Source organism: Calypte anna, chromosome 3 (assembly GCF_003957555.1).
Source record: "Calypte anna isolate BGI_N300 chromosome 3, bCalAnn1_v1.p, whole genome shotgun sequence".
NCBI classification, from domain to species: Eukaryota; Metazoa; Chordata; class Aves; order Apodiformes; family Trochilidae; genus Calypte; species Calypte anna.
In genome coordinates, this window is record NC_044246.1 from 91,967,283 (window position 1) to 92,111,461 (window position 144,179).

The window sequence follows — 144,179 nt, forward strand, 5'->3', positions numbered from 1 at the left end:
TGCCTCACTGAAAGAGCACAAACAAAAGAGAACAGATACAGCACTAGAGAGTGATAGTGCAGAGGATTAAAAAACACAGCCCCATCCTTCCTGTTTCTCCAGATACTCACTTTAAAAAAAAAATCAACTGAATCCAAACCTTTATTAACAGATTCAAAGTAAAGATAGGTGGTGGTGAAAAGCAAGTAAAACCAACACACTTTTGGGGATAGAAGGAGGATGGTCTGATAAAGGACTTCAGCTCCTCTAACCTCTCGTCAATGATTTGAATTCCATGCTGAGCTCAATTAATTTTCTTTTTCAAATGAATGGAAGCAAACCCCTTCAATAAACAACTCATTCCACCTGTCTTTGGCTGAGATGACCACAAGCAGATGATACCATCCCAGGGTGCAGGAATGTGAAACTGTCCCAAACAAAGGCAATAAGCCTGGACCACCCATTTCTCTGTAGCCAAAGAAACCAAACTAAATATTCCTTCCCCTATTAAAACAAGCAAATAAATAAATATATGGATTGCCAACCAGCTATTTCATATCAAAGCTGATGCATCAAGTAGTGGCCATCTTCTGGCTAGTTTTTGGGCTGAGGTACAGTCTCAACAGGACTGTACAAAAATCAACAACCTCGTGACACAGCACCTATCACAGAGCTATCAAGCACCCATCAAGATATATGCCAGGATGTGACTTCAACAGGAGGGAGCAGGTACCCACGGGCCTCCAAATGAAAATTGTCATCACAGAGCAAGGAGTCCTGCTGCCTCTGGCTTTGGTCTGTCTTTTTTAAGGACTTATTTTCATCTCAGATGAGTTTGCCAAGGTTCACTTGGACTCTGGGTAGTAAATATAGAGTTTCCTTTATTTTTAAACTTTTGTTTTGTCAGTTCCAGTATGTACTTTAAAAATAAAATTCTAGCCAGGGTTGGAGTAAGCTGTACCAAAGCCTCATTTTCTTTCTGGTTTTATTTTAACAGCAGCTTACCAAGACCAGAAGAACTCTGCCTAGGGAAGAATGAAACTGCACTACCCTTAACTAACCTACATCTTCATGCAAAGAGACCATGCCTTGAAGCTTACATGAGGAATCTTTGGTATGATAAGAATTACAAAAAACCCAAAACAATGTATTTTGAAAGGCTAAATTTGAATATTTGTAGTTGGTTTCCAATACCTACTTGTTAAATATCAAAAAGAAAGCAGTGCCTTTTGTAAAAGCTTAAAATCAAAATTTTAGAAGTTAAATTACAAATATCATCAATTACTGCAGTTATTAGTTTTAACAGAAAACTTACTGACTCCCCTAGTCTCCTTCTCCCCCATCTTCTCCCAGAAACCCCCATACAACCAATGCTGACTGGAAGAAATGTTCAGCAGCAGGAGGGATGTGGTTGGCCACACCAGAAGTGCCAGGTGTTTAAATGTGTCAGGTTGTTGAAATTCAGGTTCACTGCATTAGCTCACACTAGATATGCAGAATCTTTGCTCTGAACTCAGATTAACCAAGCCCCTGCACGGAACAAGTTAGTAGTCTTTGTTAGATCATGGCACACCAAGAACCCAGAGACACCAAAATCAGTCTTTTGCAAAACTGGTATTTCCTGAATTACTCTTGGTTCATACTTACCTTTATAAATAAACCAGAACCCATAGATTTTATAAGACCTTGAAATAAATACTGGACCACTGGAAGTGCAACACAGTAACAATGATAGTAAATTCCAGTATTAATTCATACATACTTTAATTGTTCCTTTAATGATACAATAAATCTACTGAAGCTTTTGAAGATTTTTTTTATTATGGTTTTATATACTTATATAAAACCACCAAAGCACTTTAGAGAATCATGCTTTCTTGTGTAATACATAAAACTAGTTTCATACTGTGCTTCTGTCAGTCTATCGTGCTGTTTTTCAAGTTATTTTACAGATGGCACATTAAAAAACAAAACAAACCCACAACAGAAATAGGAATTCCTAGTGACAGCAACGCAACACGGCATCCAAACCAAGATGTTTCATTACAACTAAGTTAAAGTGTGAGTGCATTATGTAATAAACAATAGCAGTTTGGTCATTTTAATCTTAATTTTGTTTACAGCAAAACCAGCATTTGTGTTCCACCATCTAAAATCCCATGATAGAAATGTGAGTTCTCTGCTGCAAAAATCCCAACAAATCACGATCTGAAAAGAAAAAACATACCTAAAACAGGAGACCAGGTTTAAATCTATTCACTTTCCTTGAGAATTGCTATATTTAAGACTAATATGACATACCAGACACAGTAAGGCACAATGGGTGGTACAAACAAATGAATACAGTTGTCCATGAAACTTGTTCTCTTCCACAAATACTAAAATACGTACCGCTCAAGATAAATTTTCTCTTAAAAATGAAATACATCATCTTGTTATGAAAGTCCTATACAAAAATTTAAAATTTACACCATCTGAGCTGCCAAAAAAATAAAAAAGTCTATCATGTTCCACAAAACTATATTTCTCACCAGCACATCCAGTCACTGAGAAAAACGATATCCCAGCACTCTGGAAAAGAAAAGCATTATTTCCCCTGTGTTTAAGACAAAAATATCGTATTCTGCATACAGTAGTGTATTATACTTAAAAAAGCCTAGCACTATTAAAATTACAATATTGGTTTGGAATTTATTGGTTCACTGCCTGGATGAAATAAGGCACTTCTTCCAGTGGGCAGCACTTTTCACATATATGGAGACGATGAATCGGGTTCTGGTTAAAAACAAAGAGGGGCTCAATGAGGTCCCAGAAGATGACAGGAACATTTCAACAGCAGGGGAAGACACAGGAGGTAAAACCTGGAGATGAAACTCTACACAGAAGTGGTCACTCTGTCAATGGCATTATTGACCTCGTTTTTGTTTGAATCCAGTCCTTTAGCAGCATTCATATCATTCCGTAAATTCTCCACTGTCTTTTTCATGTTCTTTAATTCTCCAGGGTGTGGAGTGGCTCGCCTTAGAAGTGTTCTCTAAAAATAAACAGTGCAATAAGTGGTTTTGCCTTTGTCTCTTTGAAAAATAACATACACTTTCAAGGCTTTAGCATTTACATACCGAATATTAAGTATCAATTTTTTTCTTTTTTTTCTCCCCTTTTCTTTTTCAAACTATGATGCTCTAAGTTGAACATATTTTTCATAGCTGCCTGTTTATGAAGACGGTGAAAGAGGTTTTAAGAACTGCCTAGGAGCAAATTTTTTTTCTCTCTTGACCTACTAATCTGAAAGCCACTCAGGTGAAGTACAATAACTAGCTATAAAGTGAACATTCTTTCATAAATACAGTTGGAAATTATTTTTTTCCCCCAAAAACATCCAAGTAATCTAAGATCAGATTTTAAACAACAACAAAAAAACACCAACACTCAGCTGGTTTTGAAAGAATCCCATAAGATCTCTTTACAGTGATCTTTTTACATGTTTGTGGGGAGCTCTGTATGCCTTTCAGCCCCACCACACAGTTTGGTTCTCTTGTCAATTGAGAACAAATATCCTTCAAAACATGGAGGGGGACATTACTCTCCCATCTAAGACATGAAAGCGTCCAGTATCATTGTTCTGCAACCTTTACAGGGGAGAAAAAAATTAAGAATACCCCAGTTAGCATCCAGATTAGAGACCAAAACACCAAGAATTATTGCATAAGTATGTATCAGTACAATACACACACATGCAATTATGTGCAGTGGTTATACATGTAAACTGTGCAGGCTACAGCAGAACTGATCACCCATAAATGGGTGCACTGGTCAAGAATGCGCTGGAAATCTGCCCTTCCTGTCTGCCCCCCAGTAAGATCATCAACTTTTTACCCTAAAAAGGTTCTTGCCCCAAGTCAGGCTGTAATACCATGACTGGAAGCAGTTATCATTAACTCCCAAGCCCTCATTATTTTATGGACATTTTCAGTTTGAAGCAGTTGTTAAGAATCATCATCCTGAACTCCCTTATCAGTCAAGTCTATGAACCATGCTTGCCACAGACATTTAGTTTCTGCTGGATTAAGCACCTGAAAACATAGATCTTCATTTCCCTAATAACCAATAATTTTTATACTCACTTTTAAAAGTAAGAAAGTGTTTCTAGTGTGCTACAATTCAGATAGTGCCTTGAAGTATCTCAAGCTGAGCTCTTAACAAGGGCCACCAGCAAGTTTTTAGAGCATTAGAAAAGTACAGTGAAAATCTGATTGAAGCAATTTTTAATGTTTACAGAGAGTTTTGATTGTTAATGAAAGTAAAACTACAAATCACGTTGCACTTTGATTGTCAGGACATGCAAAGCCCAACTTAAGGGAGAGGTCTGATAAGTACAGTGACAGATGTTCCCACTTCCTTTGTTTAAGTGGGAAACTAATGAACAACATTCTTGCTGTTTATGGACACTTATGGTTGTTTCAGTGCAAATGGTGCAGAAAAGAAAGAAAAAGAAGAAATAAAGAGAATTAAAAAAAGTTTTGAAACAGAAATTAGAGACAAACAATGGCAAACTTAATGGAGACACATGCCAGAGTGCTGGAATCCTAAATTAGACCCTATATACTTTCAGGCCATAAAGCTTCACAGATGCAGAGGAAGATCCTATCTTGTTTCTGGAAAGGAAACATCCTGAGCAGACAAAGGAAAACGAAGCAAAAACAAGGACTATCCTGCATCAGAACACAAAGATTATATTCAAAGCAGCAAAATAAAAATAAAAAAAAGGAAAAAAGGTGTTTTAAGTAAATATGAAAAGTTTCAGCAGTCAACATGAACATTTCTGCCACAACCATATGCAAAAAGCGTGCAGTCACAACTGAAATAAAAATATAGCAAGAAAGCTCAGATAATGCAAAAGTTTAAGAAGTAAAATCACAGTGTCTGCAGATACCCAACAGCTTGGAAAACATACCATTTCGTTATCCTCTTCATCTTTTTCATCTTCTAAGAAACGAATTGCACTGACTCTATTCACTGCCCGCTCATTCCATGTTTCATCTGACATTTCATTTACCAAACTCTCCAGTGCACCACATCGTGGTAGGTTATCTGTTAGAACAGCAAAACATCAACTAAAGATTCACAGCAAGATGAAAACAAACATACTTTATTGTTAAAAATATCCAACTAATCACTCATTCAAGATTTACATTTTGTTAGTTCTATTTTGGTTTTGACAGAAAACAGCACATGCATTGGTTTTCTATTATTAAGTAAACACAATATATAGTTTCTGTGTAAATGAGAATTTCTGTATGTGTCATGTTTCAGGTTTGTGGCAGTTTTAGAGTACTGGTTATATTATATAATATCCTTGACACTCTGTGTTTTTCTTCTGAATCATGGCTGCCATCTGGCATTAGTTGGTTCCCTAAATGGCATTCCATAACTTAGGACCATTGCTTCTAATGACTTCATCCTTTTAGTATTGCTAGACATACATTCCCAACACCCTTAGTTTCAACCATTCTATCCTTGAAGACAGGAGAGTCATCTGGAGAGGAGGAAATCTAATTTCTAACAGTGAGGCCTTTAGGGAAAGTCAGTCTGCCTCAGTGACTCTCCCCGAGCTATTTTAATCTTCTCTAAATCTAAAGGGGTTAATTTGTTTAATTCTTAATGCAATTTGTGTCTTAAAATCCAGAAGCTAACACAAACCAGAGCCATTTCTACACTTCTACTGCTTTTAATGGTTTCTATTTGCTCAAGCTGCAGTCTTGAAAGAATGGAATTAATCTAGGTAACTTTGAGTACCTACAATACAGTTATCTACAGCTGAGCTTTTCTCCTCAGCTCTTCTCCTTTTGTATCCACAAGAGAAAAATCCACATGACTTCTTTTAAAAGTCTGTTCTCAGATGGGATAAATTAGTCCCCAGTGATTATAGCAACAGTTTAAATATTAGCTCAGACGAGTCCTGTTTAATGTTCACACACTGCTATAACAGGTTGAGAACAAAAAATTTCCAGCAATTGTGAGAGAAGAAACCCAACCAAGAGTTTATGGTTCCACCTGACCCAGAAGCAATTTTGAGCACAAGGTAAAAACAACTTACACTGCAATTCTACACTTGCTGAAGAGAAGTTACTGCATAGTAATGTTGCTTGAAAGAAAATCAGCTTGCTAAAAAGGAAAATGCCTACTGCTTATTACTAGCTATGCAATTATTTTTTGGTAAAAAGATTGTAGTTGAAAGTCACCAGTTTTTACTCTATATGTATATATGTAAGATATATAACCAATGTAAACAAATATGTACACCACTGCTTTGCCCACTGGCAAGCCTTAGAATAATGACTTAATTAAATCCCCTTCCAGGTCTGTATTTTATTTATTTTAGCTGGCACCCTTGTATTCCAATGAAACTCAGTCATGTTTCCCAAATCTTCTGAAAACCAGTGTGATTACAAAAAAGTGTAAAAGTGAAAATTCAACCAGAAGTTTGCTACTTTGCTCACTAGAGCTTACATGTGGCTTTACAAACCTTTATGGAACAGAGAATACATTAATCAAAAAAGTGCTTTTATACAAAGTGAAAACTGACCCTAGGCACTTACCTTGGCAACCAGGCTCAGAAGGCATTTGAGGAAGTAATACACATGTTAAAATCTTTTCTCCTGTTTCAGTGTCTGTGTCAGTCTGAAATGTCAGCAAAGGTTGGGACTGGTTATCGGACAACCACAAAGCCTTCAGTTTTAAGGTAGTCAGTGAGAGGGGAAGGTGCATCAACCTAGTTCAAAAATAAAGTAAGAAAAAGTCAGGGTAATCTCCAGGAGATTTAATAGATGGTCATGAAGTCATCTCTTAAGTATACATCCCTGAACTGAGATAAACAGGATTGAGATTAATGCCTCTAATAGAATGCACTGCAACAGCCATTAACTTCAACTAGTTGCTTCTTTTAAAAAAATCTGCAGTTTAAGTTTACACCATAATTCTCTGTAGCTGTGATTAACAGATAAAACAATGCTGAGCTTTCTCTATTGCACTAAAATGCCCTAGAAGGCAGACAGCTGCTTCTGCTCTGGAGCCTTATATATAAACAATTGCCAGAACAGAAGTATGTGTCTATGAGACAATTATATTGCAGATGAGATGCAACTTGCTCTTTCCTCTCTCTCTCTCTCTGGTTGTTTGTTTTTTTCCCATTTAATTTCCTACTAACCAACTAAATTAATTTGCTGGTTTATGCTTCGACCCATTCCTTTTTGTATTTTTATGTTTGAAGTGTATCAACCAAGATTCCCAAGAAGCTGCAAGGTCAAAGTGCTGTTGATACTTGCACTGTACCTCTAACATAAGACACTCAGCGTTATTTGACATTAAATCTGGTAGCTAGGGCTGAAACTCTATCAAATGGCCTAGATTCTCAATTCTAATTCAGAAACACACAAATCCTATTTTTAAAATCCTGTTTTTTCCTCAGGGTCTGAGCAATCCAGCGAATGTACTCATGACAACACACGGTTTATGCTACTTTGGGACAAGAGGGAAAAGCATTTTGACCATTTCCGCAGCAATGCTAGCATAAAAGTCGTGATTGGTTTTTCACTACGTCATTCTTTGACCTAATGTCTTTTGTCATTGGAAAAAAATAAGTAAAACTAGAAAAATAACATGACAACACAAAAATCTCTTACCTGTTTCCAGCAACATCCAAAACATGAAGTTCAGTGGCTTGTGAAATTTCAGAGGGAATCCGAGATAATCTGTTGTCACGCACAGAAAAGACGTTGAGACTGCAGCACCCTCCAATCTATATTAGAGAAAAAAAACCCAGTCTGGTTTTGCTGCAGTAGGATAGGATAGACAGAGGCATCCTGCACAGGTCATGTCATATGTCATAGCACATTCAAGTTACAATGCCTGCCAGACACTTCACCCAGAGGTACAGGCTGCAAACGAGGGTTAGATTAAATAAAGCCTGACCTGAAGACAGTCTGTTGGAGCAGTTTCTTGAACATCTGCATCTACTAATAATATATATTTCTACAAATAGGTCAGGTTCTACCTACCTTTTTAAGCCCATCACACCAGGAAGAGTTCACTAACCATACAGATGCCACTTTGTAGACAAAGCTCACAAAAAATACTAGCTTTAAGTTTCAACTTTTTCTAGCTTTGTGTTTTACATATTAATTCTTTCCTCATGGTAACTTTAGAAACAAGCAAGTGCAATAGGGCTTTAGGCAAGGCAAAATGCTAAATTACACCAGTCAACTTCCAATGTTTATAGAGTCTATGAAGAGTAATGAAGAGTCCACCAAAAGTAGAAGACTTCAAGTAACATCTTTGATGCTCTGTTTTACTAGAAGCATCTGATTTCAAGCTGATTCCCATATGAACTGGCCAATTTAATCTAATATCCTCCGCCTCTACCAATTTACCCGAACACAAGCATTTCCAAGCTATTTTTTGGGTGTAAAAGATAGGAATTTTCAGTTTTAGCCTTCAGATATTTTAAGTTAAATGTGTTTCCAGAAAAATAAATATTTGATTGAAACACATCATATTCCACCATTTTGTTCCAGAGGGCAATTACTACTCCTATAAACAGAGATTATTAGTTTTAGCAACTTGAAAGCTGCTTCAAGTAACTCTTTGTTCCTATTCACAAAGGAAACTTACCTTGTTTTCTTATCATATAGAGCTTCAAAAGACACTGCTGTTTGTTTACTAGTTCTAAAACTCACCATGAGAAAGGAAAAAAAAAAGTTTCTTCTCTTACTCCAAGTATTAGAGGCAACATATTTCAACACCTTTTGAAGCTTTCAAGTTCAGCGGCCTTAGACCCTATCAACAGACAGCAAACCTACTGAAAGATCTTAGCTCAAAAATTAGAGGACTTCCATAGTCACACACATGTAATAAGGTTTATCTGTCACACTACAGTCACCACATCGCTACACCTTGGTCAGGAGTCCCCACATCTAACCCAAAATTATTTATGTGTTCCAGTTTACTGTCAGTTCTGACTTTGCAAATCCACATTTCAGTTCAAACCCAAGTTTGAGATTACAAACACCACAAAAGTTTTTCCTCTAGTCACAGTAAAAAATCATGTTGATTTAACCTACATTGTAAACCATGTAAAAAGCCATTTTTAAGAAGGATGCAACTGTGACTTAAGAAATAAAACAAAGAATGGAGGATTTATACCCCACTCACCTTCCTTTGTGTCATAAAACACATATTAATGAAAGAAAGTGGCAATCAACTGCTCAAGGCCTTTGATTCACAAGGTATTCACAGTGCAAAGCTATAGCACAACATTCCCTTGAGAAAATAGAATCTGGGATGGTTTCCCTTAAATCACTTCATTCTGAGATGCAGCTATTTCAGCTTTCCCCACCCTGCCTGTATGCTAGGAGCAGCAACCTTGTTACTCACTTAGCTTGTGAATCAAAGCCCTTATAAGCCAGCACTCAAAATTCGTGCTAGAACTCTGCTATTCACTTTAAAGGGTGTAGATTCTTAAACAATGTGCCTTGACACATCCACAGACTACAGTGCCATACTGAAAAAAATGAATTAAAAAAATATTTATACACACACACACTAAGTGTCTAATTGGTGTGTTTAACATGAGGAGCTGCAAAAAAGCAAGAGCTACAATTAGTGAATATTGATGAGCTGGCAAGTGATGCCCTAACTGTACACAAAGTGTTTGCTTTCCCATGGATGAAATTTGTGTTACTCAGTCTTGGAGCATGGAGATCCAAACAGTTTAGCCAAACAAACAAAGTAAAGCCATGCAGCTCTGATGAGACTGATTCTTCTGTAATTTTGACGATGGAAAAATGCAGCAGTGGAACTGGCCAGCCTGAGTCATCATGCATTTAAAGCAGTTCAATGAAAGATAACACTAGAACTGTGGACTGAGTAATACTTACAGGGTTATCAATTTACCTGACCCATAATTTTCCAAGCGGCTAACAATTAAGAAAATACAAGAAATGTTCAATATGTTTTTCTTTATCTGTACTGGACAAGAGCATGCCAACAAATGGAGACAGAACATACATTCTTCTACTGCCAAAGGATTGTTATGTTATTTTAACTTTATTCTAACTATCAGTCAATAGGCAATTGTTCAAAGGTTTTGTTCCATTCAGAGGTAGTGAAGACCTTTATTTCCAGACACTATTTTTTTCATGAAATGTTTTTTAATAAAATGCAGGCAGCATCTAACAAGCAGTATTGGGTGTGATATTACAGAAAAGTAAGACAAGCTGACAGTTTAAAAAACCTAAAGTCTTTGTAATTTCAAAAAAGATGACACCCATCCAGCAGTACAGAAAGACATTAGGTCCAGCATTTGAAAACCTGAAGACAAAGTGGTACCACTGAGGCAAAGTGCACACACAGGCTAAATGGCATGCTGAAAGGAAAACACTGTGACCACCAAGAAGTAATACTGTACCAGAGCATCACTGGTTTGGCTGGAAGTCATTTATTGACAAATAGCCATGCTTTCCAAGGGTTTGATTACATGCTTATAAGGGACTCTGCCAAACCTCTGCATAGTCACCAAGTACACAGCTGAGACCATAAGCCCATGTAACAGTGAAGCACACAGTTCATTTCAAGCATGGACTTCAATTAATGAGGACAAGCATTTGCTTAGTTCTAGGCACGTGAGTAGCTGTTCCAAAGACTGGAGGCTTAAAGTACTCTCCACATTCTTCTGCATTGTGCTAGACATCAGAAAAAGGTTTCAAATGAGTTGTGCGTGACTAAGTCACACTCTTGAGATTTATTTCATTCTATCAACTTTAACTGAAGGGTTATTCACTTTCTCGCCATACCATCTCCAAAGAACAGTCAGTCTATATAACAAACAAAGACAAAATCAAAAAACAAATACCACACAACAGTCAGGCAGAAAATTATCATTACTATGAAGTGCTAATTTTGAGCTCACTGATTTTATAGTACTGTAAAGTCTGAAGAAAGCTTATCTGTACTCAGGTGGCCTTGCTCCAGAGGATGAGTGCCACTAGAGCCCTCCTGGATTCCACACAAAATACTAGCAATACAGAGGATTCTTTTGCTCTTTTCTTCTACCTCAGGGAATCATCTTTTTAACAGCTTCCTTGTTCTGGAGTAGCAGGAAGACTTAGTCATACACAGAAATACTGTCATCTTGGCTGCTAAAACTCCTCTCTATGTTCTGATCATGACCAACATCTATTAGTTCAGCCTCCTGCTTTTTTGCCAACCACATACCCACTGCCAGTCCATCTTAAACAGTCCTCCAGAAATGCAAGTCTTATCAAATCACCTCTCTGCTGATGTTTCTGATGACTTTACTCTCTGCTGCAGATTGGTTTTTTGACACCTGCATCATCTGGGTATTTTTGGTCACTTGACTTCCACTGCACCTCTCTGTTACATTTGTTTTTTCTAACTGATGACACCTTTGCAGCTTTCTGGAGGTTAACTCAAGAAGAATGTGCAGATTCATCCCTCTTTTCACACTTAGATCTCTCAAAAAACCTCCCATTTGCTCCCTCTCAAGCCCAGCTGTCAATCACAGTCATTTCTCACTACAGACCAAATTCCACTGATTACAATGGCACATCCTCACACTGGTGGTGCTCTAAAGCTCAAACACAAATTATAGGCTGGAAACTTAGAATACCTTCAAGTTACACTAGCTGAATAACATTTTTTCATTTCAGCATCTTCTAAATGTTCAAAAGTATTATCAAAAGCTGTTATCTATCACACAGGTATAAGCAATGCAAAAAAATTATGTCATTATGACAAATACTTTATGAATATTCTTTAGCACATGAGTAGGTAATGTCTAGGACACACCTCTTCTATTCAGGTCTCAATACAGCTGTCACCATCAAGAACTCTCACTAGGTTAACAAAACTGGTAAATATATAGGAAATCCAAACACAGTCCCTACTGTGTTGTAAAATCTTTTCCAGGGTTTCATAATCAAAATTTTGTTTGGATTCTAAGTAAATAGTAAGAAATTTCCCTTGGTCCCAGATAAAATATATTCATTCTATAATACAAGCAAGCAATACATTTAGAGGTGTAAGAAACTGCCCGATTCACTATTATTAGCCTTTATTCAGTTATTGTTGACTTTAAATTGGATTGGAAAATGTTCTGCAAACTCACTTCAAGTTGCCCTGCACCACTGCTGAACAGTATGGGAGGAGCACAGCAGGAGAACTTCTCTGCCCTCTGATTCAAGACAAGTTTTCCTGCATTTTTCCTTAGTGCCTTTTTTTTCTTTTGAAACACACAAACACACACTTCAACACAAATGAGGAAAGGCCATCTGAAGCTAAAACCAGAAACAATAAAGCAGCCCCAACTTGTTTTTAAAAAATAAATTAAGAAAAATGCAAAAAGCACAGTTATTGCCCCTGCAGTGTTACCTACTATAGTAGTAATTCTCACAATATACCTCAGAGCCAGTAAGGACACATTGCCAGATCTCTGCAGGTTGTAGAGACTCATTAACAAAAGCACATGAACTGCAAAACATTCCAAGGAGGTTATTTATGCAAGTGCCAAAATCAACACAGAAGTTTCACCAGTCTTCCAGTGCCAGGGTGGGATTTCAATACCAAAGACTCACCAGGCAGGTCTTTCAAGTTTCAGAGGGAAAACATTTGTATCTATGAACAGGCTCAGACACTGGGTTTTCGCCACTGTTTCACCATTCAGTTCAGTCAGAGAGGAACTGAGCCATAAGATGAGATACTGAAGATGAAATCTGTCAGTGACTCAAGTCTTGGTCAGCTGTTCCACATTCTACCTTCTACATTGGCACCAGATACAGAAGCACCTTTGAACCAGGAAACTCTATAGAGTATGTACATACAAACTCCTCAAAGATCCCAGCTCAACCAATCTTACACCAAATGGCAGAGATTGGTTTTAAAGTGTACACTGAGACAACCTGGCAATGTGACAGTTTGACATGTCGACCCAAAATCCAATCTAACAAACTGCTAACAAAACAAAAAACTAAACTAAATCCCCCATTTCCCCCAAAACACCAAAAAAAACCCCATACCACCACAAATCTACAACTTGTAGATCATCTCACCAGGTTATATTAGAGCAGGCACATAATTTCTGCCATTCTACCTATAAAGGCTTTCTTTGCTATAGGAATAATTCTGGAGGTAAAGACAGAGCCATAAGCAGTTAGATATGGTATTAGCTACATATAGTCTCCTCCAGAGTTCAATTTTTTCCATTCCCAAGTTACCAGACTCTATGTCTTTGTCCCTCTCCAAGAGAAACCAGTAAAAGGCATGTCCCACACCCATTTTCTTCCAAGGATGAAGACAGACCACAAATGTATGGATATTCTAGCACTCTGTAAGGCAGAGAAAAAATGAGAGAAAATGGGAACAAAAAGAGGGAAAGGAAAAGGGGAAGATACTGAGCAAGAATATTTGCACTGCATGCTGTACATCTGACACTGCTTCTGTGAAGGAGGAACCAGTGTACAAGTACTAATAATACTGATTGATGTGCAAACATCTGAGACCCAATTTTGGGCATACTATCTCAAGAGACACCTTAAGCAACACAGAGCAGGCAGGAGTGCTGAAAACGACTGCTGCCAGAAGCTCATGTCTGGCTTTAAACATTAACTAAGTCAACTTGAGACAAAAATAAGTGGAAAAGAAGGTAAGCTTTCTCACTGTCAAGCAGAACTTCCCAACAGACAGAAAAAAGATGACACATCTTTCACTTTTCCTCAAGCACTCTACCAATGCATTTTATATTATTTTTTTCCAAGTCAGGAAGAATGAGAAAGAAAACCAAAATTGAACATTTCACCAAGACACTAAACTGTTCCTCTCTGACATCCAAAACAAAACTCAGAGTTGGAATCTTTCCTGTTATAAGCACCCCTGAAGTGTCTCCTGTGGATGCTTTGCCCAACAGTAAACACTACTCCGTATATATGTACACTGTGTTTACACAGAACATTATTCTCTTAGAGCTATGAAGTGTGACTCTTCATGGAATTTCTCTGAATTTTAACCAAAAAGCAAACAGCTATTGGTTAAGAAAACTACTACATGACGACAGTGCAGCTCCAATAACTGATGAAATACAAACAGTAGATTCCTTTCTGTTTTCAAAACCAGCACTTCAGCAATGTTAGAAGGCAATATGACGACTTTGAGGGGAAAGTGTTTTGTTGCATACCCTAAGCACAAGGAATTGAAACTGAAGCTTGAGAAATTGAAACTGAAGTGTCTCATGACCTAGACGATAGGTTCTGCAATACATGCACATTAATGGTATTTTTGAGACAAACCATTGCAGCTGTTGTCTATGTTTTCTGTTTGCTACCATTACCAGCTTGGAATTCAAAACCACTGGTCTAGGGGGTGGATATGACCATTCAGTTGGAGAAGGACTGACTTTCTTAAAAAAAAAATAAAAGAATTTTAAAAATCCACATAGCTAAGCATACTTCAATGAAACATTCTAGAAATCTTACACTAAATACAATTTCACAGTGTTGCATCTGTATTTCTTAGACATCCTACAACTCCTCAGCTCAACTCACTCCAGATACCAATATCTATTTCCTTATTACCCATGTTCTCCAAATTCAGACTCATCACTGACTTTCTGACCCCTTGTGCAGGTATCCCCTCTCCTCTCTCATGTGCACTAACATTCTCCACACATATTCTTGTTCTGTACTTCATGCTTCAATATTGCCAGTTTCAATATTGCCTCACTGACTGGGCAATGCTTTCTGCCTCTGAAACCCATTCCTTGTTTCCAAGTTTCCAGCTTCTTGTTTAGCATCAATCCTATCGTTGTAGTGCACGAAGACCTTGAACCTATGATTGTCCTCAAACAGAAACACTCCACATTCACCCTGCTTTACCTGCTTCTGAAGCTGAGCATTCTTCTCTCACCTGGTCCTGTCCCTGCTCACTCCGAGCCATGGTGCTTGCCCTCATGCCTCATCTCCAATACCACAAACTTCATTAAGACAAGTGCTTATATACTACATAAGCTATTAATGGCCAATCTGGAAATAAAGCGTATCAATAAAATCTTTTATGCTATAACAAACTGAGAGCAATCCTGCTGGAAGGTGGACTAGACACATAATTGTCTGAGTCTTAAGTACAGACAATTTAGGACACCTGTGCAATGTATTAAATTAAGTTCTTTGCAAAGACATGGAAAGCTTTCTGCTCAATGAGAGCAAAAGATCAAAACTGTCATCATACCCCAACACAGAATCAGTTTTCCCAATGTCCTTCCTCTCCCTAGCATTCATGCAACCTGTCTGTGTACATCCTCTCCAGTTTTATGTTCAGCACCTGCATCACCTCTACAGAGGAAACACTGTTTAGCTACAGCAGCGACACTACTCAAATCTTCTCTTCCATCCTCCACCTTCCCCCATCAAACATACACTTCCAAGCCAATCTTTAAAGGAGCAGTAAGGGCTATTGTGGAGCCCTGACTGGGTGACCAACTTGTAGCAGCTCAGACATGAGCTGCTGGAATTGTTGCTGTCAGCGCCACAGAATCCTCTACCCATGCTCCATCCCTCCTCCTCTAACCATCACCTCTCCCCCAGCTCCCAGTTCCCAGCCATTTTACCTCCCCCTCACACCTCTTCCTCAAGCTGCCCAAGAATGCAGGCCTGAGCAAAAGTGAGCACTTCCTAGCCAGAACTGGTACTCCTCTCAACTCTCATCCATCAGCTGCCACCTGCTCCTGAAGTGAATGAAAGTGGGGAACAAAAGCTACAACCTCAGTCACACACTTGAAATATGTAAGAAAATTAAGGGGACAAAAATTACAGAGAAACAGTACTACAAACAGAACCAGCTCACAGTGCCATGCTCCCATCCACTGTTCTCTTTCCAGAATTAACTGCTGAACTGCTGAACTAACTTGTTAACAGTGTTTACTGTGTTACGTTTAACAACAGAAATTTTAGCACTGCTTCATTCCAATACTGTTATGACAGACCATAAGCCCTAGTGATCACGGCTGTAAGATTCCAGAGTTGAACACACCTCTGTAAGAGGTATCAGAGATCTTGGTCGTGTCAGGTGGTCTTATATTTAAAGGCAAAAGTAGTCCCAACATCTTCAAAATCAAAAAGACTGTAAAAACAGTTCCTGAACCGTTTTTTAGAATATGAAACTTCTTTTGGTATTGCTCCCAAGGGTGAAGTGAGGAGGACTCCGCAGTATTTTTGTCCTACATGCAGAAGAGGCATATAGATGTCTAAATGCATGCACTCTAACAGATCTCTTAGTCTTCATATACTCTGGACCTGACAAACCTACTGGGAGCTAATTAGATCCAAGCATTCTTGTTCAAATGCAAAGGCATTTTGCACTTCCAAGCCATTAAATCACCACAGCTGTTGTTCAGATCTACGTTTCTGCTAGTAACTGGTCTGGGAAGAATACCCAATGGATTAAAGCTGCCTACCACTTCTCTTAGGCATCTGAAATAGTTTTCTATTTGCACAGGTCACACCTGTGAGTTAGTTGCACAAAACTTACCTCTTTGGGCAAAGATGTTAATTTGTTTCTATCGGCATTCAAATTGTTCAGCTTCTTCAGTTTTCCGATGCTCTTCGGCAATGACTGTGCCAACAAAGTAATATGCAACAGAATTTGTAAATTCACAGAGTCAGAATAAAACTTGTCTCACTTTAAAGTTAATACAGTTCAATAGGCTTAATAGATTATTTACTTACTTTAATTGAATTAATTTAATTTAACAGAATTAATAGACTGAATAATTTTCAAAATTGCAGTGTAGTTAACACTCGTTACTACCAGGCTTTCCAAAGGAGATCCAAGATTTTATCTTACAGAAGAAACGTCCAGGAATGTCAGTTTCTAAACAAAATTCACTTATGGGTCACCACTGCACTAAGATGATAGAAGCACAACAGCTGCATGCAGAAGCTTGTATGCAGACTGTCCATATTATCTAACTTTGGGCTCCCTAAACCACTAACTGAGAAGCAAGGTGCTATGAGCTGACTTCTGAAGAGGCATCTTTCCAGCAGCCTTAAGCTCCTAACTCTACCAAGCACCAGCCAAGCATAAGAAATGTGCAAACCCATATTTTTATACTTCTGCTCTCCAAGTGTCAGTGCCACCTGACAGTCATTTAAAAATAATGGAAGAAAACATGTAGATGAAGAAAGGATGAGATTTTATTTTAGTTGACAACATACATTTAATATCTGCCTGGAGTAAAACAGCAGAGCACAGAACAGTATAACAGGAGTTCTGCAGAGCTCGAGGCATCTATTGAGTTCCAGCAAGTCTGAGCCAGATAACACACAGCAAAAACTGCAGTGAAGCAACAAAGCAGAAACTGCATTAAAGACAACACAGTAAGTGATACCTGCACACCACGTGGTCCAATTACTTTACTGGTCATGAAAGATTCAAGATTGAATATGAGATTGCTTAAGCCTTTGGATGGGTGGATTGTTACTACACACAACTTGATCTTCAGCATTCATTTAACAGGTAAGAAATAAGATGCATCTAAAGGAAACTCGCAGTACCAAGGGCAAGTAAACTTAATAGCTAAGTGATTCAGCACATTGCAGCAGGTCTTATTACCACCAGCCATTTGATCAGCCATGATCAGGCTTACCTGGAGTTGGTTTTCTGTTAGAACTAGTTCAGTAAGGCTTTCGCAGTCTCCGATTGAGTCTGTTAGTTGAATAAGTTTGTTCTGATCAACCTTCAAAATGGAGAGCCTTCTCAATTTTCCTGGGCAGAAAGGACATTTTTTATTAGCCCCAGTCAAGCTCTGCTTTAATTAGAGAAATTGTAACTACTGCAAAATTTTTAGAAATCCTCTAATACGGCAAAATTATTTTTTCAAGAAAAAAAAATATTCAAGCATTGCTTCACTTGGCACTTGTATTATTTTTGCAAGTTTATAACATCACTGAATTCACATTCAATATAAATATTCATGTTCAATATTTAAGCATATTAAATTGTATTAGTTACAATCTGAATGGTACCCTATGTAAATTTCAAGGACATGTCTACCCAAAGGACTATAAAGAGGACAAAATTATCTATTTTTTCCCTCAATTATACAATATTTACTAATCAAGAAGTGTTCAGAAGATCACCTACGTCTACTCTGCCCCAGTAAGAAAGGCTTGTACTGAAATAACAGCCCAATAACAAACCCAAACAGGATCAAGATCTCTTTGTCCTAATGCAGAACCAAGTTAGTGGGATACAAAACCCAAGTTTATTTTTCAGAACAGAAATCAAACTTTGAAGGTCTTCTCCCCAGGAAGGACAAAATACTACTTCAGAACAGAACACTCAAAAAAAAACCCCAACAAACAGAAGCTTGTTTTGCTCCTTTGTACCAGGATTGTCTTTGGTGCAAAGCAGAGGTGACCCAGGCAAGAGCCCATGACAGAGAATTCAGGAGACATCAGTAGCTTCTGACACCTCCCTGCCCATCCCCACATGGTCCAAAATAGCTGTATAGGCTGGCACATCAGATTTGCTGATGATGCTAAATCAGGAACAATCAGCTGATACACAGAAAGATAGTAACCTTATCAGAAACTGGAGGTTCAGCAAGGAGAAGTGCAGAGCTCCACACCTGCCCAGAATAAACCTTTGTAATGATACAGGCTAGGAAGTGATGGGCTGTACAAGAGCCCTGGCTGAATCTGAACTAGAAGTGAACTCTCACCAGAACTTAAGATAACACTGGTTGTACTATTTTAGGACGATCAGTGGAAGTTACTATATCCCAACTATCTGCACTAGTGGGGTCATACCTGTAAAATCACATTGACTTTCATGTTCTGTTTTCCCCCCTGACTCCCTAGTTCAAGTGTGATGCTGATGGGGTCCCGTATTGAGCTGAGGCTAAGAGACATGGCTTTGCCGACTCCTACCAGGAGGTAGGCAAGGAGGCATCTAAGAATAGCCCACAGCTACTTGAATGGCAATTACAGAGATAACAGAGCCAAACTCTTCTCTGAAGTGGCAAGCAAGACAGCAATGGCCACAAAACAAAGCACGAGAGGTCCCAGCTGGACACCTGGAGAAGCTTCCCCACTGGGAGGTGGTGCAGCACTGACACAGGCTGCCCAGGGGTGCTGAAGCATCCTCTAATAGGTGCTTTAGAGACTTGGTGAGACATTGCCACACCTATCCTGACCTGCCAGTGCTGGTGAGAGCCCTGCTTTGAGGGCTCTACAGATCCACCAAACCAACCAATGATTCCGTAAACAGCTGAGCTCCTCCCAGGAGCTTCCACAGAGACCAGTGAGGTTCACTTCAGTCAAAATACCAGATTTTCTCTATTTCACATAGTAAGTTCCCATATATCACGAAAGTAGTACCAGAGCCCTATCTAATCTTTCAAAAACAAGTAAGCTACTATATTCACATAAGAAGCAATATTAATTTTTTTGCCTTTGGAACAAAATTACACCAAGAAATTGTTACAAAATGCACATGTAAGCTAGGCTTGGCCTGAAAGAGCCTGGCTCTTTGCAATTGATCTCCAGCAACAGATCTCCATTTAAGAGGATTCTGGAGAAGCAGCAGCTCCTGATGCTCACCACCAGCCAGCATTACAGGCGTGTGCTCCTGTGGTGGGCTGCATGGGCTGTAGCCTTTCAGAAGGTACAGCTCCACTTGCCATGTCCAACAACTGTATTGGTCAGGTCAGGACATCAGAACGGCTGCTACAACTCTGCCCAAACACACTGTAGCCAATGTAGGACCCACAGCAGTCAACCCAACCCCATTCTCTTTTCTTAGGCTCATATAGTATATGGAGGGAAGGGGAAGTTCTGTTCCTTGTTTTCCACATGCCAGGCTAAACCACATTCTCAGCTCCTCCTTCCCCTACACCTTTATTTTGGAATAAAAAAAAATATCTTGGCAAGGAGAAGCCACACTCTTGCAACACAAAACTCTCCAAAAAAACAGCTGATGAGCAGCAGAGAAACAGGGTCTCCCTAACTACTTGACACAACTACTGTACCAGTTAAGACATTTACCTTAAAAAAGGCACTAGTAATGCTTCAGAAAACATTCCTCAGTTATTAACTCATTTTTAAGGGGCCAGGCACAGAAAGGATGCAGTTTGAATTCTCAAGGGTGAGGAGTAATGAGCTGAAGCTGGAATGACCATCCTCTGTTTGAGTATAGGATTAAACATATTGTCCAGTTGAAGATAATTAAGATAATTACACATCCCCACTAAAAAGGATGGGGGTTTTGTAGTGACACTGTCAGTCAGTCTTATCAAGTGACCTACATATGCTACAGATTGAGTTTTTACAAAATAGAGTTATGATGGTGACGTAGACACAGTAGGAACTGAGAGGATATATTAACTTTTTTTCTTTTGAGGAAGGTATCAAGTGAAGCCCAAAAAAGGATTACAAGGTAGTTATTATGCAGATAATTAAAATGCGAAATTATTACAGCTACACATTTCATACTAAGCAAAAACAAACACAAAAAGAAAGCTGAGACAAGCTTATCTCTTGCACAAAAAGACTTCAAAAGAATTGAAAATAAAGGACTTCCAATTTACAGTTGCATAAATGGTTCTGTGTGATATCTTTCACCTTGTACTTACCAATGCCATCAGGTAAAACCTGAAGTAAATTCTGAGAAACAAGCAAGTCTGTTAAAGAAGTCAGACCACTAATTTCTTCAGGAAGGCATTCCAATTTATTTTCAGAAACATCCAGACAAAGCAGGTTTTTCAGGTTTCCTACTTCCTGCGATACAAGACAAAAAATTTAAGTCATGCCCAAACATGTAACAAAGCAATCTGAAAAATGTACCATTGCAATGGAATTCCAGAAAGACAAACAGTTCTTTGTATGACCTCTAAATTGGCCATTCTTTGTATGACCTCTGAACATAGAAAACGTATATGATTACGTTTCATATAGGAAAAACACACCAAGTGATTCAGTCACAGTTTCTTATTCTATTAAGACTGTCTTCAGTAGTCAGAGAGGGTGTGCTGAGCACACCCAGGCAAGCATCAGCCAAAGCTGGAGTTTTCCTTAAGTAAAGACTGCAAAGTTGTTTTTTCAGAACGACAGATTATCAACCTCCACATAATTAAAGTCTGCCCCTCCCAATTAACCCCAGGCAAATTAGGATTAGTCTCTCCTGGCTGATACAGCAACATGCCATGACATCTAGGGATTTCGTATCTTAGCATATCTGAACTACAACAAATGCAGAAATAGGAATTGAGAGCATTGCTCTAGCAAGCATATTTGAACAGGCAAATTATACTGCCATCACCTACAACTATTAATGGTTACTTAAATCTTTTACAATGGTAATCCACCAATTATCTCAAATGCCTGACGGAGAAATACCTTTGTCCCTATTAGCCATCAGATCACACTACCATTCCTCATGTACACATACCTCTATACACACTCTAGAGTAGTTCTCATTTTAGTCATCCAAATCATCTTTTGGCGAAGAGAATGGCTGAGGCAGAAGGGTCCTTCACTCTTACAAGCATGAAATTTTCATACAGTTACAGTCTTGATCCTAACTTTCAAGACTGGTCCTTTTATTTTGGAAATGTTTGCCTCTCTGAAGAGGATCAAAAATACACACAGCTTTTACCTTACCTTCATCTTTTGGAAATTAGGCAAAATACACAATTATGGGCAGCTTCATTAAAAACAGCTGCTGAAGTCAAAATTAACCTTTTATGAATGATTATGAGTGGTCAACCATATCTACTTAAAAAATTATTAGACCAAGCCTAGGACAAAGCAAACTGTAACTGATAACAATGAGATCGATACAGCAAATAACAGCAAACTGCTCAAGGAACAGGAGAAAACAGGTTTCGACTTGGCTATAAACAAAAAAAGAGAGAAAAAGAAACCATCCCATGTTATCACGGTTCTTAAGAAAGGGAATTTAGAGTGCTGTAAGCTTTAAATGCTCAGGCCCCATCTGACTTATGTCAAACAGGGGATTTGCCTGCATAAATAAAAGTTTCTATCTATGGCGAGAGTTCTATTGCACTTCTCCCAAACACTGTGTTTGAATGGAATATGACCGAAAAAAACCCAACCTCACAGAAAGTGAGGGTTGGTTTGCTCAGCCAACTAGTGGCACCCAGATCATTGGGCCAGGACTGTAAACTGACAATGTGTCATCCTATATAATTTGAACAATGTATCTATTAGGAAATAATTCCTTTGTCAAAATCTTTAAAAGAAAACATCTGACATGATACCTACAATTGCAGAGAAGCTTATTAAGAGAAAACCTCTACACACCCAAAACCAAACCCAAGCAAAATGAATTGAGAAAACTATTCCTTTTTACACCACCCTGTAGGTATGAACAAAAAGGTTTTCTTTCACAACAGCATCCTCAAAACAGTACCAGTAGAACTCATCTTTACCTGAGGTATTTCAGCTAGCTGGTTTCCATCCAACCAGAGGTCTTTAAGATTGAAAAGTGCACCAATTGTTTCTGGCTGTAACATAAAAAGTGATAATGTTACCTAGCATAGGAGCAACTTTACAGAAAAAACAGTCACCCTGTGATTACAGTCTGAGTAAACCAGTCCTTACTCCAAAAACTCATTAGAAGTACCATGGTTAAACGCAGCAAGAGTGACTGTAAGCATTTGGGAACTCCATCACACAAATTAACTGTTAAAGTTTAACAAGCTGCCACACCTGACATGCACTAATAAACAGCATGCTCACTCTTAATCTACTACAAATAAAACATTTAATTGAGTCAGTTTAAGTGAGATGACATAACTTTTGATAGATCTGACACTATATCAGATGCTGAAACCCCCTTTGCCTCATCCTACTCCCACCCTGGAAACAGCTGAGCTTTCATCTGTGCACAGCCCACCCAGGTCCCAGCAGAAACCCACGTGTTCACTGTAACTGCAACTGCAGACAAGAGTTTTCACCCTTCCACTTCCTTTGCTTTCCACAGAAAAGGTCTGCGCAGTGCTCTCATTTTCTAGAGATTAACTGCAGTTCTTCAGAAAAAGCACTGAAGAAGACTGAACAGATACTGGAAGTACCAGCTCACTGAAAAAACTTGTCTGTACATATAAAATGATTCTGCCTCCATATATTTTTTTCATTCTTCAATTTGGTGCATCCTATGAATTATTTAATCTAAACAATGCACAAAACAAGATCAACGTGCATTTGCAGTGCCATGTTCTCTTACCAAGTGATAAAGTTCATTGTTTCCTAAATCAAGTTCTTCTAGTCGCTGCAGCTGGGCAAGTGATCTGTGAGATAAGTCAAAACAAAACCACATCATACAAAACCAAAGAAACCTCATGTATTTGAATGAGCTCATTTGACTGAAACCCACATTTCAAATTACAAACTATTGTAGACAGACAGTTATTTTACTGGGCATAGACTGTTTCTAGTAGTATCTTACTGATAAATAATTTGGCTTGTCAGTTTAACTGTATGCCCCTGAAACTGAAAACTTAGTAAAAATAAAGAATAATTATTTGACTGCCTATATAATCAGTTTCCTCAAGGTGGACAATGACACCCAGTTTAGTATAGTTAAAATAGATTTATTTTTAGGAGTAGGAGTAGTTTACAGTTGCATAATTGGGTATTACATGTAAAAGTGTGACTCAAGACTCAATAAATTGATTATTTATCTTCTCAACACCATCTACCCAATTCTGAAGGCTGGTTTTCAGGATGTAAACAGACAGAAGCCCAAAAGCATATGAAAAGGTTCTCTGAACATGAACAACCACAGAGGGTCATCCCTCTACTCTGAAAGCAGTCTGTTGTAAATCTCTGCTAACCTTACCCCAAAGCTGAAGTACCACAAAAGCCAGTGAGATTTGTCAGCTACATTACTGACAGTCAAAATTTTCCAGAAGCAATAAAATTGTCAACATTTGTGAAAGCTTAATTCACAGCATGGCAGACTTAGACAGCAATTTATGTCTTATGACCACTGACATTTGAAGTGCCTTGTGGCTCACAGCTATAAAAAGCCACAGCCAAGGTACTGGATGGACTGACAGGAAAAATGGAGCCCAAAGTAACTGGGGAAGAGATTGTGATTAAAATAGGTTAAATCTATTATAGTGTCTTTTAGATTAATTAAACAAGCAGAGTAAGAGTCACCAAGTCTTTTTCAAGTAGCAGTCAGGCAGTGAAGGAAGGAAGGAAACACCTTCACTACAGAAAAAGGCTTCTTCCGGGCAACCAAAAAGGATCCCCAAAATATAAGGCATTATACTAGTCCTACAATTCCTTTGCTACAATACAAACAGCACAGAGACATCTAAACATCTTCTTTTCCCCAGAATCTGGGTAGGTAGTGTCAGATTTCAGTCATCAGTAGGCCCAGTTTGTCACCAAGTCTTTGGTCTCCAGGTTTGGGAAGCTTGTGGTTACTTAGCTCTGAACACAAAAGCTTCCTTAAATGTTATGAAGGTCTGGAGCATAAATCTCTGAGATCCTATTATCCTACTTTCACAGTTACAAAATTTTATCATGAGAACAACCCAAACCACCACTCCCACTGTTGATGCACTCGTTCAATGTGTTTGGTGCTGCTGTATTTTATACAGATTATTTCAATTGAGCAAAACCAACTGACACAGACACACTCTTGTTACTAACCAAGTACTTCTAGGAGTAATGATTATAACTAGCTCTTGGTAAAACAAAGCTGTAAGTCACACATGTCAGTTGGCACTGAATATTTTTTCTAGCTGTCCTTCAGTATCATGTACTAGAAGATTTTAAGAATAAGAACATTTTATGTAATTACAATTAGATACATGAAATGTCACTTACTCAGGTAAATATGTCAGCAAATTTTCTCTAAGTTCCAGTGAAGCCAGGTTATAAAGACTAAAAACAAACAAACAAACCACATTTTAATACAATCTTACATTTTATATTCTGCTCTTTCAGAAGGAAAGTGTGTGTTAACACAGTTTAAAACAAATCTGCTGTGAACTGATTTTTCTGCTGTTTTAATTCAACCAGACTGTCATGTGAAAGGCAGCATACAAAACTGGAAGTTTTCATTTGTTTCTCTATGACACTTCAACACATTAAAGCTAGGAAGTAAGCTGCTAAAACACAAGTTTCCATTTGTTAAAAAGTCAGTCATTTCAAATCACTGAAGACAGCATGTTCATATTAATTGCATTTACTTGCTCACTTTCAGAATCTGGCGTGGGCTACGCAAGTTACAGAGCATCAGGTAAACCCATCACTGTCCAATCAAGGGTGTGCTCATTACTGTAAGTGACATTCTGCTCCTAAGCAGCTCACTTCCTCCATATCCCAGGCTTTTGCTAACGTCACCATAGCAACATTCAGATTTTTCAGGGGTTTATTTATGACTAAATGGAACACAAGGAGTCAGACATTATCCCAACACTATAATCTGCTCTAATCCTCCAGCATTGCAGGGAAAAATAAAAATCAGATATGGTGACTACAGATAAGTAGTTTTCTACAACAGAATACGTTCTGTCCTGCTGTGCAGGGACGAGGAACACTGTACTAGGTCTTAAATCTAGATTAAGAAAGAAATTTCACTTAATTTGAAACACATGTTAAACCTAAACCCAAAATGTTTTTTTGTATACCACAGGAGGAAAAAAACAAACTCACATAGTCAGACCACAGAAAATGGAAATATTTATTTTTACTTCAAACAGTACCAATATACTGAATTACAGGCTCATTAGCTAGCCCCATTAGAAAAGATGAAAATATGAATAAAAACAAACAAAAACCTTTGTATTACAACTGTAATACAGGTATCTAGGCAGGGAAAGCAAAATTAGCTGATGTAATGATTTATTAAAAAGGAAAGAAGATTCTCCATAGATCGACTTTTTCTGAAAGGTACATCCTTATTTCAAGCACCTCTTTCATTCTGCATTTAGAAACAGTGAGTGAATTCACACACAAGCTTTGATTACAGCTTCAGAAGTCCTGCCCAGCTCTTAAAATAAGCACATTTTAGCCAATGGCTTCTGTATTCCTCCAGAACAACTACAGTTACAACATATCACATAGGCAAAGATATTTTGGTAGAAGCCTATTACAAATTAAGTGAGAATTACTCAGATACTAGCACTCAAAATAGTTTGACAAACAAGGTAATAAGGAAGCCATTGTTCCAATGACACCAGAGAAAACTCTCACATAAAATTGTTAACACTGTATAAGACAAGTGAAGATGGGACACAGTATCCAACATCCTCACATGAACCAAACAGTGAAGGGGGGAAAGGCAGGGGTGATGGGGAGCAGTTCTCTCCAAGAGGAACAGGGGGCTGCTCTTACTCATATTGCCACCCACAGACTGCCAATACATTTTTGTTTACAGGTTTTCTAGAAACCTATTCTAATCTTCCTTTGAATTTCACATTTTCTCTCCAAGACTGTATTTGATGGGGCCCATGATTCACTTTCATCAAGACTACAAAAGGATGTGACCACCTCCAAGCTGCCTTGTAATCTTGTGTTTACAGATCACCCCATAACTACTTATCTCCTTCCCCATCACACTGAAATGTTTTTATGAGTAAAATGGTGCAATCTCTTAATTTCTCTTCTTACATCAGTCACCACTTTGGCTGTGGTTAAACAGAAATCCTTGTCAGCAAACCACATTCAACAGTAAGAACTTGGGAACCACCATCTTAACCAGCCTCATCGTCTCACTAAACTGGGGCAGGCCGGTGAATCAGCTCAGGATACTGATCCTGCTTAAAAATAACCCTGCAAGAAGAGTAACAGAGATCTCTAAGCCAACATAGAATAAATCCCTTTAAACACCTGGGCCAGTACAACTGCCAGGAGTGTCCATGGGAGGCGTCTCTATTGCCCAAGCCAGCAGCACGATGAGGACTCCCTGGGTAGCTGTGCCCTTGCAGATACCAGCAGCTGCCTTTGCATCCAACCACGTACAACACGTGCCAGAAACTGTGGCTGATTGCAGTCCCAGGCTGGGTCCTCTTCCTGTGGGAGTTCATTACCTACAGGATTAGGTTTTCAACTCTAATGACACAGCTTTCTGGAGGAGAAACACTTTATTCTATTCTCACCAGCAACATGGTCTCAATTTAAGACACTGCCTTCCCACCCCTTTAATCTATCCTTTCTTCTTCTTCCCAGGTCGAGTCCAAGCTCAATATAAGCAGACCTTAACAGGCCAAACAAAAGCTTCTCACCAAGTAATGTAAAAGAGAGAAGTTTATACTGGCAAGGCTGCCTCATTAGCATGACATTTTATGTTTAAGGTGTATCCATGTGAAAGAAAGGCCAAAAAATGAGACGGAATTTTTGACTCATTACTCTGAAACTTGTATTACTTAGAGAGGTAGCTCTCAGCAAACCTATATGCTGTAATTAAAAATGGGAAAATGTGACAGTTATCATATAAAATAGTGTCTTATAAAAAGCATGCTGATTTATTGAAGCACCAATCTCTATTACAGAGAGCAGAGATCTAGCTCTTCCTTGAATTTAACAACAGGTTTGTTACACACTGTACATTCACTAATATTTTTCCATTTGAAGCTATTTTAAGAAAGAGGATTTTTAGTAATTTGCAAGAAAATCTTACATTTCTTACTATTTTCTAAATATGTTTTCTGATTTAATAAGACATTTTTTCTCCAGAAAGTGTAATTCTTCCTTTTCTCTACTACAAACAGAGATTTTTCACCATATACTAAATGAAATAATTTCTACTTTCCCCTCTGCCCTTAATTTTATGAATGCATTGCTAGTAAAGAGTGTTTCCAAAGATTCAGAAAGGAACTGAAGGAAGGCATATTTTTATTATTTCAGGGTCTTTCCCTAATCCTAATCTTCACATAGGAGAGAAAAAGTCATGAGAGGTTACCTGTTTCATTCCATAAAACACAAAGGCAGCAGCAATCTAGGCTACGCAGACACGAGAGAGAGTTCCATCAGTGGCTGTTCACCAAATGCATTTAGAAACACAAATACACCATAGAGCATTACAGGATGCTCTCCAACACAAACAGTCCTTGCTCCTCCAAAAAAGCCAACAGAAAATGTACAAGCAAATGTCATTTATACTCAAAGGAAAAAAAAATCAAGGGAAAAAACCTAAGTATTTTTTCAAGACTACTATCATTAAGCTATTTCACAGAACCTTGTAAAAAGTATTAATATTGTAATGTTTCTCTCCACAAAAACTACCACACACACCTCAAACCCTGAGCATGTGTCTGGAATTACTGAGCAGAAGGCAACAGCCCAACCAGGCAGAGGATGGTTGGGCTCAGCTTTCCAGATGATTCCTGGTGTCAGAGTGGACCCAAGTCAAATTTAAAGGAGCAACATAGCTGAAAATACATTTTCAGTACCATACCTAGAGGAACTCAAGATATTGGTATCCATCATGTGAGCCAGAAGAATATAAAACCAATTCTTGAGAACAAAACCAAGAGCAACAAAGCAGTCCATAAATGCTAGAAGTGTTTCTCATGAGCATTCCTGTTAGGATTTGAGAGAGAAACCCATAATCCAACATGGTCTACAGATAGGGAACACTGCAAATACTCCATGTCAGCTGTAGTGGTCTCCTCTAAAATAAAGGTAAGACTAGAACCAGCCACTAAGATTAGAACCAAAGCATGTGGTTGATGGCCTTCCACAGCAAGTCAGTTTTTCTTTGGATTAATTACAAAGAGATTATCAGTAGCAACATACCCTACAAAATAACAGTTCTCTGGACAACAGCAATTCACTGTAGGAGGTAAAGCAACATTAAAAAAAATAAATAAATAAAAAAATAAATAAAACTGAGATGAGTTACACTAGTACTTTAACTTCAACAGGGAGTGCTGCCCTACACAAAGGGACAGAAAGTCAGCCTTAAGAGTGAAAACAACACTATACATCCCATTTTTATCCCAGTCCCATTTTTGTCCGAGTACCTGCAAAAGGACTGGGAGCCACCCAAGCCCCTGGGGTACATGAGCAAAGGCTTCTGAGAAAAGCACTGAGAATGAATATGCTATCTTACAGCAACTCGTTTTCTTTCTTGTGCAGAAAAGGAATATGCTGTCTGTCTAAGAGATGAGAAGGTAACAGTGGTTACCTAACAACAACATAAAAATGCATGAAACTAGCCATATTTAAATATACTACTGCCCAAATAAAACTACCAGTCATACATACGACCCTGCCTCCCCGCCCAGGACATACCCCTTAGGTGACCAGTCACTGATCTGACAGGATTCTGTTAAGCTACTCCCATCACACAAGAGTTCTAGCTGCAGATTGACAACATGTTGAGAATCTGATGTTCAGCAGCTTTTTTTCCCCCAAGGAAATGACAAGGTTAATCAGTCATTAGCCAGCTCTCAAGATGCCACTTAGACCGTAGGTATTTGAAGGCACAGCATCCACCTCTGACTGAGACAGGCTCTTGTTCCAAGTCACTCCCAAAAGAAGCTTCTTTCTGTCATCCTTTCTTCACTGACTGTATTGTTGACTGCAGAAAGAGCCTGAAAAGATGAGTCTCCAAACTCCAGCTCCTCCAAAAACCATAGTCTGGGCTGCATCAAAAGGAGCATGACTAGCAGGATGAGGAAAGTGATTCTGTCCCTCTGATCTCATGAGATCCCATCTGGAGGGACACCAGCAAAAGAAAGACATGGACCTACTGGAGTGCGTTCAGGGGAGGGAGACAAAAATAATCAGAAGGCTGGAGCACCTCATAGGAAAAAAGGATGAGACAGCTGGGGTTCTTCAGCCTGGAGAAGAGAAGGCTTTGGAAGTACCATATTGCATCCTTTCAATATATAAAGGGGCTTTATAGGAAAGATGGGGAGAAACTTTTCACCAGACCCCATAGTGACAGAACAAAGGCCAACAGTTTTAAACTGAAAGAGTTTATGTTGGATATAAGGAAGAATTTTTTTACAATGGTCAGATGCTGCAACAGATTGCCAAGAGAAGCTATGGATCTCCCATCCCTGGAAGTGTTCAAGGTCAGGGTGGGGCACTGAGCAACTGATTCTAACAAAATATGTCTCTGCCTACAACAGGAGAGGGACAGAACTCCCTCCCCCAGGAGAGGGCCTTCAAAGTTCTGTCCCTCTCCTGTTGTAGGCAGAGACATATCCAAACCATGATATGAATCTATGAAATTAAGTCCTTAAACATAGGTGCTGTAGCAAGCAGCCCCTTCCAGAGTTAAAAACCCACTTCTGTTCTTCCTCAAGTCTTCCTTATTTCACACACACACAGAGTTCCTGTACCTGCCAGCAACATATCCCTCGGATTTTAAGAACCAGCTCCACATGAATTTTTGGTGTAATGACATTTCCAATGCAACAAAAGTAACATTAGTCTTATAAGGGAGGATTTATGCTTCCTGAATTTCCTAAGGTTCTATTAACAGTTAACAATGCAGTTCCTGGTCTGTAAGTTCATGGTATACATTTTGCCCTCCTTTTTAAAAGGTTCAGCACCACATGTTTTTTTCCTTCCATCTACTGCTTAATAGTGCCATATAATTACATGGTTTCATGAAAGAAACTTAAAATTCATATCCATTTGTACTACAAATAGTACAAAATCACAGCTAGATTCCTTTTGTCAAGAAGACTATTTTTCAAAAAAATCTAGATTGATCTTAAAACATTATTCTTTTTCAAATGTCAGCCTTAACCAGTCTCCTGCCCCTTCATTTAGTTACCTATTGGTTATGGAAACCTGTTTTACACTGTGAATGTAAAGAAGAGCACTAATAAATTTTTGTAAGATTAATTAGATAGAATTTAAAGAGAGAGACCTTTAAAGAGAGAGACACCATGCAATAGAGTAGAGTGATTTTTGCCAAATCTTAGCTAGTGAATCAAAGGAATTCCTACATGAGCTAAAAATTACAAGAAACATTGATTTCCTAAATGAGGGCACTTATCCATTTCAAAGCAAAATACCTTCACATACATGAAGTCCAAACAATTCCATCTCGGAATATAAGAGCTGCTGTAAAAACAACTGCAAAGCAAGGTAACTAAGTTTAGTTTTGATGACACTGTTATTATGCCTCACCAATATTGTTAAGGACCATTCTTCCAGAAGCCATCTTTGAGAGCATTTCCCCTCTTCCTTTTTGGAGGCAAAGCAACTTGAAGTAACTTGCATCTAAGTTAAACACTATGTTTTCCTCTGAAGTTTAGGTGTATAACATGCTAGGGTAAGACACATGAGGCTTCCCTTAGCACATCTGGGTATGACGGGCAAGACAGTACCTTAGTAAGAACAAGTCTGGTAAGCAAATCTGAAAGTAAGGATTATGTTCCTAATGCTTGCTATTTTCTACAGAGCTGGGAAAAGTGGACACATTATGGGGGAGGGGGGAATACTTGTTTCTCAGAAGGTTGGTTTTAAATAGGCACAAAAGACAGTAAAGTTGGTAATACTGTCATCCTAGACTTCAACAGGAAAGACACTGAAAGCCCAAGAAAGGGTATCTGAATAGTTAGTTATTTGAACTGAATTGTCAGTACCAATTATTGGCTTATAGAAAGCTACAGGTCTTCCACTAGCAAAAAAAAGAGGATAAAAGAGTATCCTACCAGCCACTAAGTGGAGGAAAGGCTAAACAAGCAGCCAACAGTACAAATTGTGTCCAAATTTTAAAAACAGGGAAATTCTGAAGCCTACGGCCAAGGAATTCCCTAAATATGTAAAAGAAGTAGTCCAAACTGCTAATTATTACTAGTATTCTACATAAGCTTGGTTTTCAAGTTGCTGAGGTCAGTTTTACTCTCTCCCCCACTCACACAGCAACAAGCATAGTGCAAAGAACAGACAGGAACGGTGAACTCCCCATGACCTTCCAAAGGCATCATTAAGAACAAGGGAGAGATTCATAATTACAGCTCAGTCTGTTCACTTCTGAATGCTTTAACTGAACATTCTCCAATTTGCTTATCAAGATTACTGAAACAAGTTGGGGAGGCTAAGGCAATGCACTATTACAACAAGATTTCATTTTCAAAATAACTTCTATTCCACTCATGCAATGTCAAACCTCAACAACTTAAATTAAAAAATGGAATTACTTTATTTTCAAAAAATGTTTAACTATATGTTCTTCCTTGCGGCCAGATGGCACTGCATTCATTATTACGTTGCTCAACAGTGTTCTTGAAGTAAATTTGAGTTCCTCAACGTTCAGTTTTGCCATTTAGCAAACTGATGTGATGAGCACCGAATGCTCTACCTACTCAAACTCTGTAAATATTACTTTCCACGCTAAATTCAGATAAGCCAGAGTGAGAGCTTTTAACATTATTTGTATTAGCCTAGCTATTATACCTATAAACAGTCCTCCTCCTATGTATTTGCAACATCAGCCTCCCCATCACTTTTGTCGTATCATGTAGGACCATAATTTAATCAGACATTACTATGCCAAACCTTACAACAGAATTACGTTGCCTTGTTTCATACAGTTTTAAGAGCATTTTCCATTCTGTGTGGCACTACCAGATGTATACTCTACACTTGATGCATCCTAGCATACACTAAAGAAAACACAGTCCATGACTGTCACAGGAATAGTATCAGAAAATTTATGCCATTCTGATCTGCTTCTGGATCATAACCATCGAGTGCATCACCCTTAACTCTGAAGATCTTTTACTCTCCAGATACTCCTGTTCAGATCAACATTAGAGATTCTGAGTTCAGAAGTTGCTGAAAACTTCAAAACCTCTACAATCAAACATGCACACATACATATAAAAAAACCACACTAGGTGAACTTCATTTCTCTAACACAAAATTTCTGAGAATCTGTGGTTCCAGTACTCTTGAAAGGCATGCCTGTAACAAATCTTTGCACAAAACATCTGCTCTGATCTTTTCATTATGTTCAGTGTCATAACGAAATGCCTACTTCAGCCTTCTACCTGCTGGCTGCAGACATTAAGAGGAAAATTTCTCTGCTTACCTGGTATATCCCTTTCAGTAGCAAAGTCCACAGATCCTTTCAGCCTGCTTGCAGCTTGGGGGTAAACCAGACTCATCAGTCACTGGCATCAGAAGAATATCCTTCCCATCTGCAGAAATTCACCCCTCCCCACATCAACAGTTTCTAAAGCTAAACCAAAGCTATTATACTTTCTTGCATTGCAGATTGTGCAGTTCCCTTGAAAAAGGGAGGGAATGAGCGAGGCTGTTAATGATGGGGATGCTACAAATTATATTACTACCACAATCTTTTTTTGAATCCCTCAGCATTGGAGATCATGTCATGTCCAAGCAGGACGCCATTCAAACATTTTAGAGGAGGGAGAAAAAATAAAGATTGTATATGGTAGAGGAAATCTTTTTTATTTGACTTGCAGGTAACTTCCAAAAACATTCTACCTGCCAGCCAGTAATAAGCCTGTACCTCAAATCTTAACACTCAGTGAAAGAAGAGGTACTCTTATCTTTTCCAGGCACAGACAAGCCTGCTGAAAAAACAGTGAAAGCTAAAACCTGGATACCAGTCAGATGTTTGGTGTGTTGAGGAGCAGTAAGCTTTAAATCATAATTTAAAGCAAGGTAGTGAAGCACTGCACATTGCTTCAGCTGCTAAAGAGACTTGTCAACTTTGCTGTCCCCACAGTTTGTCAGCTAAGTGTCTTTTACAAATAGGCATTTCATGCTGAAAGGACTGGGGCCAATTCTTTGTGAAGCACCTGAGAGTCCAGTACTAGATTAAACACCAGAGAGGCATATAAAAGGCTTTCCAAAAAATGCACCTGGACTTCACTCAATCCTGAGAAGCAGAAATAAGTAAGTGAACGTACAAAGCTGACACAATCTCTCTTCTCTTTCTAGATGTTAAGCCAGGAGAGCACTCTATGGATCTCTAAACTCCCAGATCTATGCTGAAAAAAAGGCAACATCACAGTGGGCTCGGAGGGAGAACTAATCCTGAAGCCAATGCTACAGAATGAGCACACATGGACAGAGAAGGTGCTGGTGCAGAGAAGGTATGAATATTAGATTATTCATACTACTGTATGCCATGCCCTAAGAAGCCTTATAAACACCCTGATTTATCTCAATACCCTTACAAACGATTTTTTATTTATTTATTTATTTCAGGAAAATCATGCCCTGAATTTTGGGTGTTACATGACTAAGGAAAGCTTGAAGAAAAATCCTGCAAGCATGTGGAAATTCCTAAACACTGCCCACACTGGGAGGAACAGGTTATGCTTGCTTGTTGGGCAGCTCTACAGACACACACAGTCCTGCAGAATAGGCAAGGAAATTAGACTTGTTAGACTGAGAAATGCTGTAAAAGACACTCCCACACACAGCTTAAATTGTGTAACTTGTTTCTCCAAAAGGTTCAACTAGCCAACAGCACAACTCCTGCTCCAGGCTGCACCTGCCTAATTATTTGCTAAAATATCCCACATACATTAGCATTCAGTTTTACTCCAGATAGTAACTGCACCATGACCTAAGAGAACACAAATCACAGAGAAACACAAAAAATAGCACTAGTAGTATTAAGACATCCAGCCTGTCATTAAGTCCTAAAGCAGCATGTCATGCATATTTCCAGTAAGCCCTAAAACTACACATGAGCTTAAAAGAGGAAAGCCTCCTGTAGCAAGGGAAAACTTTCAGCACATACACCAGCACCAGCTAAGCAGATTTAAGTGGTCACACAGAAGAAGAAAAGCTGACATACACTGAGCATGGCTATGCACAAGCAAGAGGGAAGACATCAGGTACAAAGGAGTTCTCGCCTATGTTCTTCAAATGTCCAATTAGGGATATTAAAAATAATATATTAATGTTCTATGCAGAAGAATTCTTAATGGCACAGTAAAAACGTTAACAGCAACTCTACGTATCAGTGGCTTGAGCAAATTCAGACACTGGCCTGGGACAGTGAAGCTGAATTACCTGTATTCATCTTAGACATCAGACCATGTGAAAAATGGACTGGATATCTGAATCCATGAGAAACACACACTTCCACTAATGGCTGACCACAAGGCTATTCAAATCTATTATCTGCCATTAGGAAGAACTTCCTAAATTACCTTCAAAGTACTGCTGTTTGGAAAATATTTGTCATTACTTCTGCTGCTTTCCCCATATAAAAGAATATGGCAACTTTGCCATGCCACAAGATTTTTAAGTAGGTAGCTTACAAAAAAAAACCAGAGACACTTACATACATGCTGTACTACATGATGATGAATTTGAGATTTCACTGGCTGACTAGGCAGTTTTCCAGAGAAGAATGTAAAACCGTAAGATGAATTTCCCAAAGTTTCCATGTACTTTAGTGGCCAGAAGAACAGCAGCAAGTACAGTGGCTTCAATTTTTTCCTAAAACAAGCCCAACTGTAGTTGAATAGATCACAAGTATATATGTTTGCTCACTACTTGAGAAAACAGCATGCAAGTCCAGTCTATTCTACCAAAAACCACCACAGATTATTATCCAAAGCACACAGAAACTCCAGGAAGACATTTGGAAATATATCCAAACACCTCTAACAGCCTTACTCAATCACTTTGGCCTGAAAGTTGTAATCAACACTATTTTCTTCCTGGTTCCTAGCATTTTTTGAGTCATAGCAAGAGTAGTGGTAAAGGAACAGAGAAGGAGATGAAGACCACAAGCAGACAACCTCAGGAGAAGCCACAGAGCACTATATTGCTTTTACCAAACACAAGGCAGTTGGCTGCACCATCGAATTCACTTACAATGAAATTACAATGCTGAAAATTTTGCAAACTGAAAAACTGCACTTGCCAAATAAAAATACATCTAATTACTTGTAGATCTAATGCTAAAAATTTGCCAAAATTCACCCTCAGAGGTAAGTGACCCAGAAGGACTTCAGGTTGCAGTTCTAATTGTCTACAAATAAGACCTTCTAATAATTTCCAACTGGAACCAAACAGGATCCCTTTCTCTCTGTCACCAAGACATTTCCCAACAGAATTCAGGAACAGCTGCATCTTGGGTGGACATTCCACCAATCTCCTTCACGCTATAGTAATATTCTTCTGAGCTGAAAAGCATGTATCTTTAGCCCAAGCTTACTCTCACCTTCCCCACTGCCACATTCCCACCTATCATGAATACCTGATGATGATACAGAGCCATTTGTTTCTGCATATTTACACATAAATGTTCAATGAATGAGATTAAAGTTTTTGTAAAAATACAATATTCGTGTTCTAGATAGCTAATCTGGGTGCACTTCCCAGATCAAAGCAGACCTGTCAGGCCTCAACAGAAGTTAAGCTCTCCAGGAGAACTTAGTGAGACCACCTAGAGAAGCATATGGCTCTTTCCAAAGCCAGCGAGGACCCCTGGTTTTTAGCTTCAATATTGGAGATCAGGTATAGACTTTGAGGGAGGACAAGTTACACACCACTCTGTTCTGCAGCAGATGACCTAGGGGGCCCAAATAGTATTACTACATTTCCCTTGACTTCTTAGGATCAATAATAGGAAACCTTTTACCCTTATTCTTGCACAGTTGCACATACTGACATCACTATAAATGTCTGGTATCGATTTCAACCTTAGCTATTTCTAGTAATTTGCTCCAAAACAGAGACTATCACCACTCACACTCCCAAATAACAGGCAAGACAAGAAAGAAGCCAGAGCCACCACAGCCAGAAGCCTCCCAGGTAAGCCACCAACCTTCCTCTAGCTACTGCCTGCAATGCAGCAGCCCACCTCATGCTGTGGGAATCGTTTCAGCTTGCTATGTTTCTTATATTCATTTTCAGAACCATGCAGGATCCCAAATTTTTGTCTGAACAAGCCTGTTCTTGGCTGCCAGAACTGCAAAAAGCTGCATGAAAAGTTTCATGAACTGTTACAGAAAATAAAGAATGTCCCAAAAGCCCCAGCCCATGCAATTTTTAAGCAAGACTTTGCTGTAGTCACTGGGTGCACGTTAGCTCTACCTCTTAGTGCTTGTGGGAGGTTTCAAACACATTTTCCAGTCCTGTTGTTGCTGGAGTGGTGCCAGGTCACAGCTTTCATACCCATGAGAAGTGGCTAAAGCATTGCTGGTCTGAACTTTACATTGCAGGAGCTCTTAATAAGATCTCTTCTGGAGAACTCCTCTGCTTAGGAGCAGTTGGGTTTTACTGTTAGGGACTATGCCAGCTCCCCGAAGAATCCATGTTAGAAATACTGTACTTTATGAAAGGGTGCCCAAGATCAGTAAGCCTCTATTGATACTCATGACTCAACATCTGAGTTACTGTAGCTTTCTAAAGAAAGCTGTTTTCTGAAGGAAGTGGTTCAGTACACAACTTAGAACAATGGAGGCAAGGTAACCACAAAGGCAGGTGCAGTTTTGGAAAAAACAAAAAAGTGGAGGTGGAAGGAGGGAAGGAGGGGGTGGAGGCAAAAAGAAGGGAACAATGAGGTGCTGGAAGAAATTTCCAATTATCTAAAATGGTATGTTTCCCAGCAAAAGTAGAAAACTATAACTTTTCTGAGTTAAAGCACAGATATTTTTAGTTCTGTGATGACTATTCCTGAATCTGGAATAGCAAGTTAGGCTCTTCAGCGTGGAAAAAACCCACCTGGGAATATGATAGAAAATTACAAAGGCACTAACAGTGGGTCAAGTGCATAGGGATCAGCTGCTCACTGCCTCTTCTGATACTAGGGATCATAGGCAAGGTAGGTAGAGTTAGGTTCAAAAAATACAACAACAACAAATCAATACCACGGATAATAGACCTGTGCAGCTATTTGCCAGGGAAGAATACTAAAGATGTCTAAATAAGCTCAAGGAGAACCTGGACAAGTACATGACAGAGAGGTTCATTATGGGCTATCAATTGGACAAACCAAAATCCAAAGTACAGAAAATCCTTTGAAACAGAAGCAGCCAGGAGATGGAAAGAGGAGTAATCAGATACATGTTTTTCTTTTTAGTCCTCACTAGGCATCAACTTACTGCAACTACAGAAGGAAGTTGGCTAGATGAATCTTTGTTGTGTTGGCACAGCCATTCTCATGTATCCAAGTGAGAGGACATGGAATTACGTTTACTCCTCCAAACTGGAAGAGAAACCCTTCTCTCCACTAAGGGAAGAGATGTTATTTCCCTTCTGCAACTGTGGATATTCATTTCACTCAAAATGAGACAGATAAATGTTTACTTTACTTCTGACACATCTCAACTTTGTAAGTCTGTCCTTGCATCTCTGCTCTACTTTCCAGAGGTAATGAACACACATTAAAAGCTTATCACATTTCATCTTCAGAGCTGTTCCACAAGTCTTCAGCTCCACAGCACCTACTGTAGCGTTGTTTGGGTTTTTTTCAGGACCAGACTGCTCCTATAATGAAGAATCTTCCAGGAATTTCCATCCTGACCACAGCCAGTTTTTATCTATCTGTTCTTGTGCCAACAACTGTCTGGTTCTCAGCTAAGCTGCAAGCCATCTGACATGTTCACAAGAATGGATCAATGGTCTACTACAATGTAGGAAAGCAAAAGGTCAGACCTGCTTCAGAAAGCACCCACTTAATTTTGTACCTAAAATTCAAAGTTACGCCAAATCCTAGAGAACAGAGTCGAAACATACAGATACATGCATCAGGTTCTGCATTAGCTTGTTAATGTCAAGTGAAAATACAAAGAAATTCTTCTTAAACACATCCCTCAGACTGGAATGAATATTTAACAGAAAGTGCAGACCTGGAAATAACTTTATAGGTATATTACATTAAATTATGCAAGTCATGTATACAATAGGCATAACAATTAAAAGAAGTAAATTAAGAAAGTAATAAAGTATAAAAAACTTACTTCCCAATGTTTTCAGGTAGTGCTTGCAGAGAGATGTCATTTACTGAAAGACACGTTAGATTCTGTAATTCAGGAAAGCTTTCAGGCAACCTATGGAGATATTAATTCAAATCAAAGACTTCCAGCAGAAGTATTCATATTCACATAATACATACTTGGAAAGAGAACATGTCGTGGAAAACAAGAATCTATGTAGCAAACACATAGAGAGGGAGGCATGGCCAGGCTGTAGAATGACTCTCAAAAAATTCTAAGGATCATAGTAAAAAAAAAGCCATGTGAATTAAGAGACTTTGAAACATCTTTTGTGTCAAAGAACAGGTAATACCCCTGTCTCCTAGTCTTTCTCTTTCATTCCCCCAACTTGTAGGGGAGGGAGGGGAGATTTTTAAAGTTACAGGGCTTGAGAACACTTTTAAATATTTTAACAAATGTTTAAAAATCAAACATATTTTCCAGCATCATCTATATGGCAAGATAACTAAAAAATTATTTTTCTTTATTTAGGCTTCAGCTACCTATATACTTGCAGCACATCCATTTCATATTGGCTACTAGGCTGCTCTTCAATTCCTGCTTTTTGAAGAAACAACCTGCTCACTTAGGACAACATTCCACTGTTACAGCATTTCACAATTACTGGTTCACAGCCCTGCAGTATGCAATCCCTCCATTCTTACACTATAAAATGCAGCCATATACACAACACTCCCAAAGGTCCCAGAGCCTTAAGGGCCATCACCTCATGGGTGTTCTGCATGGCTTGGATTTCTCTCCCCGCACATGGATGGATTCCTGTACCACTCACTGCTTGCTGGCAGCTGGGTTGCATCAACCAGCTCAGTTTTTAGTTTCAGAAGAGACAGGATAGGATAAAAGAGGCAATGAGGTAGAGAAGGAGAAGTCTCCTGGCCCAGCCATCCAGCTTCTGGTTGACCCTCAGAGAAGGCAACGTAAGTTCAAGCTGCAGCAATTGGTTTAGTTTCTGTTCTCCCCATCTCCCAGCTACAAGGTCTGAGCTGGTATGACCTGCAGGCAGCTGGCCAAAAGGAGACACACAGCTACAGGTAAATATAGCTACTGCATGGTGTGGAAAGGGAAAAAGGCAAATTACAATGGAGAGGGGGATAGACAGAGCATGGAGGGCTTTTTATGTGCTCTAATCCATACTGCACTATTTCTCATTGTCTAGATCTTATTAATAGAACACGCTCAGTGTCTCAAAAATGTGAGCTCCACTCTAACTATTCATTACCATTTAATCTCTAACTGATTTAAGATTGGAATTAAATGGCCTGGTTATCTTTTGGTCATCCTGGAAGTGGACAGGTAGTTGGACAAGATGATTGTTGTAGGTCCCTTTCAACCAGACCTATTCCATTTATAGCATATACTAGACCCCCAGACTAATCTACAATAAATATGCCTGAGTTTTATTAATATCAACCTGAAATAATCTGAAAACAGCTGGAAAAATGGTCACTTTCAGCCAGCCACTTTCAATGATGCAGGTTCATCAATTATATTTGATAATGAGGCAACATACTGTACTAGTGGTAGGACATTGATTGGGAAGATCTCTGACTGGCTTTTAAGCTTAGAGGAAATAAGGACAGGAATCAATGGCTAAAAAAATGTTGCAGGATTTCAAACAGAAAAGGAAATCACTACTACACTTTCCCATTCTGCCTAGGCAAATTAGTGCCAAAACCTGTATGCTGTTATACAGGTACAACTGAAATTCTGGATCTCATCACAGAAAATACCTGGCAATCCTGTGTAAACAGCTTCTGCTATCTCTCTTTTCTAACTCAGTAAACTGCTTTGAGTGATGTTTCTCAGGAGATGCATACACTTTGGAGCCACTTTATCAAGGATTTTTAAAATTCTCTTAAATGCTCAACAACAAAGAGTTATGAGATCTATTTCAACTCCATGAAAAAGCCTTTCAGCTCTTCTTAATGCCACTCAGCCACAGCTGTGCATTACAACTAATGTTTAGGGAAACACATCGCTTAGGCCCCAGGCCTTATTCAGCCCACAAAATGGAGAACTAACACACTACGGCAGACGATTTTGATTTCAATACCATGAGATGCAGCTCTCAGATCTACATAAACCACACTGGTGCCTGGGAAAAAGCTGTTTGGTGACCCTCACCACTTTTCTATCTAAACATCACCTCATACTCTGCTTTACTGGATTTTTGTGGTATTATTGTCCTCACTGTATAAAGGGGCTGCAGAGGCACAGGGATTGAGATTACAAGGGTCCCCGTAATGCCAGAGAACTTAGGATGCACTATGGGAGATATTCAAAGTGCACTTCTGAAGAATTTCAGCTGCACACACGGGAGCAGAGGTCTTGCAAAACCACTGGCACAGCTTAAGATATTACCGACACTCTCCCGTTTGTCAGCACTCCTGCACTCCAACCAGCCAGCTCATCTTACAAGCATTCCTACCCCATCTCAGTGCAAAGCACATCTCAGTCCTGAGAGCCCACCGTGAATACTCTGGCTTATATGACTTTCTCAACACCACAAAGGAGCTCTGTGCCATGGGTTTAGGAAACAGTTCTTCAAATACTGTTCTAAGGTCTTAACTAGAAGACCACCTCTTCCTTGCTATCTGCAGCCTCACATCACTAGAAAAAATCCCAAATTCTTCAGCAAACAGAACAGAGAAATGAAACACAGCTCTTCTGTACTAAAATTGTACATCATCCCCAAACCCCAGCTCACCAGACTGGCAGCAGCCATCGGCAGCTGCTAACGCACACAGTGAATTTTTGCCACGTTACTGCGTGTCACTGTGTCCCGATTGATAGGAGGGTGATGAAACGTTAGTCCAAGCTTTAATCATTAGTAAAAGCCATTATCTGCAGCAGCTGATCTAAAGTCTATTCCAAATCATCAGGCACTTGGGTTTGTGCCAATGTATTCATACTAAGCACTGCCATATACCTCCCAAGCATGAGCGTGGTTTTCCTACACATTTAAGAAAAGGAATGAAAATTACACACAATCAGATTTAAATTTTTCCTGGTTGGCTAACAAATTTCATCTCCTCCCAGGAAAGATGCACATCACTTTTTAAATCTCAACTTTTGCTGCAGTCCCTGCCAGAGACAGACAATGTTGGCAAGATTTCATAGAAATCCTAGATCACAATTTTTAAAGGCTTATTTAAAATTGTAATTGTTAAAGGAAGTTTGTAATTCTGGAATGGCAAGTACTAAGAAGAAGGTGGAAGTTACCTAGTCAGTGGATTCCCACTGAAATCTGCTATCTGTAGTGCTCTGCAGAATGAGATGCTTTCTGGTATTTCAGGAATATCTGCAGAAGGAAAAAAAAAAAATTGTCAACAACTGTACTGCATCTACACTGAAATTACTGCTACACCCAGTAACTTGCTACTGCAATGAGTTATCTTGATATCTTTCAAGACATTTCAACACACAAGACTGCTTCACATCCAAGTACACAGCTACCATGTCAGAGCCATTTTGTACTTTTTCACATCCCACTTCCCCCTCCTACTCCACACTCATCTTCCTGATCCTAAACTACTCACCTGTCCATGGACTGATCTTTTTCAGCTGCTCATCCAAAAACATAGTTTCTATGCAGTAGGACTGTCCCAAAGAACCAATTAAAATTTGAACCTCTTATAATTTCATCTATACACACCCAGTATCTCTGCTGGCAGAAAGTGTATGGGGAGTGGAAACAAGGGAAGGAAGAAGAGAACGCGCAGGTCTCTCCACCTATAACACACATGCATGGAAGCAAAATTAGCTGCCCTCACACTAAAGCTGGGTAATTTGAAAATATTATTCAAACTGATAGGTCCCAAATAAGGCTAGCACACTATTTCAGATTGTCAGAAATAACTCAGAGATATTTATATTTGAAAACAAATCTTTTTTTCCACGCAACTTCAACATAACACATTTACCTACTGAAATTAGACACACCATCCTAAAAGTACAATTGTCTTCTGGGCCTCTTACAGAAAGCTGTATTTCCATTAAAAGGCTGTGGGTCCTATGTGTAAGTCCCTGTCTACTGTCATTGACATACGTTCAGTTTCCTTGTTTAATAACATTTTTATGAATAATTTTGAAAAAAAAAAATTTAAAAAGGCATATCTTAAAAGTACAAATCAGAATTCTGTTTAAGTTTTTTTTCCTATTTCCATTTCTTCTATAGAGCATTAGATCTACTCCATATTCTCTTCCTGCTGTTCTCATCACAAAGAATACTTAGAGAAATGTCTTCATACAAGTGGCACCACTGATCTCAGCAGCCATCTGTGACCTAAATATTTAGAAAGCAGGTCTCTTCCTACCCAGCCAAGTAACTCAGAACCCATATACTACATTCAGCTCTTCTCCCCAAAAGCAGTGCAATGGGGGGAGACGAGGAGGAGGTAGGAGAGTACTTGCTCATCAGGTTCAATCTCTTGCCAGTTAACCTAAGCATACACATTTATTTTGAATTGTTACCAGCTCAGAACTGAACCCAGAGCCAGCAAGAGCCCACAGGTCACTGGTTGTGAACACCCAATGAAGCGGTAGTAAAGCACTTTCTGGGAACATTCTTCTGTTTCCTATAGGAGTTCGAAGGGCTGCAGGGAAGGAGGGAGATTTCCATCCCCAAATGGGTTTCACACCACTGCTTGAGGTTCCTTCTCCTGAAATGGATGCAGATCACAAACCCCAGTGCTTCCAGTACATTCACTAGGCACAGCTTTCGAAACAGCCCAGGCAGATGAAGAGAACTAGCCTGTAAGTGGTATAATCACTTAGTGGTATAATCACTATAATCACCCAGAAGTAAACTCCATATTGAGAAAATATATTTGCTATAACTAAATAGCAAAAACATGAATGAGAGGGGTGAATACCCACAGTGTGAGGCCTCAAAAGACCAAATTCTCATGAGACCGTACCTGGAGTACTGCATCCAGGTCTTGCGCCCCCAAGACAAGAAGGACATGGATCTGCTGGAGCGAGTCCAGAGGAGGGTCATGAAAATTATCACAGGGCTGGATCAACTCTGCTATGAAGACAGGCTGAGAGTTGGGGTTGTTCAGCCTGGAGAAGAGAAGGCTCCAGGGAGACCTTATAGCAGCCTTCCAGTACCTGAAGGGGCTACGGGAAAACTGGGGAGGGACTTTTTACAAGGGCATGTAGAGATAGGATGATAGAGAACATTTTTAAGCTGAAACAGAGTACGTTTAGATTAGGAATAAAGAAGAAATTCTTTCCTGTGAGGGTGGTGTGATCCTGGTATGGGTTTCCTAGAGAAGTTGTGGATGACCCCTCCTCAGACATGTTCAGGTTGAGTTGGATAGAGCTTTAAGCAGCTGGTCTAGCAGAAGGTGTCCCTGCCCATGGCGGGGGGATGGGAGCTGGGTGATCTTTAGAGGTCCCTTCCAATCCAAACTGATTTTGTGATTCTAAGTTGTGCCTCCAAACCAAGGCACTGAAGGGTGAGGTTTGCACAGAGCAGTGTGTGCAGCACAAACTGTTCCTTCAGTACACTTGGTGAAGGACAGCAAATTACATTCACACCTACAGAAACTCTAAGGTCCATGAACAGAAGTAGTTGTACCATAAAATGGAATACATGACTTTAGAGACAACATCCCGTCAGAGATGTTTTATCTGTTTTTACTGACCCACTCCTTCATGACAGCTTTGGTACTTGAGTAAACAGTTGCCTGTCCTAGAAACCCAAAAGCAATGAGGTACATTCAGAGTGAAGCATTAGGTGAAGCCTTTGAGGTTAGAAGAGACAAATCACACCAAGTCCCCACATGAGGATTAGGATATCTCACTTCCCTCCAGCAGTCTGGCTTTCCTTACAGAAAAACCAGACCAGCTAGCAGGACATCAGACTGGCACTGAGGTGAGAGAGGTGCAGGGGCTGCAAATCGGGACCCTGGGCAGAGGTGTCAGGTTGGAGAGAAACCAAGTCTTGTGATAAGGCTCTGCAACCTCTTCTTCATGGGTTTTATTTCATTCAAAGGGCTAAATCCAGCACATGCACCAGTGACACAGTCAACAAACAGATCCTCAGAAGTAGCCATGAGGCTGCAGGAGCCACAAGGCTCCCAAATTTTAATTAGGGACACTTGAACAGCCAGCCAATTTCAGAGTCATATTTACAAACATCACTGCTGACCTCCCTTGAGAAGTCAAAACCTCACACTGGGGACAAATGGGTCTGAATAGTGGCATTTGAGGAACAAAAAAGCATCGATGTCATTGCAGGGGCATTGCTCTGTCTTGCTACACTGATGGCAAATAAACTACTTTTTTATTATTATTGTTTTGATTATTGAACATTCATGTAGCAGCACTCACTTTTTAAAGTGTGATCTAAGAAATACAAACAATACACAGAAACTGAAATCTTCCATTATATAATATCCATAAAATCAAAACAGAAGCAAAACTGCATCTGCATTCAGCAAAGCTGATAGTTTTACCCATGCTAATTCTTTCTGACTGAGTACCCCCTGCAGAAGATGGAATTTCTATTACAGGATTACTGAACACAGGGATCCTACATGCACTCAACAGACGTGCGCTACAGCAATGACAAGCACTAATACTGAGCTCTGCTAACTGGCAACAAGGGAAGAAATGTGTTATCCACTACCTAGCCTTCATCCCAACCTTCCTGGATGACTAGTTGGTAAAGTCCTGAAAGGGACATCCCTGTTTCAAAGCTTCTGAGGGTTCACAATAATCTGCTTTGTCTCAACCAATCCAGCATTCACAACTTTTGCAAGTGCATATTGTGCTGCTACACCCCTTTCATATACAGATACACATTTACCTGTGTGAATCATTCTCTCAGATAAAAACAAACAAAAAAAACCCAAAAAGTCAAATCTCAAGCAGAAGTACTAATTTGTTTGGAAAAATACACACACACACACACACACACACACACACACGAAGTGTGTAGAAAGCAGCAGATAAACTTAAAACCTCAGTTTCTGAAACTACTCACAGTACTCATTTCCTTTACCAATGCGTAGTTTCATTGCCATACTGCAAATAATTTCTCTTCTACTTCTGTATGATGGACTAGAAAATTAGAAACTACAGCTTCTCAGCAAAACTTATTTGATAAGCTACTTCTGTCACAGGTCTTAGTTATTATCTGTAAAAGCCAAGAAGTATCTAAATGAATATTACTGAATATAAGATACTACTTGAAATAAGACAGGACAGGCACTGCTTAAAGTCTGGATTCATTTAAAAATTACAAAATCTGTTCTGAAAAAGAAATGCACTTTTCCAGAACAGATATTCCAGACTATGAAGTCAATACGTGAGCAAAAATCTTCAACAGTAACAGGCACAGCAAAAAGAAGGGAAACTCCATTTCTACATTAAGGGATTTTTTTGAAGATTAAACATGTTTTTATCCCTGCAGTTATACTTTTTCTGTATGTGAATTAATTTTCTCCTCCTGACAAAAATTCAGTGCAAATTTTTGAGCTGAGGATCATTATAAACTCACTAAGTTTAACATGGTTGAAATACAATCAGTTTTAATTGCAAGGAATCTTAAAAAGATTTCTCAGGCAAAAGAGAACCGAACTGTAGGCAGATACTTTATTACTTCATGTGAATATTACTGTAATATTAGAAGAGAAACTCAGGAAAGAAAAAACAAACAGCATTTTTGTACTTGACAAAAAAAAATCTTGTGTGATTTATTCTAACAGAGAAGAGAACAGTCCATATTAGAAGCATTGACATAAACAACTGAAATGTAACAGAGGATATTAAAAAACATAAAGAAGCCCTTTTGTTTCTTGATGGGTTAAGCAGCTTTCACCATTATTGTTGACTACTTGGTTTCATTACAGACATTAACACATACATCTCTGCCAATATCTGCAGCAGTAAGGTTGAATTCTTTTCTTGCCACTGCTGGATATCCAGCTCAAATCCTACTTAAATATCTGGGATTCTTCTAATGCTATACACTGATGAATGCTCCACATTTGCATGATGCCCCAGATGTTCTGGCATACAGATTGTGCAGCATTGCTAATAATAAAGCCATAAACCAACCATAAGCCCTGTGACGTGTGACAATACAAATACACTGGCAGCAAAAAAGAAGTCATGCCAGCAGAAGTGGATTAAAATCGGGCTTGGCAGTCATGTATGTAAGAGGGCATATTTCCCCTCCCACACTTCAAAATACCTCTTCAGATGTCTATCATTCTACTTTGCAACAGGATTTGCTAACCAACTGACTTAAGATGTAAATCTGACACTAGGAAATTCTTTACTGTCTGAATGAGAAAATCAATTCTAAACAACCCTTTGTTTTCTGTCTTTCGTTGAAGATTTTTGCAACAGTGACCTCTCTCAATCCCTATTCCCCCATCTGCCTTCTCCTTGTGGCTGGGAGAAGACAACCTTCATTTTAACCTGATAAAACCTTTGGCATGGCACATTTTTACAGCACTGTATATCAAATTTCAAGAGCTGACTTTTTTTTTCTCTAGCCAAAGGTTACTTGGCCAGCATCCTTCACACATTTTGCAATACTGAACATAATTATCAATATCTAATCAAAACCAAAACAGCAACACTCAAGAAGGTTCTAAGATGCAATAGGGCTACGAGACCAGAGCTACTCACTCAGTTGACTCCAACTCAAAGTAAAAAGTGTTTTCACAAGAACCTAGTGGAAGTGCCATGTTCCTGAAGAAGAGCTAACAATGTTCAAGAATCTTGCAGGGAGAAACTACTGAACAATGTTAAACATTCCAGCTACGAAGGCGACACAGAGCAGAGTGCTTTAGGAGGGCTGGAGCCAACATATCCCATACAAACCAGCAGAAATCGACTGAACAGTCCTGATCTAGACAGTCATGGCCCACCATCAAATATGTACACCGTAGGCAAAACACCTTAACCACTCAGTGATTCATTAATGTATTCAGTGGTTGATTTGCTTATACCAAAAGTACATCCATTCCAGACTCAAAGACTGAACACATGCAGCATTATCCCTCAGGAGACAGATAATCAGAGGCAGACCAGATCTCATCCATCCCATTCAATACACAGAATTTTCTCCCTGCCTCTTTTCACATATGCAGTATCTACTACGGTATATCACGCATATACACGGGCACACAAAGGCCCAATAAAGCATTAGGCACTGCAGTGCTAAAGCATCTTAAGAGCCTTCAGGATTCTCTTCCCACTTCCACAGAGGTTCCTCTGTGCCATCCACTGCAGAAGGGCTTCTGAGACACCTGCACCTGGGGAAGCTCTAAGCTCATTCTCCACCTCCTCTATCTTCCCAGCATGGGAGAAGAAAACTGCTCACCTGGTGAAGTAGCTTGGAAGAAGGAAACTGTGGTGTGTTTGTCTTTATGAAGGGCTCTTCACCTGCAAAGCCCTGCTGAATAGGCTGTTGTCTCACAGGGGCCACCACTTCTCTATCCTCTCCAAAGCAGACAAGTGCAGCTCCCAGAAGTTCTGCCTCCAAGAGGGAAGCGATGGAGAAAGGTGACTTGTCCTCTCCTTCCATTTCCACATTAAAATCATGATGATCTGATGGGTTTTTCCACAGAAACTGGATGGTTTTGCTAGAAACCCAGAGGCTGCAGAAGTCAACCTCTTCAGGTGAGCTCTACAATTTCTGTAGCACAATGTGTCAGGAGTCACCTGGTTCTTGCATATCTATTGAGATTAAGTGGCCCTTGTATAGGCTGAGCTCCTAGGATGAGGATTTCCAAAATACAAGAGATACAGCTCTTTTAAGACCCATCTTAAATTCACAAACAATTTCAGGATGGTTTTTCTAAACTAAATCCCTTAGAGTGTAATTACCAAGAAACTGAAGCGAGGTATGTGTCTAATTCCTCCTCCTCATTGCTTTTGGATATGGCCCTTTTACAAGGGAGGAGCGAAGCAGGGAAAAAAATCCTCCCAAAGCTGCATTTCATGGATACATAGGCAATTTACTTAAAAGAAATCTGCGTGGGGACATAAAACAGGCTGGTTTTTTAACATAGTATGTGGTATATCAACAGAATGCCCTTCTCAGATGCAAGAAGAAGTAACAGAAGAAACTGCAGGAAAATCAAAGATAAGATCACAAGCAAACAATAGTTCCAGGTGAATTAAGCAGAGGAGCTCCAGTTCAGCAAGAAATTTAGGTCTTCTATCTTTTTACTGATATATGGCAATGAAGAGTTGAAAAGACATCAGGATTTCCATCTTGGACCTCGAGGCTAGTAGGAATTAAATATTCTTTGTCTGAGCAGCAAGAAAAAAAAAAGTAAAAACAAGTATTTTACTTATGAATCTGTGGATGACAGAAACTGTACTATGTGTTTCACTGGATTAATTCCTCACTAACTTCATAATCAGAGCATCTAACCTTCTCAGCACAAAAGAAACCAAAAGCCAAGCAACTCTGTGGGTACAAGAATTAACAACGCCTGTTTGCAGATTGCAATTTTATGATCTCTAATCTAGACCATCCAGAAAATGAAGTACTTATTTTACGTCACACCCATATGGATTGTCTGATGTTTAATGCTTCAGCAGGGCAAAGGTTTCTGTCTCCAACTTGTCCTGCTGCTTTAAAAAAAAAAAATAGTTAGATGAAGCCAGTCACTGTTGCTAGATGTACACAGAAGTAAAACAGCAAACCAGGCAGAGTATACCTTGATGGAAAAATCCACTTTTCTGTAATCCCTTTAGAAATAACTCCTTCTAACTTCTCTAATTAGATTATTCCATCATGAGATTTCACTTATCTTCTCTTTCCTGGTCATAGTTGGCACTTGATGCTTCTTCCTTTCCCTGCCTGATGAGCATTACTCAGTAATAAAGTCCAGACATTTCCTTCACCTTACTTCTGCTGCATATAAAGCTCACCTCCTCCCCCAACTTAACAAGACCAAATTCATTTTAGTGACATGGAATCATAAATGCCAACTTCTACATCACTTCTCCAAAGCCAGAAAGAGTTTCTACATATCTGTTGGACTCTGAAGTATTCCAGAAGCTAAAATCAATTTGCAGTATATGTTTACTTCTTTCCCAGTGTTCTGGTTTTTACATTGATCCCCAAATTCCATGTGTAAGACATGAAGATGACAATGTTAAATACAGGTTTTACACTAAGTTAAAGAATGGGATAGGAGACAAGCCACATCCAGCAGTTGCATTTGATAACAAAAACCATGCATTTGCCAGCTACACTGCCTCACAGCACAGCTTGCAGGCATCTTTTTTTTTTTCATGTCCACTGAGTGAGAAAGTGTCAATTCACATTTGTTTCCCAGCATTCGGGGTTTTGTTATTTACCACCAGACTCGTACCAGCACGCTCATGTCGGGGCAGCTGGCGGCAGACAGAGGAGGATTCTGTGGAGGAGTTCCTTGCTCAGATGCTGTAGAAGTGCAGCAGAGGTGGACAGCCAGATGTCAGGTGAGGGCACAGGGCAAAAGCCAGCAGCTCTTTGTAACCAGAGGAAGAGCAGAGCCCACGTGGGACTGCAGGAAAGCATCAGAAGACTTCTACCTAATTAGTTGACATCCTCACTGCAAAACAGCTGCCTCACCAGCCCAGGCTGAGCTGAAACAAATGTCCAAGCCTTTCCTCTCTAACTGATCCCAGTTTGAAGACACTGGATATTCTGCTTTTGGGGGTAAAAGGGAGACACGCACCCACTTTGTGGGGAGAAGGGAAGTAATCCTACAGTATAGGTGACAGGTATGTGAGAGCAGTTAGCTGGATTAAAAGGGGAAAGCCCTGGTGTGCGTGCCTTGACACAAACAAGTCAGCTGCAGCCTCAGCCTATGCACTGCTCCTCAGTGGCATCAACTGATAATCCCGCACGGCAGCTGCAACGTGCTCAACACAACTTCTGAGGACCTTTATATGACTTGCCAAATAAAATGTACCTATCACACAATACATAGTGAATGTGGTGTCTTGAGATCCCTAAAAGACTTCTGATTAGGTTGTAAAGCAGATAAAAAATAAACACTTTAAATAGAAAGTAGTAATATCAAACCACCTGCAACTGAAAGTAGAACAGTTAAATACTGTTGATTTCTGGAAGAACTGGTAACTGAAGACAAAAGTTTCTACAAAATAGTTTTTGAAAGCAAAATAAAGGTAAAAATACGGTTAATGGAATATTTGTGACACTGGCCTACAGCTGCCAAAAACTGATTTCCAGAATCTTGGATGCTGCTCAGATCACCAGCCTTGCACAGCAGCAGCAGCTCTCTCCTTACACTACAGTGCTGTGACTACTGGAATACTACTGAGGAACCACTACTGTTAGGGTAATACTGAGGCAGCATATTTATCTTTTGTGCAATCTGTACTCATTTTCACATAAATGTTAGCATTTGCCATAGCATGGCAACTGTGTAAAGAGTTGGAATTAGTATATCCTGACATCACAGGACCTGTATCCAGAACTGCACTGTCAATACAGTCATAAACTCAGTTTAACCAGAAACTACAGAAATCCATCTCTAGGGAAGGTATGAAATTTTACACATTAAGCACACTGTATTATTTTATTGGATAGCAAAGAAAAGAACTATGTTGAGATTTGTTTTCAAGCATGATAAAGAATCAAATATGGCTTAACAAGATCTGCTCCTGCACATTTCCTCAGTAGATGCCACAGCAAACCCTTTGCTCCTCAGTTTGTTGAGAGCAAAATCAGCAAGAGAACCAGCATAATCCACCTACAAAGATTATCAAAATCCATTTAATTCCCCATTGCACACTGTTTTGAGACTGAGGGAGTGGATGCAAGCCCAAACCACAAGGTTACAGAGCACTTCCATGGAGGAACAGCTGACATGAATCCTCTTACCTGCTGACAAGCTAGAGAGTCACTACAGGTAGTTAGTGCAAATCTGTTGCCACACAGCAACTACACTGATGCTATGGGTTTGCACAGCCAAGTCCTTGGTAGGTATGTTCAATTGAAGCAAGAAGAGCAGCAACAGAGAAGCCTTTAACACAGAGAGATGGCAGCATGCAGGTAGACACAGAATGAGAAGGGGCCTATCTCCTACATAAGCAAGGGGGATAGTTTTCATCTGAGATGGGCATGGAGAGCAGTACAGTTTAAGTGGCATCCTTGCAGCTGGGAAGGGTAGGAAAGCCACCCCAGTTCCTGATAACCCACCAGCCACTGTCCTGTGTGAAACCTCAAAGTGATTTTTTTCTTATCCTAAAAGAGCTGACTGAAATGCTGACAATCTATCAAAGTCTGGAAAAAATACAGGTTATTTAAAAAAATTTAATCCAGACTTCCACACCACATCTGTTAAGAGAAAGAGTGTGTCAGGTAGCAGTGTCTTTCAAATCAAAATACTATAATTAAATTAACACCTTCAGGGCATTTTAAGGAGCATGCAATATCATGATGAAACAGTGGAATCTGGAGGATTTAATGCTTGTCAAAGGCAAACAAAAAATGCTCTTCTTGGAGAGGAGGATGCTAAAAAGGGCTGCACTACGTCTGCAAGAACACAGCATAAATGCACAGCATACATAATCACAAATATCAGCATGCATTAAAATTAACTACAGAAACTTTATGCATTACTCCTCCTGTCTGGAAGAAGCTACAGAACAAGAAAAGTCATTAACATTTTAATGAATCTTGGAGAGCAGGGCCCTAAACTCTTAAGAATTCAGCCCCCAGGGGTTGCTCAGAAGAAAAGGGGGGAGGGAGTCACTGGAGGAAACCTCTGCAGGATGAGCAGCATGGGTACCTGCTTGCTATGATTCCCAGGGATCTCCAAGAAGCTTCACACACTTTGGGAGAGAGGGAAGCTTAATAAAGTGCCATTCAAGGAGCAAGGGAAAAACTCTAGAAATTTAAGCACATTTTTTGACATTGCACTTCTTTTCTGAATCACAGGGTTGCTCAAGACTTGTCCCAGAGAGTGGTCCAGCACTACAGGAAAAGAAATAGCACGTAAGCACTTGCAACTGTGCCTAGAGCAGAATCTTTACCATGTAAAGCAAAGACTTGTACTGAAACTTAATGCAAAGCACAGGAGCCCTACCCAAACTTCAAGGATGTCAGCCAAGGACACTTGAGCAACCCAGTGTCCTTGCAGAACTCACCAGTGATGCGAGAATCCAGGAAAGACTTACCCAAGCCTGGAGAGTCTGAGGAAACCGGACACAAAGCAGTTGAGCATCTACCTCAGAAAATGCTACAGGGGATACTCTGAGTGTTGGACATGTTTTGCCAGCAACTCAAAGATTCAGATATTTACAGCTGAAGTCCTACAAGTCTTTATTCTTTAGTCTGAAAACAGATACATCAGCTTTTTGAACACTGTAAGACCAAGGGCCAGAGACAAACTGCATTGCCAAATAACCTTCAAAGCATCCACCATCATTATACTGGTTTCTTAGCACAGCTCCCTGCCCTCTGAAATTCCTATCCTTGATTTGTCCATTCAACCTTTGCTCAAATAACAGCCTCATCTGGAGTAGAAAAAGCACAGTGAAGATGCTTCCTAGGATACTTCCATGAACACATGGTTTTGCAGAATAATCAGACAAAGCATCAACATGCATATAATTCAGGAAAAGTTAAGATTATATGGCTCCTAGCCTTCCCCAAATCCTTCTCCTTATGCACCACCAAGGCTCACACCTCACCCTTCCCACACTACTCTCACATACATCTAAGATCACAGTAGCACCAAGTTTACATCTGCTGAAGATTTTTGAGCTATAGTTAGAAGAATTTTTATCATTCTAGATACACTTATTAAACAAAAAGTGCTTAAAAGTGTAACTATTTAGCACAATTTCAACATACACTACCATATCTCAGGCATTTTAAAAAACTTGGGAATTTAAGAAATCCACACCTAGGAGTTTCCCTGCTCACCTTTTCTGAGTTCCTACGACACAGGCTACTTTCACAGCATGTCACACCGAACTGCACAAGCACCCAGGGCTACCTCCAAGGAGTCAGGAGGAATCCTGCCTAGGGGGGGAAATCAATCCCTCCTCCAGATGCAACACCTCACTGCTGCACAAAACACAGCTGGCCACTACAGCTTGGAAGTGTGCCCAAATCCAGGCATATGATACAGCCACTACCTCATGGAGCTTCAAAGATCATATGCTGACCTGAGGATTAGAAAGTATGAGAAAGAAACATTACAGTTTTATTATGGGGGAAATGGAAGTACTTTTTTATTCGAAACCCTTTCCTCCTTCTGTGATGAGAGGTTAAAATACAAAGGACTATTCCTTTATACAAAACATTATATTTGCATTTCTAAGCTTTTGAGGAAATAGAATGGCCAGAACTGAAAGCAATTAGTGCACCCAACCAGACAGCTAGAACAACAAAAACCACAGAACAATGACCTCTTATTTCCCAAGTTCAGATGCCAACATCACACTTTCCTATTCATGCAGCACACTGCATTTTGAAAAGCTGAGCTGTTTTTCTCTGCCCAAAAGGAATACAAAGAGTTCTTATTTTTTTTCTAGGTACTTTGATAGTTAGAAAAACAAAAACTGACGGAGTGCAAACCACTGAACAGGAGAAACGCTTGGCAGGTTGAGAATCTGACATATTGGAAAGCAGGTTCAAAATACAAAGCTATGAAAATACTACAAATCTCCAAAATCTGTGGGCAAATTCCCCCAGCTGCCTTCCAGATGGTGTGTGTTTTGCCTTTTAATTTGAAGAGCTGTGACACAACCATAACTTGACCAACCAGTGGGAAGTAACATCAGCCGTACTCTGCCATGGCCCCCTTGCATCGCCTCGCCTGGTGTGCTTTTCATTTGAAGAGCCAAGTTGTGCAATAACTGTGACATGATTGAGCAGAAGGAAGCTGTATCAGTCACCTTCTGCTGTGAACCACAGAGGATAGAAAAGTAATGCAATAAAACGGGCGATTAACACTGAACCTTGGATATGGGAAAGAAACTGCTCCCTGCCACCTGCGTTAGTCCCGCCCATCACTTGGGAAAACACTTCCCTGTGCAGCCACTTCTAATGACACGCACACATCTACCCAACCATAAACGTTCACACCATCTGTTCTCTTCACAGTTGAGCTCTCAAGCCAACTTCCAAGTCAGGCCGACAAGAGTTCACATGGCCCTGATCCACCAGCTCTTTTGCAGCTTGTTATTCATTTGTAAAGAGAATCACTAAACCAACAGTGTTTCCTTTTGTGCAAGGTTTGTCAGAGAGCATCCAGCTCAGCCAAACTCAGCAGCCAAAATACTGTGTCAATTAATGCTGGTCTAGCTCTGAAATGTTTTAACAAATGTGTTTCTTCTGTCTCTCAGATGTTTTTTCCACATTTTCTTCTATTACAAGACTTTGCAAATGTGTATAAAATTATCTGGTCCACAGAATTTTTTCAGCAGCCCCCTGGAGACTTATCAATTATGTTATCAGATAAATATGGCATTAAAAGAACTAAATGAATAAAGGAAAGATGCACATTTCAGGTAGCACAGGAAGGTATAGTGGCCACTGAATATTCTTCAGTGGCAATGGGTCAATCTGAAGTTAAACTGTAAAGAAAAAAAGGCTCCCCATTACACTACTTGACTATTCACTTACACCCCTCACTTATTTACAAGGTTATGCAACCTTGTTCTCTCCTGCCTCATCTATCACACTTAAGAGAGCATCTTGTGTATATGCACTGCATATAAGAAGAAAAAAAAAAAATAGCTGACCCTTGCTTTAAATTTCCTAACACAGATTTGCTACTTCCAGATCACTGGGTCATAAGGCTGTTTAAAAGATGACTGACCAGCCCCTGAATTTCTTGCAGAACTGGGAAGATCATGCGCTGACCTGAGGATTAGAAAGTATGAGACAGGCAACACACAAAAAAACCCAAAACTGTTTTAACTCCATCACGGCTTCAGACAGTATAAGCACTAAATATTACAATTGAATTATAAAACCACATGGTTTACAAAAGCACATTTTAAAAGAGATTCTTCCAGAATCCTTTTCTGAATTTCTCTTCAGGTGACAAACTGGCTGATTCTTCTTCCAGAAGTAAAACTAGATATACCAGCATTCTGCTTCTTGCTAATCACACACACAGAAAACGTGAGCAGAGATAAAGAACTGGACTTCTAACCCACAGGCCGCCATTTTTTGGACAGAAAGGGGCATTTTCTTTCAACCTCTTTTTTCATTGGGTTTGTTTTTGTATTTTTTCTTCTTAACTTCTAAGCATTTCAGAGAGCTTGGGGAAAGAAATCAACATGGTGGCACACACACATAAAACAGGATGTAAAGCATTCTTTAAACTGGAAAATAAAGCAGCTGCTCAGAAAGGCATAACTAGAGCCAAGCATAATTTTATTATTTTATTTCCACCAGAAGCTCTCCTCTGCTCTTCCCCTCCTCCCCTTATAGAACTAGAGGCAAATCCATTAATAACAAGGAAAAACATTCTGCCGGACACAGATAATAACTTCAGTGACAGAAACACCCTACTAACCCAGTTTTATAGACCACCTCATAGGACAGTATAGAATCAAACAAATTAACATTGATGCTTACCATTTCGAGACAAATCCAGTTCCACCAGCTGCATGAAATTTGCTATTTCTGGAGGGAGCCGCTGGATTTCATTATCACTAAGTCCAAGTTTCCGTAACTTCACAAGCTGGAAGAAAGGCTGAAATAAAAAAAAAAGATCTGTGTCTGAAAATACATCACTCGCATATAAGCATGATAAATGATAAGCAATAATGGGAAGCAGCTTTCAAAAACTGAGCTAATTAAATCTGTAAAGCTTACTCTTAAAAAAATCACAGCAGACAAACACTATTGAAATCCAGAGTACTTGCTTCAAAATCATTAATGGGGTGAGGTTACCCAGCAGGGTAATTAAAAGCATCCTAATTACACACTGGGACTCATTAGGAAGTTAATGCAGAGAGACACTTCTAAAGGACGATCCAGAAAACCCAAAGAGAGGAGCTGGCAAGGTCTTCTTCACCAGCAACAGCCATAACCAACTAGGTTACAGAGACAGTCTCCCTTGGGAGGACTATCTCCAGCCTCACACATCCTCCCTTCCACGGCCCAGTTTCAGAAGGACTAATGAAAGTTGGGCAGGATATGCATGATTCCAGGTCTTCTCAGCTTGAACAGGAACTCAGCCCAGCTGTTAAAGACCTGGGTGTGCGATGAAGAGAGGATGCTAACTTTCCCTGACCCCCACCTATGGGCTGAGAGTGTCTGTCAGAATCATAGAATCATATAATCATAGAATTGGCTGGGTTGGAAGGGACCTCAGAGATCATCGAGTCCAACCCTTGAACCACCGTTGCGGTTGCTAGACCATGGCACTGAGTGCCACATCCAGTCTCTTTTTAAATATCTCCAGGGACGGAGAATCCACTACTTCCCTGGTCAGCCCCCAAGACAACTAGCAAAGGAGACAAGCTTAGCAGTAAGTCAGGTCAACCCCAGGCACTGGGAGCAGGTGGTGATCAAAAGACAAAATGGTTATTAAAAACCTATTAACATGTAGGCATCCATGCGAAGGTTGAAGAACCCTTATCTCATCAAAGCTTTCCTCTCTCCCACTCAAGCCCTGGAATGAGAGTGACTGAAAACAGTGAGGATTTGTGCACAATTAAATTACTATATACACAAGCCATTCATGACCATAACTGACCAGATTCCTCAAAATTCAAGAGAGTTTTGTGCCCCCACAGTGCACAGGCATTTTTGCTCAGCAGTCAGAACCTGTGCATCTCACCCATAAACAGAATGTGCGCATGCCTGCACCCTCAGGGGTTTTCCCCCTCAGGATAACTGGAAGATGCTAGAAAGTTTGGGACATCCAATTACATGCAATCCCTCACAATCCTTTCCTGGAAATTAGTATATTCTTTTATTATCACTTCATTTTATATAGGTGCTGGAGTGCATGCTCTCAATGTCACTCAGTTCTTTCTTACATTGACATGAAAAGGGGCAGTAAGACATCTTACTAGGTAACAAATTATTTATTCACATTCTTATGAATCTGTATTATAATACAGGTTTTCAGTCTTAGTTTGAGAGCCTTATACCCAAGATCATAAATCAGGTTTTAAGTGCAAGGTTTTGCATCCTCAGCACCAATCTTTCGATATATATTGTAGTTCCTTTCCACAGAAAAATAAAACACAACTGAAACTAATGTGTTTTCCCTCAAAAAAAATGGGTTCCTTTTAGGCAATAAAACAGATAGAGCTTTAAAAAGTTTATAAATACTTGGCAGCAAAAAGATGCACCCGATATGAATGAGAAAATTCAAAGGCTTTTCTTTTTTTTTGAGTCAGAATGGCTCTCCTTCCTCCCTAAGTATTAAATGCTTTTAATAACAGAATTGAAATTGTAAGAGAAAGATAAAAAAACCTTTACAATTCCACATTTCTAGCTCCCTAAAAGCATATATTATAATTAAAATAGCCAGAAATGGGTTTTTTTAATCCTTTTTTTGTCCTCGCAAGATCCATAAATATATTCTCCTATCACTGACATATTTTATCTTCTAAACAAAAGCATCCCTCTTGATAAATACTTGTATTAATACAACTAAACATCAGATCTTAGAAAAGCACTTACAGATATTTTTGTGAAAACACAGCAGGACCACACTTCACAGAATAGATACCAATCTGTCCTAATATTGTCCAAAATAAATTCTTGCCAAAAAGTGTTCCTCAGGCAGTGTGTAGCTGCTAAACTAGGGCAGTTACAAATACTGACATTCTACTACAAATCTTCTCATAAGTAACAGTTGTCCTTGCCAGAGATACTCTACAATAGGAAGTGAGAAAAGACAGAAGGAACATGGTTAAGGGACAAAAGGAACAGGGGTTAAAAGACAAAAGGAACATGGCTAAAAGAAAGAAAGGTCATCAAAAAGCTGTTAAGAGCTGGGCATCTCTGAAGAGATTTGAGGATCCTCACCACACCAGGTGTCAGTATTGTGTATAGTTATTAAACGTGCAGAGGACATGTGTGCAACAAACAAAATTACATAATATTTAAAGGCATTCCTGTTTCTTTAACTGGCTACTTAACCAAAAATTAACTGGGAGCTTTATTTCTAGCTTGCATAACAATTTTTACAGAATGACACCATTCCCTAGATAAAATCAGAAACTGCTGTTATGTGAGTGGCATTTCTTTGAACTTCTTGTTTTTTCCTTTAAACTACAGAACTGAATCATTCTTGCATGCTTAGTACATCCTACTCCCATTTCAGTAAGTATTCTTCTTTTATCCAAGGCACATCATTAGTGCTCTACAGCACTCTAAAGGCAAGCACCTCCTTTTGCAGTATTTGTTTCACCTGTTAAAAAGCCCCCAAAGAACGAGAACTAAGATCTTACTGAACAGTGTTCACCAAGTTACAAATTACATATATATAAATACCAATATATTTAAGGATCTATAATTAATCCTTATCTATGGGAATATATAATAAATATATATATATTATATATGTAATATATAATATATAATAAATAAATGCCAGCCAGAAACACGTTTTTAGTTCGATGTATCAGGCACAGTTCAGCCTCTACTTGAAAAGCTCTGACACAAACCAAAGTGCAGTAGGGTTGCTGGCCAGAGCAGCACATCCTCTCAGCACGCTCTAACAGCAGGTTTGGATTGCAGACCCGACGTCTCTACGAGTATCTTGGCAACACTTTTAATACTGCTTAGTTTAGCCAGCCTAATTAATAGTGGTTCAGTGAGACAAATAATTCCATGAGTATCAGCACTAAAGAAGCCCACAACTTTCTATTGACAATTGCCAACCTTCAACTGAAGCTTTTCCTGCTATCAAAGAGTTCATAGAGGTTTTTTTTATTTGAATTTTCTAAGAATACACATCTTGCATAGACTCCTTCTCGCACTGGAAAAGTAACCAAGCCTCTTTCCTCCACCCAGTCACATATTTTTTTAAAAAAGTTCATTCTGAAATATTGGGTTGATGTCAGCTAACATAAGAAAAAGATTAAAAAAAATAGAGGTGTGACTCACTGAAAAGTATAAACAATGTGATCCCACAGCCCTCATTTTTTATACTTTTCCTTATTAAAGAATATGACTACAACTGGCACTTAGTTACAGAAAAAGAAGTTAACAGAATCAAACCAATCTAGTAGGTCTGACAAAACTCAATATTTTCTCCTGCAGACATGACCAAAATGACACATCTCTGACTTTCTTTCCATGATTCACTCTTGCATCAAAAAACACATGCTTAAGATTTTTGCCTGAATGCTTCGGCACCTCTCCTGAAGGGAAAAATAAAATAAAATAAATGTAAATAGATTAAAACAATAAGTAACTGAAACAAAAAACACAGGAGGGCACAAAGACCTATTTGCAGCTCACACTGTTTAAGGGGTGGAGCAGCACCTCACTGCTACAGCCTTTCCAGTGCTACAGACAGGTCACACTCCAAACCCATTTGGCACAGGTAGAATAATTAAACACTTACTTAGTTGAACCAAATGTTTCCATAAAAGGCTACTACTAGCAGCAAAGCTAATTAAAATTAGAACCTTTATGAAATCCACTGCCTAATTTTCAAGATAGGCCAGCATGAGCAACTGGAATTAGAACAAGAGCGAGAGGAAGAAGAAAACTGCAAATTAACTGCAGTTGCAGAGCTATATTCACACAGGATCCAAAAAGCTGGGTTGTTTTGTTGGGATTTTTTTGTTGCAGGCACTTGAGCTGTTCCTGACAAGCTTAAAAATTTGTAAGCATTTGCTCTTATGTCATATTTCCCTTAGACACCAATATGAGTTTTGAACACATAAATGCTGCCTCAGCTTTTAAGGCTTTGTCTGGAAATAATGGTATTATATTCAAACAGAAATTAAGTAAACTACCAAAGCACAGTACATTAGAAGGTCCTGTTTCTTAAACACTTTCTATACTTATTTCACCCATTTTCCAAAACTGACCAGCTAGATGATACCTGCTCTTTAGAATTCAAAAGTGACACACAGTAGTTTAAACACAGTTTAACTCCTAACTGCAGTCCCGCTTCAAATCTTACTCGGGCTCCATTTTCTTCTCCTATGTTGTAAACAAAAACGAATGGAGGAAGCTTTCATTTGTTCACTTCCATTCACAAGCTGTGTCCTACTTCAGAAGCCAGATAAGGGAAATTGCAATCAACCCTTCCCCCACCCTTTTTGTTCTGCCTCAGAAAGACCTCCAAAAAAGGCCTTTCTTCAGGTAAAAACAAGCAGAAGCTGCAAATCATTTTAGTAAGCAAAGAAGTGAACAAGATAGAGCATCAACCTGTAAAACAGTCTCAACGTGGCACAAGCACTCCAGCTCCTCAGAGAGGTCCCCAGTGACATGACTACTGACTACTGGATTTCCTCTAAAGCCACCAAGAAATGAAGCAGCAGCTTGTGATGGACCATCCTATGCAGACTTCTGCCTGCTGGCTAGGTGGCAGGCTGGAAAATGGACAACTGCTCCATGCAGTGAGGTCTGCATTCTTTCTTCATGTGCTTCATGGCAAAAACAGAACTGCTAGTTTCTTGGTCGAGTGAACGAGTGTTCCACATGCCCAAACCACTTCTGTAGAATGTGCTAAGGCTGTGCTTCAGTCTTGCAGCACTCTAGTACCAAGTCTGGCATTGTGAACAATAATGGAAGATGGCATCAGGGCAGACATTCAAGCAGGAATCCATACAAAGCATTAATAAAGTTACTAGGTTTCGCTACAGGAAAAAGCATGAATGAAAGATTAGAGTTTATGAGCATGTACTCCAAACAGAACCAGATGCTGCAACTGCTACTGCCCACTCCAGTAGATGCTTGAAAGCCCAATAGGAAGCATCAGCCTGACAGAAGGGTTGTGGTTGACAGGTCCAAAGGAGACACAGCAATAATTATATCCCCTGCCTCTTCACTTGGTTTCTGTTCCCTCTTTTCAAAGCACCTGTCATTTTCTGTACTACAGCCAGCGATGGGCCAGTTGCAGGTCCTAATCTCAGCTGTTACCATAAATTTTAAGATGAACAGGGGACTGCCCACTCTGAAAATTACTAAAACACTGTAGTGCTGAAACAAAATGCTGCTCTACCAATGGATGCATTGAACAAGCTGCCTCATACTGCTTCCTGGCAGGCAAGGATTTACTTTCTCTTTTGTGTCGATTAAGCAGAGGCAGTGAAGGTTAAATAGCACTTGATGCCATAGCCATTAGAGTACAGTGGTGGAAGGGAATAACCCTGTCTTTAGGAGAGTCCAGAAAACATCTGCTACATAATATAGATTCATTGCTGTTAAATGCATTTGCCATTTTGGAGGGGAAAAAGACCCAGAAAACCCACAAACAAAACCCAACAACCCCATTAATCTCACTAATGAATTTGTAGCATGCATTTTTCCAGTATATAATATTGCTGGTAGGAGGTAACATCTCTTTTTAGACCAACTTATATAATTAGAAAAATAACCCTATGTACACTCATAAAATTTATTTTAAATCTACACGGGTATAATCTCTGCCCAGAAACCTTGTCTTATCTTGTCTTATATAAATACAAAAGTTAAAAGCATTGAAATATAACCACCTAATTAGTTTCTTCCAACTGAGGTAAAAAATCAATAGAACTCAGCTGCTACTAGGTGGAATGTTGTGACTACATAAAAAAAAAAAAAAAAAAGGCAATTAGAAAGTATTTCAAACCAATCAGACTCCAAAACCTTCTGAACAATCTTATGGACATTAACAGGGAAACTGGACTTCAAAGGGAACACCAGACTAAGTTCTCCCTCTGCTCCCATCAGTGTTGACTTCCAAATTTGATGTCAAAAGGCAGAGTATTTACTTCAAGTCTTAAGCAATTCCAGAAGAATCTGGAAGCTAGAAGAAAAATTATAGATGCTTATCTCATAATAAACTTAATTGTAGTCTTCAACACACTGCCTTATACTTAGATCCAATGCTGCTTCTCTACAAAGCATTATGTATTTTAGTAATTCAAGCATGCATTGCAAAAAAGGTCTTTACAAAGGTAAGAATTCCCACGATACTGAAGTTTTAAAGCTGCAGGTGTTCTTAGAGAGTATTTTACATAGCATTTGTCATACTGGGAAAAATTGTCAGTTTAAGACTACATTTACCATGTGCATACTGTCTACGTCAGTTTCACACAGTGGCATAGTCCTCTAGTATTAACTGGAAGTAAATTCTTGTTCAGATTTTAGAGTGGTATTTCTTCAAGAATTTACAGCAAGATGTACAACAATGCTGTGACACTATCAGTGTTAGAAGTTAAACACAATTAACTGTTTGAGGGTAAACAGTGAAAAACATGACAATTCTATTTGCAAAAAAAAAAAAAAAAGAGAGAGAAAAAAAAAAGAAAAAAGAAAAAAAAAAGCTAGCTGGAAAGGTAAAATCCTTGATATTCTTTCTGCAGAATCATTTGGCTGTTGAGGTTGGAAGAGACCTCTGGAGGTGATCTAGTCAAAATCCCCTCCTCAAAGCATGGGATACCTAGAGGACATCTAGGGCCTCCTCTAGGGACCATTTCTAGTCAGGTTTTGAGCATTTCCAGAGATAGAAACTCCACAACCTCTTTGGACAACCTGTGTGCCAGTGTTTGACCACCCTCACAATAAAAAAAAAAATAATAAATTAAAAACACACACACACATTATTTCAGTCAAAATTTCCTCCTTCAGTCTGTGCCCACTGCCTTCTATAATGTCAAGGACACCACTAAGAAGATAAGAATTTTGCTCTATCTACTTTACAGCCTTTCATCAGGTGTTTATGCACACAAGTAAGATCCCAATACCTTTTTCTTCTCCAGGTTAAACCATTCCAGCTCTTTCAGCTTCTGCTCTTAAAAAGGATGCTCCAAGCACTTAATCACCTTCGTAGCCTTTTGCAGAAGCCAGTCCAGTATGCCCATGACTCCTTTCTTCTGGGAAGCCCAGCACTGGACACAGCACTTCAGGTGTGCTTCCCCCAGTGCTGGCCGGAAAAGGATGAGTTGCTGACAGTGCTTTTCTTAATGCAACCCCTGATACCATCAGCCAGCTTTGCCATGAGGGAACACCACTGGCTCACGGTCATCTTGTCTGCCAGGTCACCCAGGGCCTTTTTTTCCAAAGCTGCTTTCCAGATGGCTGGTCCCCAGTCTACACTGAAAGAATGGGGTTATTCCTCCCCAAGTAGGAAGGCTTTTTATTGCTCTTTACTAAGCTTCATAAGATTCCTCTTGGCCCATTTCTCCAGGCTATCAATGACCTATGAATGGCAGCATAAACATCTTTCTTACCTACCATCTCCAAGGGCATCCCTGAACATACCAAAGCCTGTTTCCTTAAGTCTAGGCTTGTGATGCTTCTTTTTGCCCTTCTCCCTCCCCTCAGGATCCTAAATTCCACCATCTCATGATCACTGCAATCCCGACCTTCTGAACATCTAAACCCATTCTTGTATGTTTCTGAGGTCCAACAGAGCACATCTGTCAATTGATTTCTGTGTTAGGAAATCATTAATGCACTCCAGAAAACTCTGTGGGATTGCTTGTGCCTTGTTATACTGTCCTTCTAGCAGAAGTCAGGGTGGTTCAAGAGGCACATAAGGACCTGGGCCTTTCAACATGAGGCTTCTTCTAGTTATCTGAAGAAGACACCAACTCCTACATCCTTCTGATTCAGGAGTCCACAGCAAACAGCCAGAACAATGTCACCCACTAATCCAAATCTGCCCTCAGCTGGCCCATCATCCATCCCATCATATCCCTGCTGAGCTTTCACATGAAGGGCAGCTCCTCACCCTTTACTTCCTGACCTGTCTTTCTCAAAGCATCTGTAATTCACTCACTACAGCAATCCAGCCATGTGAGATATCCCACCACATCTCTGTGATACCATTAAGATCTACAGCTTTAAAAACAGGAAATAAAACTTCTAGATATTTACATTTTAAGAAGGGATGGCTTGGTTGATGCCATCAACCAAGCAACAATCTCTCAGGCTTATGGTCGCATAATGGGAGAAAGAATGGCAGAACACAGAAATTTAGTTTAAAATTCTAAAAGGCTCTTGTTTTTTTTATCCCCCTGAGAAAGAGGTATGGTATGGGAAGAACAAAGGCACTTTTTCTTGAGGAGCTTTCACAAGATTTTTGGTATGATAACAGCACCCTGGATTTCAACACCACACAATGAGGAGATACAGCCAAATGCCAAGCAGCAGCAAACCATCAGCTTCTCTAACACAGAAACTGGGGCACAGGAGGAGGCCAAGGTTTAACCAGGTCTCTCAGGGAAGTGGTCTCAAGTCAATGAAATAACTCTACAGAGAAGCTTTAGCATATAACATGAAGAAGAGAAAATAGAGATGACAGATACAATCTGCATGCTCGAACACAGAAGCAAAATGATTCAGAGTTGCATCAGATTAGGTTTACAAACTACATAAAAATCATCCCCAAAAGAAGAAAGACATCAGCAGACAGAAGCTGAGCTATGTGCATACATAAAATTTTTAATTTTTTTTTTTTTTTTGCTATTGGAGTTTTCACACAAACAACGTCAGCGAAGAGTCTTGAAGAAGTGTTTAGCCTTTGAGTATAACAATTGAGCAGAAAGAAAATAAAACAGCAGCAAAATGAGCTATAAGCAATTTCTACCACCCACCAATGCAAAGAATGCTAGTGATTTAATATAATAGCCAAACTATAATACTGCATTCTGAAGTTCATTAAAGAAAAACAAAATCTTTTTTTTTCCTACAAAACAGTGGGAAAAAAATATGCAGAGATCAAGTTTAGTACTGCCAATTCCATGAACAGAGAAATTAAGTTGACAGGCCCTTAAATTCTAATGAGTATGAGTAGGAAACAACATTTAATCAACTCCAGGCTGATCTATGGAATTGAAAGCATTTTATTTTTGTCTGATGCTTTTCATTAGAGAAGCTATTGAAATGCATCGTGCAGAATGTGTTATTTTCTTCTATCAAAGCAATTTGCCAGAAAGCCTACTCTTCAGTGAAGTATAGTTTTTGACATGTAGAAAATAATACATTACACATTACAGCTTGAGTTGAAAAAGCCTTCAAGTTTTAACTTTTAAGGAAAATAAAATGGTACAGGTTTAGGAAAAAAAAATCACCAAAAAACAAAACAGCATCAACTACATTTTGAAGTTGCTCTGTGTACATTGGTGGCCACACAGTATGTTTTTTTCCAACCAAATCAGATGCACCAACTATTCAACAAAAAGCACTTAGGATCCAGCATAGGAGTAGGAATGATTTAGGCAAGGTAAGAGCCATAGTCTGCCATTAGCCCTACACAAAGCTCTTCCTTTTGAGACTGAAGGGTGCAGCTCTTTAATTTGTCTTGTAAAGCAGAAGCGGTGAGAAGCATGCTGACAGCTAGAAATTGCTGTTCTGTGGGAACACAACCACATCTGCCAAGAAAGGCTAGAGACCTCAGTATTGTGGAAAACCACCAGCAGCTTAATAGTACACAGCCTGCTCCTCCAGCATGTCCCACCAATCTGGCTCATCCTGCAGGAAGGGCAAGAGCAGGGGAGGGAGCCTGGGAGGCAGCAGAAAGGGAAAAGGAAAGAGCAGAGTGGAAAGAAAGGGGAAAAAAAATGTTTGCCAGGGTAGTCAAGAATTTGGCACAGGGGACAGGAGAAGAAGCAAAGAATCAGAAACACTGAGCAGACCCTGCACTTTAGGTCAGAGGAAATAAGCAAGATCCTGGGACATCAAGGACTGGGGAGGATGGCAAAACGTGTGGCACGGAATCTGAGACACAGGTGGTAATGGCAGAAAAAGGTCGATGTCAACATGAATACAAGTTGTATAATATAACAATACAATGTTATCAGGGAAGGGAGGGAAAAAGGGATCTAGAGATCCAGCAAAGCTGCTAAGGAGACACAGGGAAAGATAAGAGTACTGATACGGGAAACCAAAAGGATCCCTAAGCAGTAGCAAAAGGATATTTGTAAGCTACTGTACAAAAATTAACATGTATTCCTGAAAGGCTACCAGATACCACTTAGGAAAAAAAAAACCAAACTTATTTGTAAGGAGAAGGGGGCCAGAGAAATTGAGTTAGACAATCCTTTTCCTGGCCCACATATGCATTAGTGCACAAAGGAGCAAAAAACGGAGGAGTAGATACACTGGATGCAAAGACACCTCTCTCTGCTTCTTGGACATTGCTTTTCAAATGTTTTCCAGATAAACCTTTCCTACCCCTTTCCTCTTAGAAAGCAGTGAAGTATTCTACCATGAATTCTGATCAGCAAGCAAAACCAAAATAAAACAAACAAAGTCATTCTTTCAAAATAATTCAAGTGTACTTGTTTCTCCGCAAAACACTTCAGATGCCTCTCACAAGATTTAATGCAGAATATTGCTGGATCTTTCTTCTATTTTTTTCCCATTGAGATGCAACAGCAATTCTTTAAGTTGTTTTCTGCCTTTCGACGGGATTTGTGTCTGTGTTCTGTTGTTTGGGTTTTTTTCCATAACACCTTAACATACACCATGCTCCTTTAGAAAAACAGAGCATTTAAGTATCCTGGCAAAGTTCTCAGATTAAACAGAGGCTAAGGCTTCAAAATGGAGGTTTTAGGGTGCATTAGTGTATTCTTTTACTGGTGTATTGAAGCAAACCACCTAAAGTACACCTTTCATTTCCACTGAATAGAAATGGGGGCAAGGAAAAACAGGGGATAGGGGAGGGAAGCATATGCATCCAACACAAGTTGTCTCCTCAGCTTGAGAGAAACGCAGCAAGCAAGCCCATGCATTCCAACGTGCCACTTGCTGATATTTATCTGTCTCAGAAAGCTTTATGTTTGAAAGAATGAAATAAAAATTGTGCAAGTGTAAGGAAAGCAGATGACCAGAGATAAAGCCATCATCACTGCCATCTGGCAAGTCTGAGACAAAGCTGGGAAAAGAACTTGGCAGTATCTACTTGGTTTCTGAGAAGTGCTACAAGACCTACTGCCCCGTGCAATAGCAGCTACAGAAGCAACCTTGACCCACACTGAGAAGATGAGGTCTGAGCAACCAGTGTGCAGCATGAAGAGCAGGGCAGCAGAGCTGGGGTGTTCCTCATCTGTTCAACTACAGCAACTTCTGCTGAAAGCTGCAGTGTACAGAGTGATTTTTCCTTTGCTATTTCAAGGCCAGCGTTTACAGCAGCAATTTCCTCAGGAGGACCACAACCCTCTCAGTGACACAGACACCTTGTTGGCATTACTGGATAGGTTACAGCATCAGGACTGCCCACAGATGACTCACCAGGAACTGGCACAGCTCACGGTGAACTTCAGGACTTCATCAAGTACAGGAAAACAGCTAACTAACCAGCTACTGAGAGCTGAACAAGTCTCCTGACTTGCTTAGGCCTGAACTGAGCTCAAAACCAGCTTGAGTTTGTTACTGCCTTTACCTACATAGAGAAGAAACTTAATGGAGGTAAGTATAATATAATGCATTACAGCAGGTTAAGGGCATAACGACCACTAAGATCTATGCAGACCAAACAGTTTGTTAATTACACATCCTAATGACTTCCCTGGTGTTTTTTCTGCAAGAGGTATGGTGTACCCCAGCTTCCTGCAGTTGCTTCCAATTCTGTCTCCGTAATTTGCATCAAAATTACCCTTCAATATAAAGAGGAATGAACTTGGCACCCTGTAGCTACCTTCCACAGAGAAACATTCCACTATTCTCCTGAACCACATTACTACAGTAGAACTTTAAAAAAATTGCCAGTAGAAATGCTAAAGAGGGTTCTTCCCATCTGTTTCCACCTTCAACATATTAGTTTCACATCTGGGATTGCAGCTATATTTTTACACCCAAAACTCCTACAGAGTCAACACTTATCTGACAGCATTACATTCCATTTATCAGAAAACATTAATAAAGAACTGACAAGGAAAGTTCATAGGTCCATGCAGGAATCCCTAATAAAAATGCCTTCCTGACAAGGCACAAAGTACTCACAACAGATACTACAAGTATGTTTCTGCAGTTCTATTTCATCAAGCTCCTCCTAGTCCAGCTAAAAACCCACATATTCCTGCAGTATATTTAGGCAGTCCTGTAATATGATACATGCACATTAAAAAAAAAAAATCTTCTAACATCAACTTTTGCTTGAACACATTGCAATGCCAAGGAGACTGGGTTGCTTTTTTTTTTTTCCTAACCCTCTCAGTTTTGGTGTTTTTTTTACATGTATGGGACTTAATCTGTACTCTCAAGTAAGTAATGTGAACAAACAGCCTTTTTAGCCATCACAGGACAAAAAGGCTATTTTGTATATTACAGTTCAAGGAAAAGGAGAAACAACCAATAGTCGCATGCTATTTACTGAAATAAATACCACATAATACCATCAACAACAAACATCATCGTTTACATTGGTACATGGTAACCAGTTTGTGGTAGATTTTTTAATAAAACTCCCTAGAGAACCATATGTCTCAATGGGATTTCAGCAGCACGCACATGCAATAGCGCTGCCATAAGATGTGTACAATCCTGAAAGACAACCCTAAGAAGAAAACTCTAGTACAAAAAGAAAGAGACTCCTGAGTCTAGTCTGTGCACCAAGCCAGCAGAAACTGCTGGAAGTAAAAATAGCACCCACACCAAGGCTATGTAAACCAGTTTTGCTCTACTTCAGAAGGATAAAGAGTTCAGTCACAACAAGATGCAAACCTGAACCAAAGTTTTTCTAAAGTAAAAGCCAAATTTAATACGTCAGTGAAACTGACCATCTTACTAGTGCCTACAGGAAGAATTCTCCACTATGATTACTCCTAATACCTAGAACGAAAAAAACCAGTTTATGTGAGTGAACCAAGTTCAAAAAAAAAAAGACTGTTTAAGCTTTTTGGTATGAACAGACCAACTTTGATTCAGGTGAAAACAAAGATGCTTTTGAATTTTTTTTCTGGCTACTGAGTTCAGTTTCTTGGATTCCCAGTTAGTAGAAGAGTTCACACACTTTTAAGGTGCAGCTTCCAGGTAACATTCCTCCAGTGTGAAACTCTACCAACTACAACTCACTAAGGTTTCTTAAGTGTCCAAAGTTGAAAGAGGAAACACTGAAAAAGGCTCTTGCATCAAGTCAAAAAGTCGAGCCACACCTCCCAGTTGCTCTATATCGGTGGAATGGAACAGTGCCTGGTTGAAATTACTGATGGAGTTCCAAGTGCCAGCCAGCAAGTCAAGCTGGCAAGTACCACCTCGAGGTCTTGTATGACCAGGTTGAATTGAAAATTAATTCACCTTTGCCAATACAACCAGAAGAGGATTAGGGGCAAAAATCTGACTACATGCTTCATGCAAGAAGCAAAACACTGACGACTGTGCAGGACTTACACCGAGAAAAAGAAAACGCTTATTCCACTCTCGTGTTCTGCACGACGAAGTTTCCAGGAGTGGAAGGCAGAAACAGGGACGCTGTTATCTGCTATAGGGTTTTGTTTTTCCCATGTACAGGGCAGAGAGTATCTATTGAAAGGGGAAAAAAAAAGGGGGGGAGGGCTTAATACCCTCCAAGGTCTCGTAATTCCGATGACGTGGATGTTAATCGCAACATATATTCACGTCCTGTGACTCCAGCCCTCACCCTTCTGCCCTCCAAACAGTACTTTTCCTACCGCAAGACGCGGATATCCAGCTTTTGCTCCTGAAAGCTCATTTACCGTCAAACTACGGCGCAACCCTAAACGCTAACCTCAGGCTCCGGCTCTTCCGTAGCTCTCAGGGTCACTACCACAGACCGACCCCGCACTGCACCGCGCAGCCAGAAGCCCCTCACTCCCATCTCGGGGCAAATACTGCTCCGTATCCCGCCGTCTCCGGGCCGGGGAGCTCGGCAGGCACCTGCTGGGGCGGCCCACCTGCCCCCTGCCCCCGGAGGCGGCAGGTCTGGGACCGAACCGGCCCCACTGCCGGGGGCCGTCCCCCTCCCCCCTTGCCGCTCCCCGCTCACCTTGGGCAGCTCACGGAGCTGGTTGGCGTCCAGCAGGAGCTCCTCCAGGCTGCGACTGTAGCGGTAGATCTCCTCCGGCACGGCGGCCAGCGAGCAGTGCCGCTTGTCAATGGACTCCACATGGCGGTTGCACCGCCACAGGGGGATGCAGTGGAACATCGCCCCGCCGGGGGGGGGGGCCGGGACGCCGGGGGCCAAGGGGCGGGCGCCGCCGCCGCTCACCGCCGCCCCCTTCTCTCCGCCGGCCGCAGGAGCCGCTGCCCGCTCCGCCGCCGCGCAGCGCGGGTCCCGGCGATCCGGCGGCGGCAACCCCGCATCCAGCGCTCCGCCGCCGCCGGCGGGAAGCGGCCCCGGGCGCGCTCGGCGGCCCCGGCAGAACAATGGGCGGGAGCCGGAGCCGGAGCCGAGCGGGGCGGGGGAGGCCGCCCTACTGCTCCTCGGCGGACCGCTGCCCACCCCGCAAGGGCATCGCGGGGCGCCGGGCGCAGCGCTGCTGGCGGCCGCCGCGCATTCCCGCGCCTGACCCGGAACCCAGGCGGCCTCTCCCCCTCCTCCCCCGTCCCGGCTGACATCAGCGGGGCCGGGCCCCGCTGCCCCGCCCCGGCCCGCCGGCCCGCCCGGGGTGACGGGCAGCCACCCACACCCCCCCGACGCCGCCTCGCCCCGGGGCAACCGGGGGCGGGCGGACGAGTAACTTTCTGCCGGGCGTGGAGTTTCCCCCGTCTGGGAGTGTAGAGCCCTGCCCGGGAGCCGAGGGGCTCCGCTCTGCGCTACCGCGCCGGGGCGTGCGGGAGGCTCCGGGAGTCCCGAGCGCAGCATCCGCCGCTCAGGACTCCCTGGCAGCCACCTCGGGTAGGATCTGCCATCGCTTAAGGCGGTGGTACAGGGTCTGCCTTCGGTCAGGCGGTGTTACGGGGTTTGAACGACTGGGAATGCCGTGAGACGGCTTGGGCCACTCGTTTTACCTACTTTGAGACGCGCCTCAGTTCCTTATCTGATGCGCTCGCAAACATCAGCAAGCGGGAGGGTGCGCAGGCTGCACTCATTTCTTTAGAATTGTTGGAACGCAATGCGAGCTGCAACGTATCAATAAAATGCGTGACAGCCTCACTTGATACCGTGGCCATGAACGATATTTGTCTTCTCAAACTACATTGTCGTGGCATTAAAAAAAAAAATTATACCATCCATAAGGCTTTCTGAAATAAGTTAAAAAAGAAAAAAAAGAAAAGAAAAGAAAATCCACTTTCAAAAGAGCTGATTGTAAGGTCAGAAGGGTCAGCAAAGGTAAACACCCCGGCAGACCTCTCTCTGCCTGTGACTGCCGGCTCCAGGCTCCATCAGCCCTACTGCTCATACCTCTGTGAGCCGGGCCATGTTCTGATTTCTTAGGAGAAAAAAGGGGCTCAGAGGTTCTCTGCTGTTAGGTTGCATAATAGCAAATGTTGTAGGCTGCACGGGGACATGAAGTACTTTTGAAAACAGGCACTTCACGTCTGGGCTGCTCTTGAGATACTCTTAATTTTTTGCATACAGATTGTGGAAATACAGGAATAGGAGAGAGGGGAAAGTTTATCGTAGTCATCACTGTTCTTCAAGCCCTGCATGGTAGTGAAAATACTTAGTTTTATAAAATGGTAATGTCTTTGGTTTGGGGTTTTGTATTTTATCAGCTGATAAATTTACAGGATACACTTGTCTAATTTCTGTGGGAATTGCAGCGATGTGCCTATCTTGTTTTGGGGTTTTTTTAAAGGGACATTTTTGGACCTTGTGCAACCTCTGTTACCCTATGAAACAAAAAACTTTTAAAATGTTACCATTTCCTTACACATACCTTAAAAAAAATTGGTCAGAACCAACAGTTTTAATTCTGCAATTGATCTGTCCAGTAATTACAAAACAATATGTGGAACCTCCCAATGTGTCTAAATAAAGGATGTAAAGAAATCTGCTAGCCTGCAGGGAAAGAACTGTACATATTGCTGACCTGATAGCAACTGAACTGAAGTGGTTTTTCAGAAAGCCACAGGAAACTATTTGACTTCTGACCATACCATGATTAAAAAATGTGTCAGAGCAAAAAGTGTCAGCATTTAACCTCAGAGGGCTATGAATGGGTTTCCAACATAATTCTCGTCCTCTGCAAGCATACAAAACGTTTATAGCACATACAAAGAGAAAGCTGCCATGGATCTTTTTCACCCTGCACTTGAAAAGGAAGATCATTACCTAATGGACTTCTGAGCAGGGCTTGGAGATAAGTTTTCCAACATACCTACAATATTATGAGCCAAAGACTTCCTTAGCTCCTGGGACCCATGGAGAGAGCATTCATAAGTGTGTGTACGTGTGCTTGGAAATGAGGCAGGTGCACGCTAGCACTCTCGGGCCTTCCCAGCCCCAGGGCAGGAGATTAGATAACTGCAAGACAGGAGAAAATCAAACAAACATATTGTACATTGGCACAGGGCTGGGCAAAGGCAGGGATGTGGGAGGCTCGCCAGCAGATCATAGAGGCTGAGACAGGGGACCATCTCCATCACACTTAGTGGGTCTCAGCCAGTGGCCAGGCTGCCAATGAACTTCTTGGAGCTGCTGGTGAGGTTGGTCCTCCCCAAGGGTAAGCAGAGTGTCCAGGTTCAGCAAGCCAAGCTTCTCATGGCAGCTCTGACCCAGGCTGTGTCATGAAAGGTCTTGAACCAGATGCAGGGAACGTGGTGATCTCAGCAGAGACCAACTGAGATCTCCTGCTAAGATTGCCTAAACTCTGGATGCTAGAGCTGATTTGAACCCTCTGTAGAAGAAGGACTGCAGGGGAGCCAGGCAGCAGGGCATGTGAACAAGGGAGGGCTGCAGCTGACTACCCTGAGTGTGCACAGCACATGCAGTCCTACCTCTACCTCGTAGGTCTGGGGTGACATCAAAGCATTCGAACAATGTGAATGTCATTACTTGCCAAACAGAAGGATGAATAGGTTGATGCCTGAGCTCCAGCTCTTAAGAACAGGTCTGTGAGTGGCACTTGAAGACTTCTTGTGTACCTTCTGCTCGACTGGAAGCATCCACATTGTCCCAGAACTGAGTCTGACACCATGTAAGAGTTCCAGCAGGGGCCTCTGTGTGGGGGATTTCATGCCAGCTTGTGGTGCTTTTTGTCTTTTGTGCTGTGTGGGAGAAATGCCCAGCACACACCCTCCAGACAGAGCATCAGATCCCAGCACACGGATCTGTAACAGTTTGAGCCATTCTTGGATGACACGGACACAGAGTTTGGCATGAGGTGTCACTTCTGCAGATGCCGTCATGTGCCGCATGACTGGGTCTCACTCTGACAAGTCTGCACAGTAATGCGAGGGTGACAGTGACTATTGGGTGACTCTGTGTACTTTGCATGCTTTTCATGAGTGTTAGGGAGCCCAGGGGACAGTGTGATGGCAAGAGAGGTTAATACTATTTATGCTATCTGCCTTCACCAGCTGACACTCAGTGTAAGGATAAAGAACCTCTCCCCCTGCTCTGAGATGGACAGCTGTCACAGGGTCTTGGGTAAAATCCTTGGCAACTTAGGACATCAAATCAGTACTAGTAGCCCTGGGTCTATAGCGCACCTGAAGATGCAGCCTGAGGCTACAGTATGGAAATAGGCATCAAGGAAGCCAAAAGACAAACCAGTGTCTATATTGAGGAAATAGGCTCACAGCAAAATGCATCACCCTGAGCAACTAAACCTGTTCAGCTTGGGTCAGTGTAATGAGTTGCTAGTCTCCATCGTTCTGCTGCACTAAGAAACAGAAGCAACAAAAACCCTTCCCTAAACAAAGACAGACCAGTTCTGTATCCTGTGGGACCAGAAGACTGACCTCATGTCAGGCAAGGTCTGGTGGGAGAGATCTTTGAAAAGGGATGGGAAAAGATAATTGTGATACAATAGAGTAACTAGAGTAACTAGAAGCTACAACCAGACACACAGGAGAAGTTGTGAGCAAGCAGAGCAGGACAGCAAATAGGGTTCATGCTAATACATACCTGACAACCTTCTTACCTGGGGCAATTGTGTCCCCCACAGGTAGTACAAGTATTGCCCTCTCTGATAGCAGCAGTCCTGCTGTGTTACACATTTCCGTGACAAACCAAGGTGTGGCTTACACACAGTTCTGCAGGGGATTACCTGGCTCAAAACTGCCATTCAATAACCATTTGGTCTGGTTTACCTTCTTTCTTTGTTGGGTTGGGGTTTTTTTGAGCTTTGTTATAGAAATATTTCCATTTGTACTTTCCCCTCTTTTTTTTTTTTTTTAATTCTAATAATTTTAGATATTGTTTGACTGAGTTTTAGTTACTTGGGACAACTTCCTATTATTTTGAACTCTCCCAGCAATGCCAGGAGCCTCTGAGCTGCATGAAATCTGTAAGTTAATGCCACTACCTCTAGTGTGGGAAGCAGCTTTATGTTTCTTTCCTGGCTGGCTGCTTTCTTCCGCCTCAGGTGGACAAAGTCAGACTTCTACCAATTCTGCTTTGGATGCCTGGTAGGAGAACAGATGAAGTCTGCACTTACTGAGACACCACAGTTCACTTTACCTTCTACCATTCGCACTATGATCAGGCAACCCACATCAGGTTTTCTGGCAGTCACTGTTGCCCCCACTAAACAGCATTAAGTTGGATATAAACAAAATTTGCAGCCCCAGTTATTCACAGTGTATACTGTGATAAGAAGCAAGCTCTCCTGAATGGGATTGCCTCCAGGGATGCGTTGTGTGCAAGGTATCTCCCTGTGGAACAGGTCAGTGCTTCCAGGACTCTCTGTTAGGAATTACACCCAGGTACTATTTACACATACAGTCACATCATAGCTGAAATTTGGGAGAGAGGTTGTGGCCAAAAAATTAATGTCTTATAGTCTATCAAACAGCCACCCTTCAATCACTACCTGTCTGGCCTGGATATGTAGCCAAGAACCTCAGAGCTGAAAATCTCGATATCTCTTTCTAGATACCATCATCCTATCTGTTCCTGAGAAAAAATAAGGTTTATGTGACTTTTGAGGAATTCAGACAATGAAATGTAAAATATAGATAAGGCTGGGCTGATCTTGGGAGTATTCCTAGAAGTTATTGTTTGAAGGAAGCAGGAGCAAGGTCACGCTGCAACTCTCCCTTCTTGGCACAGCTCAGACAGAATTGCTACATGGCTTGTCAAAGGGCAACTCAAGCAAACACCATCAGGTTTTCAGTTGAGATTCTTACTAAAAGCCCTAAAGCAAAGATATTCATGTGTCTGGGTGGCTGGAGAGGAACTTAGTGCTGCTACAAAGAAAGCAGTAATATTCAGAATAATCAGAACTTAGCAGTAGAGTACATTGCAGGGTAGAAAGGAAAGAGAATAGATGGAAATGCGTTTGGAAACTTTTCCCTCTCCCAGTCAGATTTCTTGATTCTCATTAGAGAGAAAGATGCAGTTACAGAGCACAGAGAAGGCAGGGCAAAACAGGAAGAGAACAAAGAATGAAAAACCCAAGTACTACAGGTAATTGGACCAATTTTGGGGAAAATAATCTCAGCAGCATGCGAGTGTTGCTGGAAGAGTAGTTACCTCCCTCCTCTGAACAAATTAAATGGCAATAGTACTGAGCCCACAGCAACCACACAGCAGCCTGCAGAGCTGCTGAGAGCCAGGCCTGGCAGGGTGCTGGAGCTCATTAGCACTGACGTACTTCTCTTTTCTCAGTTTGAGGATTCTGGTCACATTTACTCTTCAGTTTCAATGTACATTGTTTAGAAGGGGGTTGTAAAAGCAGCAGGTAGATGTGGCTATAAACTGTTCCCATATTGATTGCCGAGCTACAAACGCAGTTGCAAATTATTGTTAGATCCTCACAAGCGCTACATCTACGAAGTTTTTGTATGTCTCAAATAACTGATGTAAAATAATATTACTGTATTACTAGTATCGAGGCACATCTAAGAGTTGCAATGAATTATTCTGGTAATAATACGGAGCTGAAGCAGCACATGGTAGTGGCACCGCGTTTCACACACGCTGTGGTTTCACAGCATTACAAACAGCAACCACTGGGAGCAAAAGCTGTAGCATCTCCCTTCTCTCCACCCACCCCCTCCCCCCAAACAAATCGCTCACGAGAACGTCAGCTTTTTTCTCAACACAATGAGCTGGCATCACATGAGGTTCTGCTCTCATCTAATCCTGTTTGCTTCGGTTTGGTTTGCAAGGAGTGGCCAGGAACACGTGGCTGCATTCTGTCCCACGGTTTCTTATTTCACACCAACTTTCAAGGGCTGACATCCACCAGCTTCTCTGGCCAGGAGACTGGAGGGGTGAGTTGGGGAAGAGAGATTCTGGTGGCTGAGATGGGTTTTTTTCCCTTCTTTCTCTTTTTTTCCTTCCCAGCTGCTGGGCTGGCTCTCAGAGCTGATGGATAGATTCTGAGCCCCAAACATTTTTTCAGGTTTTCTCTAGTTTTAGCTCGTCCCATACAACCATATACAAACTCTTGAAGCAATTATTTCTTCTCCATCCACCATGAAGAGAACCGTGAATATGTCTCTGTTAATTTTTTCAGATCAGCATCATAATGTAGCCAAATACCACTTGACTGCATGTAGTCTGGTTCTCCATTTCCCATGGCCAAGAGATAACCATGCTGCAGGGTCTGTCTTGAAATGAAAAAGCAGATACCAGCACAAGCTAGGTGATCCTGCCTGTCAACCCAGCCCAGCCCAGGGATTTCGGTTGGCATCAAGTGGCACCTTCATTTTATGCCATTTCCTGATCTGTATCCTCTGAACAATGAGAGACTCCAGCTTCCAGTGGGCTCTCAGCCAGGAAGCTGGGCTGGTACAAGGACAGCCACAAGGAGCATCACTGCTTGTCAAGAAACTGTGTCAGGACCGGTCTTACAGCCCATCATTTCACATACTGCATGAGGAATCTGGAAAATATTTTCCTGATTGGAAGGAGAAGTAAAATTGACAACAATGAAAAATATTGGCTCTTAAGTTTCTCAAAACTTTTCTTTCTTCCTCTCAGCTGGAAGGGAAGTTTAATGCCCTTAGTAGTCAAATGGGGTCTTGTCTACAATTCCACACAAATACAAATACAAATTCCACACTTGGTATTTATAAATGGAAGTCTGATGTTGAATATACTCTTCACTAATTTCCTGTAAGGGTTATTTAGCTCATGTAAGGCATGTTAATTAAACAGTTGTACTTCAGTGACTTTTACCATATATATTTCTTTCTTTTGTCCTTCAGATTATAAAATGCCATATTAGAAAAGTTTTACTGATCTTCAGGAAAATTAAGATATTTCTGATGCTTCTCCTGAGAGCAAGAGGAACTGATAGAGTGTAAAAGTTGCTTATTTAATGATATCAGACCCAGGATAAAGGATATACAGCTGGAATAGAAATAGAAAAATTGTACTAAGCAGTTGCACCAGGTAAAATATTTTTTCTGCCTTCCATTGTGTTACAGTACCAACTAGCATTAAAAGCAGCCTTCTGAATCAGGGAGTTACCAGGTACTCTGTAACCATCCAGAAGGAAGCACAATTGTCTTCAGAATTAAGTTTCTTTCTGAAGAAATGTTATGCTGAGGACTGAAAAGCAAACTAACAATTAAGGACATATATGCAACACTGCAATCTTCTACTTAGGAAAAAAAATAGTATATAGTTTAAGAAAACAGCTAACATTTAAAAAAATAGAAAAATAACTGCCCCTACTGTTGATAACAAGAGAGACTGCATGTCCAGGTCACAGGATTTGTTAACCAGCTACCCAGTTCTGTAAACCCAGCATTACAGTTGTCAAAAGTGATGATTTTCAAAAGAATTTAGGTCAAATAAATACTTGGCAGACAGACACACTGTGGTGAACTGGGTAGTTCATACAATCACCTCAGAAGTTCTGCAGGCCAACAAAAAGTATAAAGGGAAAGCAAACTGGGCTGAAGCACATCCCTGGCATGTCTTAACACAACTGCAAGGAACTTCTACCAGCCCAGAAGTTGGATGAGATTATCACTGTAGGTCCCTTCCAACTGAACTGTCCTATTCTTACTTTATCCTATCCTTGTTATTTTTATGAGAAGAGGTTTCACCAGGTACCAATGTCCTCAGCTAAGAATGTTCTGTATTTGAAGAAAGTATTGAAATTAATTTGATTATGTGAAGGTCTGAGGTGGCTGCAAACACTTAAAAATGCATGAACCAGAAAAGAACCTGCTGATCCTGTTGGACACAGACCCCCAAAATAGGCTTCTTCCAGCTGACACCAGTGGTGCAATATACATCTAGTCCTTCCCATTGGTGGGAATACTCTCATGGAAGCACCATCACCGATGATGGATACTGCTAAGCTTTCCTTGTGAAATACTGGCTATTTCTACAGCCAGTGTGCAAACACAGATGTTGATCCCGGATGTTGTAGTCATGTTTTGCACTCTGTATTTCTCTTCCCAATTTTTAGCGCTTCATCCAGACAGCCTCACAGAGACTCATAGGAGGCCAGTCAAGGGTGAAGGAGAAACCTGGTCTGCTTTACCATGCTCATTGTAGCCACAGAGTTGGCAACCAGCAGTTTGTAATTTCACAGCCCACACATCCCTGTTGCCTTGCTGTGCACAGCGCTGGGCTTGTGGCACGGGTTTGCCTTCTTGGCTTCCTGAAACCTCACTCCTTATCATGGGCTTGCTTGGTTTAGGCTGTTCAGACATGTCATTGCTTTCAGGTTTAGAAGCCATAGAGATGGGGTTGTCCCCAGGTAGAAATGCTGATGGGTCATGGGCTACCCCAAAGAAACAGCCCACCTAGGGACCCCTTTTTTATCTGTCACTTTTCCCCCAGCTGTCCCAACACAGCCACGCTCATCCTGTGGCAAACAGTCTCTTCCTGGCAGGAAGGACAAGCTGCCCTCAAGCAACATCTCAGCAGAAATCTGATCCCAGGATACAGATGTTTGGTCTAATGCAGATCTGGCTGGATGACATAGTTTTTCCTCAATTCTTAAGTCTCCCTCTGTCCCTGTTGATCTCCTTTAGGACTCGTGAGGTCACAACATTTATTTTCTGGAAGGTAGCACTGTGAATTACTGTTAAACTGTGAATTAGTCTCCGGGCTGCAAGCTGAAACTATAGGAAGTTGGGAAGACACAACAGCTATAAATGAAGCCAAAACCAAAAGCATCTTGCCCTTTCTAGCTCCTGGAGGCAGACCAGAAACACCAAATGGGCAGCTTCCCCTCCCACACACAATGCCAAGAGGCTGCAGGTTTCCTATCTTTGTTTGCTTCCCTGCTAACCTTCCTCAGCCGAAATTCACACACACACCCCCCTCACACCAAAAACAAAGCCCTTTTCTTTATGCTGGGAAACCTCCCTAGGAAGCAGAAGGGCACCTTTTCTCCTTCAGTCATCAGGAGTGATGGGAAGAGCTGATAATCTCCATCATTAGCTGGCCCAGTGCTTCCTTTTGTAAGATCTGGTTTCTACTTGCTTGCAACTTCCCCAGACACCAACTGTCAGGATGATGTTTGCTACCACACATGACTCAGGTATTTTTTAAGAAAGTTTCAGCTAAAACAACCAACTGATTCCAAGAACACACCAGACAATACACTATGCTGTACCTTGAGAAGAGACATAGTAATTTTGCTACTGAAATTGATTGCTTTGGAAAAAAAAAAGAGTCCTTTTAGCAAAAAGGGCAACTGAGCAGAGAGCTCAGCCTACTGTCACCTGTGTGCCTTTTGCTGCCACAGCCATGAAACTTGTCCAAGATACCTCTGGGAAAAAAAAAAAGTTCACATGGGCTCAGACAGCATGTGTACTTTAGAAGCCTAATATTTAGCAGCTAAAAATGCCCCAAATCCTCCATGGGCTCAGACAGCTCTGCATCAATGCCTGGGATGCCCACATGCCCCCTGAGAGTGGTGAGAGGGCTGGGGGCCATTCCTGCCCACATTGGGGTAAGGGGAGAAAGCGGCTGCCTTCATCAGGGGCTGAGCATGATGTATTGGGACACAAGGGACAGGTGGGAGGAGGAGGGCAGAAGATGGGGGCAGCCCCCAGAGGCACAGACCCTGAAATGCCCTTGAGAACTAGAACCAGAGGCAGACATCAGAATTCCTTCCCAGGAATAGGGACCACCTGTGACCCCCCAGAACCAGATTTCCAGTACCAGGTGATGTCCTGGGGCACATCCCAGGGCCCTTCCCCACAGTGGGGTCCCAGCAGGATCCTGTATCTGGGATGTGCCCCAGCTGAAGGGAGGGAATACCTTGTGCTGCAGAGACAACTCACCAGCATGGTGCAGAAGCTGAGGAGCCCTTGCAATGTGGTCCCTGCAAGCATCATCCAGAGCAAGACACTGCTTCATTAACAAGCTGAAGCAAAACCAACATTTCAAGCAGATCTGTCATTAAACACAGCAGGAATATAGGAATATTCTTCTGTATAGGGAATAAAGGTGCATGCCCTGTAGCCTAGCATGGCTGCACACTAAATTATCTAGGACACAAAGCACAGAACAAGGAAGACTCACAATATGTTTGCTCAGCCTTGTCCCATATTATAACATCCCAGAAAAAAAAAAGAAAAAAAGTGTTGTTTTGTTGGTTTTTTTAGTTCAGCCTTACAGGCTGCATCCACACTGCTTATTTTGAGGCAGATTTGTTGGTCATGAAAGCTACTTGCTTTTAGGACTGCTGCCATTTCTCAAGAGGTAAATCCTGGTTGCACCCTGAGCTTTAAAGGCCTTTGTCATTCTCTAACAAGCTGTGCAACAATTCAGCAGCTGCATCTGTCTTGTCAGTCCTCCTTTTGACATCCAGCAGAAAAAAAATGGCCCCAGCTCATTCCTGGAAGGGACCAAGTGTTGCCTACTTGATGAGCAGGCAACCTGAGTTTGTAGGCAACCTGAGTACTAGCTTCTAAAAAGGAAAATGTGCACACAGGGATAGTTTCCCAGCCCACACTAATGTAGATGTAATGTAAATGGACATGGATCAATTATTGATTTTAATTTCAGCCACATCACATCAGATTTTGAGCAAAATCCTATGTCTGATGTAAATTTAGGTTTTGCTGCTTACAAAACCTTTAATCCCTTTTCAGTACTCCAAGTCAAATCTCCAGTTTTAAAAATACTAAAAGCAGAGTCCCACATTTTCATAAGCCACAAGAAGAAAAGCAGGTAGATTCCCAAAAAACCACAGTGAGCTTCATCTCTCCAGGAATAACATGAGTGTCAGAGGGAAAAGTGGCCACTGTCCAACCTCGGAACAGAGATATTGGACTCCAACCCCATTTCTTCTTCATCCACATTCACCACTACCATTAGCACGGCCCACGATGCCCGTCAGAATGACAAAAAAGAATCAGTAAGTCTTCTCCTCCAAGAGGGCGAAGGCTGAGCAGATCTGAGGCTGTCACCAGTTCCTAAGCAGTTTAGAAGCTGAATTTTCTGACAGAGAATAATTTAGATGCACTGTCAGCATCATTAGCCTAAAGCAAGCAAATTTCACAGCAGTATCACTGTTTCTAGGGCAGGGACATGATATTTAATTTACTCCCCTAGCCCAGTTTTCTCATACCAAGAGTGGAAAGAGCTCATTTCCAGTCAACCATAGCTGCCAGCACCTCCAGGACAGGAGGCCTCCTACAAGAAGTCTGCTTCTAAAAGTGGTCTTAGCTCCTTGAAGCTGCTCTTAGCTCCTCACTGTGTCTGCAAACCAGTCTGCACCTACCATACTCTGCTACTCTGTGTTATGGAAACATCAGCACATTCAGGTAACATCCAGCTCTGCTGTGGTGGTTTTCTCTCTGTCCTTCATCTTCCAAATCTTTCTCCTGACTCACCTGAACACTCAGTTTGTTTCAGAGTCTGGAAAGCAGCAAGGTTACTGAGCTGGGAGCCAATGCCAGGACTAAGAATCCTATGAGGAGCACCCCAGGTTTCTTCCCATTTGGGCAGCTCTGGACATGCTTCCCCTTCCACAGCAGGCACAAGGGGATGCCCAAGAGGTGAGCAATAAAAAAACTACTGTTTTTATTGTAGTAGCAGCAATGGTCTCTGGAAAAAACATGGTCTCATTGTGCTAAACACTACTCAGAAGTCCCAGGCCAGGATAGGTTTTCTTCTAGAATAGTATGGATGATAAGCTCTGTACTCTTCATGTTATAACAAGAGTATGAAGGACCTAAACAGCTAGGGTGCGTTGCCAGCAGGAGCGTTACCTAAATGGTGAGAAGATCTCCCAGCTCCTATCTCCAGCACTCATAACTCTGCTTATCAGCAACATGCCTAGGCTATCCTTATGAATGATGACATGAAAGCCAATAGAGAGGAGGGAGGTAATCATGGCACCAGGATTCATCCTGAGTAGCAGTGTACAGTTCCTGATAAGCAATATAGTCCCTACCCACAGTGCAGTATCTTCAGCCTGTGTCCCCAGAGGTAGCTAGCTGGTGGGTCACAGGTCAAGCAAATCTGGTGTCTGAGGTCAGAGAGTGAGAGAAAAGTCACCCAGTGCATCAAATATGCATGATACAACCATGGAGGGGAGGTACCCCCATGAGCATCTACCTGGGCTGCAGAGCTGTGCATGCAAAGCTAACATGTTCATCTTTTTCTGAAGCATTCTTCTAATGCCAAACCACTGAAAAGCCATGTCAGCAGGTAGATAAATAAATGCCTACCTGGCCCCAGTCACCTTAGGAGACTTCAAGAGCTACAGTGGCCAATTCCTTGTGCCTCATGCACCAGTGTGGTAGGAATGAAACTACCAGGCTGGTACATGAAGTGTACAGATGTAGTGTAAGTATGCCATTTATACCAGAAGAGAAGTTTCCTTTATGAAGGAAAGAAGTCTAACCTTAACTTTTCTTCTGAGTTTGTCCTCTGGCAAAACCTGCTTTCTCGATTTCAAACAAGTATTTACAGAGCACAAGCTGCCCCCCTTGCTGGAAAGACAGTGTGGTTTAACAGTAGCTAAAGAGAAATTAAAAGGCAGAAAACTAAAAGAATTTTTTTTTTCTTTGAAACTCCAGACTGGAAAAAAAAAAAAAAACAAAAACCAGTAACTCAGATTTCATGAACATGTTTTCCATGTTTCATGAACAAACATGAAATCCACATGCAGCTACAGACATCCCTTTGCTAACCTTTCTGTCAGCTCAGATTTTTGTAAGCTGTTGGAGAGTGTCTGACAAGAAATGTCAAATCATAATCAGAAGACAGGAATGTTTGGCAACGAGGATGAAACCATTAGAGCTGCAAGAACAAGAAGGCTGGATGAGAGCTTTAGCTGCAGGGGAAGCTTGGTCTGAGAAACACCCTGGGTGATGGTTCAGGCAGGGCAGCCTGCAGCAAAGGAAATGTGGGTGGTGATATCTCAGCTGGTGATAGCAGGAGAAAGCAGGCCCGATGAGAAAGGATGAAGTGAAGCTCTCTGTGCAGGTAAAGCTACATGCATGTGATAGCCTCTTGCTGACAAAGCCTTTGTAGGATCAGATCAGGATTCCTGGAGCAGAGGGACCTGCCCTTGGGAATTCACAGGAACTCGAAAAAAACCAAGCTGCAGTCAGAATCTTCAGTAGAAACTGCAATCAACTGGAAAAAGAAAGAAATATAGCCAACTTCTCAGTGTTTAGGAGTCCTGTAAAGCAAGCTGTTACATAAATTACAGTTAAGTCATCAAACCAGAGAGAAATATGTGGAAAGGAACAGATTAAATACGTATTCTGCATCCAATAGGAGTTTAATTATCTTGAGAAATGAAACAGATTCCATTGCTTTATGGGTGGTAAGATTGGAGTTTGGCAATACCCAAGACACACTGAATATTTTTATGCAATGCTCTGTAAAACTGTCAACAACATGTGGCTTTCCAGCTGATCAGCCTTTGCAGACCTTTGAAAATGAGGACATCCAGTGGCTGAACATTATAATTGGGATTTTCAGCAAGGATTTATGTCTGGGGCAGAACTTCACCAGTTATGCCAAATTTCTACCCTTCACAGAAACCTGAAGTAGGTCATGTGTTGAGTAAAGGCTTTTACAGAAGTCCTCTGTGCTGAGGTAAATTCCATTTAATTAAAGGGTTCACGGTTGTAACAAACTGAGGCAGGCTCAGTAAGTATCACCTACTTATACCTAGAATATTGCTTCATCTTTCTCTGCTTCACTGTGATCAGAGGCTTATGCTTTTATTCATGTTCTAAAAAAACCAAACAAAAAAACAACCAACCAACGAACAACAAAAACAAAACAAAACAAAAAACAAACAAACAAACAAACAAAAAAAACCAACAAAAAAAAGCCAGCAAAACACCAACTTTCAAATACTACTTTCAAATCCCATCACGTTTCTAGTTTAGCCTCTAAGTCTCTTATTTGGTTACAGAGTGTAAACATGCCTGTTTTAGAAACCCTTAGCACCTAACCAGTCCCTCTGGAACCAATCAAGTAAAGCAAGTTTTGCACACCAGGCTTTTAGTACTTTAGCCCTAGATGTACCAGTTGGAATATTGATACCTAGTTCCTATTCGTATAATATTTAAAGACCAATTGCAGCAATTAATTACATTTCCAAATACGTTTTGTAGGAGAAAAACTAACATATTACTAAATCAAATTCATGCTTTCTTTTCATGAAATTGGAGTAACCAATAACAATATAATGCTTCAGGGCAAGAATTTTGTGCCTTGAATGAACCTTAGCAGAAACAGAATGAAAATACATAAAAATCAGAGTCACATCTAAAGGAAATGGGCCACTAGATCTTCTGAAAATTTACAAGTCACAATATCCCCTGGGTAATGAGCACACAACATCACTGCCTGCAATAAGTAGCATCTCACCCAAAGTTAGACACAGAATTTGGCAGCTGACAATTGTAAAATTCAGCCAAGTTTCCAAGATGAGCTGGGTAAGGGTGGTGAGTAGAAAACCTTTTACCTTCCTCGGCAATTGATTTGAACTAACACCACTTTAGGGTTGCATCTACACATCCCAGGGCAATCCCTTGAAGATTTGTCAGGTAGCCTGTCACACCATTCATAACACTGACCCAGCAAAGGAAATGACTGCAAACAGAAGGAGTAAGAACACTCCAGACCATCTCCCATATCTCATCAGTCTTTTCCAGTGTGGAGTTCACAGATGCCATACAGAGACTTGTATGATATCTACCTTCTGCTCCCACTGCTCACTCCTACCTAGGCTTTATATTGCTGGAGTGATTAAGGCTCCCCACTTAAACAGGTACAATCTGCTTCTCAGGTCACTCTGGATATCAAACATCATTGGAGTTTAAGCCTAAATCTATGTTCTTTCTCTTGTGCAAGCCAGCACTAAAGAACATGCAGACACATTAAAGCCAGTCTATGCAAGCTGATTGAGCTGGAAGTCAATGGAGCCATCATAAGCAGCTGTATCTGCTCTCTGAACCCTTCAGTTATCAATTCCATGGCACAGGTACTAATTCAATACAATTTTTATCAGTTGCATGTTTTCAGATTCCAAGGCTACATTTTCAGTTTAAACTTGAACTACTGGACACTCTGTTAAGTTATGCTATGTCAGAACCCAAACCCAGTGCCCTTATAATCAAAAGAGAGGGTGCAGCCCTGAAGTTCACCCCAGCATGATGATTTGTTTCCATTTTCCCAACCCCCTTGCAACTCAAAAACCTCTCTTAGGACTTCCGGTCACTCTTGGCCATTCTAAGCCACTCTTCAGCCTAAACCTCTCCAGTCACAGGCTTCTGCTGAAAAAAAATGCACTTCTCCCTCATCTTCCCTTCCCAAGCTCTCCTATGCACTGGTTGCAGTAGTGGGTTAAGATCAAGCCTGCTGATCCAGCGAGGAAACCAAGCCAGTATGAAAAACACAAAAAGGACAGATGAGCTTTTTTATTTCTTTGGCTTTGCATGCTGAATCAACATACCATAAACTACATGCACGCTAGATCTGACTCAAGAAAGGAGGTGGAAATATTTGGTCAGCAGTTTAGGAGTCTATTTTTACCAATTTGGCTCACGACTACATCAGAAAAATACTCATTGTGGTGCAAAGAAGGGGCCAGGAACATAAGGCAAGAAAGGAGAGTCTGTGGCAATGTCAGATTTGATCAGCTCACATTGTGATAGTTTGCACTTGAATTTACAGCTTTATCATTTGGGGACTATATTTGGAACTCAAAAAAAAAAAATAAATTAGTGAGCAAAGAGCATGCTGGGCATTCCCAGGAACTTACTCTCTTTGAAGGAGAGCTATAGTTTTCATGACTGACTCTTCCAGAATTACAGCAAATTTGTCTTCTGTGGCTTGGGGCTTATGAAGAGCAGAATAAGAATCCCATTGTGGATGTCTGCATGCTTATATTAAAAGTTCTTGCATGATAGGCAGTATTTGGGGTGGCCATGCCTTCTGGCTAACAGCCTATAAACTCCAGCCACTTTTCACATGTTGTAATGTGGGAGTAAAGAGACTGAATGCGAAATCCAGGTTATTTTTTCACTACTACTACTGGTGTTCTCTGCTTCTCTGATATCTTATGTATTTTCTGTCATACCCAGCTACTTCTTTTATTTTACATAATGGGAAAAGTTGCATTGTTTTGGGAACAAATGCTTAAACCAGTGCACTAAGCAAAAGTTGACTCAAGGTTCTCAGTCAAACTGAATTGCCTGACTTTCCTCTTTGTTCCTCCGCAAAGGAAAATTTAATTACATAAACTTCACAGAGCAGCTCATGAGGAGGAGCTAAATTACAGGCAGCAGGCAGGGACAGGTGGGGAAAAGTGGCTTGGAGCTCTGAGAGATGTTGCAACCTGTGCTGTAATGCATGAGAGTTGGCGAAGCAACAGAATATAATCAATACCAAGAGCTTCAGGGCTCTTTTGGGTACTGTGATAAGTTTTTGACATAGAGTCCCCATCAGTTTGCAAGAACTTAATTCGAGAGAATTAGAATTAGAGAGATTTTCTCAGTTATCTTATGGCTAGATTGTCCTGGGTTTGCAGAAGGTATCTGCATTTCACTGAATTCGTTATGAATGCAACCATGAAGATGTACTTACTTCTCTGGAGGCTGCCTCAGATTATGTGTTGACAAATAATATATGGACAGATTATATGGTGACAAAAATTCAGCCTTCTGTTCCTCTCACCAGTCCATCAAAAACAGAAATCCCACTGTAATCAGGCTGAAAATGACAAAACAACAATATTAGTTCCCTCTCACGTGTCTAGTTTGCTTTTAAATGCCTGTTTTCTGCTGCAAGGCATATGGGCAAAAATATTCTTCTTTCTACTTCACATGTAAGGGAGAAAAAATTTTTAAGTACTGCAAGTAAAAAAAAAACAAACCAGCAAATATATATTTTGATTTTTCCAATAGTACAAAATGTACATGATCACTACTGACAGTAAAATCAACCTCAGATGTCTGTGGATGTGACTAAATGCCCCTTCTCCCTTCACTCTTCAAGGCATCAAAACTGTTCTTTTCAGCTAAAAACCTATAAAAACCTATGCGGTACTCTGTGGATTTATTAAATAAATAAAATCTATATTCCCCCTTTTCAACAAGCTAGATGCTACAACAACAATTTTCTCTAGCCTGAGCCAGTGATCTGGATCAAACCCAGCTGTCTGTAATAAGACAGAAAATACATAGCAGAGAATTGCTTAGAGAGCAATACAGAGCAGAGAATTGTTTCCTGCTGGAGTTTAAAAATGGTGAGGCAATGTATACTGTGTTTTGAAGAAATTTATTTATACATTTGCCAGAGGGGCTTGCAATTTTGAAGTCCTACTGTATACAGCCAAACTTACCATATCGAAAAATAGCAGATATATATCACAGAGCTTTGTTTTTCCAGTTGGGTGACAGTGGATTTTTTTTTTATTGGACTTAATGGACTGTGAATATTGCAAATGGAGAGATTTGTCTGATGGCCTGAGTGGATATTCCCATTCCTGTATTTCTCAAATTCCAGCGTAAATTTTCTTGAATGACACCCAAGTGCTGAATATTAGCACAGATTTAAATGGTTCAGCTTCACAGCTATTGACCACTGACTGGGCACAGAAAGAGCCTTTGCATTTGCCATAGCTACTTGTCCACTAACACCCATTCTGCTTGAGCACAGGCACAACACAGGCATTAATAAAGAGATAGGATCTCTCCTTGACACTCAGAGAATAGATTTTGAAGGGATTATCCAACCAATAAAAAAATTAGTTTTTCTGAGTTTAATCCAGCATGCCCTACGTGCCACTGCAGTGTTAAGAGTTAACATCTCAGCTTAGATTTCCTCTCCAAAGTCCGGGGAATTTCAGTGGATAACACCCCTTAACATTCCCATGAAGTGGGCATTACCACCTCCTGGCAGCGTAGAGTTTCTCCAGGTTTCTGACTTACCTATTTTGTCATAAGCATTGCCTCATGCAAGCAAGAGATTTTTAGATGATGCTTGCTATTTAGAGCAGATAAAAAGAGGATGAGTATAAAGAGCTGATGGGGCTCCCCATGAAGAGAAGCAACGAGCCTCAGAGTCTGTACACAAATGTGCTGTGGCATATCTCAAAAGCAGTGTCACTCTCCTTCAGCCTTTTTCCCTTAATTTTCCACAGTGGGAAGTGGCAGGCCATTAGCAGCACACTCCTGTGAACTGCTAACTCACCCCAAATGAAATCTGGAGGTTTGCTGCCTGCCATGGCCACACTGCCAGCCACTGGGCTGTACCTCAGGGGTCGATGTGACAAGGGGACAGATTTTATGTAGCTCGGATGCAGAACAATGGAGCTCTTGGAAGGCACTCGAGGAAACTTTCCCTCTAGCAAATCTTTCTCTTATTTAAAAGGGACAAGAAGTGACATGTGATTAAAGATGTGAGCTCAGACATCGATCTCTGGTGCTGTAGGCTGCTATGGCAAGGCCACCAGACCTCCAAACAACTGAGTAATGTGTGGTCTTGTATAGGCATCAGTACAGACACTGCTACTCCAGAGTATCTTGTCTCCACTAGAAAAAAAAGCACAGTTTTTTCTCTGCAAAAAGAAAAAACCAAAACAACCCAGTCTATTTTTAAAAGCTGCCAAAAGGCATGAGAGCCAGAGTTAGAGCAGAGGGCAGTGTGTTTATTCCCTTCAGAACAGGCCCAGCCCACTCATGTGAGGCTGTAAGCAGAGCTGCGGGTGAGCAGTGCACAAGAGCAAGGCAGGTTTTGGGTACAGAGAAAGTTCCATTTTTTTAAAAAGTCCTATTTACAATCACAGGCAGAAAAATTTGTCTTTCTAAACCTGAATGTGAAGCATCTGCTTTTCAGAACACAAGCACCTACTTCATATTTAGTGACAAACTGGCAAGTCAAAGTGTGAAAAAAACAAATTTAACAGACTGAAAAGGATGAGCAAACAGTTGAAGATAGCAAACATCCTCATTTTTTAGCATGCTGAGAACATCTTGATTATTTTGGGATACATTAGCAGGGAGTGGCTGCATCTCTGAAACTAGGAAGCCTTAACTTCCAATAAGAATGATCAAAAAAAAAAAAAAGAAAAAAATGCCACTGGGAATACATCTATAACATTACCTGTGGTGAAGAATAGGGAATGGTTTTAACATTGGAACTAAGGTGACTGCCCCGAAAAGGGGTCAGAAAAGAAAAGCACGAGTGTGCCACACAAAAGAAGCCAGAATATATGCTAGGGCGCCTCACAGAGATGTTCCTTCATGTGGTGTTGCATTGCCATATTGCATCAAAAGCTAGAGGAGGATGGGTAGTGATGAAAAGGACAGACAGACTGCAAAAGCTGGACAGACAGGGGAGGCATACCAGGGTAGGGCAAGGACATAGCAAAGCTTAAGGAGCCTTTTGTTTCTGAGGCTGGAAATGTCAGCAAGCTTTGGGCAGAATAGAGGTAGAGACAAAATCGCTTTACTCAACATTACGGGAAGAGCCAGCAAGGCAAAGAGCTACATTAGTGTTTTGGATGACAGACCAAAAAAACCAGTGTATTATTTTTAATCTCAACAGTTGAGGATTAGCCTGACATTTCTCTGATTTTGAAGGTTGCCCATGCTTGTGGTTTGGCATCTATCTGGGGGCTGGGGGGAAGCCTTCTAAGCTGCATGTCAGTGTGCTTGGAAAGGGGTTGTTAAGAGGAAGTGACCCAGACCATAATTTTCATAATTGTCCAAGCATCAAACCATAACCAGATTTGAGAGAAAACAGGGGCCTAGTTCTCAGAGTCACTTCTTGCCTAGAAACCACAGTATGATACCCTTAAAAAAAAAGCCAAATAACTTTAAAATTAGGTAAACAGGATGTACCTAAGAGCAGAGGAAGGAAAAGGCAGCCCACTGCTGTGCCCATGTAGTGGTAGCTATGGTTAGGTGGGAGCCAGGCACTGCTGAGAGGAGGCAGGGGATAATGGATGGGCATCCAGGAGGGTCAGTACCCAAGCAAAAGCTGGCTGCCCAGGGAAGTAGTGGATTCTCCTTCCCTGGAGATATTTAAAAAGAGACTGGATGTGGCACTCAGTGCCAAGGTCAAGCAACCGCAACGGTGGTTCAAGGGTTGGACTTGATGATCTCTGAGGTCCCTTCCAACCCAGCCAATTCTATGATTCTATGATTCTATGATTCTATGATTCTATGATTCTATGATCTTCTCCTACAGAAACAGGAGTATTGTGGGAATTGTTACTCTCTGAGAGTTCCAGCAATTCATCCCCAGAAGAAAGGCATAATACAACTGATTGTTATAAATGATGGGTAAGAGATGAAGCTTCCTGTTCCAGAGCTAGGAGAAAAAGACTGGTAGGAAGAATGGTTGGCTTGTCCTCTACAAGCTCAGTATCTCAACAGGTTTTAACTGCTGAGAACTACCAAGTATGTAAACCACTGTGCTAGTCAGAGCTGCACCAAAAATGAGGTCTGTCACATCCTTGGTTTTTCCCTAAATCCTGAGAAAAAAAAAAATCCTTTCTGCACTCTAAGTGCCATAATTTTGAGAAAATTACAGTGCTTTTTCCAACATTTGACACTGACTTGTATGCAAAATATTACTCAAACAACTGAGACAAATGCTTTATACATTATGCATGAATTCTTTCCCAAAGCTTTTGATACAGATTGCAGAGAATCAAGACATGTTGTCATCTCAGTGTTGAAAGGTTTGATAACACTGAATGATTAAATAACTTCATAGTAGGCCAGCTCCAAGCTTTTCTTGAGGAAACTTCATTCAGCCTCTCTTGCTAGGCAGGCAAAAGACTTGTGCCCTCAGTAATGAAAAACGTGCTGTCCAGATAGCAGAGGAATGCCAGGTACAGCTTTGTGCAGTTCTGCAGACTGGGAGATCATTTAGGAGATACTGGGGGCATTTCCCTTCTTAAGTACCAGTACATTTCTGGGAACATTGACTTTTAATATCTTGGAAGGACCATTAAGAACCTATTTGGACTTTTCTAGAATAAAGCAATGTCTTGACATTTCCAGTTTGTCTGTTCTAAAAGTATTTTTTCTTCAAAGACATTGGGAAAATAGGTTTCAGAAAACACATTTCCCTGGTTCTTCAGGCCCAAAGAAAAGAGTAGATGAAGAAGTCCAAGATGCAACAGAGGCCTTATTTCTCATGTGTTCCTCCCCTTCTTAGAGCACCAAATAATTTTTGCTATTATCATTTAGGTCAGGGAGGCTGACAGATTCCTAATTTTGCAATGCCCCCTCAACACAGAAAAGTACTTGAAACTATGGCTGTTGATTAATTAGACAGTGACAAACAACCAGATCACAACAAAAACTTGTGGCACAGGCCAGAGAACTCCTGTTTGTAATGAGATCCCCAGTATAATGATTTTCAGAGTCACATAAAGTAATTTTCTCCACCTTTTTAAAGGTCTGTGTTGTTTATTTGCAGAAGCAAATTCAGGTCTCAGGCTTTCTGGAAACCTGGAGAAATTGCTTTGTGTGGAATGCTTTGTGATTTCTCTACCATATTTCATTCTCTTCATTCTGTTCTAAATGCCTAAGCTCAAAACTGAGCTGTCAGCACTGCTGCAGCATCATACTAGTGCTCTGAAGAATCACACTGTAATGCATCACTTTCGTGTTTATCTAATTATCTAAACTTTGTCTGAAATGTCTCAAAGTATTGAAAAGCACTGAAAGTATTGAAAAAGGGGGAAGGGGTGCTTTGCAGAGAGGTGGCTACAGCACATCCATGAGAGAAAAGCTGAGGATTCCCAGTGTTGTGAAGAGCTGTAAGTAGTGAAAGGAAGTTAGGAAATACATAGAGCAAAGTGCCAGGAGGACAAATTCTTCAACATTTTCTCCTCAGAGAGGTCATCTTGGAGAGGCAGTATTGCTTCCCAGGCAGTTCTCAGCAGCTCTTACCTCTTGAAGGGTAAAAAGTTGCCCCTTCCTTTTTCCAGAGGCAAGCAGCAGCTCACTTCTCAATTTTTGCCTGAGCAGCGTGTTTTCCTGCTTCTGCAGAATTCAGCAAGCAGCATCCCTTCTTCTGCAGTCTCAACAGTTCCATAAACATTAAAGGTTGGGGCCTAGAGAAGTGGGAAAGAGCTTTGTCTATTGCTTGGATACCCGCTTGCAGTTCTGTAGGAGGACAGCTGAGTAAAATTTTCCAGAGCTTCAGCCCTCTCCCTGAACAAATGCCATTTTTAGGTCTGCCAACAGGGACAAGAAGTGACAACTTCTCTGTAAACATAGTTCGCAAAACATACGCTACTGAAGGCTTCCTTCCACCAGCACTTTCCAAGCTAAGCACACTATTTAGGGCTTAATCTACGAAGACAATATTGCTTTAAATATGAAACTACAGAGTCACTAAAGCTTTCAAAATTTTGCAATTTGAGGTTAAAAAAACCCCAAACAAACAGAAAACAAAAGCCCCACAACCTTCTGCACTATCTTGACATGAATATTTTCTTTTTCTGAACCTAAACTAGATTTCTATGCCTAAAAAAACCCAACTTCCTGAGTATTTGATGTATCATTTCTGGAAAAACTATGACAGAATCATCATAGAGTTAATCCTGCAATCCTTGCAGTTCTAAACTCCACTTTTAGTAAAGAGAATTTCTGGGGCCACAGTGGTGAGGAATTTAAGGAGGATTAAATGTCTAGGACTATCAGGCCTCAGATTCCAGGATGTTTCATCTTTAAGAACACAGCCTCTCCTGATTTTTATGGTTCTAGTTCATGAGAGACTTAGACTTTGAATGTCCATCTGCAGAAACAGTCTTCAAGACTTCTTCTATTAGCACATTCCCTTGCACGTTTGGACATGCCTGTTTGTCATCTGCTTTTTTTGTTGTTCTGGATCCCATGTCTCCACAAGTTATATTTATTTTCTGGAAAGCCTGTGATTCTGTCTCTTGAATGTGTGTAGTCAGCAGCCCTATTTTTGCTAAGATGAAGGCTAAAGTTTTAAAAACAATCCAAGACATGTAACCAAAAGAAATGACTGTACCACAGATAAAAACATAGTTCAGCTCTGTAAAGAAGCTGAGGCAGAAGATCCCAGAGCTATGTAAGGATGCAACTCACAATTATGCAAAACAGAAAATTTAAAAAGCTCATTAAAAATGCTTAGCAGAAACTATATGAGGGAGGATGATAGTACATTGCACATCACTTCTATTAAGCAAGGGAAGAATGATTTATTCTTATTCTCATGCCCAACAGTATAACTGCACAGAATGATTCCATCACCTTCCTGAAGGGTTTCAGTGCTAAAAAAATGGTACCCAATGCAGAGGCCCATGGAAAACCAAAGGCAAATGCTCACACCAAGAAATGCTGGACCCAGCTCCTACAGGGATCAAATCTGATTGACTGTGCAGATACTTCACCTTTTTTTTTTCCCATTCAGTCTAGCAGATCAGAAAGGAAATGCTTTGGGGCTGGAGGGATGAATTGCTCCTACAGAGATTACTGGCAGAGCAGAAGAGCAAAATCCACAGTATTTTCAGTCTCTGAAGAAACAAGAAAAAGACCATGTCTTCCACAGATGGTGAACCAGGAAAGCAAGATACTCCAACCTGCTCTTCCTTCCTCCCTTGATTAGCTTGATTAGTTGGATTAAGCTTGCCAAAAGCAGACATTACAAACCTGGAGAGAATTAGACTTGTTCTTCATGTGGCAATAACTACTTGCAACTGAAGAAAACAATCTTGATAAATTCTGCTGCAGACTCTGCCTTTGGCAGCTCTGTGTGAAGAGGGAAACCTCTGCTCAGTGGCAAGGATGACAGCAAGGGCATAAGTAGGAAATCTAACCAAAGGCCTTCAGTCACCCACACAAAGACCTCTCCTATCTTTACGGGAAGGGCAGAGAAGGAAAATAATACAAATAAAAGAATCAGACAACCCTTGCTGGTCATTTTGGGTTTTGTTAGGTGGTGGGGTTTTTTTGCATTTTTTTCCCCAAAGCAGCAGCATATCTAAAAATGCCTTCTTACTCAATCCACCAACATTTTTTCACCACACTGAATCCTAACACAAATATTTTCCTGAGCTTTCAAATAACAAGTCCAAGAATCACACAGTGAGGGGATTTCTCTTCCCTCTGCTGAGATTATCCTATGACCACCAGAAATCCTCAGAAATCCCCAGGTACCAGCCAGACAAGGGCACCATGCTCAGAGCTGCCCTGCTGACAGTTGTGCCTTGCTTCAGCAGAAGCTAAAATATGATCCTTGGAACAGCAAGAACTGCCAACAGGATGCAAAGGGCACTTCACTGAGGGATCCAAATTCTTTCAGAAGGATCACAACAAACCCTGACCCCCTAACCTGCCTTTGGCCCAGGACTTAACCTCACATTTGAATGCCTACATAGTCCCTGAGAAGAGTTTCACTGCTGGAACATCACATACCTTCTAAGCAGAGTCTCGTAAGAAAGATCCCTTCACTTCAAAACTGTGTTTACTCCTCCTGCCATAGGGGCTGTTTAAGTGACAGGACCATACAGCCTCTTTAAAGTGGAAGAGCTGTCAGATTAAACAGTCTTCTTGGGCTCAACCACAACAGGACGGAAAATGTTTCTGTATGCTATGAAACAAACATTCCACTTCCTGCCAAAGTGGTTTCTACAAATGAAATGGACAGTTTAAGTAAACAAATATTCTCCATTTGTGGTCTTTTCCACAAGAGTGGGGTTTTCCTGTTGTGACCATATTTTTCTCCCATTACCTCTTTAACTTACCAGAAACAAACATGGAGCTTGATTATCACCTGGGGAGAAAAGCATTGTGCTGCTTAGAAAAGATCCAGAAATACTGTAGGAAGACAAAGAGCTGCAGTGGGGTTTCAAGAGAGAAGGTCATTGGGTACTCATGACATTTAGACTTACTGTGAGAACAGCCACTTACCTGAAGAGGATCATAAGTCTTCTCCTCCAAGATGCTCTGAGTCAGGCTAAGTTATCCACCAGGGAGCTGAGAGCCAGTTAGCTAGAACATAGAACAGTCAAACACACAACAGGAGGCCCCAGAATTTATTAGGAAGGAGAACACGGCAACAAGCCCAGGGAGTATTTAACAAAACCAAGAGTCCTCCCATGTATCCACCAGAAGAGCAGTGATCTGCCTCAGGTCAATATACTCCAATACTATGTATTGTTAGGCATATCAGATGCCAAGAACTTGGAGAGCTAGCAAGGTCTTCAATGGACCAACTGTATACAGTGATACAAGGCATGGCTGCAGAAGCATTTACATCAGTGTTCTAGGTCAGGTAAAGGGTATGCAGCCTCAGTTGGGCATTCAGTGCATAGAACAGACCACACCACATATGAAGTGGAAGAATAACCCTGGCCTTAAGCATGTGTCACACCAACTAGTTTACTGTAAAGATATTTGCTTATCTACAGTCTTTTCTAATGTAGAAGTTGTCAGAAAAAAAACATCTGGACCCATTTAGATTGGAAATTTGGAAGAAGTTCTTCACCATGAGGGTGGTGAGACACTGGAACAGGTTGCCCAGAGAGGTGGTGGAAGTCCCATTCCTGGAGGTTTTTAAGGCCAGGCTGGAGAGGGCTCTGAGCAACCTGATCTAGTGGGAGGTGTCCCTGCCCATGGCAGGGGATTTGGAACTAGATGATCTTAAAGGTACCTTCCAACCCTGAAAATTCTATGACTCTATGATTCTAATGCCAGAGTCCAGCAGAAGGCTTATTTATGGCTTTTTCTTTTCTTACATATGAGGATACCATCAACAACTACAGCAAATAAGCGACTTAGCAAAAAACCAGAATATTAGAACAATTCACATTACCCTTAATACAAGCCTCCAGCTGAATTAAACTTTCACCACCAACTGATCAGCAACTCCATGATAACCAGAGCTGTTTGATAGACAAAGGGTGGCACACTGGCCATTCAGACAGATTTGAGTCCTGAATAGCTCCTCCCAGAAGCACTCTTGACAGATGTATAAGACACTTCCTCTCCTATTCATCAATGCTCGTTTTCATCCCAAAGAAAGCTCCACACAGAGTTTTGAGGTCAACACAGCTGTTCTCACATTTCATTCTTTTTAGTACAACTATAACATAAGGAGAAAAAACACAACACAGTAGTATACCTGCTGACTTGAAATCCCTCTATAGATATAGCATTTACACAAGCTGTTCTGTTATGTTCAGGCTATGCTACCTGCCTGTAATTTTTAGTAGCAGTATTTTTGTAACTACTGAAAAATTTTAGGATGCTAAGGAAATTCACACATAAGTGCCCTGAGTAAGAGAAAGCAACTGTTTTCATTATGATCTTATCCTAGCTCTTGAATCAGGAGGAGTTATAAGCTGCCAAACCCTACAGAATTACAAAGGATGAAACAAGACCTACTGAGTGCAGGCTACAGAAAGAATCCCTCCATTTGTAAGCAATGCTTTCAAGGCAAAGTCAGACTTACAGTTCATGCAAGTGAACTGGTTTTAAATAGAGCAACTATGAAAAAATATCCAAGTTCTAAAAGCAAACCCATTCATAGACCAATGCAGCAAGTCCCCTACTCTTGAAAGGGCAGCTACTCTACTAAATAGCTTTTTCACTTTGAACACAAAAGGCTCATATTCAAGGCTGAGAGTAGCAGCTCAGAGCATAGCACAAGTTTCCCCCCACCTCTAGGCTTAAATGGGTTATTCTGCACAAGTTCTACAAGATGACAGTAGCATTAAACTCCCTCCTTTCTGGTAGCTACCCCCCCCACAGGGATGTAATGCCTTGAGATGGTTCAGATGGTATCACACAGTGACAGGTCTGGGTTTAGTTACTGTGCCAAAAAATATCCCAGTGACACAGAGCTCCTGAATAACATGATTTTTCATTAACTGACTGTCATGACCTGTCCTGTTTACTCTGGCAGTATATAAATCTAGCTTTAAAAAAAGACTTTGAATTTAAACATGGTCTTCTCCTACCTCTCCTTCAAAGGCTCATTGCCAAGGTCAAGTAGAGTTTCCCGAGTCAGGATGTTTTGCAGCCCACTTCCAGCAGGTCAGACAGAAGTGGAGCTCCAGGACTGTCTTACACATAATCTTATGTTCCCAAAACAGGAAAAAACTGAAACCCAACCAAGTCATGTTTTCAAAAAAACACAAAAATATAAGTCTAAAACTCTCCCTAGGAAAACCTTTAATGAAACAAATACAATAGTTTCAAAAATGCTGTCATGCAAGAGACACCACTCTTTGCAGTTGTAGCTAAATATACCTTGTAGCCATTTCCACAGGATAACTTTTAACCTTGGGAAAATATACCCACATCTTAAGTGCTTCCATGAAAAACTTATACAAGTGAGTACATAAACCAATGACGACAGGATCCATAAAAGTCCATATAAACTGATTTGTCATTAGTGTGTAGTGACCTTATTTCAACTGTTTTCCTCACTCATAAATAAGAAAGCAGTAGTACGAAAGAACTCAGATGTCTCAGCTTTTATTGTAAACCGTTTGCCCCAGCAATCTTTCATATTTTTTAATAAAGGCAAATTAGCTATAGCTAATGGAAGTATTGTTGAAAAGTGTTTTTCAAATAGTCACATAAGCTTCAAATATGCAGCCTCATTTTCACTTTAACATCGTCCAGCTCTGCTCTTCAACGCCTTCAAAGTTTTCCTCATGATTGGTGCAATTTCTTCAACAAAAAGAAAAAAAAAAAGATCTGTTAGCATTACAGCTGTGAGCAACATGAAATTATGCTAACATAATATTAAGCATATACTAATAGACAGGAAGTTAAAACAGTTAATTTGATGATCAGGGAATTCTATTTACTTTTGATAGGCTTCTTCCCATCTTGACTCATTATGCTGGAGCTAGAGCTTCCACTGCTGCTGTCAGGAATCAGATTTCCTAATGTATTACTTCTGCCTCTACTTCCTGGAACCCCCGTTCTTTTAAAAACAAAGAAATAAGAAAAAATTTAGCATTCAATATTCAAAATATCAAACTACTATATGCTCTGGCTTATTTGGGGGGGGAAAAACCAAACAACAAAACAACCTAAACCACGAAAAAACCAAATAAACCCACAATCACAAGCATTAAATAATTCACATATTTAAAAATCATAGGAAAATTCAGGTTAGAAGGGATCTCAGATGGCCAACTCTAGGTGGTCATCTAGACAGTCTCCATTCTTGCATAGATTTTCCATTTACTAGATCTGATGCATCTTACTTGTTTTTAAAATTAAATTACCCAAAATTGTGGCAAATCAGAGTGGTTAGTGTAACATTCTGATTCACAATGCCTCATGCCTACTTTGCTCTTTTTATTATTATCCTTTTTGAATGCAGCTGAGCTTTGAACTAGCTCTCTGACAGAAAATGAGGGCAAATGCACACTTTAAAAAAAAAACAAAGAGAAATGTCTAGCAAAAGGCACAATAACTAGCCCTACAATATTAAATATTAGAGCAGACTCTTCAATTGACAGGACAAGGATTGAGACAGATTTGACTGCTGCTGAAGACAGCACATTAAAACCCAGACCCCACATTAAAGTGTCAGCAAGGCATCACCAGTCTGGGCAGCCTTGTACCCCTCAGAGCCAGGCACTGACAGTGCTGCCAGTTACCAGGTACTGCTGCATGCTGAACTGCAAAGAGCAGCTTCCTAGGGGTCTGCAGGTCTGCCACAGGACCTTTCATTCCTGCAAGACCAACTTATTTTAAGCAAAGATTTCAGCTGTAAAAATTCCACAACTTGCAAAACCAGTAAGCTTTCAGAGGACATGTTTGAAGCATTGAAGTTAAACTCATTGTGCCTAAAGTCTTGTTTCTCAAGCAGCAATGACCCTCTCATGGCTTCTTTCACACAACAGCAGCTCCTCCTAAGTTATCTGGCCTGAAAAAAAGAAAACAACAAAACAAAAAATCCCCAAAGCACACACATGTGGTGTAGGCTTTGAGTACACCATTCAGCTGCTGGTCCAGAGGTCACTGGAGCAGAAAGGTCATTTACTATACTTGAAGCACCTAAACTGGACAGCTGCTCTGTCACAGAGATACAACCTCCCACAGGGAAATTGGAAGCAAAAGTCTGACTCAAAGTGCCTTAAACTACTGGCTTCATGATAGACTATTCTTTCATTAAAAACAGCAGCAGTACAGAAAGAATTTTCTTTCAGAAAAGAGGTATTCAAATAGTAAGAAACAGCCTTCTGTCTCCACATAGCTGAGGAGGGAAGGAGAGGCAAAAGCTGGTGCTACAGCTGGTTTATCTCTCTGTTGCAGCCATACTCATGGATCCAAGGGAGTTCATTAGGCTGGCAGGAACAGTATGAAAAGCATCACATCTCAGCTTTGGTTCTCATGGTGGTTGAACTACTCTGAATTAAGATGTCACAAAGAAAATATGGGTTTGTGCTGTACAAAGGAAACATCTGTAGAATTGCAGTTTTCTGCTCCTCCAGTGATTAGTGTTGGCTGCTGCCTCAGACTGACTCCTTTAAACTGCCAAAGCAGAAACCCACCATCAAGAGTATTAAAAGTTGCTGAGATTCACTCTGGTCAGCTATATGCCAGACAGCTAACTGGGATGTTATGAAAGCAGAACACACAAGGCTACTAGGCAAGTTTATGAACACATAACAACACTGGAATCTCCTCAGTGTGTCATGCAGCATTAGTGTAATCTGGAGAAAAACAGCAGTATCTACTCACTTCCTAGCTGGGAAGGTGAATTCAACACGAGCACTTGGGAGAAACTTGCAATGACAAAACATACACAGTAGAGGAGCACACAAGACTTAAAAGGCAAGTGTGCTGCTAGCCACTAGATGCTTAAAAAACAAACAAAAAGATAGCTACTTACAACTTTAAAAAGTATTTTGCCAGGACAAAGACATCTAAACTAAACTTGGAAGCATCCTACAGAACACTTACTTGTACTTCTCTAGGGGATGAAGTTGGGTGACAGGTCCTGCTGTCCCATGGATTTCTTGCTGTCGGCGAATGTTCCTGGGTGGTTTTGCAGCAGTGGTAACATAAGCCATTTTTACTTGCCTGCCTAATACAGAAGCAGGGAGCAGAGGGTATGTGACTTTTTATGCTCCAAAGTTCAGTTGTTGCTATGGCTGTGTGGCAATTTCTAGGTCTGAACTGGAAAAATGTGATCCAGAAAAGCAGAATCTGGTACCCAAGCAGTCACTGAGCCATGCCAATTCAGACTGTATACAGGATTTCTTTATATTTGGTATTTGTAATCACATTTGTGGTTTTCATATTATTGCTTAGCACCCTCAGCCTAACCACTAAGGTAAGATTTGTCTACTGTATACTGAAAGTATTATGCATTCATGCACTGTATTAATCTGTCCATCTAAATTTTTTAGCATCTTGTAAATTAAAAGGAACAGCATTCTTTCTTCTAGAGGTAGAGCATTATTGTCCAGATCACTAAACCCTACATATTGGGTGTCAAGTGAAGGAGAAGAGACTGGGTTTTGTAAATGGAAAAGCTAACCACAGATTTTACCTTTTGGCTTCTCAGACTGAGCTGAAATAATATTTTTTGTAAGTATCTTCAGTTTTTCTTCTCTTTGATTAGATAGTCTCAAGTACATTTCACGCCAAGACTCATACTCCAGGAGGCTCTCATTTTTAAAATCTCTCTGGCAGTGTTTCTTCCACAAGTGGGTAGACTCTTCTGTAAACATCTAATTCAAACACAACATATCTTTAATTTAAGATTTTAGAATAGCATTTTCCAAAGTGCCTGTTAACTGAGTCCATAGAGAGCCCAAAGCCCTGGTGGAGAAAGGTGCAGAATAAATCCCACCACACATGGTGTCACAGATAACTCCAACATGGAATGTGGCAATACCATGCAGAGATATCTACTTCAATCTAGTAATCTCACAGCTTCAAACAGCACAGCTCTATAGTTAATGAGTTGTTAAGCCATGCTTACAAGCTAGACTTGTGTTTCCAACATCAGCTCTCAACTTTAGACATGCAGAGAAATGGCCAACTTGCATTACAAAGTGTGACACACACAGAACCCTGGTGTCCAAATGCATCATGGAGCTGAAAGCTTCACAATATAGGTAAGAAATCCACCACATACATGGAACCTCACCCTAGATACTTCTCAACGGGTATGCTTTGCAGCCTTAGCAATGTGTAACTTGAACACTTGGATCTATTATGACTCTCCCAATTTCCAGTGATAAATACTGTGGGGTTTGGGGTCTTTTGGTTGTTGTAAGTTTTGTTTTTTTCTTATTTTTCAAAACAGAAACACATTTCTAGCCAAAAACACTTTCATTTTTTCAGTACTAATGATTATCCAAACAGTGACACTTCAGAAAGAGAGGCTTGATAATGACAGCTGAATTCAAAGTTAACAGAAGTCTAGTGTAACCCATGAAGAACCAAAAGGGCAGTTTTGAGAGGTGATTGAATAATCACTCAAGAGGGGTGCAAAGAAGACAGATGCCTCGTGGTCTCAGTGGTTCCCTAAATTTAACAAGGCAGAATTTACCGGGTTACATTCCTCTATCCGAAACAATTGCTCTGGTGTGCAACGTGTTAGGACAGGCTCAAGAATTTCAAAGGGCACACCTCCTACTTCATGTAGCACTACAAAAGAGGACAGTAGTTTCATTTCCTCACTTTTTATACCCAGTGGGTAAACACCACTCACCAAGTTGTTTAAAAAAAAAAATTCAAGTTAATTTTAGTGAGCACTAACACAACACATGTTTTGAAGTCAGGCTATGAAAATACTTAGAACTCTACAGTTCCACAGTGACTGGCAGTTATATTCTGTACCCATGTGCATCACTCCCCTCTCTGCCTATGCAAGGGAATAAACAATTTCTTGATTCCTCATTCTAACACTTGTAAACAAGTATCTTGGAGGGGGGGAAGCAGTCTTTTTGGCTTATAATTATAGGACATTATATTTTAACTACAATGGAAACTTTAAAAATGTGAGCTTTCAAAATAAAACTACATTTTAACACAGCTATAAAACCTTTTTCAAGTGCCTTTCAAGCTTTTTTGAGTCACTGTTTGCAGGGACAGGTAGTATCTTTTAGTAGGCTAGTTGTTGTGATGGAGAAAACCAGAAATCTGATACATTTTTGGGCATAGCCTGCTACAGATACCTCAAAGTACTCACAATCAATATTATTTTGAAGCACACGGATGCACTGTTCATACAGTGTAAGCATCTTTGAAAGACAGGCTGGCTTAGAGCCAGAGTAAACTTGCATTTTAGAGTTCAGCCTCCGGCCTGTGAATTGCACCACCTCACTGACTTGCTGGGGTGCTTCTACAGCAGTAGCTGGGGAATCTGCAAACAAAAACATCAGGCAAAGTTTCCTTCATTTCCTCACATTTTCCAATGCTTTAAACAGTCATCTTTGAGAGAAGCAGAGCTGGTGGTACGCACCTATATTTATTTTTCTTGAAATATAAAATTACTGCATTATAGTTTGGAGCCTTTATACATATTATATGTTACAGAAGTCCATTCATCATCATCTAACACTAAGATAGCACACACATTGCTAGTGACCTGCATCAAATCAAACCAGCCTCGACATCTAGCTCAGGCCTGGATGAGCTGTATTCACATCTAGATTATTATTATTACCACTGCACATCACTGATCTTCCTGAATTATCATAGAGAAGCCAAAAGCTGTGGTAACAGATATGTTTCAAGACCAGAGTGATATGAAACCACTGAAACCTCACAAGAGCTGCAAGTGGAACCACTGATACCTACCTATAAAGATAACAGCAAGTTTCTACACTGAAGATAGACCTAGTGCTTCTTGTATTTGTTTTACCCAAGACCATTTCTACTGATGCTGCTTGCTATAAGGTATAGAGAGGAGCCTGCAGAAATAGCACCTGATCTGTGCCTTCTCTACATCTGTGGTGACCTTTCATGGTATTTCTTTATTATCAGCCTTGCATACAACTTACCTTTAAATTCTGCAGCATATGGAGGAGATGAGATTGAGATGCCTGTCAGAAATCTAGGCAGTGGAGTATTAAGAAGATCTTGGAGGGATGCTACCTTGGCCTGTGCACAGTCAAGGAAACATTGCTTCAACATAAAAAAAATTGGATTCAACGAGTCTTAAAATAAGTTATAGGACAAAAAAAATACCTTAAGCAAACACCAAAGTTAACCAGGGTAACTAGAATTACTGCTTTTCTGCATTAAAATTTATTTATTGGATTACTTTTCAGCATATCCTTTCATACTCTACATCACAAAAGGAACTTTGTGGGATATCTGCAATCAGGCCATAAAAAGAGATTAAAGAATAGAGTAGATATGTTCAGCTAACAGGCTTTCAGATAAATCACTACTGAGGTTAGAGGCATGCAGTGAAGGAGACCAAACTAGAAGTTGACAAAACCACAGTTAAATGTTCAAAGGCAAACTAAATGCCATCCTGAAAGACAAGAACAGCTTTATGCCTGGTCTTATCAAGTCTCCTTTATTCTGCTGGATAAACCATTTAGCCTAAAATTTTCACAGATAACTCCTTACAAATGGATTAAAGATGCAGCAGTCTGGTAAGTAGAGGTCCCTAAAAATGTTCAGCATTATGTACAACATGGAAATTAGGTCTTAGGTGTCTGTTTTCTAGTTATGAGACAGGCACTTACTGCCTTAAATTTGAATCTCCCTGAACTTCGTTTTAGTATCTATAATAACTTTTTACAACTGCTTAAACATTCAAGACTTTTCATCAGACAGTTTATGCTAGAGTACCAGACACAAACCTCTACAGTAATATTTCTCTATTTGGGACAGAAGATGCCATATTCAGGTTGCAGATCTTCTGCAATATATAGAACCTGGAGCTTTCCCATCATGGCAAAGATAAGACTGAAGACCTCTAATTCCCAGCAAAAAAGGGCTTAATTTAAAAGGTCTAATACATATCTTTAGATCTACCTTGGCTCAGAGAAGCAACTTAGGCTTCTTCCATCCCCATGTTCACATCATGAGCATGTTATAAGTTATTTTTACCTGCAATACTGTGGTTTACTTCAATACATTAAAATGAGAAAATCTGGTTCCACTGCAGACCATAACATTCACTAATAAGGAGCCACAGCATCTGACAAAACAACTGTGCTACACATAGAGAGCTGCTACAGTCACAAACCAGACTGGTCAAGAATGGAAGAAGAGGACCTCTTTCCAAAGGGAAAGTACCTTTACTTTGTGGGTAAAACACAGATTAGCTGATATGGATTAAAGACTATTGCCATACTGGCAATCATCCCAAAAACAAGACAATTGTGAACTGCCAATATGTAATAAACAATCTTTTTTCCCCAAAATTATTGCAATTGTGGCAATTACAATGCAGCTGATATGTCAGTGTCATGCAAACTGTTGCTTAAAATAAATACTGCTGAATTTCACTGAAAAGAAGAGACTAAAGGACTTATGGGTCTAAGGACTTATTGGTCTGCAGTTTATTTGCTGTAATCTCAACCATGCAATGGCTTACCTTTTTATTGGGAGCTTCTGACTGATCACTCTTACATTTTTTTACATCTTCTTCTTCCAGTGGCAATGAACTCTTCTGTTTACTGCACTTCTTTGGCTGTTGCCCTCTGGAACAAGCCTTCCTCTTTCTTTTTTTGTTAATCTGATCATAATTAAGGTAAGATTCGAAAGACATAGTAGGGGGCTCAAATTCCTCATCACTAGATAATTCAGCTTTTCTTTTTATGACAAGTTTTTGTTTTGGTTTCTTCACCTGCTTATGATTTCTCTGTTTGGAAATATCCTTGCTAGGCTTTTCCTTCAGGAGTGGCAAGTCCTTATTGGCTACAGAGGCATACTGCTTTTCTGACACTTTTTTGCTGTCTCTGGAGGTACTCTCTTTGAAGTCACTTTCTTTAGCTTGAGGATTAGTGCCCTGGGAAGCATGCTTAGAACCACTGCTGCTACATTCTTTATTATGACATTCTTTTTGATACTCAGAATCTCTACTGTGGTGGGTCTTTTCAATACAAGTATGCTGCTTATCCAACTTTTTAGAAATGGGAGAGATAGTGGAACTTCTGGAAACCAGTACAGATGCTTTGGACATCTCTGAAGGTTTAATCTCCTTGGAAATAGAAGACTTTTTCTCATCTGTTTCAGTATTTTGTGTTCTTCCTCTGTGACCACTGCAACATAAAAAAAAAACCCACATCCCTTACATCCCTGCATCAGCTACATGTGATGTTAAATTACCAAATAATCCATATTTTTTACCTATATTTATAAAACTAAAAGTATTGCAGCACACCATGTGTCATAATTTTACAAGACCCAGAACTGTGCTCTGCTGTGCTTTTACTCTTCCATTATCAGTACAGAATCCCAGGGAAACAGCTCTTGGATCCAGTACCACTAAATACTATAAAAAGAATTAACAGCAATATAGAGACAAACTATCAGTAGGAAAACATGCCCAACTATTTGTTTATAATGTGTTGGATACCACTTCTTATACAAGTTTTCCTGCATACTTTATAACACAGACATGATACTTGAAAATGTAGGAGACAGAGAATTTACAACATGTACTGTAGGTATAGGTTACAACAGGTCAGTCTTTATTCCTTGCTAAACATGAATTCTGGTACTTCACTCTCCCTTTATTTGAACAACCTTAGATTTAAAGTACACTGCTTAGTAAATCTAAACCTTTGGCTTTCTCAACTGCCTCAAAGTGCAGGTGGTCTGCAAAACATTTAACACACAGTCAGCCTGGCAGTGGTGGCTGCTTCATTCTGAGAAGAAATCACCTCTCCTCAGGGTCCTCCAATATTGGAAGCTTCTCTCCATCCACAAAAATATGATAGGAAAGTCAAATCACTGACACATACAGCCAAATCATGGGAGAGCTGCCTCATTTAACTACCACCTCTAGTGATTAAAAGAGCAAGCTTCCCACTTCCCTGAAGTGCAGAGCAGTGCCCATCCTTGGCTTAGTTCTGCTTGAATCAGCTGGGACCTAAGAACTTGTGCCAATAAAATAAACCACAGTTGAAAGACATCTGAATGCTGACCAATACCAGTCCCTCCAATTTCTTTTTTGATATTTTATAAAAGAAAGCCTTATTTGTTTTGAGTAATTTCTGCATTTGTCCTAATGTGTATTTGTAATTCCAAATGCTTTCCCAATCTTTCAAAGCGGCATTTTAATTATTCTGTAGTTTAACTTCATAAGTTCTAAAAAACCACTTAGTTCATGCTTACCTTTTATTTTCTGGAGTGATAAGTTTCTTCCATTGTTTTACCAGGGTTTTAGCTACATTCCCAGCAGCGGAATGTTTCCTAAAACTGTTGACTGCTTTGCCTATGCCAGTTTCCTGTTGAAGAAAGTGTAAGATGGGCAGAACAGACTATATATAACTATCATCCCAAATAAATCCTTCTCTAAAACTGCTACAAACAGTATTAGCCTAATAGTCCAAGAAGTCTTGTGACTGCTAAAGAAATAAATGCACTCTTTATACTGCAAATAGAACTGAAGCAAAGGTACAGGGAACAACATAGTTTTCATTCATAAAGCTAAGTAATTTTCCTCTATCAAATGTATGTATTGCAGGAATTTCACTTGGTTTGAATGCTTCTGCCCACAAAATGGATATTGCTCTAGAGAATTAACAAAATCTCATTCCCATTAGGCTTATGTAGGTACATTTCAGCATATTAGAGAGCACGTATGCCTGATGTATTAAAATGATCTCAACCAGGAGCAGTATGGGATAGATGGGTCAGAGAAGCAGAGTTTGGATAGCTAAACTCAACCTTGTTTTCAACCACAGGAATAAAAACTACAGTACCTTGACAATTAAAACCTGATTTTTTCTGTTTTTCCCAAGTATAACTATTTTCACATCACCTTCAAGTCTTGCTCTAGTGAGTTTTATGTTGTTTAAGCACAACTATTTTAGACTTTGGGTGTATACAGAATCACTGGGGATTCTTTTAATCCTCTACCTCTGATTCACGAACTCCCACTTCTAAGAGGCAGACAAAACCTGGAAATCACTAGGTTGGCAGCAACCTGATAATGCTCTTGCTAACTAGTGAAGTAATACTCTTGTGAAATCTGAATGAGAGCTGAACATGTGTTACCCCCTTACAAAGAACTTTTTAAAATCCACTTTAAGGATATTTAGTTTCTATCTAGTTTCACAGAATGTGAGGTGTTGGAAGGGACCCTGAGATTGAATCCAACACCCTGCCAGGGCAAGATCACTTAAGGTAGATCACACAGGAACTCATCCAGGTGGGTGTTGAATGCCTCCAAAGAAGGACTCCACAACCTCACTGGGCAGCCTGTTGCAGTGTTCTGTTACTCTGTCAGTAAAAAAGCTTTTTCTTATATTTAAGTGGAACCTCCTATGGTCCAGCTTGCACCCATTACCCCTTGTCTTATCGTGGGACATCACTGAGATGAGCCTGGCTCCATCCTCCTCAGACTCACCCTTTATGTTTTATAAACATAGATGAGGTCACCCCTCCATCTCCTCTTCTCCAAGCTAAAGAAATCCATCTCTCTCAGTCTTTCCAAGCAATCCAGGTCAGTGTATTGCAAATTTATGCAAGAAAATTAATGAGATTATTTCCTAAAGTTATTTATGTTCTTCAAACCATTAAAATATGTGGAGTCCTCAGCTGTAGAACATCTTTCTTTGAAGGCTTCCATCAAAGTCTGTAGCATTATACAACATGCAAGTTTGCTGTGATTATGACTTGCCTGTGGGAGCAATTTGTCATTGCAATATGAGATTTCTTTGCTTTCCAATAAAAATACATAAATATTGCTGTATTCCAGTAGAAGCCATGCAAATGCCTTTTTTGCCTGAACAGGCTCTCAAAAAAATAACGATTAAGAGTTAAAAATGTAAAACTCTGTATGTTCACTGCTTCTATGGTTTTGTACCCCAGATATTTACACAGTAAATGATGTGGAAGAGTTTAATATATTATTGGATCACTTACCACTAAAATATCCAGCGATACATCCAAATCCTGTAGTACCTTAAGTGCTTTTATAATCTGGAAGCAAATAGTAGATTTTTGTGGCTTTTTAAAAAAAAGTGTTCAATTTTTCTCATCCTCATTCACATGTTTAATCCAAAATTACTCAATAGTGTCAAGATATATTATATCTTAACACATAACTCCAAGAAAATGTAAACACTTCTTTACTGCACATCAGGACTGTGAACCAGAACACGTTTCCCATCCCTCCAATTTCATTAACACCAGAAAATCCAGTAGGTATGAATTTAGCTCTACAAAAATTTCAATAAAGATCAAAACCTGCACTATGCAGAACAGCCATGCAAAAATCACAGTGTCCCTGCAGGTCTCCCAGTCAGCAGTAGCATTGCATCAGCCTGGGCTAAGAAAAGACAATAGATCTGGCAGGAGTCCAGTTGGTAAAAAATAAAGTTTTGAAAACTTAACTGCAATTTATACATTAACAATATGAGCTCAAGCTGCAATAGCTGCTTTGTTTCACACCAACAAAGTGTACACCTGTCATAAAACTCAACATGTCCAAAGCAGGAAATTATTTTTCAAATAGAAAATGCTCAGCTTTCTATGAGAAGTGTATTAATAACACAAAAGTCTCGTTTATAACTAGCATATAAATTTATCTGGCAATATAATATCATTTCTCTATCAATAGGTATACAGCACCCCAGAGTCTTGCAGTTGACCACACACAAGCGATGTACCTTATCCTTTCCAATCCTTCTCTGAGCTATGTTATGTAGCTGACAGTATTCACATGCAGCTGAACTAAAAGCATTTCATAAGGCTTTTAGAGATACTCAGATCATTGCCAGTCCTAAATGCAATGGCAGGAACCTGCGGGAATGCAAAACTGACTACCCAGAAACTTTTTAACTATAATATCAGCTATGCTAACTTAAATAACTGATCGTATCATCAGTGGACATGCCTGGCATGCAGTTCTTTCTGTAAATAACCCACCCTAAAATAGTGTTTCTGAGATAGAGAAGTACAGGAGAAATGCTCCACAGCTTTGAAAAAAGCTGTAATGTTAAGACATACACCTAGAACCACAGATAATGAATCAACTTCCTCCCAAAAAGTTAAGCTAACTAAAAAATGGCATGACACCTATTAAAAAAGCTTCCTAATAAAAATGTTGGAATCAGTACAAAAGCCACACTAGGTTCTGCTCACCTCCTGTTTAAGAGCAAGACACTCCCTGAGTCAGCAAGTTGTGTTAAGAATATACACAGTGAAGTTAAAAACGATTTGGCATCTCAAGAGAACTACTCCTCCTTCTGAGAAGATGCAATCTGCTTCACAGATACAGGCTATGTATTGCATGAGCTGAATACCTTTCCTAAATGAAAAAAAGCATTGCAAAGAGGCTTAAGTAGAAAAAAAATTGCTCACGATATTAATCACAAGCATTACAAACTGTTATGAGTACCAGGTTTCATTGTAAAATTTAATTTAAACATATATCCTCATTCACTGAATTTATTTTGCAATGAAAAAGGAAGTAACTAAGTGCTGACAAGTTATATTGTGTATATAGGACGACTAGATACTTAAGCAACTTTGAATAAATCTCATAGATAAACCTATGTGGAAGAATGCTAAAGATGTTTTCATCAAGCTATAAAGAGAATGGGGGTTTGGAGTGTTTCCTCTTGATAGGTTTTGGACTGATTCAATTCATAAAGCCAAGTTCACTTCAGAAGAACAGACTCAGGAAGCAGAAAATTACTATTCATCCAACTTCAAACCAACAGGCTAAATTACCAAAGTACCTAGATGACAAATATGTCCAAGAGCAGTCAACACATGTTAATGAAAGACAAAACTTCCAAAGTTTTCTAAGACAAAGATCACATTGTTCATTTTGCTTTCTTGAAATGCATATTGCATTTGGCAAATTAAGATATGCAAGAGGATTTAATTAAATAGAAAATAGAAAGTATTGATCAAACACAGAAAAGCCTTTTAGGAGAAGTGATCTTCCCTGCTTTTCAGAGATGAACAGCTCAGGCTGCAGTGAGATTGTCAGCTAGACATGTACAGGACTACCAAAGGAGAGAGAGCTCCTCTTGCCTTGTGCTGTAACTGGGCAATGTCACCCCCAGCAGCCAGCTGGCAGGAATCACCCATCCCAGAGTCTATGGCATTAGAAGTGTATTTACTTAGACATAACCAGGAAACAAGAAAATTTTATTTGTGACAAACATCAGTAACAATAGAGAAACTTTGTATTTATCCCGTTTGCTAGGGAGTTGAGTTTCCTCTATCAGACAGTGCCAGTTTGCTTTGCAAAGCACAAATACCAAGCTCCAGAGTCTGGTCCAGATTGCAGGGCACAGAAATGTCTGCTGTGAAGTGTACGACACAGAGAAGCCTGTCACTGGAACTACAGCTTGTTAGAAACATCAGCTTTGTGTCACAATATTTATATGGTGCACCATTATTATTATTATTACACAAAATAAGGTAAAAATAAAGTAATCTATCTGAAGTCTGTTTTGAGCAGGCCTTCAAAAACAAAATTACTGAGTGACTGCTGAGGTACCTTGCTCATGTATTTTGCCCCAGCATTTGTAGTACATCTGGCTCTTCTTACCTCATTGGACTGTACCCACTAATGTTTGTCCCCACATCCTTCCATATACACACACATTACTTTTCTAACCCTCCACTAGTTTTCAGACTTCTTTATCTTGCATACCACAATCAGCTACATCCATATGAAAAAAACTTTTAAGGTCAATATAGAGATAGTAAACTTTCTACAAAAATCATGAAGAGCATTAAAACTAGCTCTATATACAATTCCTGATCTATGCTATGTAATTCCTAAATACCAGTGTTTCTAAAGAATGATCCAAAACCTTTAGCATTTGTGTTTCCAATGGATGACATTCCAAGCAAGTGCAAGACACAGATCTTCATGTAACAAACAAAAAGCCCAATATAAGTTCCCAAGCAATCCATCCCTATGCCCTCAATAATTGAAAACAAAAAAACCCAAAACCGGAACAGAGAAAAAAAAAACCCAATACCACAAAATCACAAACCCACACACAACTGAAAAAAGCTACAACAAAAAACCACACAAATGTTTGCCTGAAAAAAACTGTCTAGCTTTGTTTTCAGGTACTGAATCTAATGATCTCTTTCTGCTAATTAAAGGAGCTTTCTTTCAGACTTCTTAAACCACACAGAAACAAACACTAATCACAGACTTTACCTTGGTTCTTTAGTTTCAGTCAGTTACAGTAGCCAGAGCTATAGCCATTCTCTGGCAGTCCTATTATCTTTGCAGCTTGGCAGTGTTGTTTTTAAAAACAGTCCCCAGAACAGGACATAATATTCCTGTAATTGTCCCTCTAATACTATAGAGTGGTAACAACATAACCCTGCTAAGCTACTCAGAGATAGCATTTATTCCATAAGCCACTGCATTGTACTGCAATTTCATGCTCAACTGGTAATACATCAGAGCTCTGAATCATTTTCTGAGTCAATGCTTTCTGAAATACAGGCTCCTATCCTGAGTGACCTATATTCACAGCCCCTAGCTGTGACTTTCCACTGAGCCATGTTAAAATGCATGTTGCTCAAATGAGTACTGCCTAGCACATGATCAAAGCTGGATTCTAGAAGAGTCTCTCCACTTTACACAAATGACTTCAGCATTTCCCTACAATGCTTGCTGTCTTCTAAATTGAGAAAGATTTGTCATGTCAAGAACAGATGCATAATCGCCCCCATCCCAAAAAAAGTAAAACGCAAACCCACGACCAAAACCACAAATCAACATTATTTCCTGATGAAGTCTCTCCCTTATTTTTAGAGAGTGCTGTTCAAATGTGTTTTATATATTACATCAAGTCCCTAGCATTGCTACTGTAGTCAGCATCACACAGAAGCAAGTCAAATGCCTAAAGAGATCTGCATATACTTGCAACTATGCCACCTGAAAATAGTATGAGGTAAATTTGGCAGTTCACATCTATAAGAAGTCTCACAGAGCAATATGGTTCATGGCACCATCCTTTAATTATATATCAGACACCTCTTATATGCACCATCATGCAGCTGCTCAACTTAATCCTTCACAATCAATGAAAACCATTTCACTTCCCTGTATAAACAACAGCACAATACTTTTGTCCTGTCCTGCTGAACTTCTCTAGTACCATAAGCACAATTCAATACCTACATCATTAGTTCTGTTCATCCTTTGGTCAATTCTCTGCCAGTTCACTGGAGTAACTATCAAACCTTCCACATTAAGAAGCTTTTGACATGAATAATCAATGTTCTGCATCTTCCCTGGTTACTATCAGATCAAAAAGTACTTAGCAATTATTAAAAAGTTGCAAGACAAGTATTATTCTTAAGTATGGAACAGCAACACTTGAACACACCAATGCCTATCTACATACATACTTATAATATTGATATTTTTTTTCTTTCCACTAATGAAAACTTTCCTCTTTGCCTTTACACATGATAACCACATTTTCTATCACTAGATTTACCTTTTATTAGCAGTGCATTTCATGACCACCGATTTACCTGGATCAGTTTCTCACTTCCCTTACCTCTCCTTAGCCCGTTACCATAAACACTTCTGTTTCAGTAGGCACAGCTTTACAAGGGACAGCAGAAGTGCTGCAGCACCACCATTAGTCCCACTTTATGCAGCATCTGCTTACAGTCATGCCACAAAAACTGTGCATCTCCTTCCTTAAGAGAAAGAAATCTGCCAGGGCTATTCAAATTTTGCACGAGTTGATGTCTCTTGAAACTTATTGTTCTGGGATTACTTAAAAAATAATTACCTCTAGAATGGTTTCTCTTTTCCCTTTCAAAGTCTTGTTCAGAACAGTATATCAACTCCAAATATAAAAAAACCTTGAAGACTGTAATATCTGATCACTTTGGTAGCACAAGAAGTTTCAGGTTCATTGAACTGAAAATTGAAGAAGCACCTGCACAGATAGTTGTATTTTGGACAGATACAGCCTACAGCACTAGCATTCAGGAAGATAAACCACTATTGGCCAAGAAAATCAGTATCTTCTATGTCTGCATACACACATTTTGAAAACGCACAGTAGATATGATTAACTAAGTTCATTAATACCAAATAGAATGCAAATTAAATTTTATTGCCACCCTCTGCCTCCAGAGAATTCCAGAAACTTTTATCAAGTTTTAATGTCTTAGAAATGTTATGCTGACAAATGTATTCTGTACTTTCAAACTCAATTCAACACTTTAAAAAAATTTTAAAACAGAACCCAACAACCCAGCCTTTTGAATATGCCATCTTCAGTCAAATGTGGCTTACTAATTTGCAAAGCAGCAAGCTGAATTTTGTGCAAACTGCTTGGCTTCCATTTCCTTCAGAGCCCCGGCCCGCCGCTCAGAGGAGCCCCGGCCCGCCGCTCCTTCCCCTGGGCTTATCTCCTCATCTGCCTCAGCACCGCCAGTGTCAAGCGCAGCTTCTGCAGGCTGCTCCGATCCACCTCTCCGCTGATGTGCCTGCCAGATTCCTTATCCATCCCCTGCAGCTACTGAGCAGCCCAGCTATCTATTATACAGAGGTTAATTTCAGAGATAAGAGGAGCTTTGTTCTGCTAGCACCAGGAGTAACACCAACACAGGGCGCAACAGCTCCCATGCCTCCTGCTGCGTGCCATGAAAACGAAGCCGAAACTCCGATTTTACCAAGAAAAGCTGTCATGGACACAGGAATTAGCACCTCGGCCGCTTTGATTTGACTTTCTGACAAGGGACCTGCACTACCTGTGAGATGTAAAATGACACCCAGCTTTGGTTGCCCTTCTGCTCCTCACCTGACTGCACGCAGAGCATCCGCTCCGCTCAGGCAGAGCTGCAGCCCCTACCCACCTGCGAGGTAACCACACGTGGCCTGACCTCTACCCTGCCCTCCTCCAATCTCTCCCGGTCTTGACAGGGCAGGGAAACAGAACCGAGAAGCAGAGCCCGAGGCTCACCCCGGGGCTCTCCTGCAGCAGCCCAGCCGCATGCGCCGAGCTCCAACATCCCCGGCGCTGCCGGGCGGGGCGGGCACCCAGCGCTGAAGGGGGTGCCGAGGGCACGCACCTCCCCAGCTCAGCGAGGGGCAGGGGGTTCAGCCGGACCCCCACGGCAGCCCCCAGACCGCCTCCACGCAACCCCACGTCCCGGCGCCACAGTGGGGACGGGTACCTGGGCGGAGTCCTTCGCACTGCCCAGCTGCTCCTTCAGCTCCAGCACCCTCTGCGCAGCGCTCCGCCCCTCCGCCATGGCAGCCTGCTTGGCCGCCAGTCCTACTCTGTTCCGGCAGGGCTGCTTGGCTGCCCCTCGCCCCTCTTGTAGCAGCTCCTGCTGCGCCATAGGCGGCGCCGGGGCCCGGCCCAGCCGGGATCCCCTTTCAGGCCCGCCGGCCCGCGGTTCGGCCTCGGTACCACTCGCCCTGCTCGCTGGGCTCCGGCAGCGCAGCTCCTTCCCTCCAGCTTTCCAGCTGTCGCCGCCGGACATGCCGGCAGCCGCACGTTGCTCATCCGAGCCGAGTGCTGCCCTGGGCCGAGCTCTGAGCTTTCTCTGGGGGCTTCATGGGCGAGGCCGGCGGGCTGGACCCGAACCGTGCCGGGGTACCCGCGTCGCAGGCCCAGGCCTGCGCTCTAATCTGCCCCCCGAAGGCTGGCGCAGGTGATGGGGCCCAGCTCGAAGAGGCTCTTCCGTGCTGGGGTGTTCGCTGATAGCTGCAGCTGACCGGGTTTTGCTACCAAAGTAACAGGAGAAATAAAGATTGAGTGGTTTCCTTTGTTCTGCCTCTTTTTTAATTTAAATACCCAGTGTAGTATTGATCAACCACAGCTATAATTGAAGTAGGGTGTTGAGCTCTGCGGCCTCCATTATAAGCAAGATGTGGACCTGCTGAAGCGTGTCCAGAGGAGGTCCACAAAGATGATCAGGGCTGGAGCACCCCTGCTGTGAAGACATCTGAGAGAGTTTGGGTTGTTCAGCCTGGAGAAGAGAAGGCTCCAGGAAGACCTCCCAGTGGCCTTCCAGTACCTGAAAGGGGCTACAGGAAAGCTGGGGAGGACTTTGTATCCTATCACATAGTGATAGGATGAGGGGAAATGGCTTTAAACTGAAAGGGTATGTGTAGATTAGATGTAAGGAAGAATGTCTTTAGTGTGAGCATGCTGAGACACAGCATGGAACAGGTTGCCCAGAGAATCTGTGGACATCCCCTCTCTGGAAGTGTTCAAGGCCAGGTTGAATGGGGTTTTAAAGAACCTGGTCTACTGGAAGGTGTCCCTGCCCACGGCAGAGGGATTGGAAATACATGAGCTTTAATGTTCCTTCCAACACAGAGCATTCCATGACTTTAAGTTGGTCCATGGAGATGAGCAGAGGGCTGGAATAGCAGCTTGTCCTAGGAAAAGCTATGGCATCTACACTTACCCTGCAAGATCAGCAAGGTCAGTCTGTCAATATGGCTGTGCCAGGTACAGGAGAAGCTCTAGGACATCTCTGCCCCTGGGGTGCACCAGGTGGCAAGTGGGACACTGTTAGCATCAGAGTAATTTGTACTTGCTTTTGGCACCTGCAGCTTTCAATGTGGCTTCTGCATGGTTTAGCTAAGGTCAGAAAAATTAATTAAAAAAATGAATCAGTCTTTGGTGTTGTATGACGTTTGTAGCCAAAGCAGGATCTCTGCCGTGAAGCTTTCTGGGGCTGAGCACATCCTTGAAAGACTCCAAGATCAATAAGTCCCTCTTAAAAAAATGTATGGATTTGAACTATTTCTGTGGAAGTTCATGTTGGCATAATTAAAATAGCTATATAGAGCACCCTTCATTCTTTAAAGCATGTTTGGGAGAAGTGTTAAAAAGAGTGTATCCAGTCTGGATTACAGGGGAATTTTGAGTAGGCTGAAGTCTGGTGTTTGCATGTTATGTTACTACTCTTGCAAAATGGAGCTAATTATAACTTGGCACAGTATATTGCAAATTTATCAGTAGAGAAACCAAAATAGCTGGTAGGGCAATACAGTATGTAGAATTCTCAGGCTGGATATGGAAGAAACCAAATCTAGGTCCCAGCTGCAATCTGAATCTCCAGTTCCCATGCTTGTCTTCTATCTTAAATATTTAACTTATGTTCAGGCTATAGAGACTTCAACAACCCTACCTTAAAATCAGCTGTCCTCAACAAGTTACTTGTTCTTTATTTTTCTGGCCCTATAATATGAAATTACTTATAAAATGTAGCATTTATGCAGAAGAAATCCTGGAAGAGATCCAGGCCACACCATCATTATAGTTAGGGTAATGTTTTAGTAGGGAAGGTGAGACTCAAATTGTCATATAGATTATGCAATTGAAGCTGGGTGTTGCTTGAATATATAATATGTTGTTTGAAAGCCCTAATTATTGAGTTACTGAGTTTTCTGGGATGAGGAAAGGCTCCTTGCTGTGCTTCTGCCCAATTATTCTGAAATATTATGATTTCATGCCAGTGAAGAAGAAGAAAACATTTAAAATCTCAAAAACTTTCCTAGAGCAAGAAAAAAGTTTCTAGCTCACATCTAACTGCAGCATTTCTCATATTGTCTGTCATAACTTTTTCAGAGGAAAAAATTCCAGGTTTACTTAGTCCTTCAAAACTGCTGGTTGGTGTCGATTATTACAAGGTTTGGCTTGGCTTTTTCTTTTTTTTTGTTTGTTTGTTTGTTTGTTTGGCATCAACAGAGGACTCTTGTTATGAAGAAATGGGGTTGCTACACACAAAAGTACAGTTCTGGTAATTGCTGTGTCACTACATGCTTGAGAGCTGCGTCAGCTCCACTCCCAGGCTTGCAATCTCTCATTTCATCCCTAGGGTCCTCTCCATGCCGTACTGCCAGTGCTAAGGGAGCTTCCAAGGAAAGAGTGAAACCAGAAACAGAAATAGGCATTGTATGAACTAGGGAGAGGACCTAAGCGCAAGTTTTAGGGCATGGACTGAGGGGGATTGGCTGGGCAACATCAGGCAATGAACTGGGAGCAAGTGGTGGAGTACCCAGGGAAGGTTTACCTCACTGGGGGGGTCTGAGTGACCCACCTGGGGCTGGGTGTCTTGCTGAACACAGCTCCCCAAAGCCACCTTCTGTGAAATCAAGGCCTGTGCATTTGATCCTAAATGGTAGTAGTTTGTATGGTTATACAAAGCTTAAAAGGCAAACATATTTCTTTCTCATCTCTTTATTGAGAAGACTGCAGTTCCCACTGAAATTCAATGTGTTTTCATGGTTATCTTCGATCCTGCACAAGGATCTTCAGCCTTCCTGATGGCATACTGGTGTCACTACTCAATATGTTCAGGTTGAAGCATTTAAAGATATTTTTCCTAACTGTTTATAATGGTGAAACAAATACGTACTTTTGGAGTGCATAACATTTGGCTGAGTATAAGCAAAGGCTCTGAGCAAACAAAGCAGTCATAATCTAAAGATGAGCTTGAGTTTTGTTAGCATCTTTAGCTGACCAAGGCAGATCTCCATGAGGCCACGGCTGTGGTGCTTGCATTTTACCAACAAATGAAAGCATTCTAACTTCAAAGAAAAGGCTTTACGTTTTCCAGAAAGAGTGCAATACTGGTGGATTAGAAAAGATGGTTATAATTGCCTTTAGACCTAGCTTTGCTGATAACTGTCCTTACTGCTGATTCTGACTCATGTATATGGAGCAAATCATAGAAATTAGTCTTGTTTTTTGGGCTTAGAACAAATCTTTTGAAGTGTTTGTGCTTTTTTTTGCCCCTTAAAATGTTGAAACATTACTCCATGACCTGCTACTGCTGCATGGATTGATAGTATTGTCATTACTCATGCACATAGGTCAGTTGATTATGGAGCAAATTATTTTTTTTTCCCCAGGATTTACTCATAACTAAAAGGATAGCTCTTGACAGGCTTAACATATTGCCAAAAAATGTACTACTCTTAACACTAGAATGTACTCCTCTTTCAACTGAAAAGATAATTCATAACTTGATTGCAAGGACTTAAATCAATATGAGAATATCTTATAGTAATTAATTTCTATGCCATTGGAAAGGAAATAAGCAGAAATACAACGGGATGTTTTCAAGGTTTAAAGAAAACAATGTAAACAATATCTGAAAATTGAAAAACATAATAAATCAAAATTTGATTTTTAAAAACGTATCATGATTTGCAGCTAATCCTGCTACTGGTTATTTTTAAAAAGACTTTGTTGTATGCAAATTAATGGAAAATGAGAATGACTAATTCAAAGAACAGCTTGCATGCTGCACAATAGCTAATTATGCTATCGCTTGTCTTCTGAACTTAAAGATCAAATAACTAAAGGTTACAAGTTTTTTGCCCTAATGTACAACCAGACTTTAAAAACTATGATTCTGTGTTTGATTGTTTTAACGTTAGTAGATGGAGATGTTCAGGCATGTCCCACAAGATGGTTATCTCTGTACTGCACAGCTCAAAACATGTTCAGCATTTTCTGGAAAAATTTTCCAGAATTTTCCCATTTTCACTGGGATTGTTTCCCCATTGTCATTTCTGTATTATTTTCAATAGTGAATCATATAAGGATGTTGGAAACAAATTTGTAGAGACTGAATAAGACTTAAATACATTTTACAATGTGCTAGTAAAGTTAAAAAATATGATAATTAGAATAATCTTCTATTTTCTATGATCATGGTAGTGTATTTATTCTGGAGAACTGCTCTTTTTATCAAAAAACAAACCTGAAAAATAACAAAAGATTCTTTTGTAAATATAACAATATATTCTTTTGTGCATATAACAATATATTCTTTCTCTGAAAACTGTTGGCTTTTAGGACATCTGAAAATTATACAAATTTATGAAAGTCTGGGCATGAGCTGTTAGAAAAGGGAACACTGAGTAAGACAGCTTCACTAGTGTATATATGTTTGGGGGTCTTGTTTTAGAAATAAGCCTATGCTATCTACAAAAAATAATTTTTACAAGTTCTTAAAACTCACGAGGCACAATGAGGAATATAGGCTTTGTGTAAAACTATTATAGCTTTAAAAAAGTTAATGGACTTGTCCATGTTGGAGTTTTATAATCAGATTGGACCAGTAAATTAAAATATATTGAGATGTGCTTCTATGATGACAGATGTTGTCCTACATATCAAATTGATGTTTTACTAAGTTATATATTTGGGGAAGTAGGTATCTACATGTGAGGGAAAAAAAATAAGTGGTATAGTAAGGAAAAGTTGCCAAAATATATCTTAAAATAAGGCTTTGTCCCTTATTTTTCACAGCTATTCCTATTTTCTTAAGGAAAGCTAATTACCTTGTTGCTGTGGGAAGGGGCTGGATTTACATCCCTCTCCTTCATGTTCATTTCACATGTTTTCATTCTTACCTTCTAACTTTTTGTAACTCCACTAGTACAAAATGACACTAATTAAAAAAAAAAAACAACAAAACAAAAAAACACTAGTTCAAAACAAATGTTATTTTGTGGCAGTTGTTGCAATAGCCCGTCCAAGCCCAGAGGCAATCAAATAAATCTATGAGATAAGCAGTACACAAAGTACAGCCAAGAGAAAATCATCCCTTTCTCTGACTTCCATTTCTCCCAGTATCTTTCCCTTCCCACGCAGTCACTCTGACCCCATTAATTCTCTTGTGAGATGAAATTCTACTGGGTTGTGGAGGTTTGATTTTATATTATTCCTGTAACTGACTAGCAAGAGGTGGAGGTAAACTCCTATGGTGTATGGTATAACCCACAAGTTAGGATACCTTCTGGTGAGACAGAAGGCCAAAGTTCACATCTCTGCAAAGGCATCAGGGGCTGTGAGCCAGTGTCCTTGAAAGCTAAAACAAGTCTTAATAGGAGCAGTGACCTAACTTCAATAAATAGGACATGGCTATGAATCACCATCAGCCAGTTTCCTTCCCTCTGCCCAGAGTTATGCATCAAAATCCTGAGAAAGTGGAACTAAAGTGCCAGCCTTCCCTTGGCATTTCCTGCTTGTTGTTTTAGGTCATAGAGTAGTCTAATCACAGAACGGGTTAGGTTGGACAGGACCTTCAAAGATCATCCACTCAACCTTCCTGCCATAGCACATCTTTCACTGGAGCAGGTTGCTCATCTTATCCATCCTTGAACACTTCCAGGGATGTGGAACACCCAGAACTTCTCAGGACAACCTGTTCCAGTGTCTCAGTACCCTCATCATAAAAATTATCTTCCCCGTGTCTGATCTAAACCTGTCCCCTCCCCCGGCATGCTAGTTTGCACCCAGCTTTGAGGTGGGGAACCCAGGGTTCCACCCTACCCTTACCTAGAAAAATTCTTACCCGCTGCAGATCTACCATCCTCCCTTTCCTCCCTTACCCCTGAGCATTTGGATGGTCCAGGGTTGTTCTCCTGGTTTTGAGAGGCCAGGCAGGCTGGGGAAACTGAGCTTCCCTGGCTGGGCAGAGGCACAGAGAGGAGGGGTCATTTTAAAGAGCACCCGAGCTCAGGCACCAGTCTCCTTTGCTCACTGTCACAGCAGAGCGTCACGCTGAAAATCACAATCTGGGACTTATCAAGTGGCCTCTGATCTTTCTCTCTTTTTTACCACTTTTCCTCTCTTTTTGTCTTCTCATTTTTCCAAGGAAGAGGCATTTTCACTGACAGCTTCTCGGACAGCTCTGGGACACCATTTTTCTGAGGAGGGTAAGGAGTTTTTAACTCCTCACTTTCATAGAGGTTAGAAGTAGTATTTTAAAGGAGGGGGGAAGATTGATTGTTTGAATGCATTGTTTGGATCCCGAGTGTCTGTCAGCATGAGTTGTTCTTAAGATACATAATTTAGGTGAAAACAAATGGATGTCGAAAACCGTATCATCCAGGGTTTTCAGAGTTCAGCAACTTAGATTTATTGTAGGATTGTTTGATTTGTTTCACTGTTTTTGTATGTCCTGTCACTTACAAGCTTACACACTAAACAAGCTGGTGATGCTTCTGCTGATGGATAAGTATTTTTTCAGATAAAAGCATTGGAGAGTGGACATTTTTGAACAGAGAGCTTATAAATATCACAGGTTTAAATAAGGTCTGCAATGACACAGTGAGACAATAAACATTAAGTGCTGCATGTATTAAAGTTTTTAAGTTATGGGTCTCTAAAAATATTTAGAACCACAAATATGCCTGCCAAAAGAGTATGCCCTTGCCAGTAGTGAAGTCGAGGCTATTAATATGTGAAACTGTAACTCTGTGAGTAACATACGAAAACATCCAGAAGTTTTTTTCTTTCATTCTTTGTCAACAAATATACATGGTGGTTGGGATAGCACAGGGTTTTTTGCAAAAAAAATGTTTCTTTGAGCCACCAAAGTATACTAAAACACCAGCTATACCTTTGATTGAACCTCTCTTAAAATGGCAAGCTGTTGGGAGGTTGCTATTCTGGGAGGTGACTCTTGATAGGTCTCAACAGATGCAGCTCCTGGAATGCAGCTGGAGCGGGGGGAGCCAGGCAGCAGCTGACCCGGCACTGGCAAAGGGAGCTCTGTTGGATCACAGCTCACGTCAGCGTGGCACAGCACTGACACTAACACTAGTGGCACAGAGCTGACACTGACACTAGTGGCACAGGGCTGACACTGACACTAGTGGCACAGCACTGACACTGGCACTTGTGGCACAGTGCTGACACTGGCACTTTTGGCACACACGGCCTCGCTCGCCCGCTTGGCGCGTGGTCGTCACCCTGCAGCAGCAGAAGCAGGGAAAAATTCCTGGTGCTCGCAGGCAGCGACCATTCCTTTCTATAATTAAATTGCCATTTTGTTCTGTGCTGTGTGTCTAAGGAAAAACTGATGTGTTGGGATTTTTAGAATGAAATATTACTGGAGTTTTTTATTAAGTTATCTAAAATAATCCAGACGTTCTGTTTTATCATCAGGTAGCATTTCTTCATCAACGAGCACAAAGGCCACAGAAAAAATTAGCTGGTATGCATGGTTTAAAAATCAAGGGATATATTGAACATAAATGCTGTATATTAATATATTTGAATGCTGATCTCATCAATTCTCTTTGAACTGTGTTATTGAGAACCAGTGCTTGTCTTCAAGGTGTATTTGCATATACTTATTTGAAATAGCTCCTTTGAAAATTATTTAGGGGGCTAATCTCACATTGCCTTTAACAAAAACCCATCTCTTCATTTCAGCGAGAACTGGAACTTGCCTAGAGGTAATAAGTCTCATTCAAAATATCTGTTAAAACATAACTCCATGGAAGTAATTGCTAACCTTTGCACATAAAGAACTTGTTTCAAATAACACATTCTGCATTATATTTTTCTCAAATAAAAGTTGGAAAAAATCCTAAATATAGGATTATAAGTTTCAAGTTACTGACATGGAAGAGCAAGCCAAGTGTGCTATGGGTAGAATTTATTTATGAATTTGACATGGGACATAGAATATCATCAGTCTAGAAAACAAAAAGTTACAAAAACTTGGAAACAATGTGGACCAGATACTGAATCTAAAGTCAAGATGACGTATTAAAATTCACATTGTCTTTATGCCTTATGTTGTGGGGTTTTAAAAACAATTTGTTCCTGTTACTATTTTATGGTCAAATTCTGACCTTGACTGTAAGTCTGTACTAGACCTGGAGTGTGGATGAACAAATTTTTGGGGCCCACATCTTTCCTGTGCTTCAGACTACTGAATTCATATCTAAATTCTGGCAGATTTAAATGTACTTTTAAAATACTTAAACTCTGGCAAGCTCATTTAATGTTTAGGAAGTAACGTAAGTCTTTGAGTGTGGTGACAATAGGGGAATGTTCTCTTTATGACTGTGCTATTTAAGAAAAAAGGAATTCTTTTTAGGTGTTATAAGTCCATTCTTCACATTTTGAGTATGCATTGTTATTAATAGGCAGCCACACTACATTCTAGGACAGTATAATAGTTCTTAAAAAGATAGATTATCTTGTCTCTTCTGGTTTTGTGGCATTTCTGTATATTGTGAAAGGTTGTATTGGTCGCATAGTTACTCCGCTATTACATTTTACAACTGCAGTGCAGCTCTAAATGTTTTAATTTTATTTTTAGCAAGCTCTTGGCTGTAATACTTTATTGCAGTCATGGCCCCTAAGAAGAAGAATGTAAAGAAGAACAAAGCAGATATCAATGAAATGACTATCATTGTGGAAGATGGCCCTCTCAGTAAACTAAATGGCTTGAATGGACTCTTGGATGGAGGAAATGGTTTCAGCTGCATCTCCTCTGAAGTTTCTGACCCATCATATAGCCCAAATCTCTTGGAAGGTCTAAGCAGAATGAGACAAGAAAATTTTCTTTGTGACTTGACTATCAGTACCAAAACCAAATCCTTCAGTGTTCATAAGGTGGTGATGGCTTCATGCAGTGACTACTTTCACAACATCTTGAAGAAGGATCCGTCCACTCAAAGAGTAGACCTCAATGACGTATCCCCACTGGGTCTAGCTACTGTTATCACTTATGCTTACACTGGAAAACTTACTCTCTCACTTTATACAATAGGTAGTATTATTTCCACAGCAATTTATCTACAGATTCACTCCCTTGTAAAGATGTGCTGTGATTTTCTAATCCAAGAAATCAGTGTTGAGAATTGTATGTACGTTGCCAATATTGCAGAAACATACGGACTGAAAACAACCAAGGAAGCAGCACATAAATTTATTCGAGACAACTTCATCGAGTTTTCAGAAACCGAACAGTTCTTAAAACTTACTTTTGATCAGATTAATGAACTTCTTGCAGATGATGACTTGCAGTTGCCTTCTGAAATTGTTGCATTCCAGATTGCGATAAAATGGCTGGAATTTGACCAAAAAAGAGTTAAGTTTGCTGCTGATCTCTTAAGTAACATCCGTTTTGGTACCATCTCAGCCCAAGACCTTGTCAGTTATGTTCAAACTGTTCCCAGAATGATGCAAGATGCAGACTGCCATAAGCTCCTAGTGGATGCCATGAACTATCATTTGCTTCCCTACCACCAGAATACACTGCAGTCCAGAAGAACGAGGATCCGTGGAGGTTTCAGAGTCTTAGTTACTGTTGGGGGGCGCCCTGCTCTAGCAGAAAAATCTCTTAGCAGAGACATCTTATACAGAGATCCTGAAAATGGATGGAGGAAGCTGACTGAAATGCCTTCTAAAAGTTTTAATCAGTGTGTGACAGTGATGGATGGATTTCTCTATGTGGCTGGTGGGGAAGACCAGAATGATGCCAGGAACCAAGCCAAGCATGCAGTCAGCAATTTCTGCAGGTAACTGGTTATTTATTTAAGAAGGATGGAAAGATCACTTACATACAATGCAGATAGACCAAAGTGGTTTGTGACATGCATCATGTGATTCTGTGATAAGACAACAGAGAGGGGATGAGGTTGGGGAGGTATGGCTACTATGCTACATTCAATTTTGAATGAACAGAAATATGGAACTGAAGTTATACAAAAACTTCACCATGGTTACACATGCAGAAAGAGAAGTGAATACAACAGAGAAAACTTACTCCAAGTGGAGAAAATAAAAAGGAACATAAATAGGAAGTTTAGGGGTGTTCTAGGGTACCATTAAAATGCACCAGATCAACAACTTTAAATTTCAAGAGTTTCTAATGCCTTGCAGAAAGTTCTGAGAAACACCTTTAAGGTATTATAATCTTGATTTCCCACACACCATTCATCATATTTTCAACAGCGTTTATACTGCATTTACTATCCTTTATTTTCTTTCTTTATTGAGATTTTAGAAACAATGTCACAGTCTCTTGAAGGCTATATTTCTCTTCTGTATTGTACCCCAAATAATACCTCACTTCTGAAATCTTGGAGTTCCTAAGTATAGTCTGCTGAGGACTCCACTGGTGATAATGAGGTCAGAAGAGTGCACAGGCTAACATGCAATAATCAGATTGGTGATACAAGTTTTTGAACAGCACAATCTAAAACTTGACAGCACACAATAGCTTGAAGCAAAGGCTGGAGGTGAGACAACTCAGTTTTTTATCTGCTAACACACTATGGACATGCAATGGTAATATACAGCTGCAGTCCTATCAGTGCTTTTCTGCTTCCAGAAGGCACTTCCAGATAACTTCAACCAACATGCAAAATTAATGAATAAGGGACTCATAGATTCAGTTTGGTTCAAAAAGACCTTTAAGATCAAGTCAACCTGTTAACCTAACATATGGCCAAATCCACCACTAAACCATCTCCCTAAGCACTGTATCTACATGTCTTTTAAATATCTCTGGGGATGGTGATAAAATCGCTTGCTTGAACAGCCTTTTTCAATGTTTGGCCACTCTTTCAGTAAAGAAGATAATAATATCCAGTGTGTAATACCCAATCTAAACCTTCCCTGAGGTAACTTCTGGCCATTTCATCTTGTTCTATCACTTGCTACTTGCGAGAAGAGACTGACCCTTGCCTCATTACAACCTCCTTTCAGGTAGTTGTAGAGAGTGATAAGGTCGGCCCTCAGCCTCCTTTTCTCCAAGCTAAATAACCCCAGTTTCCTTGGCCACTCCTCAGAAGACTTGTGCTCCAGACCCTTCACCACCTTTGCTGCCACCTTTTGGGCATATTCCAGCACTTCAAAGTCCTACTTGTAAGGGGCTCAAAACCTAACACAGTATTTGAGGTGCAGCCTCAACCGGTGCTAAATATAGGGAGACAATAATTTCCCAGTCCTGCTGGCCACACAATTCCTGATGCAAGCCAGGATGATGTTGGCCATCTTGGCCACCTGGGCACACTCTGGCTCACAGTCACCACCCAGCTATCAACCAACACTCCCAGGTCCTTTTCCTCTGAGCAGCTCTTCAGCCACTGTTGCCCAAGCCTGTAGTGTTGCATGGGGTTGTTGTGATCCAAGTGCAAGACCCAATGCTCGGCCTTGTTAAACCTCTTACAGCTGACCTGGACCATTGATCTAGCCTGTTGAGATCCCTCTGCAGAGCTTTTCCCTAGGTCATTTTTATTGTGTAATCTACTTTTTTGCAAAAATAGGTTACATAAAGATTATGCTGTTGTTCTCCTGACTTCTGTCTTTAAGGTGTGCTTCACTGTCTCACAAAGAGCTGTGTGCTCAGTGCACACCTTGGTGATGGGGAAGAGGTGGGGGAATCCTTGGCGTCCACCACTGGATGAGTTCTGCTCCCTGTTCCGCTGTTAACGTGGGGCATGCCAACTCACAGAATCATTGCAGTTGGAAGAGACCTCTAAAGGTCATCAAGTCCAATCCCCTGCTAAAGCAGGACTGGCTAGAACACATCACGCAGGATTGCATCCAGGTGGTTTTGGAATGTCTCCAGAGAAGGAGACTCCACCACCCCCCTGGACAGCCTGTCCCAGTGCCTTGCCACCCTCACAGTAAAGAAGATTTTCCCTCATGGCTACACTGATCTTCCTGCTTTCCAGTTTGTGCCCATTGGCTCTTGTCCTAATGTCCTAAGAGTCTGGATCCATCCTCCTTACACTTGCCCTTTAGATATTAATAGACATTGATAAGGTCTGCACTCAGTCTTCTCTTCTCCAGGCTAAACAATCCTAGTTCTCAACCTTTCCTTGTAACAGAGATGCTCCAGTCTCCCTGTCACCTTTGTTGCTCTCTGCTGGTCTGTCCTCAGTAGTTCTGTCTCTCTTGAACTGGGCAGCTCAGAATTGAACACAGTATTCCAGATGTGACCTCACTAGGGCAGAATAGAGGGGGAAGATGACCTTCCTCAACCTACTGACCACACTCTTCCTAATGCATCCCATGATACCATTGGCACTGTTGGTCACAAGGACACAATGCTGGTTCATGGTTAACTCACTGTCCACCAGGACTCCAAGATCCTTCTCATCAGGGCTGCTTTCCAGCAGATCAGCCCCAAACCTGTACTGATGTATGGGGTTGCTGCTTCCCAGGAGCACAGCCTTAAATTTGCCCTTATTGAACCTGATTAGGTTCTTCTCTGCTCAATTCTCCAGCCTGTCCATGTCATGCTGGATGGCAACACAGCTCTCTGGCATGTTGGCCACTCCCAGTTTTCTATCATCAGCAGACTCGCTGAGGATATACTGTTCCCTCATTTAGGTCACTGATGAATATGTTAAACAAAACTGGACCCTGGGGGACAGCACTGGCTACAGGCCTCCAACTTGACCCCTCACCTTTGATCATGGCCCCCTGGGGTTGGTCACTCAGACAGCTCTCAGTCCACTCGTGGAATTCCCATCAGAATGTCTGTGGACTTCTCATGTATGATTCCCTGGTGCCCTCAGCATGCAACAGGATAAATGTATGGGTCTCGTGACCCTCTCTCAGGTCTTTCAAGAATCATGATTTGTTATTTCATATTTCAAAATTGCTTATTTAAAATTCAAAGACAGCGAATATTATTTCAGATATGTATATCATTAGAAAGCAGATATATTGTTTCCACATAATTCTTACTCCATATGAGTGGCAGGGAAAGAACACATATCATTTAAAAAGTGCCAAAAAGATGCAAATATAATTCACCACATAACATTTCTAAGAACTCTCTGAGTAAATTTTGACATGTTTTCTGTAGGTGTAAATTGCAAAAAACTTCTAAAATTTCTGTTGTATGTTGATAGTACCTCTTTACAATATTCTAATGAGGTTACTGCACAAAATCAAATTACAGAAGTCAGTTTTACTTCATTGATGTAACACCAGGTCTGAGTGATACGAACACTTTTTTTTTTTCCAATCAAAACCTAAATATATTTAGAAAATTAATCTGGAATACCGGTTTCATTCCACAGGCTAAGTAAGTGACTAAAATCTTAGCAACTTTGCAGCTGCAGCAGGAGTGGGACAGGGACTGAACTGTGGAATTGAGCAGAGCAGTGTGTGAGACAGATCCCCTCTTTTTTAATGCTTTCAGATACGATCCTCGTTTCAACACCTGGATTCACCTGGCGAGCATGAACCAGCGGCGCACCCACTTCAGCCTGAACGTGTTCAATGGCCTCCTCTATGCCGTGGGTGGTCGCAACCCTGAGGGCTCCCTCTCCTCCATTGAGTGCTATGTGCCTGCCACAAATCAGTGGCAGCCAAAGGCATCTCTGGAGGTGCCCAGGTGCTGTCATGCCAGTGCCGTGGTGGATGGTCAGATCCTGGTGACAGGAGGGTACATTAATAATGCTTACTCTCGCTCAGTGTGCGTGTATGACCCCAGCAAAGATAGCTGGCAGGATAAGTCCAGCCTCAGCACCCCGAGGGGCTGGCACTGTGCAGTGTCTCTGCTGGAGAGGGTCTATGTCATGGGGGGGTCTCAGCTGGGGGGGCGAGCTGAGAGGGTGGACGTTCTCCCCGTGGAGTGTTACAGTCCTTACACAGGGCAGTGGAGTTACGTGGCTCCGCTCCAAACTGGAGTCAGCACTGCTGGTGCCTCCATCCTTAATGGGAAAATTTACTTGGTGGGTGGCTGGAATGAAATAGAGAAGAAATATAAGAAATGCATTCAGTGCTATAATCCGGACCTCAATGAGTGGACAGAGGAAGATGAGCTGCCTGAGGCCACTGTGGGCGTATCCTGCTGTACAATATCCATGCCCAGCACCAAGACAAGAGAGTCCAGGGCCAGCTCAGTTTCTTCTGTCCCAGTCAGTATTTAAGTACAGGTCTAAGCATCAGTAAGTACAAATGTTTACTGGCACAGCTGTATAATTAACCCTTTAAGTAGCATTTTTGTGCTTATATGGAAAAAATCATTGGTTTTGCAGCACTTTTAACAGTGCAAACTGGGCACTTTTCATGATGTAATACAGATGGCACAAAACTACATATTAGGGATAAGATAGGCTTTACTAGCAGGAAAAGAAAATTAAGCCATGACTGCAAAGGGAATTTAATTTTTTTCCTGACTTTGCCACTGATTTAGAGTTATCTGTGGCAAATTATTTAAATTTTTTTGTGCCTTTGTTTCCTTACCTGTAAAATAGATATATACTTGCTTCAGAAGATTGTTGTGAGGCTTTTTTAATATTGAGTTTTAAATGCTTTCAGAAGTCAAAATGAAAGTCAGGTATTGCTAGTAATAAATCTCAGCATAGGTCAGGAATGTGCCACATGATCATAAAATTGGCCAGTTTTTTTCATTTCTAAGCATATTCCATTTTGAAAAACAGGGGAAATAAACAAACAAACCAACCTCCACAAACCATAAGATATAGCATGTGTGTACTCCCCCTGTGGCAATGTTATTCACATCAAAAATTTCAAAAGTTTTGTTTGTTCAGAAGTTAGGAAGGTTCCCTACCTTATGCCATGAAACCCTTTCCTTTTAATATCAAATGCTGTGACATTTCAAGACCTGAATCCACAGGATTACCTTACCTTCTGCAGGCATTAGGGACAGCCCCAAGGCCTGCCTTGGGTGCTAGGTTTTTCTCCTGATCTCCATGTGTACACCAAGGAACAAGACCATGACCCATCCTCCTCCTCATGCCGGGGAGACTCTCTTGTCACTCCAGGTGGAAGGCATGAAGGCCAGTCAGAATGTCTCCTCCTATTCCTACTCTTCCCATCTGTGTAGGAATGATGTTCTTGTTCAAGAAGGTCCTCATCAGTGTGAAGAGACAGGAACTGCTGCAGCCAGGCCAAAATCTGTAAGCTGAGTTCATGCCAGGAGGCACCTCTTGGAGTGGAGAAGTACAGAGCATCTTTCCTATTCAGTAGTATTCCAACAAATTCCTGGCCCAGTGAGGAACAAAACAGAATCAAGACTGCAGGATCTTCCTGGAAGAGTAGAGTATATGTGTGAAAAATGGTGAATCTTGGGAAAACTGGATGAAATCAGAGAGTTTCCTTGATAGTACCAAAGAGAAAACTTAGCACCCTTCTTAGCAGGTGTAGGTGCAACACTACCCCAACTGACCTTTTCCTGGGAATACCATTACATACTTCTTTTTGAAGCCTTCATTACAGTCCTTTTTATTTTCTGAAGAGCTTTTATTCACATTTTTCCAAGGGCTAGTCTAATGCTCTGCCTGTTGAAATCTGTGAGGTTTTCCCAATGATCAGAGTCACTGGGACTCTAATCTTCACTGGGACTTCAGTCAGATTTCCTTCCAATAACTTTTCTTCCTAATTTTATCATGCAGTGAGGGAATTAAGCATGAAACCAAATCCTGTTCCCTTAACCAAAAGAATATATGGCCTATAATGTCCCTTGAGAAATTGATATCAAAGGCCTGCTGTCAGCACAAAATGTCTAGATCCTTCTGTTGGGGAAAGAAAAAAGCAACACAAGGAACTAAAATGATTTAATATAAGCAAAAGGGTAGAAGTTCACTCACCTTAACCAGTTCATAGTGGCTTCCATGTGCAGTTTCTTCAGATTATCATTGATACCTCCAGCCTCTGGTGCCAATGAGAAGTCATGCTCTTAGGAATGTGTACAAAGCAGCCAAATTGCTATCTCATCTGCAAAAGGGAAATGCTATAAAATTGTCTGTAATGCAGATATTGTTGACACAAGCATTTTCAGACTCATGCTCTGCTCTTTGTAGCTTAGTTGCACCTAAATATTGAGCAGCAGCATGAGCATGACACAGTATTAGAGATGAATTAATTCACTCTGTCAGTTGGGATTAAGCTCTGTGGTATTCAGTTATGTTTTCCAGTTCTAATTTAGGATTGGTGTCTGCATCCTGACAATACAATTTTAAATCCCAAATTCTATCTTTCAGTGTTTCATGTTATTAGAATACGTTGCATTGCAATGACTTTTGGTCAGAGTAATGCTGTCTTATAATTTTGATAAATTTAATTAGCACACCGTTATTATTTATCCTGTTTAATTCAAACCACAAAAAATTAAAATACATAACAAAACATGGAATTCCATAACAGTGTAAGATTACTTTGATTTAAAAATACCTGTTCCAGTCACCTAAAGCTTCTTATGGATGAGAGCAAAATTTCTCTTATTTAGGAAGCTCTTTGAAAAATCCATCTGCTCCAATTTTTTTTTCTTTTGTTAAATTTTAATGCTATTAGATGAAGTTCCTTATCCACCTGGTCCAATGAGGACAGTGGTCACAGCACCAAGCCTCCCTGAGTTCAAGAAGTGTTTGCATGACACTCTCAGGCACATGTGTGATTCTAGAGGTGCCCCACACAAGACAGAATTTGAACTTGGTAATTCTGAAGGGTCCCTTCCAACTCAGCACATCCTATGATTCCGTGATATCCAATTATAGTTGTATAAATACTTGAATTACTCAGTGTTCCTAAAGCACCCAAAAGATGGTATTTAGGAATTGAAGAAACAATAATTTTGGCCACAGAGGGACATTGGATTAAATTGTGTCATACACAAGTTTCTCATTTTCCCTATTGGAACTGAGTTTAAAAATTCTGTGAGTAGTCAGGTGCTGCTGCAAGATTTCCTCTTTTGTGAGTCAACACTTCCTATAGGCCAACAACCATCTTCTGGTTTTGAGTAGAAAGGTATTTGTGAATGATGGGCTAAGTGCAATGAAACTACTCTCTTACTACTTAAAGGGTTAAAAACTTTGGGGGCCAAATCCTTTTCATCTTACAAAGAAGTTCCATTGACTTTGCTGAGACTACTGAGTAAGATGCACAGGATTTCAAACTCCTGGCCAAATTCTGGCAGAATAGTGGATACAGATGCCTGCCAAAATAGTCATACAAAGAAGGAAGACCTCTGCTTCTCAGCCTCCCCTGCCCTTGGCCACAACAAATGCATGAAGATGTGTCCTAGGGCAGGAGCCAGGTACCACTGGCCATGGGATTCTTCTGTAGCACAAATTAGGTATGTACCTCAGGCCAAAAATCTTAGGTAGATTAGCAAATGGCATTGTTAGGAGTATAACACTTCAGAGTAGCTGTGTTATTTGTGTTATTTTCTCTAAGCATCTGTTTAGGTGTCAACTGCACATTGAGCCAGGATTTGACCCTTAATATGTGACGGTATCAGCTGAACTTAATATTATTTTGATCATACAAAGGCACTGAGCTATTTGTGACATTTCTATGTACAAACTTGTTTTGTTACAACTGTGAAAAATAGTTTGTATGTTGTGTCTTATGGTACAGTGTTCTTTCATTGTCCAGTACCATATTTTCAGTCTCCAGATGTCTAATAACATCTCAGTCAAACTTGAAATATTGCATATCAAAAAAAGAAACTTTAAAATGTGGTTTAGGAAGCACTCTAAATGGTAGCATTAAGTAGAGCTGAGAGCCTACAACTGTGTGATATGCAGATTGTTAAAACATGACAGAGATCTTCTTTAATGCTATACTAATAGAAAGAAAAAAAATCATACATGCTGTGATCTTCAAAATTCCTTATGCCTGTGCATTTTATAGTGGACAACATCTGTGCTTCCAAAGAATTCAAATTTGAAAATAAGCTTTGTTCAGTCTGTGAGTGAAACAGTTTGAAAGTGTTTTGTTTTCTTTTTTATTCATACTTGTGTAGGTGCATGGGAGAGTACGTTACAAGGTTGTGAGGGAGGAACTTACTGTTGAAAACTTCTGCTGAAAGGAAGATTTTGTGCTTAGTTCTTAATCAGGATGAGATCATGCTCATTTAGTATCTTCCTGAAGTTAACCCACAGGATTGTCTGTGGATCAGCCAAAAGTGCAGTAAGCTTAAGTGCCAATTTCTAGCTGGTCAAAGAGGGATGCAGACAAAATTAGCATCAACCAAAGCTATGAGGTGTTGAAAACTGCTTTGTGTTGAGATTTTAAAATGACAGTTCTTGTACAAAGAAGGACATGATGAATGAAATGACTGAATAAAACTATGTTTTACGTTGTCCTGAAACCTAGATTAGTTGATCCTACAGTTTTAGCTTTCTCCAAACCCGTGCTGGATTTAGAGGGAGTTTTTCACTGGTAACAGCTGGGTTCAGTAATTTTAGTTGCAAACACAACAGTCAAACAAATAGTTGCAGAATCATGCTTACTTTCTTGAATTCAGAGCAAGTTCTACTGTATACAGTTATTCTCATGTGTTTATGTTTGGAAAATAAAAATACAAGAACTAAATTCCTAGGTAGACAATAACAATGCCCAATGAAAGCCAACACTGAGGTATTAGACTGCTCCTCAATATTGCTGCTCAACTGCCCACTTACCATGCAGGAGCATGAAATGTTTCGAGGCTCAGCTTCTCTGTAAGGATTTTTTTCAATTTGGGTGGCTGCTCAAAAAAAAACACAAACCTCTGCTCCAAGGGTGTTTGTGCAACACATAGGATAGGAGGTGCAAGAACCTCCAGTCAGTCAAAACAGGAAGATGTAGGTTTTTATCCCATTCTCAACAATGTTTGATAAATACATGCTGGAGGGAATTACCTGCTTCAACACACATCTTTCTGTAAGCAGCCTTTCTTTATGTTCTCTAACTGAGGTGTTCCAGCCTTTCTTATGAAAAGCAAGACTCAATTTTCAGTTGCCAGTATCTTAAATTCTCAGTTCAACTGAATATTCAATCCACTTTAACCTGGTTTACCCAAGCTGGGAAATCTTTTTCAAATTCTAAAGCTACCAGATTGGAGGAGGCAGTTGAAGCCAATAAATAGTAGTCTTCTGTAGTCTTCTGACTTTTTTGCAATGAATCTTCTCATCCTTTTTTTTAAGTATAAACTTTCTGTAAGTGATCAAAAACATTGTGATGCATAGATTTATACTTTTACTCCTCCATGCAAAGGAGGGTTTCTTGTCCCTTTTATTTTCTCATTCTTGTCCATAACTGAGTGATTCATGGGGCACCAAAGAAGATGCACAGATGTAAACAGTATATAAAAGTTCACCTGTGAATCTAATTTTAAAAATCTCATCACCGGTGGCCACCATACAGGAAAAGGACATAATCTGCAATGCCTGCTGGAAAAAAAAAAAAAAAAGGAATGAAAAATCAGTTTCTGGTGCTCATTTGCAAGTGCTATGATCCTAGAAGTTCCCTAAAGATTAAAAGAAAATACATACAATTCTTATAGCTTATATGAGAGATTCATTTAATACCAGATGAGATTTGCTAAGCAACAAGACTTGTACAAATTCATTACTGTCTCAATGAAAATTAAATTTTCAGTAAAAATATAGTCAATTAGTAAACTTAAGAGAAATACATAGTCAGTTTCTGTTGGTAAGAATGGGAACATACACCTTCAGATACACTGGATTTGTTGCTGCCTTGGCAGTTTTTTTGTCAACAAGAAAAATTAAAAATATAACTTTCTTGAGTAAAGCATTTCCCTGGCTTATAAGTGTTAGACATGTTGCTTATACATATAGGTTTTCTCAAACACACTATAAGAATGGACTGTGATAACTAAGGGGAACACATTTCAACATAAAAAAGCAGCAAGTATCATCTCAGAATGTTACTACATAAAAATTTAAAAAATGAGTGCAGCACAGTTGTAGTTAAGAAGAATAACAATACACTGGTATTTTTCATTGTATGCTTTAAATAAAACTGTTGACACACGGTGCAAACATTCTTATTGTAAAATCAGTTGGAAACTGCAAAAATCTCTTTCCAATGAATGCTTGGTTGCAGTTGAAATATGCTTTGTTTTCTGAGCCCTGTGCTGATCCTTCCTTTCGTATCAGTGAACTGGAATGTTTGTTACACCCAGGCTGTCAAATCACCTTCACAATAAGCTACACAGTGTGACACTGGAGCCACTTTTATCTATTGCATTATATTACACGGACAACAACTTGCTTTTTGACAATGAATTCCACAGTCATTTGTTGTAATCAAAATGCTTAATGAGAAATGATGATAGATCACATGTCTGATCAGCAATTGTGAACATGTTTTCATTTGGATTGTATAAGCAACAGTGTTGGAAATAAAATCATCAAAAAATTAAGGAAAAAAAAAAAGACTGAATTCTGAAGACCAATTTAGTAGTGACACAGATGAGAGGGTCTGGTGTGCCAAACACTGCTTTCTGTGTTTTGAAACCAAGAGCTTGGTTCAAAGTGTGATTTGGCATTAGGCAGATGTCATGATTTGAGATTACCCAGCCTGTGGCTGTGCAGAAATCGTGACTTTGTGTTCCCAGGATTCCGTAATACACAAGGACACAGAGGCCTTGTCCTCTACACTTCTCTGCTTTATTACAAGTTACCAGAAATACCACAAAAATCACCTCCAGCAAGTATGCAACTACAAAAATCACCACTTCTAAATATATCTATGGTGGAAAAAGCTAATATCAAGATTAATAAAGTGAATATGAATGAAAAAATATCAAGCTATTACAAATCATTATCAGGAGCCAGTAATAGAGTATCAGCTGATAGCATGATGTCAACCAATAATAGCATCAAGAAATATGGTAGTATAATCAATGACAGTAATACCCAAGTAGGTAAATAATATTACAGATTACTACAGCTTACTGTGGAGCTATATTAGTGAAGCTTATTAGTGAAGCAACCTGATCAACAATAATTTAACAGGAGATATACTTATGACAGAATGCTTATGAGTATATGTAATTTTTACATGAAGGGAATCAGTTTTCAGAATTATCCAAAACATCTCAGAAGGGAGGAAGAAACCAGTTCTGTGGGTGGGACACCTCACCATCCCCAAAAGACAGAAGGACTGACCCAAGCAGTAAGATAACAGGGTCTCCCTTCAAAGCAGATCCTTGTCACAAAGCCTGGAGTCATATGGGCGTCCCCACTGAGAATCAGTCAAAGAGCTCATGGAAAGTTCATAGGGCATTCAACCAGGAAGTTCTCAGAAACACTTCACGTTGAATAAAAATGAAGTCCCTTTTATAACAGGAGTAAAAGGGTGTAGGACATTATACTTCCAGCAGCCAGTAGATGGTGTTAGTTTCTCTTTTTCACTTGTAAAAGCCAACAGATGATACTGGTTTCTGTTTTTTCAGACCGATTTATTTTTATAGGACGTCTGACACTTTCTTGGGTGATAAGTTGTGGTTACAGTCCATTTTTTTGTGCTTATCAGTGGTAACTCAGGATGTCTCTGTTTTCTAGGTACTCTGATCTCCCTTTCCAAAGATGTGTCTAGTCCCTGGGCTCACAGTCCCAGACTGGCAGGCCTTTCACTATCAGTATTTTTCAGCAGACAATTTCTTCTCTTCAGTAATTTTCACCTTCTAACCAGGCTGCCTTTATGGCTGTTCAGAGCCAGGTAAGCCAAGTAGCTGGTGTGGAAAGAATAATGTTCAGTAATGTTAAAGTGAAGAATAAAAAAGTAAACAATCATGTCTATCATTGCTGGGAGCTGAAGAAGAGCAGATCAAAATTCAGGGGTGAATTCAAGGAAACTAAAGGGATGATTCTGCTTTAAAATTCAGGGAAGATTTTGAGGAGTCAAGCCATGAATCTGTGTGGTAAAAACTGCCCAAAAGACAAGTTTACAGTTATACTATGATATACAAGAAAAGAAAAATAAGCAAGTCCTGACAAATTAATTGTTTGCCAGCATGGCAAAAAAAACCCAAACATGGATTAAAGTAAAATTTAGCTGGATCCTTTATTTTGTATAATGTTTTCCTTGTTACTTAAGGGTCTAGAAAACTTGGGTTGTTTGTTTGTTTGTTTGATTGTTTTTGTTCTGCATATACATTTCAGAGCTTATTATGGTCATATTTTCCTTCAAGAAGAGTTGAAAATTATGCATGAAATATTCACTTAGTGAAAGCTGGTTTTACCCTAAATTATCCATAGGTTAGCTGTAGGTCCTGCACAGATTTATGGTATCCATTATACCAACTTAAACTCATCATATAGAAGCCTATAAATTGGTCTGTTTCTTCATTTTTGTGAAATACTGATTAGGTAAATGCTATCCAAGCCTATGGCCATGTATTCTTTTTTTCATGTGAAGAACAACATGTATTCCTTAAGTTGAATCCTCACATAGCAACATGAGAACACCCAGTAAGATCAGGAAGGTCACAACTTTGCCGAAGTTAATTAGGAACAGCCAAACTGAGCAAGCTTTTAGTTAGTGTTACTGTTTATGTAAGGGATTATTCTGAGCCAAACAGTGAATTTATTCAAGTTGCTTATCTAAACAAAAATTCAGAATAAAAATTTCGTGGTCTGTAACTCGTGTTCCTCTCTTCAGCCGGCTACAGACCAAATCACAGCTTCCCACTCCGTGTCCTGTTGTGCCACCTCCTAACTGGGGCGCCCACCCTGTAGTAGGCGGAACAGCTCTGATAAGGCAACGCTCCGAATAGCTGCTCAGATAACCGGGAATGCCGTGGTGCTTTCCTGAAGGCAGCAAACTTGGCTTTCTCAGCCTCGACTACTGCCAACTGGGCTCTTAAACTTCTCCTCTTTTGCCAAGGGTAGAGTGAAATTAAATTCAAATTTAAATCCGGCGCCTGATCCTGACTCCTTCCCGAGTGGAGCATCACTCACGCAGCATCCTTTAAAAGCTTTGCTCTGCTGAGTTGTTTCGGGAAGGAGACGCTGGAGGGCACCAGCAGGACGGAGCTGGCAGTCCCGGGGCGTGCAGGAGGGAGGGAGGGTACTGGGTCGTGGTGAAGCAGCCGGAGTTGAAGCCTTCCTCCCGGCGTGGGCAATGAGAGAAGCGCTTGCCAGAGAAAAACTGGGAGCACTAAGGGGGGATTGGCAGAGAGAAAGCCATAAAACACTAATTGCAGCCAGCAATGCTGGTGGTGTGGGGAAAGGGGAGAAAGAGGAGGAGAATGGCAAAGGCAATGGAGAAAGTCTTATTTGTTACCGTGCACAGCAGCACATGAGGTCTGACAACATTTCCATCAGGAAGAAGCTTCTCAGGCACAGGATAAATCTCTGGTCATCATGAGAGAGCATCAATCCTGCAGTCTCTGTGAGAGACACTCGGCCTTGCCTGGGGAGGACACACATCTTTTGTCTTTTGTGCTCACATCAAGAACTTTGCATGTTTCAGATGTGTGATCTCACCACCAACCTATTTGGAAGTGTCTCAGTCTCCTCTGCCAGAGCTGTTCCAGTTTTAATAAATAATCTAATACTCAGCATTCTTGGAGAGAGAGGGTAAATAGATTTCTTCTCTGCCTCCCAAAACAGGGCCCTGAGAGTTGGTATCTTGTCTCAGGACAAGTTCTTCCAAGAATATATTTTTTTTTCATTCCAGTGCAGCATGAATCCATTTTTGAAACTGCTGGTTTAGCAGATGAGAAAAACAGTTCTTTCCCATGTTGCTGGGAGAATGGTGCAAAAAACAGATTTCTGACCCAGCTGCTGCCCTGAAGCTGTTACACTGGTCACTTGCATACACTTGGGAGTTCAGCCAGTGAATTATAGCTTGCTGTTATAGGAATGTTCTGCTTTCCATGAGATCACGCTCGCTGGAACAATAGCAAATGCACTGAAGCAGCCAATGAGGCCGTCAGTGACATTTCAGGGTCTCTTTGCTTCATTGCTGGTGTCAAACAAGTTCTGGAAAAAGGACACCTTGGCCACATTGTCAGAAGTAACACATCAGATAAGCTCTTCTGAAGGAGATATAGGTGAACAGCACAGCACTTGGACTCCAAAGGAATATTAATAAAAAACAGGAAAAAAAAAAAAAGTAAGTGGAGATCTTAAGTCATTTATTAAAACCCAATGTAGAGCTCTCCTATGGTGTTATGTGAGTAATAATAACACTCAAAGCTTTTAGCATCAATTTGAATACTTTATCAAAACACCCTTTGAAACAACAGATATGCTTATTTTTGGACTGAAATTGTTGCAGGTAGTCACAGAAAAGAGACTAGTTCACTCAGAAGAAGCAGTGAAGGAAGATACATCAGTTTGGCTCATAGTACCAGAAGCTGCATCCAGTTATATAAGAAAAAAGTGTTCAGAGAATTCCCATATGATCATATCTCTTTGGGAGGGCAGACCACTTTAAAAAGGGAGAGATTAATCATGGAATTCATGGAACTGAGTTGTTACAGTTGTTCTGTACCCACTTCTCTTGGGTACAGAAGTGTTTTATCTACCAGTGCTCCTTTTAAACACCAAGGGCAACTCAAAGTTGGGAAGCACAAATTTAGGCATCTCAGAAGGCACTAGATGTTAAACTTCCTGTTATAGGCAGTACAGCCAAGGGTACATAATTAGCCAATACAGGCAGATAAAGTGATTTATACAGTCACCCACAAGGTCCAACTTTAGGCTGATCTGAGTCACCTCTGAGGCTCTCCTAACTGTATTGGCTAGAGACAAGATTCACACATAAATGGCCAGTGCAATCTGAGCACTGCAAGGGTGTCCTGTATGGCAACCAGCCATCCCAAAAGGATTTGGGTTTCCACTGGGTTGTAAATGCGAGCCACATATCTCAGAACTCTGAAATACTTCAAATGTCACCAACATTTAGGCAACTTAATCCAGCCACTCATCTCCCCTGCGGCACTGATCTCCAACAGCAAACATATTTTTATACTTACATGTAAACACATTATTTTAAGGGCCTCCACCTCAAACTGAATTCCACTTTAGATATTACCCATCTTTCTCTACACTTGAAGATTTCATTGGCTTGCAGTTCTCTTCCAAGGCCTTTGTGTTTTTTAATTGTAGAAGCTCACAAGTGCTCATATTCTTAAGCCTTAACAGGCTGGTGCAGAGCAAATACGTGTGCATGCAGGTAAGTCAGCATTTAGAGACTGCTTTTGATCCTTCCTAAGTGTGGAGACAAAAAATAACTGGATAGTTATGGGTGAAGTAAGAAGAAATGTATGTGAGAGCACTGGGAAAGCAATAGTGAGAACCAAGGAAATGGTTGGTATTGATAACTGGGGACATGAATGGACATAGCCAGACTGGCAAATGCTGAGGAATGAGTATTGTGAGCATTCATTTACATGATGAGTAGGAGGTCTGTGCTCCCTCAGCAAGAGGATGGTAACAAGAACATCACATGTGCCATGAATCCATGATGTGCCATGCTGTCTCACCAGGAAGGTGAAGATACCCAGAAAGAGGAATCCTGGTCAACAGAGAGCAACCTTGGCAGAGATTTACAGAAAATGCAGCTTTTGAGGATGAAATTATGATCTGACATTCACTGTTCATCATTCAGTGTTGGACTATGAACCAAATTCTGGACAGCATCAGCTCGGAGGGAATTGTTCCAGTTCACTTGTTTTGAAGCTTTTCTCCAGGCCTGCATGACTTGTTTTGTTTTTCCTGGAACAAAATACAAACAAAACCTGCCTGCCCCTCAGACTGCTCTGCTGCTGAGTCACTGACCCACTCCAGGGCTTTCAGCAAGCAACAAGCTCCTTTGCTATCTCAGTTGTGCCTTCTGAAAAACAGGGTAATGAGTTATGCTTTTCTGATAATGAAGAAGTGAACACAAATGGAATTGTTCCCAGAAAGTAAATTGCTAAATAAATATGCATTAACAGGTTATCCAAAGATAAGGACAGGCTTGTGGGAGCAACTGTATTTTCACTAAGGCCAGGCCTGAATAATGCCTTATGAAACCCTGAGAGTCACCGTGACAAAGCACAAATTGTTACCATGGTTATTAAGGTGATGGGTGACTGTTTTCATTCACCAATACTGCAGGGATTAGCAGAAGATCTGGCCCTCTCTGGGTTCTTGTTTTGTCCTGTTGCTGTTCGCTGTGGCTTCCACTCCTGCAGGTCTGGCTTGATCCAGCTTCTCCATCTCCTTCCGCAGACAACCAAGTGACTGAGTTTAACCAGACAGCTTTTTAGTGGGGAGTATATTTGAGAGACATAGTCATAACAACTCCTAGTTCCTGCACTTTAGAAGGAATACCACCAACATTTATGTATACAGTAAGCCAGTAGGGCAATGTATTCTTATTTATTTACTCCCATTACCATAAATTTTACAGACTCGGGTTTGCGGACTAACAGTTTTTCTGTGCACAACGAAGAAATGCTTTGACCCAAAGGACTTGGAGCCATCAGGTAGAAAGCAAAAGGAACCAGAGGCAATTGGCCCTAGCCAGCAATTTCAGCAAAGCAGCCATTCAGCCATCACCTGGACTTCAGCAGGCCTGAGGACTCTGAAAGAAAAGAATGAGGTGGGTTTTAGGTATTTATTAGACCTTTTTCAGAGAAGAGTGGCTGCTGGGAAAAACACCAAAAGTGCTTGTTTGAAAATCACCAAGTTGGAAATGGAAATTTCCATCATAAGCTGATCAGTGATAGGGCTTGACCTTTAAATGCCAAAAGGGTTATTGCAGAAGTTGTTGTATCGGAGCAGTTACAGAGCTGTGGTGAGTTCATGGGAATAAACAATTAATATTGTGTGCAGTTAATCTGGTGAATACTTGTTTATTTTGAACTAGTATCTTATTTTCTTACCCACCCAACACAATAACCCTGACAGCTCTCCTGACAATCTCTGTATCATTTTCTCCTCAACTCAGCAGTACACTCATCTTCTCATGTCATGAAAAGTTAGGTGAAGGGCAGGGTGAGCTCTTTCACCTTTCCAAAAAGAGGCATGTGCTGTCTGGCAGCCTGATACTTGTAGGGACTGGCCCTATACACTGCTGGTGAACACACACTTCAGCCTTTGTCTCATTAAGTTCTCAATCTTGTATACAGCAGGTCTTCAGAAGTTGTGTAGAAAATTCCCCTACTCCCCTATTCTTCATCCCAGTCCATCATCCTAACTAGGCAGTAAAGAGAGAAGAGCACTCTTAGTCCTTGAGTCACCCCATTCCAAAAAAGACATCTAAATCAGGTCACTGGAATAATGATTTAAAGTGCCAACTGTAAAGACAACCTAAGGTGACTATACCATATTATGACATTGATACTACAGAACTCTAAATTTAGGTGAAATGAATCCTACCCTAATGCCTTTGAGCTGTGTGTCACACTACTGCATGATATTAGAATGGCAGTTGGTTTAAGGGGTGATTTAGAGTGGGACAGTGGGATGGAAGTTGTGATCACCGTTGTCTTCCTTCATCTGGATGCTAGGCTAAAAAATCAGAAAGTATTGGGGAGAAGTAAGAAATTCAAAATATAAGTGCACAGATTTCCATAGACAAAGATGCTACATTCAATCAATAAATTATTTTTGTGTGAAGCAATCTCTTCAGGATCACATGGTAGATCCTCGTAGACCAGGTTTAAATATTTAAGGTCTGATCTTCCACCTGATAAACTGCACAAAGCTTCACCCAGTAGTTCCTGCATAAAATTCACAGCTTCTCATTAAAGTAGAAAACACATGGAAAACAAATGCAAATCTCAAATTGAGACAAACTTGTATTTTGAAAAAAATAAATGCAGAAAATTACATTTATCCCCTTAATAGCTTTTTAAAAAATGAATTTCAGGTTTTTCAGTCTCCAGGGCATTCTCTGACACTTCTTGAGCTCTCTCCACCTGCTCAGCAGCCCC

At 40.6% G+C, this 144,179-nt stretch overlaps 3 protein-coding genes across 3 annotated transcripts; 1 reads left to right on the top strand and 2 right to left on the bottom strand.

Moving 5' to 3' along the window:
- Positions 1-1,775: 1,775 nt before the first annotated feature.
- LRRC1 (leucine rich repeat containing 1) lies at positions 1,776-71,282 on the bottom strand. The gene is made up of 14 exons (XM_030447441.1): positions 71,086-71,282; positions 56,586-56,703; positions 42,215-42,293; positions 38,957-39,046; positions 24,909-24,965; positions 23,293-23,356; positions 22,496-22,570; positions 20,678-20,822; positions 17,690-17,808; positions 16,573-16,656; positions 7,662-7,777; positions 6,579-6,751; positions 4,934-5,070; positions 1,776-3,013 (listed from the first exon to the last, which is right to left on the bottom strand). The coding sequence occupies exons 1-14, from the start codon at positions 71,242-71,244 to the stop codon at positions 2,855-2,857; spliced, it is 1,575 nt and encodes a 524-aa protein (XP_030303301.1). The 5' UTR covers positions 71,245-71,282; the 3' UTR covers positions 1,776-2,854.
- A 27,940-nt stretch (positions 71,283-99,222) lies between these two features.
- Positions 99,223-115,991, bottom strand: ELOA (elongin A). The gene is made up of 11 exons (XM_030447575.1): positions 115,914-115,991; positions 109,647-109,703; positions 107,892-108,004; positions 106,147-106,813; positions 104,594-104,693; positions 103,780-103,944; positions 103,138-103,235; positions 102,130-102,310; positions 101,538-101,661; positions 99,425-99,543; positions 99,223-99,284 (listed from the first exon to the last, which is right to left on the bottom strand). Exons 1-11 carry the CDS (start codon positions 115,989-115,991, stop codon positions 99,223-99,225), a joined length of 1,764 nt encoding a protein of 587 aa, XP_030303435.1.
- A 6,251-nt stretch (positions 115,992-122,242) lies between these two features.
- Positions 122,243-136,677, top strand: KLHL31 (kelch like family member 31). Its single transcript, XM_008495638.2, has 3 exons — positions 122,243-122,433; positions 124,836-126,039; positions 129,684-136,677. The coding sequence occupies exons 2-3, from the start codon at positions 124,868-124,870 to the stop codon at positions 130,414-130,416; spliced, it is 1,905 nt and encodes a 634-aa protein (XP_008493860.1). The 5' UTR covers positions 122,243-122,433; positions 124,836-124,867; the 3' UTR covers positions 130,417-136,677.
- Positions 136,678-144,179: the final 7,502 nt, after the last annotated feature.

Excerpts from the sequence above, each read along its gene's own strand:
- ELOA (XM_030447575.1), bottom strand. The coding sequence starts at position 115,991 with ATGGCGGAGGGGCGGAGCGCTGCGCAGAGGGTGCTGGAGCTGAAGGAG. Across the intron at positions 109,704-115,913 it reads GTGCGAAGGACTCCGCCCAG|ATTATAAAAGCACTTAAGGT; the intron begins GTACCCGTCCCC and ends ATTTGCTTCCAG. Across the intron at positions 104,694-106,146 it reads CAGAAGCTCCCAATAAAAAG|GCCAAGGTAGCATCCCTCCA; the intron begins GTAAGCCATTGC and ends GACTGTGCACAG.
- KLHL31 (XM_008495638.2), top strand. The coding sequence starts at position 124,868 with ATGGCCCCTAAGAAGAAGAATGTAAAGAAGAACAAAGCAGATATCAAT. Across the intron at positions 126,040-129,683 it reads GCAGTCAGCAATTTCTGCAG|ATACGATCCTCGTTTCAACA; the intron begins GTAACTGGTTAT and ends TAATGCTTTCAG.
- LRRC1 (XM_030447441.1), bottom strand. The coding sequence starts at position 71,244 with ATGTTCCACTGCATCCCCCTGTGGCGGTGCAACCGCCATGTGGAGTCC. Across the intron at positions 17,809-20,677 it reads GGTTTTACCTGATGGCATTG|GAAAATTGAGAAGGCTCTCC; the intron begins GTAAGTACAAGG and ends CTTTCTGCCCAG. Across the intron at positions 3,014-4,933 it reads ATGAAGAGGATAACGAAATG|AGAACACTTCTAAGGCGAGC; the intron begins GTATGTTTTCCA and ends GTTTATTTTTAG.